Below are 143151 nucleotides of genomic sequence, written 5' to 3' on the forward strand. Positions count from 1 at the left end.
GGCAGAACAGCGTTTGGCACGTCCTGCACAGAAAGCTCAGACCTCCTCCCTCCGGAGACTGAGCCGGGGTGAAGGCAGCCACCCCTCCCCTTCTGCCTGCCATGTGACAGCCCCTTTTGCAATTCAGGAGAAAAACAGAAAGCCTGCTTCTATTAATTTTTATTTTGTCATTAGAAAGGCAGATTGCACTTCTCAGCAGATTGGACAGATCTGATTAAATTCTAAGTGGTTCCTATGCTGATGGCAGTGCTTCAGGTAACTCAGTAGCAAGCCAAAAAAAATACTGCTCTACTGAGAAATACAGGAGGTTTATTTCTCAGTCCCTGTAGCTGCTCTAAGAAGTTTTTTTTTTTTTTAAAACCAACCAACCAACCCAAAGAAACAAAAAACCCCACCCCCTTTTCTGAATCTGAGCATACTGATTTGGAAATGAAGCCATAAACTATGAAGTCCCCCCCATCCCAAAACCTTGGTGTCTGGGACATGGACACAGCATATTGGAAAGAAGGTCACTATGTTTCATGAAATGGGTTTTTCATTAGTCAAAGCTGACAAAAAGCCTCCAACCTGATTCTTATCATTCTCCTGGTGTTTCCAAGGGCATGTAGGGGATCATAAATACAATAAGAGCCTTTAGGAAAGTTTGTAACAAAGGAAGTTTCTAAGCCATGGTTGACCCCCAGAGTTATGAAGAACACTGGTAACTAGATGGAAACCTGATTTTAGGAAGTTAGTTCTCTAATAAGGTCTGCACCAGTAAAAGATGGAAACATAGAATTTCACACAGCAACATTGTTTTCCCTGCAATTGCACTGGGACATACTTAAGCCAGCACATAAATAGCAGGAAGGTGCCACCTGTGGTGATGTGGGTACATCCAGAGCAACCCCACAGCAAGGGCTGCCCCTCTCCCAGTGTACAGCCCAGGTCACTCCACCTGCTGTTTGCAGCTCCTGATGCTGAGCTTGAAGATGGTGAAGCAGTAGCTCAGGTTGCCCAGAGACATTGTGGATGCTCCTCACCTGGAAGTGCTCAAGGCCATGTGGAACAGGGCAACCTGATCTAGGGTGGCATTACTGCCATGGCAGTAGGGTTGGGACCACAGGAACTTAAAGGTCCCTCTTCCCCAAACCATTCCGATTTTTCAGCAGGAACTGGTGTCAGGCACTCAGATCCCACCCCACCTGGCTGGGCTAGGTTAGTGGTGAGCAGCATGGGGAGCAGTCACATCCTGCCCAGGGAGAGAGCCTGGGGTGCTCCTCTGTGCCTGCCTGGACCCAATGCCAGAGCTGTTGGAGCAGCAGCGAGGAGGACAAGCTTGCTCTCTCCTGGCATTGGTCACTGCATGCCTGGAAAGGCCAGCTTTGGATGGTGGGAGTGAACCCAACTCCTCAGCCACAACACCCTCCTGAGCATCTGGTGTAGATGCTCCTAAATGGCAAACACAGGAGAGATGCTTGCCCAAGGCTGCAGTCAGGAAGACTTTGCCCATTCCCTACTGTGGCTTTTCTTGCCCAGTTCTGCTTTTCCTGCCATGGAGAAGAATTGACCTAGGCTTTTCCACTGTCAGCTGTTGCCTGTGGGCTTCCCAGAGAAGTGGTTCTTTTGGGGCAGGAGGTGGCCTAGGACCAAATCTGCAGCCTCCTCTGTGTGGTGATATTGAGATGTTGCTGCAGGATGAGCCCTGCCAGCACCTGCAGCAGAGCTTTTTAGAGAAAATTGCTTTATCTGGCTGGGGTCAGCACTCAGCAGAGACTGAAACAGCCTCTCCAAGAATTTCAGCCCGGTCCAAGACATCTTCAAATCCTGGGGGAGCTGAGCTGGGAGCAGAGTGTCACAAACCGCGGTGCTTCTAAGCAAACACCGGAGCTGGTGCTGAGGCTGTGGTGAAGCTGGTGCTCCCCGACACGTGGATGCCCTCAGTGTGCTGAGCGAGCACGTCGCTGCCGCGTGCGTGGGCAGCTGCCTTCAGCCTGCTGCAAAGTCTGGCTCTCTGCAGTGCAGGAATTGGAGCCAGGTGCAGCAGTGGCCCAGGAAAAAGACATTTTCTTTTTCCTTTTAGGCCCGTAAACTAAACAGAAAATAATTTTGTGCTGCAGATGTTTTTGAGTGCTTCTTTTCTGTAAATATACCTGCATCCAAGATCCAAACTGCAGCTTCTCTGTGCCAAAGGAGTCCACAAACAGCACCTGCTGCCCTTCTGTACCAGGAGTGAATGTCCTAAAATAAACAAGCAAAAAAGAGGGAAAGAGAAAAAGAAAAATTTTGATCAAAAAGAATGCAAGTTGATAAAGTAACAAATCCATTTGCTTATGTAACTTTTACAACCCCTTAGAACTGTGGCCAAAAATTGAGCAATTCCCTTACTTCTCTCTGGTGCCAAGTGACTTTGAATCTGCACTATCTATATTAGCTCATATGAAACCCTTTCACTACTGCTTTGTTGATTTTAAAGCCCAAATATCTTGGTGTTTTAAATTTGAATTGCTGTGGCATTTACTGGTGGAAAACACAGTGAATTACTGTGGCTGGTGGAAAACACAATCCTGCGTGGCTTGCTTTTGTTCTTTATTTTTCTTTATTATGAAATTTTAAGTTTATTTCTTTGCCCAGTCAGTGACACTGGTCACTTTTATTTCAGCTTAAATGTCTATCTTAAAACCTGTAGGAGAGACTACAGCCCGAGTCACTCATCCTCTTGGGTCCTCTGGATGCCACCTGCCTGGTGTCCCTATCCCAGCTGGAGCTGACACGAGTCAAGGCTTTTCTGGTCAGAAGAAACCAGCCTCATGTGGTCAGCATGGATGGATTTGTAATTGTGTGCCCTCCATCCTCAGCACTTCATGGAGATAAAACCTCTGTGAAGGGTGGTGTGGCCACTGCATGCGACAGGCTCCTCTGTCTGCCTTGGGCTCCTCTCTGTGGGGCTGGGCACATCTTGGCAAGGTGTTTGTACCTCCCATGGACACCATGTAGCTACAGAAGAACAGGTGGGGTAGGTGCAAGAGGATATACCAGCACTTCCTTTAAAATGTTGATGCTGCCTCAGGCCTCTTGAGGGTGTTCAGCCATGTGCAATAAATTGCTTTTATATGGCTTTGTGAGCAGTTGTGAATTTAACACTGTTTTCAAGGAGCAAAAAGGGTATCTATAATCACAGTCAAGGAGATGGAATAAAGATTGTTTCAGCAAACATAAAAATATCTGGCCTTTACCTTTTGAATCTTCTTGATAATGTTTGAAATCCAGTTAAACCTCTGCACCCAGGAGAAAACTAGCACAAATAATGTCAGAGAGATTGATACTAATGCTAAGCAAGGGACAGAGCCTCTGGCTCTTCAAACACATTCAGTTACCTTTCCTTCTGTAAAAATAAAAGGAATATTCTAAAAATGTTAGATTAATAGAGGTCAGCTCATCTCCCTATTTGTGATTTGTGATACTCTGCTCCAGGATAATAAATGTAAGTGATGCACCGCTCTTTCTGCCAGATCTCATGGGCCTTCCCACATGAATCGTTGGAAGCAAACTGAACTTCATCTCTAATTGGAATTCAAAAAGGCTGATGGGTAGAAAGCAGTTACTAGGTCAGAAAGAATAAGCTGAGGCCTAGAAAGGCACCTGAATTTAAGTGGAATATCTGTGTCTCCCTGGGTGAAACAAAGTGGATGAGGAGGGGAGGTGCTGCAGAACATTTCTCTTCCAAGCCACGCCCCACAATGGGATAGATGAAGTCAGGTGTCTGGGGTGCTAGCAGGAGACACTCCTGCACAGGTCTCATGCCTCAGATTTACTTCTCTCCAAAACATGGATGGGCCAGGACTGACCCAATATTGCTGGAAGAAAAGACCTTAAGGACCAAAATTCAAGTCCTGGAGAAACCAGAGTATTTCTTGGAGCACTACAAGGTGTATTGAGGTGATTTACAAAGAACCGATGAAGCTTTTCTGTATGGAGATAACTGTTGTGCAAGAATGTGAGTGTTCAACTGGTAAATTAATTTATTTCTGATTTGAAAGACAAAATTTCCCTTACTGAATACAAAATGTGCTGGAATTTGGGCTACTGCTGTCATTGACAGGGGAGGTACAGGAACTCTTTCCTACACCCTGTGGTGAGACTTCCCCAGGACGCTTTGTAGAAGCTAATGAGCCTTTCAGACTAGCAGGCACATCAGGCCATCTCTTCAGCACACTGTGCTTCAGACCATCACATCTCAGCTGACTATTCCTGAGTTGAGCTAGATCTTGGGCTCTACCCCAGTTTTTGTTGAGGGGAGTCCAGTGCTGCCATGATACACCATCAGCAGGGGGAAATGCCACCAAAGCTTTTGGCATGTCAGCCTGTGCCTCTCCCTGTTTTGGGGACAGGCTGTTTGCAGAGCCATGCCCACTCTTTTCCTGCTTGTATTGCTCCAAAGTCAGCTTTCTTCCTAACATGCAGTTTAATGCTCTTACTTTAAATTTGTCCCTCACTCCAATTCCTTCTGATGTTGTTTGGAGCCTCTACTCTTTGCTCTTTTAATATTTGGTCCATGTTGTTTTTTTACTCAGATGAAGTACTGACTTGAGCATTCCCTGAGTCAAACTGTGCTGAGTCTCAGATATATAAGCTTTCTGCCAAAACAATTAGATACTGAACATGGTTCTCAGGCAGTCTAAGGGTGCAGCATCTCCCAGCACAATGACTCCAATGTCCTCAAGCCCGTGCTTGTCTTGTCTATGGGAATTCTTATCTGATTTTTTTTTTTTCTGACACCATTGGCCAACCTTATCCTTGCTCTGTCAGTAAAACATTCCCAGAGAGATGGGCAGAAAACCAGAAAGGTCCCAGCACTGTCCACAGGCATCACTGCTCCTCATCTTGGGTGACTCCTGTCCCCAGTAACTGTGGACATGGCACAGCAGAGGCCCAGGGTGCTCCTGGCACAGAGCAGGGGCCACAATGATCTGGCAAATAAGGTGCAGCTTTTGCTTTGGAGTCACCAGCACCCAGGGGACAGGCTGTGACTGATAAATTCCTGTCACATAGGCTATTAGAGGCCAAGTTTTGGTTGTGCTGCCTGCAGAGCTGCCTGCTGCTGCTGACACCAACAGGCGAGGCATCCCTCTGCTCCCCAGCTGCACGGTCCTCCATGAGTTCATTTTTAAATGGCCTCTTTTAGACCGGATTTTACCTTGCATCTAAAGCTTACCATCTCCTGGGTGGAGCCAAGCTCTGCTGTGTTGGCTTTCCTGCTCCCTGGCAGCACGTGGCACCTGAGGGTACAGGGCTGGGGCTCAGCAGTGGGCGTGCAGCCCTGCTGAGCCATGCCTGTGTTTCCTCTCATACAGCTCAAGGGTTTATGCAAAATGAAACAAGTGTGGCAAAACATCCAGTTACATCCCATCCAGGGTGCCCTGTGTGCCATGGTTCCCAGAAGCACATGCTGACATCAAGACCGGCATTGGCTTCTGGCTCAGTCCTCTCCATTTGCTGTCAGGGTGATGGAGCACGTCTTTAAGGGTTTGCCTGTGCTGTAGAAAATCCCCCCAAACACCACCAGCACATTTACCCTCACTAGATCCTCTCTGCAAGGGCTCTGGGTGCACGTGGTGACATTGAGGTGGTTGATCCCACTTCCACAGCAGGCTGCAGGCACCCTGGGAGAAGAACGCGGTCCTGGTGCTCTATCCAGCCCTGCAGCCACACCAAGTGAGTACCCAGGAGCAGGAAACTTGTTCTTCTCACTAATGTCCTTGGGTGGGCCAGTGCTGAAAGAGCTCAGCACCGAGGGTGCAGAACTTGCATCCCTGCACTGTGCCTGCCTGGAGCTGGGAGGACAAGAGCCAGTTTCCAGGAGCTCCCATGCAGACAGGGCTCAAGCTGCAGGCAGCAGGACCCTTGCCTCCAGGGACCCCAGGCAGGCTGTGCCAAGCACTGCTGGGAGCCAGCAGGATGCCCAGCCCCCAGGGCCACTGTCTGGCCAGTGTTTGCTGACCTATTTACTGCTTCTCCCTCCATGCATGCAGTAATCTTCTGCCATGTCAGGGCTCACTTTTCCTCTTTTCCAGAAGAAGCAAGCACATATAAGTGGCTGAATAGTACTACAGTACAAGCATTGCTCCTGCTCCTTTAGTAGCTGCTCTGAAGAGTAAACAGTGAGTGCTTCCTTCCTCCAGGCTGTTTTGGTGCTTTAATCCAATATGAAGTGTCATTCTCTGTGCACACTTTGCATACCTCTCCTAGATGAAACCCACCATACTACTGTGGAGTCAGCTGCACCACATTTGAAAGGTCGTGCTAACTGGGCTCCCAGTCCAGACGGGATTGCTTGGAGTTTATGTAGGTCAGTCCCTTGGGCTATTTTTAAATATTGGGGTGAGGATTACATTACACTTGTGCACTGCCATCCATAAATCTCTCTGGGTGCAAGCCCGGGATTTCAAGCTTAGTGCCTGGCTCTCCAGGCACACCAAGCAGCCAGGAATGGGTGGGTACCAGGTCAGAGAGGGTGGGATTTTGACACTTTAACCAAGATGATTGAATTTTCCTCTTATCTCTCTGTGGTGACACTCCTGTAAATATCTCTGTCTTCCTCCATGGGTGCTAACTGTGTAATTGTTCACAGAAATGCTGGAATTCTGCTGTGTGCTGTTGTTGTTCTGAGAATTTAGTGAGAATAGAAAGTGCTCAAGACATGGTGTGAGTGGGCCCCAAGTGCTGGAGTTTTGATTTATTCCTCTCTTTTCAATGTCCGGAGCCTTACTGACTTTGCAGTCAGTAATACCTCAAAAAGGCTGCATGACTTTTAGCTGCTACATTCAGCTGTTACTGTCTGCTACAGTGCTGGTTTCAGTTCTTTTCTTCTGCTGCCTGTCTACCAAAAGATGTTCACTAATTTTAATCATTTATCTGCAACATGTCCTTACGCCAAATTTGTTCTCAATTTCACATCTCCTACCCCAGTCATCTCTTCTGCCTCCTGAAGGTTCTGCTCATATTTAAACATTTCTAGCAGGTTACCAGAAGAGAGGGAAAAGCCGAGACACAAAGCAATGGTAGTCACAGCTTAGCATTGCTGTTGCAGCTGGCCTGAGCAGGAGGCAATGGGCTCTGAAGCACCTTGGAGTTGCTCTGATGGACTGTGCTCAGGTTTGAGCATATTCAGTGCACCTTGCATGGCCTCAGACTCTCCTCTTCCCCATCCCTCTTCTGCTCTGCTGGAGGATGGAGCCTTCCCTCCCTGCTGGGCTCTGGAGGAGCCTGTCCCAGCAGAGGAGTGGCTGTCCAGAGCTCTGTGTCCCGCTGGTCCTGTGCCTTGCCTGTGGCTGGTGTCAGCTGCTTGTTCCTGGGCCGACACCAACAAACTCTCCTGCCTTCCCACTGACTTGACTTTTGCTCACATTCTCCTCAAAACTCTTACTGGGCCGTAGCCAGCTGCTCTGGGTGGTGCTCCTGGCTCTGTGCTTGCAGGAGCATGACCCTATGTCCCACAAACACAGGCATGTGGTGGCTGGTGACCCCAGATGACAGCCCTGGGGCAGGGGCCGTGTGCTGTGGCTGTTGTGGGCCCTGCTGGTCTCTGTTGAGACCCCTTCTCACCAGAGACGGGATTTTGTTTTCTCTTTTGACATGTTGTGAAGCGCCACATGCGCTTGTGTGACTGGGGCAGAGCCCTGCAGCTTTCCCTTTTGCAGGTCTTTCTACACACGCATGTGGACACGCAAAAAGCTATGGAAAAAAACCCAAACCAAAAAGAGGAAGATGCATTTTATTTTTCTGACAAGTTAAAATCTGTTCTAGTGAGATGTAGAGACTGATAGTTTTTTGTTTTCAGATTTTTTAATTATAGCATTATTGTCACTTGCAGACCTTTAAAGACTCTGTGTAACACCCCAAGAGAGGGACCAGTGCAAGCAGCCAGAGAGCTGAAAGATCTGCTATTATTTGTAATTAATATTGAAATCGAGAAAGACAATTGCATGGGGATGATTTCACACCACATGGCAGGGCAATTGAAAGGATAATATCCAGGACAATAAACCTTTTCTCACACAGAGCGAGGTTTCAAGAGAAGAAGGAAACCCTCATACGTGTCAAAAGGAAGACCTGACCTACAGCAATTGGAGGGGCACAAATGGGATGGCAGAAGGAACTAGAAGATGGACAGAGATGGAAAACTCATTTTTCATTGCAGAGACCAGAGAAAGGACCTGCAGGGTAAAATAGGAGAAGCAAGGGCCAGTGTCCCATGCTCATGGAGGTGGCAGCTTCATGACAGTCATGCCGAGTTTGCTGGAAGGATCAGCTTACTCCTAACCTAAATTCAGTGCAAGGTTATTAATGAGGTGACAAATGCAGTGTCCAGAATGACAACAAATCTGTGGAGTCTTTGGTACAGAGGCAGAGTCGAAGACATGGGTCCTGCTCTCTCTTCTAAACTCTCAGGGCTTTCTCCAGGGGAGATGATGGAAAACAGGCTTGGAAAGTTTACCCAAGGGACTAAGGTGCCAAACAGCTTAGCAAGGACAATAGTTCAATTTAACTTTAAGCACAAACACAATGGACGGCTGAAGCTTCTCACCTCATGTGGAAGTGCAGTGGAGGGACGCTGCACCAGCCCCACATGGCTGGGGTAGTGCCAAAAGCCTCACCGTGCTGCTGCTCCGAGGACAAGAACACGGGGTGTGAGGAGTGGAGCTGGCCCCTGTGACAGGCTTTTCACTTAGTCCTGGGCAGGAAGAGCCCTGCCAAGCGGGCAGTGCCCACTGGGAGCAGCAGCCCCCTGCCCGAGCAGAGCTGTGCCCTCGGGAGCAGCAGGGCACCAAGGCAGCAGGGGAGAGCAAAGCTGGGATCATTTTGCACCTTCTCATGAGGGCACCGCTCTCCCCAGGTTTTCAACAGCAGGGAGAGAAACAACAGTTCAACACAGCCTAAGGCTGTGCAGAGCACAGCAGAGCATTTCCTGGCTGAAGGAAAACCCCTAGAAATTGATGACCGAGGAGAAGTCTGGATTTAGCATCCTCAGATGACCTCTCGTAACAAATTCCTTGGCTATTTATAAATGCCCCCATAAGACTAGAGTTCAAGAATGCACTAACATTTAGAACTACAGAGCAAATTCACTCTCTCTGATATCTTCCTCATGCTAGGGAATTCAGAGAGTATCTGCTGCATGAGGATGGTCAAAACTGGCCCCAAAAATAATTTGTTGCAACAACATGCTGAAGAATACATGAACCACTGGAAGCCCCTGTTGGGCTGATAGCTGTGGCAGAGACAGGCTGCTGAAGCAAATTAAAGTGGCCTTATCCAGGAGCTGTACTCCATGGGGGAGAACTGCAGCATCAAAGTGTAGTAACCTAATGTGATGGTGGTCTGTCCTGAGAGCTCTTGCACACCCAGGATCACAAAACAGCTCTGTCTCTTGCCCTCCTCTTCACTTGCTATTAGCATAACAGAAAAAAAATACCAGCTCTGGTGTGTGCCAACCTTATTGCTTTGTGACACCACCCTCAGTGTCTTTGCTCTGAATAAAAGAGTTGCACGGTGGTAAATTTTAAAAAATAGTATCTGCCACCTAGTGGTAAATGAATTTGTTTTATGGGAGATGATGTTATGGCTTGCTGGGTTAATCTGTCCTTGAAAACTCTCAGTATTTGTTTATTATAGATTTTGGGATAAGTTCCAGATTGTTAACAGCATGTAAGTATTAACAAAACTAAGTGACTATTTCAGTGATTTGCTTCTATTATGGAAAAGGTCTCAAAGATGCACCTACCAGCCTAGACTGGCAATTCATGGGATGTAATATGAATTCAGAATTTTCCTCAGAAAGTCATATCTGTCAATAAGTGCTCAAGAGTGTAATTTGGTTTTAGGAGCGTAAGGAACCTAATTTAGGAACTGAGTGTGAAGAGCATGTGTTAAAGGATGAGCAATAAGGATAAGAGCAGTCATTGCCAGCCCTGTGATTGCTGTGGAACTTGATATATTTCTGCAAGTCACGGGTAGTGGGGAGGTGTTGAAATATGTTTCCCTTCTGCACGCTCAGACAACTTCTGTAAAAATCATTACAAAGTGCAAAAACCGTATCACAGGGGGGTTTTTGTTTTATTACTCGGTGGGTTGTTTTGTCTTTCCCAGACGATGGTCTTTCCCAGTCCTTCCCCAGTCCCCATCCCTGCTGCCTGCTCTCACAGGAGAATCCCTTGCAGCCTTATGTCTAAACATCCTTGGCCAACACCAGCAAAATCAGACTACCCGTGCATGGGCACCCTTTCAGTATATCAGCAACATCTATAAGAAAGATGGAGAGACACTTTATACCCATGCCTGTAGTGACTGGAGAAGCAGCTTTAAGCTGAAAAAGGTTCAATTTAAATGTGACATAAGGAATATATATATTTTTTTTGATGATGAGGGTGGTGAGACACTGTAACAGGTTTCCCAGAGGCCAGGTTGGATAAGGTTTGAGCAACCTGGTCTTGTGGAAGATGTTCCTGGTTGTGGTAGGGTCATTAGACAACGCAATCTTCAAAAAGTTCCTTAACACCAAAGCTATTCCATGGTTCTATGGTTCTGTATTGACCCAGCTGTACACTAAGCCCATAAAGTTTAACATTTATTAACAGGCATTATTTTAAGTGGTAGCTGGATGTTGAAAACATCCCAGAAGCAGTTAATTTCTTGCACCAAAGTTAAATTACCAAGCTGTTTATAGCCAAGCTAAACTGATCCTCAGCTGATCTGCTTGTAACATGTTTGACTGGAGGAGCTCCCACCCGGAGGACAGGAGCAGGTAATGATGGAGCCAAGGGCCTCTCCCAGCCCTGGTGCTCCCAGACATGGACTCACCCCCCTGTAACCCACCCTCTGCGATTCACCACCTTCATAAGTGTCTTGGTTTGAATAGATAGGTGTCTGTTGAGGAAGGCAGGAGCCTTTTTTGAAATGGAAAAATGTAAACTTCTTCTCTGAATTATTGTAATTTTGAAATTAAGGGGCTTTCAGGCAAAGATATGGGAATAGGAATAATAATTTTTTACTAGGAAAATTAAAATAAAAATGCAGTAGTACAAAAAAAAACCCCAAAGCCACCGACAAAGTCAGAATACAACCAATTCTGACACAGACACTCTGTTGGTCGGGGTGTTGGTAGCAGTTTGATTAAATGGTGGCTGCAGTCCTCCTGGAATGACAGACGTGGTTCTGCTGTAGCAATGTTCTTGTAGAAGGGTATAGATTTTTTTCTGAAGGTCTAGTGGTGGTGTAGATGGGATCGGTTTTTCTTCTGGCAATGCAGTGGAGAAAGGTTGACTATGGTGTTTTTAAGTTTCAGGTTATATCCAGGTAGGAATGCTTGGCTCCTCCCCTGGGTGGAGCATCTCCCAATGGAATGATGTAATTTTATCAGTCATGCAGCGAGACTCAATGGCCCATTAACATGGGATATTCCCCTGGAGGGAGGATGGCTGTGGAAGAGATAAAGAACACTGACACACCTGGTTTTAACAGCTGGTAATAGAGTACATACTTCTGGTTACATCTTGCATTGCAATTTAAGATAGTAAGATGAAAGTAAACTGTGAAAGTGAGGCTGTCTGCTTGCAGGCTGTACATAGAGGCTCGGCTTTGCTTTCTTTAGGCGTGAGTGTTTCCAGGGTAATATTCCCTGCTGCAGCACTGAGTGGATGCTTTTGGCACTGGGGGCCCCTTGGCTGCACTGGGACACATTGACCCAGTTGGTGTGAGGGTCCTTCAGGGGCCAGGGTCCCCATGTGTGACAGCAACCAACTGCATTTCTCAGCCAGGCTAATGGCAGGGACAACACTCCACTCAGGAGTTTCAAGTGTGCATCACACCTGCACAGCATCGGCCCACAGATGCCCACCCTCTCCCCCAGCAGGTTAGGGAACATCAGATTCTGTGCCAGCACAACCTAAAACATTGAGTTCCCTGTTAGGAAAGTCTGCTGCAGGGGACTGCATCACATGAAGAGGTAGCAACCTTCCTCCCTCCAGCCCCAAGGCTCATGAAACCCGAACCAGGTGGTGCTCACTGGGGAGATGCTGGCCCAGGTGGCTGGTAAATGGACCAGGTATGTTCTGTTACACACCTTTCTGCAGTGGGAGGTAATGCTGCTTCCCATAGGAGTGCATACCCAAGTGCTGAGGCCAGGGCAGCAAAGTTAAAATTGCCTTCAAGCAATTATATTGACAATTTTCCCCCTCTCCCAACATGAAAAATATTTTCTTATTATTTTGGAGCCATTGATTGAGCAGGAAATACTGTCATCCCTTCCTCAGCTGGCAAGTGTTCTACCCTAATCCCAACTTTTCTAAGGAAAAGCTCTCTGTCCTTCATCCACAGCTTTTTCCAGCCAGGCAGTCACTGCAAGAACCAAACCAAGGGAAAAGAGCACAGCTTGATTTTTCTGGGAAAAGGTTCCTCCCCTCAAGGTGTTTATCATCAATATTTTCTTCCCAGAAATACCCTAGAGCTCAAATGGAAGAAGCAGGATTGAGAGAAGTGTCCTTACAGAAGTGTGACTCATCATAAGTGGTACCTCTCAGCCTTTAAAATCCATGAGATTGCATGTCCTGAATCCACCACCTCCAGCCCTGCCTTCAGTACCCAGCAAGTGACCACAGTCATGTATGCCCAAAAATATCTTTTGTGTTTTCCTGATGGCACTCCCCTTTTTGCCCGCCTTCAAAATGAAACTCACACAATCTGATCAGAGTGTTGCTTTCTTTTTTGGAAGAGGTAAGAGAGGCTGCTGACACAGTTCTTGGGACACACCTAGATGCAATGGGGAGAAGGGGGTGAAGCAGAGGAGTGATGGTGGCTCCCTGCTGCAGCTCAGCAGTTGCAGAGATAAGGGCAGCACTTGGGTGGTTCCACGATGTTGTTGGACTCCACTGAGTAGGTCACCTCCTTCTCGGACACCCCTGGCGGCAGGCTGAATTCCTTCATGTATTTCTTGTAGCTGCTTATCTTTCCCATGCAGGTGTTGTGCTCCTCCTTGCGCTCCGCTGCCACGGTCACCTTCCCATCTTTCACCACTACAGTGATTTCCTTGGGGTCAAAACCCTTCACATTGATCAAAGACAAACAGTTTTGATTACAGCATGAGTTCAACATCATGCCAAGTCTTCTCGTTCTGGAATTAAAACAAGAGAACAATCTTTACCTTCCCGTATCCCTTTCAATTTATTTCTCAAAAATGGCTATTTTGTTCCCAACCTACTTGTTTCAACCTTTACTCCTGACAGCAGTGTCAGACATCTCTTGATCCTACCCTAAAGGTTGACAGTGTCTGTAGAAAGCAGGCAGCTCTCTCTTACCTGTCCAGTCGTCGCTCCAGATCCTGTCTCGCAGAGAGGGCCCTTCTCGCCGGGCATCTGGGTGGGTGCATGCAGCAGCAAAGGGCACACCTGTGATGGCGAGCTGCGCACAGTCTGTCACGGAGCATCTGCAGGCGCAGGTCCAGCAGGCTCATCTGCTTCTGTATCTGCCTCAGGTTCTGCATGCGGTGTTCCTGGCAGTGCGCTGACATTGTTACGCTGTGAGTGTGTCAGGCTGAGAGTAAACTTGAGTGCCCTGAGAGCTGCATCTGGTGGTGAGTGTGAGGCAGACCTGGCTGCAGCTGCTCTGCAGCTTCCAGCAACCGCTGTGTGACAGCACGGGCCCAGGGCACCGCCGTTCTACCGCCACCATGGCAACGGCGGCCGCGGTCCGGGCACAACGGCAGCGCCCGCTGCAGCTCCCGGCCGCGGGCATGCAGGGCTGCATGGGGCAGGGATGGGCGCACGGTGCCTGGGCAGCAGAGCCATGGCCCGCGGGGAGTGGGACTCGCATGCAGTGAGTCACATAAAACTCAAACACGGTGTTGCTTCAGCGTGGCTGTCCACAACACCCAACGATGATACTGGCCATCAGCTTCCACCCCGCCACCTCTGACAAGAGCTGGAGTCCAAAACATGAAACATTCCCTCAGACTGGCCTGATACACAAAAACTAATCTCAGCATCAGCAGCACCAACACCCTTGTCTCTCAGGCATCTCCCCAGCGGAAGCCAGATGATGTGTTATTTTCCCAGGGTGAAATATGAATTTTGTTTATCAATAAATCAAAAGACCCAACTTATTTTATATTTAATATTTATATAGCTTCATCCATTAAAAAAAAAAATTGCTTTGTGCTTTATTACTCATAAAAGGCATCACTTTTTTGGTCTGAAGGCCAATCTTTTATTTAAAAGCTGAATTCAAAGCTGACAACATGTGAAAGGTCCCTCCTGTGTGGAGCCTGTACACCCCTCTGATGGCACTACTTTGTCTTTAAAACTCGTTTTACGCTCTATTCTCTTCATGAACTCTACATGAGAGCCCTTCAGGAGGTCTCTCTTGTCTGGTGGGTCTGAACCCTTTATTTCCCAGAGGGGATTTTGTTTGTCCAGCCCAATCTGAAAAGATGAGGTCTGGAGCAGATACTCAAACTGAGCATTGAGCTCAATCTTCCTTCTGATACACAAGTAGGGACCGCAGAAGCCACTACAAAGCAAAGATGCTGAACACAAGGGTGTGTATCAAAACAAAACTTCTGCAGGGAAAGCAACAGCTCAAAATAATTTGAAGTTTTAAACCTTCCTGGCACATGAAACTGGGGGGTTGAGGATTTGCCATGTGCCCCACAGGAGAGTGAGGAAGGTCTACAGGCACTGGTGCCATACATTGCTGACTCCTTTGGGATGCATCTTTCTGCTAAGGGATGTGAACTTTTCCCCACAGGCATGCTCATCCAGGGAGATTGTCCCCAGACCAGGAGAGCATCAGCACGGTCTGCAAGCAGGACACCGAGCAGAGGGACCTACAGGCAAAATAACCTTGGAGGACATCACCACATACCTGCTATCCATACGTAGGATAAGCAGGTGTGCGTGGGCATGAATCAACCAAGCAGGTACTTGCCAAGCTCTGCTCTCCTCTGCTGCCCCCTTTCCCACCCATCAGCACAGGCAGATGTGCAGTATCCAGCAGTGCTCTTGGTGCATTGCCATGCCTCGGGAACAGTGTGTGCATAGCCTAGTCTTACTGTGTCCCAAAACCTCCCGGCAAATCCTGCAGTAGGATGAAACACTGTGTCAGCGAGTGCCCACTGTGGAATTAATTAACCCAGGGGTGGTAACACTGGTTTACAGAGATTTCCTGAAACACCCCTGTGTGGAGCTCCTCATCCCCAAGGGCTCTCTCACACCAACCACATACCTGCACTTACATTTGTAATCAGTGTTTAAAAAACAGAAAAGCCTATCTGCAGGCAGGATGTTTTTGTCTGAAAAATGGGCTGTAGTTTTTAAAACAATGGAAATACAGAGCTCTGAAAGTAATTTGTAGCCTTAGTTTTCATTACTGCAGCAGCTAAGCAATGTTGGTAAAGAGCTTTTTTCATGCTTCTATTGCTGTTTTTCGTTACTCCCACACACTTTAAACTTTTGGCCTTCTGCTGCAAATCGCTCACTTTGCACTTAAAAGATGGATGGGTAGCTAGACTAGACAACTCAATAATTACTTTTCATATTATATTTTATGAAATTTCTATAAAGATCTGCTTGGCAATCATCCTCAGTGTGACTTCCTAAGGGCTGAGCAGAAGTGGGCACTTGCTATGGCTGACAAGCGACTCTTTTGATTGTGTGTAGTTGGAAAGAGCTTTGGAAGGTGGTTGCTGCCTCTTTCTACCACTTAGCACTGTTTGCAGATTACAGCACTGAGTATTACAAATTTAATTTCAGCATTCTCAGCCATATGTGATAATTTCCAGTAGTGCCTCCAGAGAGCTCACAGTCTGTGGATGTCATTTTTAGGAAAGGGGCCCTCAAAAGCATTCTGAGAAGAAAGACTGATTTGTCTCTCTTGGGAAATGAGGATGGCTTGCCTGATATCCCTTTCCAGGCTTTCACTCCCTTTGGGTGCTGGCAGTACACACAACCCATGCTCTTAACAGTTCTAAGATCCCACCTCAGGCTAGTACATGAAAGCCAACAAATGTTAACAATAAAAATCCCTGAATTACAGTGATTCCTGAAAATATGCAACTCTGTAATAAAGGGTTGGGCTCCTGACTCATGAGGAGCTATTTGATTTACAGAAACAGCTCACTCCTGAGGCAGGCTGATCTGCCATGTGTTAAACAAGCATTTCTTGATAGGCTGCTTCCCACAGCCAGAGCCGTGTCCACCACTTCCTCCCCAGCTCCCCTGCATCAACATGCTGTCCTGGGCTGGATGAGCCTCAGATGGGAGTGGGATGGATGGCTGAGCCAGGGCATGAGAATCAGGCTGGGAAACGTCACCCACTATGAGTAATGCTGCTGGTGCCTCTGGGATGTATCAGGAAGAGTTTTGTACTGCAGGAAGGTGAGCTGCTCTGTAATTATTTCCTGTGAGCTGCGGGAGAGCTTGCCTGCCCTTCTGGGCATGGATGGGTAATTATGGGCCCACACTGGAGGAATAACCAACCTCATGCATGTGACCTGGACAATGTCACCGCTGTGGAGCTGGTGATTCTCAGGCACAGGAAGTGACACTCAAATTTCTGTGGGTCTGCATGGCTGGCCCCACTTGAAAGGAGCACCAAACACTTCCTAGAAGGTAGATGGATGGATAAGAATTGTTTTGAGTAAAGATCAACTCCACCTTGAAGGTGTGCTGTCATTTCAAGAACCAATTCAGCTCCATTTCTCTAAGGGAAGGAGGGACTTCTGCCAGACAGTGTGTTACTGCAGCTGCTGGTGGGGTAGTTCCAGTAGTGCCTCTGCTAGAGAGAATCTCTTAGTATTTCTCTGTCACTGTAAGTCAGCTAGTGCTGTAAGTGCAACGTGGAGTTGCTGGTGGCATGCTGATATGTGGATGCTGCATGTTACCGCGACATGGAGAATCAGCAGGGTAACACCACTGTGGTATTGTGAGGGCTTCAGCTTAAGCAGGTTCCTACCCAGTGAAGCCAAGGTGAATTTTGACTTCTGCCAAGACCAGGCCTCATGATTGGGGCTGTTAAGGAAATGAGTCCACTAATAAGCCTAACTTGTAAGTGCTGTTTTGAAATTGTCTTGTCAATGGAATAGGAAATCCTCCTATTTCACATCTGCTACAGTCCCAGGGAGTCTGCACAGTCACCTCTGACCTGGCACGAGGAGGAGAACAAAGGAGTCCATGTGCTACAGCACCCATGTGTGATCCAGCCCTTGCCAGTCTCACAGGTTGGCTTGAACCCACTCCCACAGTGACCTGAAACACAACATCTCAACACAGACAAGTCAAACACAGTATAGGTTCTTTGGCTCCTTAAGCATTCTTGGCTGTCAAGGTCTTCCTGATACCCATGAAGTTGAGAAGCTCCTCAAATGTAAAAGCAGAATGGAACAATGGAAACTGGAAGATGTCCTTCATTGCTTACTGCCAGGTGTAACTGTCTCCCCTTGTTCACAGTGCAGAGACAGGGGCCTCTCCACTCAGAGCCCACTGCATTCACAGAGTCCATTGCATTGCCTAGGGAGTCCACAGAGATGCACTTAAAGATACTCCAGATGACCTGAAACTAAAAAAAAGCCCCTAAAAAAATTCCCCCCCCAAAAAACCCCCCAAAGCCCCACCAAATAAAAAACCCCAACCCTAAACCTCCAAAACCCCAAAAATCTAACTCCCAGGGCTGGGTGCACTGCTGTCTCTTTTTGCCCTTTCAAACACAATGCCTGAATTAACCATTTCTTCAAGGTTTCTCTTGGTCTCTTTTGAGCATGAACACATTAAGTTCAGCAAGTACAGATCAATTCAGGATGTGGTTAACAGATTTTCAGACCTATTAGGTTTTAACAGTGTCTGAAGCACTGATTTATAGGTACCAGCCAGAATCTCTTAACTCCCCAATCACCTTTTTAAGTGGGGTATAAGGATATCACTTGAAGCTGAGTCTGGACTAACACTCAGACAGAAATCCAGGTGTTGTTTAACTGAGAGTGCAGTTGCATACAGAGCACTGGAGCCACACACCACACTCAGGTAACCGTGTACTCAAATGGATAATAATGATAATTTTCTCCTCTTCTAATTTCCATATGGAATGGAAGTAATTAGCCATGTAACTGTGCCCCTTTGTGTCCAGCCAAGTATTGCTGAAAGTCTTGGAGCAGACCCAGGGTATCAGGATCCAGCTCAGCCTCCGGCAATTGGAGTAGCATTGACTTCCAATATGAACCTGTGGAATTAACTCCTGGGGATGGTATTTCTGGATTGCCAATACACTGTTTATGTAAATGAGATATCCTTTGATATTCTCTTGGTGTTACCAACAGATCTGACACTCTTTAACCTTGATAGGAAAGAATACTCCTGTTATATCAATAACTGCTTTTTTGTATCTTTCCTCAAGGAATTCCTTCTCCACTTGAAACTCATAATGGAGCAGTTGAATTCCTTCAATTCAAATTTAAATGATTCATCAAATATTTTGCACTGATTCCTCAAGCTTCTGCTCAGACACACTGATGCTTAGTCAACTTTTTTTTAAAATAATTGTCTTTTCCTTGTTTTCCTAGTGCTGTCCTATCATGTCTTCCTATTAGTGTTCCCACATTATCCTGGGCTCTCTCCCAGTCCTGCTCTCCCACTGGCACACAGTGGTGGGGATCTGAGAGGCAGGACCATATTTCTTACATCTATGTGAATAAACACCCTTCTTCCTAACAAGGTCTGGTCTAAACAGGCCAGGTGGAAGAAAAGGAAGGGGGTACCCTTCCCTTTTGCAGCAAACTGGTTAATCAATTCCTGACCTGCCCATGGTATTATTCACTCTAGCTATGCATGTTTGAATGTAATTAAAGCAGTGACAGGTGTTCCCCCAGCATACCTCAGAGCACCATGCTACCCAGCATCATTGCTAAAGATGCTTTGTCCCATGTGTACACAGGATCTTGACCAAAACATCCTGCAGCACAATGCAGTGGAGAGCAAAAGCCCATCAGTGGAATGCCAGTGGTGCTAATTCACATGAGGGCCTGGCCTGGCCAGGCCATCCCTGCCATTGCTCTTGTGCTGGTGGGGCAGTGCAGACCACCTGGGCTTTCAGCAGCTGCTTGCCATCCTGCACGTTTGGAGGGGAGATGCTATGGGAGAGCTCCTCACTGCCTCCATCAAACCTGTCCCTCTTCCCAAAGGTAGTATCTGAAAGCTGCTGCAATGCTTAAAGAGAGCAGCTTGCTGATAAATTGAATTTTTTTTCTCTCTGTCAAGCAAGAGTAATTTCTATGACTCCATACCACCTTTCTATAGCAAAACCAGGAGGATTGCAGCAATTTTCAGGTCTGAAAATAGAGCTGCTCTGAAAATCCCCTTGCTTCAGCTTTTGTTTTCAGCCAACATTAATGTATTCCTACAGTTCCCATTAGTACAAATAGTTCAGCTAACTGAGCTTCCAGAAGAGATGTAAATTGTGGAGTAGCTGAAAATGGTCATTACTTGTGCTTTCCAGTTCTCAGGTGGATGAACAAGACAGGTTGTATTAGCCAGCTGTGGACAACACCCCAGACAACACCTGAGAACAAGTGCCAAGAGCCACTGGTGCCTGTGTAGTTCAGTGTGTAATGTATCTACTGGGTCTTGTTCTTCCTTTGTAGGTATCTAGTCCACCCAAGTGCAAATAAAACAGTATTTGCTACAAAAAAAGTGCATTCTATGTTGTTAGTCAATAGTCTGGTATCTGCTTCTGTCCAGAAGAGTCGTCTACAAATGAAACCCAGTTTTGCTGCAGGAGTAGAAATCATTGTGCTAGTGCAATATGAGAGCTCTCTTTTAACAAGATCTCTCTCCTTTCTTCAACATCCATGTTCTCTTCAACAGAAAACAATTTGCATGTGCCTTTTGTTTTCTCTTCTAAAGGATGAAAGTAAGGCCTACCCACTTGTCAGAGAAGTGTCTAGGTTACTTGAACAGTAAGAGAAGACCTCTACTTTTCCATCAGTGTGCATCACTCTCCCAGAAAAGATGGTATGGGAAATAGGTGCTGCTGCCCTGGAAGGTGACCCTGAGCATCCAATGGGATGTGAATGAGAATTCCTTTTGTGGCAGGTGTGTTGGACATTTTGCAGCATCACTGAGTGCAGGAAGAGAGATCAGCAGAGATCACTGGGCTTCTTGAGATTTATGCAAGAATGGTTAGTGCTCTGTGAGACGTCACATTTTTTTGGGAGAGCTGGTTATTTCACACCTCCTTTCATTCCAAATTTGGAAAATAATAGAAATATCAAAACTAAGCTTATTGAAGTCCTCTGTTTACATCCTGGTGTTTGGATGTTTTATGGGATTCATATAAAACCAAAAAGTATCAAAAGTACTTGATAATGCTGTCAAAGTTTCAGTGAAACCAGTGATTATGTGAAACATTTCCACTCTTGTCTGTTCTGCTAGGAAGATAAAAAAAATTGTCAGTTTTAAGAAGAAATGAGCTACCATCAACATCAGCTGTACACTCCAGGCTACTAGCAGTGTCTTCTTTCAGCAGCCAGGTACCACCACCAGCCTCCTATCATTTCTGCAACAGCTTTTCTCTACACAGATGGAACAAGGCATGGGCTCTTGTGGAGACAAGAAAACCCCAATGTTAATTTTGCCTTCCTTTTCATTCTTCCCTGTTTAAAGGAGGATGGGGAGTTCTTGTTTGCACTGAGGATCTCCTTGGCAAAGTGCAACAACAGCAGTGGCACAGAAGAATGAGCTGTGAGCTTACAGGTCCTCCTACCTAATGCCTCTAAGCATGGTGAAACAGGAGGTGTGCCAGCCTTACTTTCTTCACTAAGTCTATCCTAGGGTCTCAGAGGTTTTATCTACAGTATCCTCAGAGCAGGAGGTAAATAAGGCTGGTGGCTAAAATTGAAGGGCTTCTCTTATCTTGTTTATGCAGTGGTTTAGGGCTGCTCACAGGGATGTGAACATCTACCTGGAAGTACATATTGACGTTCCACTCTACAAGAGATGCTTAACCACTTAAGTATCATGAAATAAGAAGTTCCTCAATTTATTAATTTTTATTTTAGTCTATATTTTATCTCTTTTCAATTGTTGGTTTTCAATCTGGGGAACACCTGGAGATTACCCAAGATTTGCTAAATCAATTTTCAACCTCCGTGAGTAATTATAAAATTGAATAGTTTAAGAATTAAAAATGGAAAAATCCTTTTTTGAGAGGAAAAATGAGTTAGCCTTGGAGCTTGGTGTTCTCTCCCAAGCAACTTGTGAAGTGTCTCTTACAATGTGGGAACAGCAATTTGATTGTATTATAAAACAGACTGGAAAAATGTACAAATCAGACTGACAGGCAGTTCCAGTCAGCAGTGGTTACAAAAACTCCAGTTCACAGCATGAGCCCTCTCTAACCACATCCAGGGGGTTCTATTTTTGAAAGGGATCAAAGATCTGACAAAAACATTCTCACCATCTCCATTTTAGAAGAATTCTGAATCACTCCATATGCCACGGTGTAAAATTTCAATTCTTTCCCTCCTCCTTTGGCAACACTGTTAGAGTGTGAGACAGGGTCAGACAGTAACTACTTGTATGACTGAGGAGTTTAAAGTTAAGCCTGTACTTTGATGAACCATAGCAATCATACCGTATTTCAGCAGCACTGATCTCTGAGATGGCCCAGATGCTTTGCACCTCCCAGGCTCAGGTCTGTGAGAGCTGCTGCTTTGGAAGAGGCAATTACCTGTGCACAAGGATGTTGTAGTGATGAGCAAGGCTTAGGTTTGCTCCAGAATCCTGCCTCTAACAGTCCTGACTGTGCTGGATACTTTGGGGAACACCCTTTCTCATTTCTGGCTGGAGACATGGTACTGCCACAGTATATCCTGATGGGAGGGGTCCAGTAGACACCAGTAGACTGCACAGGGCAGTGCCTACTGGCTTGGTGTTAGTACCTCACCTTTTTCCTTAGTGTCACACCTGCCTTTGGACTTGCCCTTCCTGTTTCTCCTCACTAGTCAGGTGCCCTGCATCTGAGCAAGACCTGCCCAGGTCTGTACCAATCTTAGGCCATGGCTGTAGTGAGCACAGAGACCAAGAGATGCAGTGACACATTGACTTGTGTGGCTGGCGATGATTCATGGGAGGAGCACATCTTTGCTTCAGGGCAACTGTGCCTACCAAAGGAGCAGGATGGACAACTGCAAGGGGTGCCTGCTTCAGTCATCCAGCACCAAGTGGAACCTGCATCTCCCAGCACCCCATCTGGAGCAGTTCTACCTTCAGAGCAGGGAAAGCAGATGGCTCCCCAGCTGCAGCCAGCAGGCACCTTGGGCTTCAGCCTCTTCAAAACTCTTCAGATCTACAGCAAACACATCCTCTCCCCTCTAATTTTTTTTCTGCAGCTGACAAAGGAGAGAGGTGCTGCTAGGACATGGCTATCCCTATCAGCAGCTACCCAGCTGAGTCTGTTGGGCCCTCATTTCTCCTCACATGCCATAAGAAGGTGCAGGGAACTCGCTCAGGTGTGGACATCACTGCTGTAAGAGCATGTGATGTAGGTGCTACTTTCTGAGTCACCAAGTGTGGAATCAGTCTTTGGATGTGACCTTACTCCAGTAACACCACTAGAATTGCTTTCTGTGCATGCACACAATCCTTTCTGAAATGCAGGAAAACCTTCTTTGAACCAAGAAAGCTCCAGATGTAGAGACCTGCCATCTGAAAACTATGATCTCACATAGTTTTTTTCTTGCTCCAGAAACAAAAGGCTCTTCTTTAACAGCTGAGTTTCTGCTTTTCCACACTGTTTTGAGTGCTCCCTCCTACAGCATCTCACAGGGACACCGTTCAAAAGGCTGCTAGACCATCAAGAGCAGAGCTAGTCTAAACCTGTCAGGAATACCCAATGCTGATTCCATATATTAATTATATGCTGTGTAAAGATTTCCTAAGAGGTTTGGTTTTTTTAAGTTAAACTGAAGATCTGGATCTTTTTTATGTGTCAACAGACTAGATAGACCAGAATAGAAAATCCTATAAGAGCCATACTTGATGTATCAGTACTATGTATCAGCATCACATCTTCTCTGGAGTGCCTTCTTTTGGAATGAGCCCTGTTATAAAAGGAATCATTCTTTAAAGGAGCATCCTAAGGTTTAACGCGTATTATTTATTTCTCTTAATTTATTGCTTATCTTTGAAGGAGCAGGAAATCCCCTTGTCTACCTTTTGAGTGCTAATGGCTTGTAGCATGATGGGTCATTTCAGCAGGTGGGCAGGGAGGAGTGCAGAATGAACAATATAACACGGATGGGTGGTGGCAGGCAGGAGTTTGCTGGTGACACACCTTCAGGGGGTTCCCACACAAAGGGAATTTCACAGACTAGAAATTTCACAGCTCTGTTCATTATGCTCACAGCAGTCATTCCTCCACCACTGTACCTCACATCAGCCATTTTTGCAAAATGCTACAAGGAAGTGTGTAGACAAGCAGCCCTTAGCAACCCCTGATAGACATTGCCTGTCTTAATCCCAGTTATGAACTGAGCTGACAGATGACTTAATGATGAAAGAAAAACATGGTCCCTGTTGATTCCTCAATCATTTACCTACCAGTTTCCTCATAGAAATTGACTTAAATGGTTAAACTATGAAGTAGCCATACAAAAGAAGTCAAGTGTTACAAGGATTAAGATACCATCATTAAGATACCATCATAATCACAACTACTCAGTACAAAATTTCGGGTTTTAACATGTGCATGCTGACACCGTGGACCTGCAGATGTAACATTTTTGATTGATGCCTCTCAGCTTTCTTAAGCATCCCCATGCAGAGAACCCACCTGAGGTGGCAGCATGCCTGCAGGAAATCTCTGCTGGCAAAGCCACCCTGCAGGTCAGTGCAAAAGAGAAGAGACTTTGGGGCCATGCCTGCAGAGGGCTAGTCTAGCTTATAGTTTACCTTATTGAAATCTCAGCATTGGCAAGGTTAGAGCTCACAGAAGCAAAGATCTTAGCAAAGAGCCTAATTAAGATGAGAGCAGTCTGGGCAGACCTCGCCTGGACACAGAAGTCAGGGCTTCAGCATTACTGTGGACAAGACCTTAGTGTTGAGTCCTCAGAGATGGTTCTGGGAACAGCTTACAGTCCCCTGAAGCTGCACTGACTAAAAATGACCTGTAAAGAATTTCCTGGTGTTGCATTTATAGAAATCAATGTGTACTACTATTTTACACCCCTGTTTTTAGGAAATGCCCAGGTTGGCAGGTGGTGACAACTCTCGTATAGGTGCCTGGGCTGCAAAACTTTTCCAGAGCACTGTAGAGGTTTCCTAGCAACTTTCTTCCGTGGTCTTTGTACTCAATTTTGTTGTTTGCCATCATAAAACAGTCTTTCTGCCTATTTAAACTAGTTTAGTTCCTTTAAGCTGGCCAGGCATTGGCAGTACAGCAGCAGTGTCTGATTGATATCCTTTTCAGCTTTTTATCCTTATATTCTTTTTCTCCAAAACTAACAAAACCTGAACCAATATAAGTGGGTTTCATGCTTTTTTTTACTAATCAGACCATCAGCCCATTGCTTAAATTGCTAAGCAATAGAAGAACTCCAAATTCAAAATAGAAAATCTAAATTTAAAAACAAATATACACAGCAGCAATGTGTTCTCTGATCTCTGAGTCTCTTACATAGCTTCTCTGGAATATCAAAACCAACAGATGTTGATCATGTGCTTTGGACAACTCTTTCCAAATACGTGAGAGACATCACATTTTTGAGCCAAAAATGCTCTTAAGAACAAGCAAAACCAAAGTAGCTAAACTGAGCTAACCTTTGTGAGCACGCATGTGCATCCAGTTTAAAAACAGTTTGAGGTTTTAAGCCTGTAAATTCACTGATACCATCCAGGTTTGAACATATTGAAGTGTTTATTCAGTATTGTGTACTGGCTGAGACAAGCAGCTTGAAATGACACCTTTTACTAGAAGGAAAGTGATGGAGCAATTTGGTGAGTGGAGAAAACTTTAAAGTGTTTGGATGTAAGAGGGTGCAAGAGAAAATCCCAGATTACCTCTGTGTCCTGGAGCAGCACTGAGACATTGTTTGTTCTTGAAGTAACTCACTACAGAAATACAGATCCTTGGCATTTTCCTTGGAACCTGCACTGCTCTGTGAGCTCTCTCATAGAGAGCCATGAACAACTATGATTGTATGATTTTATTGTATGATTCTATCAACTGGAGTGCAGAAGGAAATGTGGATTCAAGTCCCCCCATATTGCTGCCAGACCCCTTCCTGACCTCAGCAGCATCCATCCCTGCCTGATGCTGAACAAATCCAATATTCACAGGGCTTGGCATCCCACATGGGCATGACTGAGGCACAAACTCAAGCCTTCCAAAACCGCCCTATGTGAACTCTCTGCCTCTTTCCCCAGGCTTGGCTTCCACTATTTTAACCTGTCATCAGGCACCTCCACTAGAGATCAGCTGCACTTACATCCTTGTGCATGTTGGGGATTTGCCTGCTCTTGCCATTTGCCAAACTTTACTGCTATAAAATATTGGATTTCTTGCTCAGCACTAGTGCTTGCACCAATGTGGCTATGTCAGCTGTTGGCATCAGTTGCAGAGATCAGGGCAAACTTCCAGAGCAGATCAGACCTTGGACTTCTATCAAAACCCATCTGTTCCTGACTGAGAGTTATTCCCACCACCTTTTTAGCTGGGTGGGATAATGAGCTATTGAATACACAATTTAGCACAACATGGAGTTCTTTTAATAACTTTCCTCTACAGAAAGCCAAGGCTGCTAGTGTATCTTGCGTATACCAGCCAGGCCAGCAAGCTAGACGACTTACAGCTGACAGTGTCAATTGTTTTCAAAGTGTTACTGCAGTGCTGACATTTGAAAAGCAATTTAGTATTTCTCCCATGGCAGTCACTTCAAATATTCTGTAAATCAACCCGTATGAAACCATGGATGACAGTTACAACACTTGTCTGTTCTGAGATGCCCAGGCTGGATTTGGGTACGGCTTGTGCTGGGCAGGACTGGGAGATGAACTACGCAGCAAACACAGCTGCTTCATCCACCTAAGTCCACTTGGCAATGGGGGTGTGCAGGGGGTGAGCCTCACACCTCAGGTCCTGCCACAGGAGCGTTGTAATTAAAGAGCACAAGGGCTGGAAGGAATTCACGCACAGCTGCTGCAGCAGCGCTCCCTCTGCAGCAAGCTGCAGCACCAAGGGTTAACACTGCTGCCTGCCTCACAAATCTGCATAATGCCTTGCTTTGGCAGCTCATTTGCATAATTTTAAATTACTCTTTTGTCTGGAAAATAAAATCTAAAACACAGGTTCAGATGTAAGTGGTATATACTAATGTTTCATATCGTAAGAAGGCTTGGTTAAGTCTATTTGTCTGAACTTGACAACAGAGGTTGTAAAAATAATTTAACAGAGAGATGTTGTTTCTTTATTGCACAGCCCTGAGTGCCATTTTGACTACCTAAATAAGGTCTAATGTGCTCACCCACCCCTCACAGAGGGGATGAAGCTTGCCTACACACGCTCCGACTCTCCAGCTCTCCAGAGGGCTCTGCAGCTCCAGCCTTTGCCGGGGGTCCAGCCCGCCCCTTTCATTAAACTGCAGAAACAATGCAGCAAGTGAATCCGTCATCAGCGCATCCTTACCGGGGATGGGCTTCCAGGCTGTAGCTGTGTACTCAAGAGGTGTCGACACACGATGAGCTCAGTGTCCCACCTCCCACTGCCAGGAGGGATTCAGCTTAACAGAGGATGGATACCTACATTTCCTCAGATGAATCACACTCCCAGCTCCATTGACTGCCGTAACTAAGACTCTACTGCCTCGTGTGAGAGATTGGACACCTAAATTCAGGTATCTGCCTTCGGGATCTGATTCCCACTTCAAATTCAGCTGACAGCCTGTCAGCTGACAGCCTGTGAGGTGGTCTTTGTGGGAAGAGCCCCATACCTCTCAGCTATTCTCTCCCTCACCCTGGGAGACAGATACAAAGCACAGTGTCTTCTACTCTCAGTGATGTGTTTCAGTGTAGGAGAAGGGGCTATTAGCCTGCAGCAGCACTTCAGTGTGTTTTAAATCATAGCTTATCAGAACAGCAGAATAAATCCCAGGAAATAGAAAGCCAAATGGATAAGTTGCCTGTCATTATGACTGAAGCCTATTTGAACTCCTGCTCTAGTGCCTTACATACTATAAGATTCTCTACATTCCTCAGGCAAAAGCCTGTAACTTGTGCATTAAAAATTAACAGCATTTCTAAATGGGACATCCCAAACCAATGTATTTGTGCTCTTGCCTCTGTAATCCCAAAAGCTAGGTGACAGAAGAAGACATTTCCCAATGGACACCAGCTCTGCCCCAGCAGTGTGCTTAGCAGACATTCTGCCCAGAGGAGCAGCCAAGGGGCTCCCCTGCCAGCTGGAAGGCACGGTGACAGGGAAAACTTCAGGCAAATTTAGCTGGGTCTAGGTAGGTTGTACAAACTGTAAGGGGGAAAAAGGCCAAGTATAAGTACATAATCATGAGTGAACAGATCTGCCAAATGCTAAAAAGTTTCTACCTGGCTTATTTAGTTCAGTTTTTCTTTTGCCCAGTGCTCAGAACCTCTGCTTCAAACTTTGAAGTTTCCTGCAAGTGATAACATACTGACTGCCCTCCTTCAGATTCTAGTGACATTACAGTTTTCATGAAAATGTTTCAAAGATGACTTAGGGCCATATTTCTTCTCCTTTCCCATTTTGCAGTATCTAAACCTTTTGCTTAACACCTTTGTTAAAAAATGGACAAAGTAGATACACAGTATTAAACATTTAAGCCCAAATAATTTAAGTCTCAGTTCAGAGCAAAAGGCAAGTGAAACTACCTGTATGTTCCATTAGTAGCAAGTAATTCTGAACTTGAAAATCTGCCTACAGTTTCATGTCAACTACATGCCTGTCTATAGAAATATGCTCACCAACACAAATGCAGGCATGTGCAACAGTGTTACAATTGCTGCTATTCACAATAAAATGTTCAGCCATCAGTTAACTGTGTCACTTTCCTCTTAACTGCAGTGGAAGAAAAACCTTCCAGAGTATTTATTCATGTTTTTTTCCTCCATTACTTTCAATGAAACTAAATGTTAACTGCCAAAGCAGTTCCCAACACAGTCTTCATGTGCTGCATCTCCTATTGACCACTGTCTCTGTTATGATTTTTTTCCTGCCTTTCAGTACAGAAGCACTATCACCATAAAAATCCTATTTTGGGGGACTCTCAAATGTTAGAGCTGTCTCTCTTCACATGAATTTAACATCTACTTTTTTTTGACATTTAATCACTTCTGTGACTTGTTGCAAGACCCACTGCAACTGTGTTCTCATCTAGGGAACACACTATAGGGACATAGAAGAACAATAAAAAACAACTATCCTGTTCTATGTGAATGCCCTTAGTGATTGAAAGGGGAAAAACAAAGAGGAAAAAAGCTCATGAGATTTTTAGCAGAAGGTGCAATCTTCCCTGGAAGCAAAACCCATCATTTAAAGGGAATGGGCTGTGCCTGACACTTTGCCTGTACCTCCTGACAGGAACCTCCAACTGCTGAAATATGGAAAAGATATTTCAGAAGGGATGGTGGATTTGTAGCCTCTGTATATACTCATTTTGCACATGCCAAATTTCTCCTGAACAGCCACTGTTTATAAACCACTTCTCAAATGACACAGCCTCTGGTTTGCTTAAAGTGCCAGATGTAAATGGAGGCTGCTTTGGAACTATTTCACAAGCAGATCAGTTTTCTCTCTGTGTGCCTGTGCTATTGTTCAAATCAGCAATTTGGGCTCAAAACTCATCTTCCTCTCACCATCTTCTGTTTGACACTGTGGAGAAGCCTGAGAGTACACAACCTGGCCTCCTCTGGGGTAAAACCAAATGGGAAACTCCACTCCCAAAGCACTTTGTTATCTCTGGGAAAGCTGTGGATGTTCAGCCCGTGAGGAACAGCTAGAGCTGACCAACAAAACCACCCTCAAAAGGGAGATGGCTGCGGACTTAGCACCCACTGCTTTGTGCTACAACTTCTCTGGAAATGTTTAAATTTTAATATTTTAATATTTTAAAATATTTTTCTCAAGGGGAATTAAAATCCAATAACTATCTACTATTTCTTCCTATATTATAAATAGCCATCCATGACAAATGGCTATTTAATCACAGAGAAACGACAGCTAAAATGTAGGCTGAAAGTACATATGCTGAAAGGTAAATCCTGGCCCCACTGGAGTCTGTGGAATAATTCACTTGCTTTTGACCTGGAAGGTCTCCACTCCTTTCTCTGCCAGAAACAAATTTACTCTGCAATAATTTCAGAAGGCAGTACATGAATCAAGGCCACACAGAACTGTTGCTGTGAATGCATTTTGCCCACATGTTTTATAATGGTTATTTTTTTTTCAAAACTGCCATTTTTGAAGGTAAATATGATTAAGACAGGATTAGCTAACTCGATCAAATTACATTAATAGGAAAATAAAGAACCCTTTTATCATTCTAAATAATCACCTGGACTCCCTGGACTCCCTGTCAGACAGATAAGGAGAAGAAGAGAATTCCAAAGGGAACCCAGAGAATCCCCTAGGAACGTATGCCCACCTTAAAGTTGCCACAGTTCAAACAAATTCTGTCTTTCCTTACCAGGAACTTAAAGGAAGCTGCTCTGATACAAAAGAACACAGCTCTGTTTTAGCATTGCCTGCACAGGAACACCTGCCCAAGTGACACAAAGTCTCAGAGATACACCCACCATGTGCACTGTGCACGCCAGCTCTGCCCATGCCACCTCAAAGGGACAGTCACACAAGGGGCTGCCCACAGCCCCTCTTCCCTCAGCTCCTGCACAGTGCCCAGGATGCCTGGTGAGCTTCTCTTGTCACACTCAGCTGCATTTGTCAGTGGACAGGTCAGGTCTACAAATAAAAAAGTGATCATGTAAACTTTGTGGTGGGGCTGGACAAGGAGAGATGTCCTAGATGCCCAGTCAGAAGGAACAGATGTTCAGAAGTCTCTCTGTGAGAGCTGGAAGAGAAAGATGCAAGTAAGGGGCTACAACCATGGGAGAAGCAATGTCAAATGAGTGTCAAAATCTCAGTCTACCAGGTACTGGTGGATCTAACAAGCTCCACTGAACACTTGGCAGAGACCTCATTTTGATTCCAGACATGTTCTGCCAACACCTCTAAACAGAGAAAGCAAACCATATTGTGTAGTAAAGAAAGCACTAACAGATCATAGGTTCCTTGAATTATTTGGGTTGGAAGGGACATTAAAGATCACCTAGTTACAAATTCCCTGTCATGGGCAGAGATACCTTCCACTAGACCAGGGTTGCTCAAAGCCCCATCCAACCTGGCCTTGAACACTTCCAGGGATGAGGCATCCATAGTTTCTCTGGGTAGCCTGCTCCAGTGCATCATCACCTTCATACTGAATAATTTCTACCTTATCCCTCATCTAAATCTGCCCTCTTCTAGTGCAAAGCTGTGACTACTGTGCCTTTGTAGAAAGTTCCTCTCCAGTTTTCTTGAAGGCTAAATTTCTTGCATAATCTTAATTTCTATCTCTGGAGTCCTTCACTGCAGAGTTGAAGAGAGGAAATGCAGAGTGGATCAGACAAGGGAGGAGAAGGGAGATCAGGCAGCTCCAGTATTGCCTGATTTTAAACAGATGTATTTCAATCCAGGCTGTGTGCCAAAGTTCACCATATTCACTTCTGAATATCTGATTCTCAGCCAAATTTTGGCACAAATTTCTGGTCTCAGAGGTCTCTACTAGCTTAATTGATCCAAGCATTGGAGAGACAGCAGGAGAACGACCTAGTACTGCAGCTAGGGGAAAGATAAAGATCAAAGCAAAGCTCAACTTTTTTTTTAGTCACTGAAGAATCCCAGGGCAGAGAGAAATGGTGTGTGCACTGTTAGACATTGAAAAAACGACTCTAAGTCCCATGGAAAATGAGTTTTCAGGTGCTCTGAACTTTACTAAGCTACTTTGCTTCAGTCTGTGACACAAGGTGATGGAAACCTGGCCATGTACTTTGCCGCTCATTACAGGAACTTCTTTTTAAGCTTTGGGAATAGTCTAGAAACTGCAGTTTTCTGCACAGCATTCTTGTCTGACATTTCCAGGAATGCTGGCCTCATTTCTTCCAGAGCAGAATACAATCTCATGGTGCCAGCCCAGTGTCATCTCTATTGACATCTGGAGTTAACAGCCTGGGAAGTGTATTCTGGAGCTCTCCTTCACTGCCTGAAGCCTTTACTTCTACTGAGGGCCTCCTCCCTGAATTCAGCATGTCCCATCAGCTGCAGGCAGCGCTGCCTGTGGTACACCTGCTGGCATCTGTTCCCACTGTTTACAGCACAAAGTCTCTTGCAGTCCTTCTACCCCAATCCTCCCATCTTTAGCAGGTCCCCGCCCATCAGAACTAACAGACTTCTGTGTAATCCGCCAGGCCTGCAGCTGACGAGAAACAAGCAGTTGGGAATAAATCTGTCCCAGTGCATATTATTCAGAAGCTTTTTCTGATGTGAAAATTCCTGATCCACTGGAACTGAACGTTTGTGGAGCAGGAGGCTGTATAGGACGACCTCCAGGGATCTGTGCCAAACAATGTGCTTGTACCAGTCTGAAAACTTCAGGAAATGCTGACTCTTGTCAAAACTGAATTTCAGACATGACAGCAGTGATCCCACAGGAGTTATTTTGTATGATATTTCCAAGTTGACAAAACTCTTGCACAGAAAATATACCAGCAAGAAACTTGTTCTGCTGGTTGGGTGCTAGTGTATTTATAGCTGCACCTTCATACAGAAGCTGCTGCTTTACCTGTAGCCCTGAAAATAGCACTATCTACACAAGAAGGAGCTGTGCAATGTGGGCAGTCAAACTTCTTAGGCCAAGACATACAATGTTGTCTTAAAGATATAGTTTGTAAAGAAAAGAAAAAAATCTGGTTTGGTTCTTAAGGGTTTTTTCAGGACTTGGCAAATATGAATTTTTAAATACCATTTCAGTATTGGATGCTCACATCCAACAGACTGGGGCAATCGAGAGAACTTTGGAAAAAAATTCTATTTTGAAGTTCTTAAAAAGAAAGTTCTGCAATCAGAAAGTGGTTCTATTTGAAATCAAATTCAGATAAAGGGCCATCAAGCTGCAACCCCGTAATTCTCTTCCAAGAACACCTGTCCATGGCAGGCATTCAGTGCTTGCCATTTCCTGGTAATGCAAAAGTCAACCAGTAAGATGCAGCCTCACATCCCTGAGCTGGAACTTCCTCCATATTCCAAAGGGGTGTCAGGATAACATTGTCAGTTAAGCACTTGACTTTGTGTCCTCTTGCCTATGCTTAGTTGCCATTTTAGACAGCAGTGTAAACTCTTTGTGTGAACAAGAGCTGACACTTGCACTACCCAAGTTTGTTCTGGCTCTGAATACAAGTTCAAGTGGATCCCATTTTAATTTTTTTTTAAATTTTTGCCCATGCCGAGTGTTTGCATTGGCAAAGCCACGAGCAATGGCTAAAACTGGGGTTTAGACACAGTGTAAATAAAGCTACAGAAAAGGATTGCTTGGAAATGGCCAGCAGAAGACTGCTGAGGCCTAACAGATGTGCACCCCCTTAGGGCTTTCCCAGCTCCTTTCCTGTATCTAGCAGATTTCCATAACTCATTCACTTTTAAAAGCTGTGTGTTAATGGTGGAAGGAAGAGTATAATGGAAATATCTTCCTTATACCCACCCTCTTGGAGAATTCCAATGAACAAGTCATAACATTTGGAAATGTAAATGCTTTGGAGAGCTGCACCTTGAACAGAAAAGCAAACATAAATATCTGGAACTTCCCAAAACCTACCAAAAGTTCTTGACAGCATTCAGAAGGGCTCTGCGGGAATTCACATGACCCATCTTCCTACTGTTCAATGGAAAAGAGGATTGATTGCCAAAGGGAAATATTATCTTTTTTCTTGGTCTGGGAAAAAAAAATCAAATTGAGAAGCAATGTTTTTCAGGTGGTTATCAAAACACACAAGTGATTCTGATAAAATAATATAACTGAGATCAACACAGCTCACAAGACTCTCTCACTGTGATAAACCCCACAATTATTTTCAGGGAAAGCATAAAGACTGGTGTTGGAAAAAAAAGGCAGAAGAAAATGAACAAACTTAGGTAAAATCAAACACAGAATTAAATAATAAATAAACTCTAATAACTCCTCTGTCCTAAGAGGAAAAAAAAAGTGAAAAGGTAAATATGGACCTACTAGTTTTTAAAAGCACAGCTACTGCACTTCTCATTACCAAACAGAATGAAACCTATTCCCTGTCTTGTAAATTTTCAGAAACCTATTAGTATTTTCCTCCCAGGATAAACAAAATTACTGTTTGTGGTCTTGAAGGCATTTGAGTATCACTGCCACTTGAGAACAAAACATTTGGGGAAACTTCATCTGAGAATATGAAATCTGGAATGCATCAATTCAATATTTCTTCTGACATTTCCTCATGTTAATGATAGCTGGGAAAAAAAACCCTTCAAAACTCCCCAAATCTCTGGGCAGCAAGCAGCTGCATTAGCTGATTCTTGGACAAGCTCCTTCAGCTGTATTGGAGAAAGAGCCTAGGAAGAAAGGGGAGTGGAAGATGGGAAGTTAAAAACTTCCTTAAGGTCTGAAAATGGGGGAACACATAGATTTTTAGGGTTTATGATTCTACAGACTCAGAAGTCAATTCTAACTCACTGAACTAGGTTCCAGAGATTTTTTGGTACCACTATCATTTGATTACCATCATTCCTCACATACTAAAAAATTCTGAGTCACTTTTCCAAATTTCTGATTTCCTAAAAACAAGCAAGAGCAGGCTGCAAAAGCAGCAAATTCCAGTTTTAAAAAAAAAATAATAATAAAAAAATCACCACAATCAAAGTTTGGTACAATCCCTGCTAAGGTGTTTAGTTTCTATAGAAACAAATGGCTGTTTAACTGACTTTGCGACTCAACCTTCGGTATATTGTGATGTTAATTTGTTAAAACCCGTTCCATTGGCAAGGTGTAATCTCTTGGAACAGTTCAGTTAAACTCTGTCCAGAGGGAAGGCATGCAAGGCCGGCGGCACCGGGAGCTTCACAGCGTGGTAGCTTTTTATTCCGATACACCACCAATCTAGTGGTTAGTCTAGAGAAGAGAAGACTGAAAAGGCACCGCATCAAGCGATATAAATATCTTAAAGGAATGTGTTAGGAGGATGGTGCCAGACTCCTTTTGCTGGTGCCCAGCGATAGGACGAGAAGGCCATAAGCTGAAATACAAGTTCCACCTCAACGTAAGGTAGAGCTACTTTACGCAGAGTGGCAAAGCACTGAACAGGCTGCCCGGGGATGTCGCTCCCTCTCTGGACACGTTCCAAACGCACCTGGGACACGTTCCTGTGTCACCTGCTCCAGGTGACCCTGCCTTGGCAGAGAGGTTGGACTACATATCTCCAGAGGTCCCTTCTAACCCTAATGATTCTGGGAACCTGCCTGAAAAATGGTGAAAAATCCCGGCTGATGCAGGGAGGACCCACTAGAAATGCAACAACAAACTCAACTGGAAAGGACAGAGCCAGCACCAGCCACGGGGAGATGGTTCCGGCGGGCGCTGGGCTTGAAGCACCCGTGGGCAGCAGGGGAAATCCCTGTTCCCCCCACAGGGCACCCCTGGGGACCCGCACACTGAAGCCTCACACACCCCCCCCCCCCGCTTCCTCTCTGGAGCCGCTCCGGACAAGAGGAAACGACTCCGCTCCCGCCTCCCTCCCGCCCTGCGCCTCAGGGGGAGCCGCTCTGGGGCGGGGGGGGAAGAGAGAGCCAGGGGCAGGCACGTGGTGCTTTACGTCCCTCTCGCGCAATGACGTCATCGCGCCCCGCCGCGAGGGCGACACACCGGGCCAATCGGTGGCACGCTTAGTGGCAGGGGAGGGAGCCGCGCGCGCCAGTCAGCACGAGGCTTGCACGCGCGCCGCCGCGCGCGCCGGTCAAGCCCCGCCCCTTCCCTGTCGCGGCGCACGGAGGGCGGGGGAGGGGGGAGGGAGAAGGGCCCGCTGGAAGCCAAGATGGCGGCGCGTGCGTGAGCGCGGCCCGGGCCCAGCTCCGAGCGGCGCCGTTGCGGCCGTTCCGCCCCGCCCCGCGCCCGCAGCGCCGCGGCCGCCGAGAGCCCGAGACTCCGCCGGGCGGCCCCGAACCACCCCGGGGGAGGGACGGAGGCCGAGAGCCCCCTCCCCCTCCGTCCCCATTGTGTGCCCGGCCCCCGCCCGCCCGTCTCCCGCCGCCGCCGGGGGGACACCGGCGCGGAACATGACCTCGATCCACTTCGTGGTGCACCCGCTGCCGGGCACCGAGGACCAGCTCAACGACCGGTGAGGGGGGGCGGAGGGGAGGGGCCCCCCGGGGGCGAGGGGAGGGGCCCCGGGGCAGCGGGGCCGGCCCGAACCCCCCCGCCGGGCCGCGGTTCCGCCGGGTCTCGGGGCGTCCCGCTCCGAGCGGCCTCTCCCGGCGGCCGCCGCCGCCAACTTCGCCCCGCGGGGGCTGGGGGGCCGCGACCTTCGCCGCGGGACCGGCGGGGGCTCCGGCCGGCCCGGGAAATCCCGGCGTCTGGCCGAGGAAGGGGGTTCCCGGGGATCCCTGGCCGAGGAAGTGGGTTTCCGGGGATCCCTGGCGGAGGAGCGAGAACGTGTCCATATTAATCAGGGATGGAGCGAGGCAGACAATGCGGGTGGGGGATCGCGGTGTGTGAGAGAATGACGGGAGCGGGGATAAAGGCGGCAGCGTTGTCACACGCAGCGCCGGTGTGCGCTGCCTTCCCCTGCTCACGCACCGGGTGTTAGATACAAAAGGAGGCCCGATCTCCAAATCACTGATGGTGTGCGGCTTGGCTGAGATGGGGATGACAGCTGCCAGCCTGGAAACCACGCAGCTAACTTTATGTAGGATTGGGGGAGAGAAATTGCAGGCTGGGGAGAAACTGGAGTGCTTGGAGAGAAAATGAATCCGTGAAACAAATTTTCTTCACTGCTTGACGTGTATTTGACAGCTCTGTGTGGCTTTCAGATATTTCTTCTGTAGCAATTGCTAATGGTATGTGTAATAGCTTGCAGATTTTACTTCTGCTCTTTTATATAGGAATTCTTAAAAAACAGTAATTTCATCTTTAATTTTTCAAAAAATTATGTGTGAATAAATCGTGATCTTTAATCATCACTGGATAGAAACCTTGTGTGTTCTTACACTAAAGATGATTGTTATTTAATGAGTCTAAACAATATTTAAATATTTTTAAGTCTTAAAAGGCATAAGCTCTTGGTTACACTCTCCTGGCTTTTATACGAGCAGTAGGTCAGGGTCCAACTCACTTCAAAGTTGTTTGTAGTTAGGTCACTTTTCCTACACCAGTCTTTGCTGAGATGCCTCTTAAAACAGGTGAACTTTGAGAGTGTACTATGAGGAAAATGAGTAATTTTGAAGACAGAATTTCTGCCTAACTACATAATCTGTATGCTTACACAGGGAAAAGATAAAACAGATCTGGAACCTGACTGATACACTAGTGTGGAGTGTATATTTTTCCCTTAGCCTGATAATACATTTTACAGAATCCTGCTTCCTAGGAGGCCTAGCCATTCCTATGGGATTGATTTTCTTTCTCCATAAGTACTACATTCAAATTTGGCATAGATCATCTTCCTTTAGAGTGACAGAGAGATGATGCTGTACTAGGAGTTCTTTCACTTACTGCTTGCACTGTTTTGGTTTGGAGTAAGATCTAGGGCTTTGAACTTGAAAGGACCCCAGTGGGTTTTCTTTTTTTTCTTTTTATGTTGATAGGCCCTTAGAAAACATTTAGCATGTAATTATCACACTTTGCTCCAAGTAAGAGAGCTCATCTATTTTTTCTTTAATGTTACCTCTTCTGTTGACATATTGATATAAAATATGAGTCCCTTTCAATCTTCATAATGCCTTCTCGTTTTTATTTTTTTTTTCTTCTTACCACAGCAGCAGCTCTTACAACTACTATTTGATACAGGAAGCTTCAAAATGTGTGGTAATTAATATATGGAGAAAGCTGTAGAAGTCCTGTTAAGCAGTGACTATTCTGAAAAATCAAGTGATTCCTTGATCTGAGCTGAAAGTCGGAAATTTTGGCTTCATAAAATGTAATTTTACTGAAAGTGCAGTAGCTGTGTATCAGAACATGAAATGCAGTGAAATCAGAATGATTCATAAATAGGGTTGAGGCACACACATACGTGCTGGAAATGTCAGTTCAATTTTATCAGTAGCATTGCTGCTTATTACTATTCTGTCAATGTAGATCAAGATCTTGATAGCTTAATAAATTCTCATACACATACTCATAGAAGTTAGGATCTTTGAAAGTCTCTTGTCTCTGTGATGTTTCTTTTCTCTCTCACCTTATAGGCTTTTTTGAGTCTGTGCTGCAGACAGTGGTCAGTCAGGGTTCCTTTCTGTCTGTATTCTGAATGATAGTTATTTCTCAAAATCAGGTTTTGGGATCATAATTCTGCATTGTATGCCTTCAGTAACGGGTTTGTGAATCTAAGGAGGAATCATTTAAAACACAAGGCATTTATCAGCACGACCCCTGTGTGTTTAGGATACAGGACACTTGAATTTTTATAATCAAATATTTGATACATTATGCTTAATAATCAGTGTAGATGTGTGAAGGCAGTGAAGTGTTTTTGGAAACCATCCTTCTGAAGTATTGCTCTGCTCTTAAGTACTCGACAAAATGTGCGGAACTAGTTTTTTCCAGCTTGGTTTGGTGCATTTTCTGTCATTCTGTTCTACAGTTCTTACTAGGTTTTCTGTGTAATTTGTTACCACACTTATTCATGCAGCAACTGTGAGAATGATAAAACTCTTCAAAGAAAAGAGGAGAAAGTAACTGTACAACCACAAATAATCACAGAATAATGGGGAATAATCGGAGGATCATCTGCTCATCATCTGAAAATACTTCGTAGTTAGTGTTTTTGAAAATGTAGGTTAGTATTGTATTTTGATGGTGATTATTAGTCCCCTCTCAAATAAGTTGAAACAGTGTTGAGTTCTTCACTCAGATGTCTGAGAGCTGGTGACACTGAAGAGAGTTCACAGAGGACAAGGTCATACTTAATTTTGTAGTTGTATTAGGATTCATCTTTTGAAATGGATACTAGGCTAAACTTTTGTTTAGGATGAACAGAGGTAATTAAAGTTTTTTTCTGGTAAGTTTATTAAGGGAGATAGGTAACTTGGGAATTTTTACCCCAAGCAATTTGTTGTCTGCAAACTGAATACAAGGAGTTTAATGGGAGAAAAATTCAGTATAGCTTGCAGTTTGAGAATTAACTCCATAGAGTATTTGGAATGTAAATAATTAATGGCTTTAATATTTGAAAAAGAGGTGTCCAGCTTCTGTTACAATGGGTATCAGGTATATTTTGTTGATTATCCACCTCTTTCTGGTTGGAGACTTTGTGCTTTGTGAAGGAAGTTTTACACAGATTCATAGATAAGTTAATCCTAGTAAATTCTTGGTATATTTCTTAATTTTGTATTGGGTTAGGAAGTGGGTGTAACCATGACAAATAGCCTTTTCTTGGCTGTTATGAAACCTCACAGGAGCAGTTTAACTTGCTGCTCTGTGGAAGGAGAAGGGGAATCTTTCACCTTACATAAATGGCTTTTTGTACATGAGCTAATCTTCAGGGACAGGATTCATCTCAAAGTTTTGACTTTGTTTTTACCTTGTACTAAGAAAATTCTTGTCAGCTAAACGGTTTATGTTCTAGAGTAAGATGTAATATTTCAAGTGGTCATTGACACAATGTTAATGTGGTCTTTTCTCTCCTCCTGAAGATGAGATGTAATGAATTTGGTTAAATAGAGGGTATTTTGAATATGAGTGTTTAGGATTGTCATGTGGTAAGTTTTCTGGCAGTAACATCTTTGAAACCTGAGAAAAGTTGATTTGAAGCTTCAGTGAGTCTGTATCTAGGGTCAGCTTTGGGGAAAGAAATGATGATCTCGTTCTTTAACATGACTTTGTTTTCCCTTAATAATACATTCAGTGCCTGTCTCTGTTATTTGAATGTTACTTACTTTAGGCCGTGCCTGAACTGAAAATTTAAGTTGTGTACTTTGCAATGCCTGCATTGTTTGCACTCTCTGATAATCAAAAATACCTAGCAAGAACATACCTTTTTAATCTGCACATCAATTTAAGGTACTGTGCAAGTGATCAGTGGATATGTGGCTGCTACTCTGGCAAACGCCACCCCCCCTTGCATTTACTGATGAGCAAATCTGTTAAAAATCTCAAGCAGATGTTGCTGGAAGGAGCTGGCTTAGGGTGTGGTATGGCTGTGCAACTCCACATCCCTGAGCCAGCAGGGATGTGGAGTTGGCGTCTTGGCCCCACACATCCGCAGCAGCCATGCACAGGGAGGGAGAGAGAGCTCCTGATAATGCAGGTGTTAATGTTAAAGTGATAATGCACGACCTGAATCCCCTCTGCTACGTCCACGGGCGTGCTGGGAGAGTACCTGGCCTCTTGTGTGGAGGAAGGCAGCCCAAGCTCGAACTTCTCGTTTCTTACTTATGTGTGTTCTGCATTGCTGCCCCAAGTTGGGGAAGAGAAGGGATGTACTTTTGTGTTCTTAAACAGAGAATCTTCAAGTTTTGTGCAGATAATACAGTACTTCTAGCTTAAATGATTTGTTTTGGTGTGCTTTAAACTCTTCCTAATCTGCTTTAGTAAAAGTGTAGGTAGCCTGCCTCAAACAGTAATAGGTGATTTAATTACTGGGAAGCCATAACTGATATAGTATTTGAATTCCCTGAGTTACAGCTGCTTTAGTAACTTTAAACTTTAGTAACAGGTGAAATGTTGAACTTGGTTTTAGGATTAATTTCTTGAAAGCATAGCTAAATTTAGATTGTCCTCTTTCAGAAGAGAAGGAGGGGATGGTATGACTGTCATGACATTATTATTATTATCATCAGTCTTAGTTGGAAACACTTTTTAAAAAAATAAAATTATTTGGCTGCCTCAAAAGATTTGCAACAACACTATGGTAATATAGACTGTTACAGGATTCATACATGCAGCAGTGCATTAAGATTTGATCTTGCTTAGTATTGTTACTTAAGAACAATAATTTTGGAAGTTAAGCATCAGAATTTTCAGTGTTATTTCATGTCTAGTTGAATGTAGAAGATTACTTTTACATAGGCTGTTATTCTAGGCCTTTTTGGACTTTGTTGTGCCAGGGTCCTCTTCTGATTACAATTGCTTGCTACACCCCAGAATTTCTTTTTAGAGAGGACATATGTAATTGTCTGTGAATGTTCTTGCTGAAACTTTCCTGAGATGTTGTAAGTCAAAGTAATTGCTCTCTTCTGAAGGCGGAGGTTTGTTTTCCCCACTTCTTACGTTGCACTAACTGTAAGTTTTTGATCCCATAAGAAACTGACTTGCTAAAATGATATAAAGATAGCCCTGGTAAAGTGAAGTAAATATAATTTAGTGCATTAGGAAGTTGAACTGGTTTATCTCCTTCTTGAGTGTGCATCAGAATATTTTGAAAAGTGCTGCAGGAGGGAGAGTTGGTAGTGAAGAACGGGTAAGAGGAAGCAGGGTTGAGTTCCTTCCATTTTGAAAGCAGCAAGTTTATTTTGGCTACTGTAATGTGAAACTGTACTGTGAATGTGATCTGGGCTGAGAGTAGTTGTGACCTGTCACAAGGAATTTAGTAAAATAGTAATTGGGGCACGAATGTTGCTTCCTTTTTCCTTCTCAAATCATCTATAAGGTTTGAGCATATTTGTTGGACCAATGATAAAGTAAGACTAATGGACTAAGATATTAGTAGCTGTATTTTAAGGTTGGCACTGCAAGTCACAGCTGTCAGAGAACAACATTTCTAATTCTAAGAGCAGTAAGGTATCAGTCAACAACATTTATGTGCTAAATATTTTTAAAAGTTAGCACACATTTGAGGTAATTTTTGGTATAGTATGTATTTATGAAATATTCTGATTGCCATGTAGGTTGTTTGTCAAATTTGTGAGTCAATCAAAAAACAGATGTGAAGGGTGTGCCACTTTCTTTCTTAAGCTATCTGAAGTAAGATAACTGTTCAGTACACAATTATATTTACCTGAAAAATGACTTGACACTCGAGGAAAAAGAACCAAGGATGTTCCTAAGCTTGGCAAACTGCAGTGTGTTGTAGCTGCCTTTTTACAATTCCGGCACGGTTAATAATTTGTGACTTAAATAGGTGGTATTAGGTATTTGAAACTTTTATGAAGAAGAGAAGGGGGTTCAAGATATTTTATTTTAGTGATTACACTAGCAGCAATCTAATTTGCAGTTAAATTGCAAGATGCTTAGTGTAAAAGCTGTTGTTTTGTCTTTCTCTACATCAACAGCCATTTATGCAGGAAAAAAAATGTTTACAAAAAAAACTACATATGTTTTCCAATTGTACAGACATTTTTTTTGAACCTTGAGTTCACTGACGTCCACTAAGGATTTGGCTCTTAGAAATGCCTCCACATAGGAGACTGCAGTATTTGGCATCTGTATGTGCCCCAGAGGAAGTGTGAAGACAAGGCCTAGTTGTAGTAGTTAGAGGATTTTAAACGGAGAGGAGCAATTTGGAGAAAAAAGATGTTGAAATAAATACATAAATCTAATTTTCACAGTGTGCACATGTATTTTGTCCAAAACTTTAAGCCTGACAGTTTAAGTGAGGATGACACAGCAGTAGTTACTGCACTACAGGAATAATTATCTGGACTTCAGATCTGATTTGCTCTTTCTGGCTTAGAGCTATTTTGACAATAAACTCTGGGCTCTATTTCTAAAAGTCTTTCTGTGCTTAAAAAATTCAGTTCACCAAGACTGCTTTCTTTTCTCTTACACTTCCCCTCTAGGGAAATTAGTATTTTGCTTCAATTTAAATAAGTTTTTTTGTTTTATATGAGAGAGAGCACAAACTCATGGATACAGAGGTATGAAGTGTGACAATTCTAAACAGCTGAAACATACTGTAAACCTGAATAGAAAGTTTTAAGATAAGTTTATATAGAATCGAAAGGTTTAAGATGGGAGCACGGGTCCTCTGCATTTACATAAAACTGCCAGTTTGCTTCCAGGTGAGGAGTGATGTAACCATTAAATTTGCTGTGTTTGCTCACAAGTCTCACTGCTACACCCAGCACTTGTCAGGGGAATTTCTCATACTAAATATGCTTCACCAAGTCTTTCAGCAAATCCTAGCTGCTGCACTTGAAAGTGCAATGTGGTTTAGAGCAGCAATCCGTTTTGGTGCATTGAATATTTAACATCCCAACTTGATTATTTGGTTGCAGTTCTAAAAATGATTTTTAGTGTAGCATTTTACACTTTGTCTTACTGGCTAGTTTTTGTAATCCCAAGCCAGTTGCTGTTGAGATGATTTCTCAAATTGCTTACATTCACAGTGGAGATGAAATGTGTATTTTCTGTAATGCTGTTTTGGACAGCTTTTCGTCATTAAACTGGTTACTGCCTTTTACCAGAAAAGATGCCTGAAGATATTTTGGTCTCATCTTTCTGATTTAGTTTTTATATTTTGGTGTTTTATTAAACAGTGCAGAAAAAAAACTTTGAAAACATTTCCATGATTAATACTATTTTGGACATGAGCTGTGTTGGGATTTCTTGCTATCGTTGTTTTATTGCCAGTCATGAGGTCTGCCAGTTTTAATTTGTTACAGCAGTAGTGTAATGAAGCAGATGAAGGTACCAAGGCTGCTGGAGACTTCAGTGATCTTACAAAATTTGTCTTCAGGAAAAAAAAAAAAATTACAAAAAATAATCCACATTCGAGTGTGTCTTTTGTTTGTCAAATTAATCAGTTCAAAATATCTCTAATAGCTGAGGGTGATTATACCCATGCAGTTGTAGTTTGCCTATTCATTAGAAGAGAGCCCAGAAATAAATGGCTCTGTACTCAGGTCTTGCTGGTGCTACTTTCTGCAGCATGTTTGCCATCATCTCTAGTTAAGATGGATGCTAATTTTGTCTTTTTTTTCCTATGGGCTATAGAAGTAGTAGTTGATTACTTTAATCCAAACCTGTGATAAAAAAGCATTTTAAAAAATTGCTTACTGTCTTTCATTATGCTTAATTCTCTATTATCCGTTATGTTTCCTCAACTTCTCATGTTTTTCACCTCTGGGATGGATTATCTTATGTGTAGGGAGTTCTGATACAGTGAGATGGATCTTGATTGGGATCTCTGGATTCTACTCAAAATTGTGGTTTCACTGTGTAGGTGTCAGTGTGGAGTCTGATACTGATTTAATATAAACAAATGTTCGTGCTACAGCATTTTTCTGAAAACTTAACTGGAGAATAAATATTTGCCAATGGGAATAAAGTTGAATATAGGCCGTACTCCGTTGTTGTTTGAAGCCATTGGGGCCTGTCACTTCCTTCAGTAAGGGTGGTATCGTCTTAATTTCTTGTTAATTTTGCAAAATTAATTTTCTTAAATGTGTCTCTGTATTTATTCTTTCATTTGTGGTATGAAATTTTTACTATTCTCTATCCAGCATGAAAGTGATCAGAGCTGCATTTTTTCCTCTCTCTCACTAGTAAATATCAAGATATGTTTTTCTGAAGAGAATTTATGGCTTTTAATCCATTTAATATTTTGTAGTATAAGTTGCCTGATCTTTAAAGATCTTTCTTAGGTTGTTGGAAGTCTTTTCTTTGGCTTTGACCACAGTATATTATTAACAGTAGTTTTTCTTTTCTCATTTTCCATTTTTTAAAGTTATTGTATGCACAATTCACTGACTTTGACAAAATGTATCTATCTGTCTTTAGAGCAGTAATTTAAAAGTACTTAATTAAACCTTCAAATGATAGAGATCATAACATCTTGGCATTGTGGGGCAGATTGGCTAAGGTGAAAGGTGTGCCCTGCTCCTCATAGGAAGGCTGGGGACTAACAGTCTATTTTGCTGGAATGGCCGAAGTTTGGTTTTTATCTCTTGCGGCGCAGAATCTGTATCTGGCAAGATTGTTACCTGAAATAATAGGGCCTTAGGTAAAATGTGACGCAGGAGGTACTCAGAGTGCTGCTTTGTGAGTTCTTCTAGGGGAACTAAAACATTGGGTATGTTGAGGGAAGCTCCTGGAGTTTCATGTCTGGGGTGCAGGCAAATGGAAAAAAGAACCTTTTTCTTCTTTGCAAAAAAGTATTGGGATAAGCTGTGCACCTCAGAAGCTGGGGTTTCTTTTGAGTTATTTTTCCTGCACTGTGCATTGGAGAAAGTGATTTGGCTGCTTGTTTTCCTGGCGTGGTGCTTGCTTTCTATTTTTTATTCCATGCCTCAGTCCATTCCTGTCTAAATCAAAGATGCAGTGTCTGAGAGAAAGGTTTTGAAGATATGTTTTTAGTGGAAGACAGAGCAGTGTGAGGAGGAGGTCTGGGATTTAAAAGGCAGTTTTTAGCGAGTTTGAAAAAGTGACTTGCAGGTAACACTGTGATGTCAGAGTTTTTGTTGAATACTTCAAGGCTTGGAATTGGAGGTATTGGCAAGTAACAGACTGGACATGCTAAGTGATCTTTCCCTGTTGCTAAAACTAATTCAGAATGAGAATAAGGTTGTTGGACTTCATAGCAAAGCAATTAGAATTCAGTTCTTGTTTGTGCTTTGTTTTTAATAAAATCACTTGCACAAAACATACAGTTGCTTTTTGCTAGTCAAGACACAAAGTATTTAATAATGTGACAGTTCTTACTTTTAAAAATATTTTTATAGTGTTTGAGTGCTCTAATCAAAGGCCGTTTATCCAACTTTGCACAAAGTGATCACAGCTCTCCAAAGGTTAGAGCAAAAGAAAATGGTGAAGGGATGATTCAGGTTCCCGCAGTAGCCTCGGCTGGGACCAGAACCTCTCTCTCCAGGCTTTAAGCTGGTGTGCTGGTAAATTCACAGCCTCCCTGGTGGCTCATAATGAACTCCTGAAGGAGCATTAACAGTTTTATCACAATGGGACACAAAAAGATTCTATGATTTTCAGTGACCGGATTTTTATTTTGATAGCATTTTTTAATGGAATCATTACAGCAATGTTCTGACTGTAAAAATAGGATTTTTTCCTTTCTTTGCCTTAATGGAATCTTTTAATTTTCACTTATTGTAATTAAACAAGTATATAGCTTCCTAGCCGTATTATGATAGCTAGCATTTTTTTGTTGTTCAGTATAGTAACACTGCTCAGTATAGTAGCTGCTATTATCACGTGTATTTTTCATGTATTGTTGAATTTAGAACCATGAGGTTCTAAATTCCCATTATTCGTGTTTTATTATCATAAGAGGATATATTTCCTAAAATGATGGATAGTTAAATAGCTTGCACAGAATGATGATTTGATGCAGAGAACAGATTTCTGTCTGCATTTGCAAACTATACTTTTGGAAATCTGCTGCCATAGAAGGGCCTCAGATTGACTTTTTCTCCTGTAGTGTATTTCTCTTCCTCTGTTCTGTCCCCCCTAGAAATAATACTAGGTGTTTAGGCAACTTGTAGCTGTAGACCTGCTTTGCTACCAAATCCTGTAGATAATATGCTAAATAACATGTAGGCATGCTGTAACTCCTCTGTGGCAGTCCTGTCTGGCTCACACCATTTGTGATTTCTTCCTGTTTGTATTCAGACTGTTAACTACGACTTTTTTTCAGAAGAGGGGCCATGCTTTTTTTTAGCTTATGGGTGTTTGCTTATTTAAAAAGCATGTTTGACTTTGTATTCCTTGTGAACTAGGCTAAGGCCATCCTCTGCACTGTGGTGTGGGGTTATGGTTCTGGGTTGTTTTCTTTTTGTTATTCAGAGGGGGATGTTCTCAGTGTCACTTAAATCTGAAGAAAGGGTGTAAGTAGATTCTGAGCTAGAGGAACCAGTTTCCCAACTTAAGAATTCATTGCTAGTTAGAGGCATTTCACAAATTTTATGGGTGTCTGCACCTGGTCTTGCTGTTCCTGCTAAGGAAACAGAGTACTTCCAGCTGGATATTTAAGTACCCATGAATTTTTTTTTACTGAATGTGTAGCTCTGACACTTTCCTGACTCATTGATGTAACTTTTTTCCTGTGCCACTGACCTTAGAGGGATTCTTTAGAACAAAACTTGAGCTCCTAGCTTTTCAATGGCAAATTCCCTCCTTTTGCTGCTGTGCCTTCAAGTTAGATGTGTGGAGATCACATCCTGAAAGCATTAAGTCCTCAGTATCAACTGCAGAATGGCTGAGATTGGAACGGACCTTAGGATATCATCTACCATTCCCAGGCAGGGCCATCTACAGCTGGTTGCCCAGGACAGTGTTCAGATGACTTTTCAATAACTCAAGGGTTGAGACTTTACAACTTCCCTGAACACCCTGTGTGAGTAACTGGTCGCCCTCACCGCAAAGAAAGTGTTTCCTGATGTTCAGACAGATCCTTCAATGTTTTGGTGTGTGCTGGTGCCTCTGGTCCTGTCACTGGGTTCCACTGGAAAGAGCCTGGCTCTGTCCCCTTTACTACCCTTACTTTAGATGTTCATGTATGTTGATAAGATCCCCCCCAGAGCTTTTTCTTCCTTAGATTGAAGTCCCAACTCTCTCAGCCTTTCCTCTTGTGAGAGATGCTCTAGTCCCTTAATTATTTTTGTGTTCCTTTGCCAGACTGTCCACTGTGCTCATGTCTCTCTTGCAGTGGGGAGCCCAGAACTCCAGATGTGGCCTCATGAGTGCTGAATAAAGAGAAGGGGTGTCTGCCTCAGCATGCTGGCTCTATTGCAGCCAGAATGCTGTTTACCTATTTTGCTGCAAGGCATGTTGGCTCATGTTCAACCTGGTGGCCACCAGGACTTCCAGGTCCCTTTTTTGCCATGCTGTTCTCCAGCTGGAGAGTCTCTGGCTCTTGTGCATGTGGTTGTTCTGCCGAGGTGCAGAGATTTGTACCTTGATTCCCCTTGGTTGTCATGAGGTTGCTGTGCTCTGGATGGCAGCGACATCCAGCATATCCACCAGTCCTTGCAGTTGGGTGTCATCAGCAAACTTGCTGAGGGTACTTGCTGTCCCATCATCTGAATTGTTAATGAGTGTATTGAGCAACGCTGGACCCAGTATTGGCCCATAGGGCACACAGCTTGTCGCTGGCCTCCAGCCAGACCTCACCACAAATCACCACCCTCTGCACCCAGATGTTCAGACAGTTTTTGGTTCACCTCACTGTCTGCTCATCCAGCCTGAATATCAACAGCTTCTGCATGAGGATTTTGTGGAACACAGCACTGTAAGCCTTGCTAGGCAATATACACTGCTCTGCCCTTGTTCTATGTGGTGATGTGAAATCTGCCTTTTTTTCTTAAAACTAGAGCTAAAATACATGTCCTGTTTTTGCTAATTTTTCTTGTCATGCTTCAACCTTCTTGTGGGCTATCTTATACCCAACTTATGTCGTAATATACGCTGGAGTTGTTATATCATTAAATAGGAATGGTCTACTGTTAGAGAATTTTCATTCTGCAATCTCTGTATTACCTGAAGAATTTTCATTGACAGAAAGCTGTTTTCAGGACATTAATTTGTTTGATCTTTGTCAGATTAGCATTCTACTGCAGATTGCAGATTCAACCAAATTGACAATGCCACAAAAGAGGAAATAAAGTTTGGGGGCCAAAGTATCAGCCAAAGGTTCTGTAAAACTGTGTTGGTTGATACCATGAAATACAAAACCAGCTGTTTAAGTCCGACAAGAAGTACGTTTCATTTTCCTCCTGTTTGTGGCAGAGACCAGTGCTAGATTAACAGGAGAACAATGTTAGAATAGGGCAAACATACAGTGATGTTTTTCCACCTTTTAAGAATTTGCAGCTTGGGGATTTCATGAGCAGTAGGTATTGGTTTGGTACATAATAACCAAATAGTCCTAATTTATAATTCTTAAAATGTGGAGAGGACACAGTATAAGCCATAATTCCCCTGATTACTGACTGAGTAAAGCAATGGGTTTCTTTGTCATCTAGTTCATTTCAGTGATCTGTGTATTATAGTCTAAACACATTATCCCACTACCCTGCTGAGCAGTATTGGTTACCTTGGAGCCTGTAATTTTGTACTTGTGCTTGGGATTTCTTTTTATTTCTTCTTCTTATGTACATTGCTTTATTTTCTACAGATAATCTTATTGCTTGCTTTTGTGTGGCACTTTAGCATTTGATTTTATGGATTCTCCCCCTTTTTACCCAAAATGACTTAAAGCATACTCTAAATCTTCATTTATTCCAGTAGGAGAAAGGTGTAGCTGTGGAAGGCTGCCTCCTTGGAAGCTGCTCTCTGATGTTTGAGATGGCAGTCGGGGGCTGGATCCTTCTGTATGCTGTGCTGTGGCATGGAAGATAGCTGGGTGTGGCTTTACATCAACAACAGCATCTAGCATTGAAGTTATCCTGGGATTAGGAAACAAAGATAATGTATTTGCTGAAGCTTTTCATTGGTGTCGATTTTCTGCATTTCTCAGACTGTTACAGTGACACTTGATAGACAGGCACAGGAGCTCATTTCAATGTGATTCAAGACAGGCAGGTGTGAGAGGTCTTTGATCTGGAGGCTGTGCAGCTCTGCTGGGCCAAAGCCTCTAAACTGGCCACATAGGTGCTTCCTTTGGTCTGGCTCGCTGTGCTCAGAGCACTTCAGGATCACAACTGAGGGACAAGGATGAAGGTTGTATTTACCTTTTAAGTGTTGATAGGTATGTAACACTGTTCTTCAGTGCTTAAATGGATTGTGTCATATGGGTGTGTCCCCTTGGGTATCTGCTTTTTATTATTATTAGAATTAGTATTAATCCTTCCTTGGAAAAGCATTGTAGTGGTACTTGTATACTTCTATCTGCTCTGGTGTGGAAGTCTCATGTTTGTTGGCTTACAGACTTTGTTGACATATTAAATTGTCTTAAAGAGACCTGATCACTTAGAAAAATCTACCAGGTCTCAAGTAGCTTTATTTATTATTTCCCTACTTGAAGTTGTTCATAATAACAAGCTAGTTTTGGGGATTTGGGATGTGGGGATTTTTGTTTGGGGTTTTTTGTGTGTGCATGTGTGGTTTGTTTGTTTTTGTTTGGTTTACATTTTGTTTATTTGGGTGCTTTAAGAATTACCTTTCCTTCCTCTGCAACTCTTACCTTCAGTATTTTGAAATGGAGTAACTCTTCTGCATTTTTGAGCCTAACCTGCTTTTAAAAAGCAAGATGTGGTGGAAGGATGGGTCCTGAGATAAATTTGTCTGGAAATAGAAATCTTTTGAGAGGAGTAATGTCTTGTGAGGAATAAAAGTACTATGTGGGAAATCAGAGCTGTGGTAGTTCTGACCTAAAGCCTTTTTGGTTGCTGAGTGTGAGCATAGATCCCTTCTAGTCTGATCGGTTTCTAGAGGCTAGAAATTGGAGCTGCAAAACTTGAAATTAAAGAGATCCCTACTTGGCTTGGACAAACTGACTTCGTTTTCCTCACAACTGTTTTTGGATTAATTTCGGTAGTAATATTTAAAGAATGTGTGTCTTGGTACAGGAGCCATCACTAAACTTTTTTTCTAAAAGTGTTGCCAAGCTAGTGCATTTCTTCAAAAATCTTTGATGAGAGTACTTCTTGTTTCTAACTTCATCCTTTGAAATAGTTTAATTGCCTTTAATGAGAACTTTTCGAAGCATAGTCTGTCAAGACATTTATGTTGGAGATTTCATTTACCACAGAAAGGATTTAGTAAAAATGTAGACCTTAATGTGAGAATCGACTAAATCGTCTCTGCCTGTATCTCTACCTCCAGAGCACCATCACTTGAAATTTTTGCAGTCTTGTTAAAATTAACCTGATCTTAAATAAGCTTTTCCTTTCAGAAGGTCAGTGGTACAATACTCTGCAGCTGTGCAGGTAGAAAGGCTTAGATTGCTGCAGGAAATTATTTCAAGTTTTTATTTGCACAGAGAGATTCTCCATACAGAGTATACAAACATATCTTTCTGCTTTGTTCTTGTTTTCCTGCTGGTTTAGTTTTGTGACTGGTGTTCATGTGAATGCTGGTGCCAGCACAAGAAAGGGGAGGAACAAGGGTGGAACCAGCAACCCAGCAGGGAGCAACTCCAGTGGTGTTCTGCATCAAATTCAAGTCCTCATAGGCTTACAGGAGCATATCAGCAGTACTTGTTAATTTTGCTGTTACAGCAGTTGTATATGATATGGTTGAGGCATGAGATAGTTTTTACTTTTTTTTTTTTTTCTTTCTATAGAGTAGTTCAGTACTTGGAGCATTGTTACTTAAACTTTCTCTGTTCTCTCCTATTAAAGATTGACAAGAGCCTCTTTTCAGCAGTGTTAGATCTCTTGGCCAGTGCTTGTTGCAGATAGACCTGCTCTCTTGAGATTGATGTTACTCGTGGATTCATTGATTATTCAAGTCTTAGCTTTCTGAGCATATTTCTTTCCTATTGCTTCATTTTTTTACATGTACAAAAGGAGTATGATGATTTTTTTCAGATTTAAAGATGTCTATTTCTTTGGTAGTGTCTGGTTTTGTGAGCAAGGCTCAGATAAGGAAGCTTTAAATATTGCTCATAGACTAGTCTAGTAACCATCTCCAATAAAGTGTTACTTTTGTTGCCATCAGCTTTTCTTAAAGGCAGTGCAATGAATTTAAAGATAGGTTTTCCTATTCTGTAATTATTACTCATGCTTGCCAGGAGAAAAATGTTAATGGGAAACTGCTCAGGATTCCTGTGGGAAACTGCTAGGTGATAAACTCAAGACATGGAACTTTAGGGATGTGTAACTTGTCAGATACTATGCAGCAATCCCTGCTTGCTGTATAAAACCATATGATACAGTGTGGAGTGTATGCTGTTTAGCTTGGGGTTCATTCCACAGTCTCCCACAGTAGTTCATTCTTGTGGGGTACCTTTTGCACAGATTGCACGGGATGTTTGTGTTTTCTCTTGCTTTTGTGGGTTGTCTTTACAGAAACCTTATCTGCATATGTACTCTTGGCCTGTGTAAAGTAGTTGTGGCTGGAAATTGGGAGTGTGAAATCGCCTACTTACAAACCAGCAGCTTGGCTTGGATAGCAAAAGGCAATTCTAAACACATTCAATTGCTTCCTGCTGTCTACTTTTCATTTTTCCTTTCTTCTTTGGTTTGGAAGTTACTTCTACCAGTATAAAATACCTTGTTTCTCAAACGGACTTAGAGATATTTTTTCCTTATTTTTTCCCTCAGGACAAATACTTTAGACACTGTTGATAATGTTAAGATTTCACTGTTTGGACCTCTGATCTGTTTTCTTTCTCATGCTCAGGATTTGCAGGTAGCTGAAGTCTGTTGTCCATAGTCTGTGTGTAGAAACTGAAGTGAAGCAAGTAAAAATGAGGGATTTAAAGACATGGATTCCAACAAACAGAGGGGAATAGTGCTGGTGTGCCTTTTTGTTAGGTTTAGAAAGGTGTTGCTGATTTATGCTAGGACAAACATGATACCAGAGCTGAGATTTCTTTTCTTAATTAAGAAGACCTTGCACAATTTTTACAGAATTAGTCTTGGTTTTATGTTTTGATATAATGCAAATACTCCGACTATAACTGGAAGCTCTTTAGGGGCTTTTTCAGGTTGCTTGTCTCCTCTGGGAAGAAAGGAGGCTGGGCTTTAATTGACATGCCTACCTGATAGTACTTCAGTGTCTTTGCTGCCCATAGAGGATCTTTCCTAAGTGGATGAGAAATTACCTTTGAAATTATTACTCAGTTGCTTGCCACTTTTGGACACAGTATCCTGTAAGCAGGAGTGGTGAATTGGTTGGCCCTTTCTTCTGCTCTGATATTTTGAACTTTTGGAAACATTATTTGCCTTTAGTAAAGGTAATGTTTTGCATAATCCTATGAATAGTGATGTTTCTCTGGATTGTTTCTTCTTTTAGTCAGAATTTGGTTTTGTCCATTCTGCTATTGGCTTTTATTCATCTGTTTTCTTGTGTTTTCTGTTTTGGGGAATTTACTGTCATATTTTTGTCTCTCACATGCCACATACTTGGATTTCCTAGAAGACTAATCCTTTCTCCTCTGGGATTCTGTATTCAAGCTTATACAAGGAAAAACAAGTGTATCTATAGTTCATGGTCATTGCTTTATATGTTTATTTTATGCATGAAGTTGTAAGTGGCTGTAACAAGGCAGGAGTAGTGTTTTTTGATAGTGACTTACAAAACACACAGAAATACAAGGAAACATAGGTTCTGTGATAAGGATAAAACTCCAAAGCAAATAAACCTCCAAAACAAAAACCTGATTTGAAGTTGAATGCTGTCCAGTTCTTAAACAGACTCCCAGCACCAAGTAGTATTTATATTAAACTTCAATAAATGTGGTGGTAAGTTGTTCCCATAACATCATAGATATGCTGTGTGAGTGAATGTTGTGGACTGTGGAGTATGTCATCAAATAACAGCTTCATTTCTTTCTGTTTCAGGTTAAGGGAAGTTTCAGAGAAGCTGAACAAATATAATTTAAACAGGTAAGGCATATCACATGCTGCTGTAAATCATTTAGGAAAGTACAATTTCTCAACAGCAATAAGAAGCAGATGATTGTACTGTCGATGATGGAGCCTTAGAAATCGTCAATGCTACTGATACTGAAGTGCAGAAATGCTTCAGATAACACAGTTACCACAGGAGGAAAATGGGAGATTCTCAGTTATGACAGATTATATTATTAAAATCTTCATTATGAAATGACCTCTTAATATGAGGTATAAACCCTGTTGTTTATTTCTGATCAGATTAAGTGAAAACTATCACCTTTTAAGATCTTTTTTCTGCATTTTATGTGCTGTGTGCTTCAATTAATGCACGCTTAGTCATTTTTTAGAGTTTTTTTTGTATTGGTGACTCCCACTGTACATTTTTCCTTCCTTGCACAACTTGATTTTTATTCTTTTTTTCAGACTTCTAAAGTTCTAAAATGCTAGTAAAATTCTCACTTTATTTTCAGCCACCCGCCTTTGAATGTATTGGAACAGGCCACTATTAAACAGTGTGTGGTGGGACCAAATCATGCTGCATTTCTTCTGGAGGTAAGTTGCTGAAATCTTCTCAGATAACAAACTTGAAACCATACAGTTAGAATTAGTTATTCTAACATTAAATTGATTAACACTCTTCAGTAACGGAAGACTTGTGTTTTAATTTTTTTGTGAACTTGACTGACATTTCAGTTTTGAACACTTGCCTTTCTTGCTCTAAATACAGGATGGTAGAGTCTGCAGGATTGGTTTTTCAGTTCAACCAGACAGATTGGAATTGGGTAAACCTGAGAATAGTGATGGGTAAGAAATACTTTTCTTCTAAGATATTTTTTGAACTTGATAAGCAGCTCAGCTGCTTTTCTGGTTTTGATTTTATTTGTTTGTTTTCCAAGTAGATTTTGGAATGGAGACTTTGAGTAGAGACACAATGGTTATGGTGATGCAGCCAAACAGCCTAGATTGACAAACTGGTGTAGGAAGAAATAGTGTATATGATTCTGATATGTGATTCTGAAAGAAGTGAGACAGGCTCTCTTTAACTTCAAGAAACAAACTACTCCAAAAATAATCCTTAAGAAAGAATCTGTGTTAAACTGTTAAGCTTAACGTAGAATCCACTCTGAAAGTGGTCCCATTTGGCAAGGCTCACTTTCTAGGCCTGTGGTCCTCGGTCCAGGTAAGTCCCCTTTCATAGGGCTAATTAACAGTTCACATTTGAATTTAAACCACTTTATATTGATGTAGCATACTCAGGCTGAGGTTTACAGATAGAACACCTGCTGATTACAATTTGTACATATACACTAATGGAAAACTTAGCACAGTGGCTAGCTTCAAAAGCTAATTAGCTTAATATGTATTTGCAACTGTGCTATTATGGATTGCTGATGTACGTAAGGTCTGTTAGGCATGCTTTCCACTTTCTTTTTCCAGTGTACTTATTAATATACAGTTAGATTAGTTTGGAATATTCCCCAAGGGTGTTGCTTAAGCTGGTATGTTACCAGACTAAGTCCCTGAGAATTTCAACCTGGGATTCCAGGTTTTGTTCTTAACCCATTTGGGATTGTTTTGTGACTGATTTACCATCTTTTACTTTCAGTTCAAAGTTGAGCAGTGGCTCAGGGGCAGGAAGGACATCCAGGCCAGGCAGGACTAGTGACTCCCCATGGTTTCTGTCTGGTTCTGAAACTCTGGGCAGACTGGCAGGCAACACCCTTGGGTAAGTTTTGATAGGATTGAGGCTGCAATCTGTTTGTTCCATATTTGAGTATATGTGTATACACATATATAAATTGTATGCAGTATGTCTAAGGGAACGTATAATCACAGCAGTTGTGTAGGTAGGGTATAACAAAAAACCCCTTGATTGACTTGATTAAAATAACAGACATTTAAGTGACCCTTCAGCACACAGCATACAGAGAGTTCTTCATAGATGTGTGAAGAATAACTTAGTTTAGGATGTGTTGTCTTCTTTTTAATGTTTTTTTTAGTTGCTTGATTTTTGAAAAGCAGTCTTTTAGAGGGACACTATCAATTTAAACCATAATAGGCTTGAAGCATAAAGTGAAATGAGTGCATTTATGCAGGAAGAACCTTAATTATGGGCTCCATCGTTTAGTGCTCTCCACTCCCTTGCCTGAAGTCATGGGTGGTGTTTTGATAGCTGGGGTCCTATACATAGTAATAGAAAAGGAACATTTGGAAAAGGTTGTTTCTCAGAACCTTTAAAATTGTATTATATGCAAAATGTACTGTATAGATCCAAATTTCTTGTCATTAGCTTTAAAATTGATGGTGTCCCTTTTTATAGAAAAGCAATTTTCATTCCATAATGACAGTGATCTCTTTGTTACATGTTTTGTAAGGCATGTCTAACTATGCTGCTTCCTAAGGTTACTAGCTGCAGTAGGGAGAACTGTGGTTTCTGTATGTGAATGATTTGTTAAGAGGAAGGGACTACATATTTTCCATGAATTTCTAGAAAATTTGTTGGGTTTTTTTTATTACCAAGTAAACTAAATTCATTTGGCCTTAGTTGCATGAAGAATAACCATCCCCATAACCTTCCCAATTTTTTTTTAAAAATCATTACGCATCTGAACCTAAAAATCCGTGTGTTAAACTTGAAACTAGTATTGTCATGTTTAAGAACTTACTGTGGGACATGCAATGCTTTTCTTTTTTTCCTCATTATTCTTAGCTAAGCATAATGTGTTAAAATTGTTTGAATCTTAAGAGACCAACCCTGAAGTGTTTCTAATGTCTTCTCTTGAATGTCTCGGAACTAGGTACTTGAAAGTCACTGAACTAATAGAATAGCAGTATGCACTATAACTAGTCTGTTAAATGGGGGGAAAAATTACCTTAATGAATTGAATATAAAACCATTCAAACTGTGGAGCCATTAGAGTAGATAACTAGATTTGGAAAATTGCTAGTGTGCTGCTGTGCAGTGGAGAGATGTGGTAAACTAGTGGGTGAACAGAAATGAGATGAAATATTGCCATTCTATGTTAATATTTAACTTGGGTTTAGATGGCTTTAAGAGAAATGGCTGTGTCCTTATTCTCCTTAACAGGACCAGGTTAGGACAGACAGGGAATATATGAGTTATTACACAAACAGAAATGGTTTTAACTGTTAAATACCTAAATGATGCCATTGATAGTTTATAACTTAAAGTAGAAAATGCATCTGTAGTATTAATATCTAGTACAGAATTTTTTCTTTAACCTCACTCCTCCCTGCAGAGGGTTGAATTGAGAATTACTCTGTAGGTAGAATTTGACTTCCCCTCAGCCCTGTTCTTTTCCTCTCAGCCACCTTCTCATGTTTAGAACAGTTTAGGTGGCTCATTTTATTTAAAATGTCACATTCTTTTCTGTTTTCAGTAGTATTTTTTTTTTTTATAATAAAGAATTCTCTTTTTAACTCATGAGACAAGACTTTTCCTGAAGACATAGTTGAACTGTTTTTTGTCTTGTCTTGTCATTGTGTGGTCAGTAGCTAGAATTCTGAAAGATGTGTCTGACAGGGCCTTGTGTTAAGCAGACACTGGAGTTACTCTGGTTGCAGGGTCTTGTCAGGAGGAAAAAAGAAAACCCAGTTGAGAAAGGGTGCTAGTAATCAATTGAAGGTATAAAACACAAGACGAGTATTCTTACTTAATTAGCTTTTGATAGCTACATATGATAGACTTTTAATGTTAATTTATTAGATACTGTTTCAGAGAACATAACTTTCTTTTTTCGTGTCTGATTTTAAATGTTTTTCTTGAAAGGAGTTTGAGACTTTAAGTGGTTGATAGAAGGAAGGTTCTGCTGATACAGATTATTGAGTAGCAGTAATACCATATCCAATATCCATTAAGGTGTATTACAAGATAAGGTTAACGTCAAAGAACAAACTAGAGTCTCTTGTCTTTCATGGCAGTAGATTATGATGTCTTAAATTCAGAGCACATTCAATTGACACAGTTCTGTGGTGATAATTATTAGTGGATAGTTGTAATGATGATGAGGTGTCTGCTTTTACAAATCACTTTTTGTTGCCTTATTTTGATGCTGATTCATAGAAACAAAGAAGCTGTTCAGTCAGTTCTGGCATGTTGTTCAGGTACAATGTGTACACCTGATGTTGATTTCTGCAGTAGGAATTGGTAAAAAGTAGAGTATCTCTTGAGAACTATTGAGGGTCAGAGAACTATCTAGTGTAAGATTTCTTTTGCAGTAGAGAAGATTACTTGGTTTTTCCAATGTAATCTTAACCAATTTCTTAATGAAAATCAAGTATCAGAATCTTCAGAAGATCCAGCTAAGTATAATGATCTTCTGACAGAGTCACTGACAGTGAAGTTGGTGCATGTATGCTTTTATAGCAGGAAATTGACAGATAAATGTTATGTTTCTGCTATTGCTTTTAGAAAATCTGGGAATTGATCCTTCTATGTGTTTATGTATGTATACATCCATGCAGCTATATGAGTAGGAAAGAGTGCAAGTTTCAGTTGGAGTCGTGTTTTTTTAATTTCTTCTGGATATTTCAGAACTTGATCAGTTTCCTGGTGTTCTTGTTCTTTCTAGTTTTGAGAGTTAATTTTATAGTGTTTGTCTGTGAATTCAAGCTTCACTATTTTTCAGAGGCTGTTTATAAGTTACTAATAATAAAACGAGAGACTGTTGAAGTAGTCCCCAAAATATGCTGCTATATTAAAAAAAATAAATAATCTAAATCTTCTAGAAGTCGTTGGAGTTCAGGGGTTGGTGGAAGTGGAGGAGGATCTTCTGGAAGATCATCTGCTGGAGCTCGAGACTCTCGAAGGCAGACCAGAGTTATACGCACAGGACGCGATAGAGGATCTGGATTGCTGGGGAGTCAACCACAGCCAGTGATTCCAGCATCAGTCATTCCAGAGGAACTAATTTCACAGGTATGTGAACTAGTTGCCTAAAACTTGGAGAGCTTCTCAGAGCATGTGTACCAGAATGTGTTGTAGTAGTGCCTATTCTCCAAGGAGTAATGGCATGCAATTAAAGAAATTCACTTTCCTTAGCTGACTTCGTTTTATTCTTAAATATGCAGTGGAAGTCATAGACTTTTGGATTCTAGAATTTTCATTTCCCAAATGTCCCCCAAGACAAGGTATATATTTAATGTAAATGAGGAAGGCCATGTTTGGTTGCACAGGGGAGATTTAGTGAGAAAATCAAATATTTGAGAATAGTATCAAATGTGAAGTTTCTTGAAGGAATGTAATGAAAGAGGGCAGATTGACTCTTTTTTCCATGTTTGATAGAAGGAATGATCCATTTCAGATGTAAATGAAAGACATAAAGTTTATTTATTCTCTTTAAAATACAGATTATTTTTCTTCATGGACATTTCTGCTTAATTTTTTATGTGACTTTTATGAATAAAAGTATAAAGTTGGGTATAAATTGCTCTGCTTTTGTGCTCTAATGCACTAAAATCTGAAGAAGCTGTTAAGTCTGTTAAAACATTTTCCTCCATATTTGAGAAAGAGAATACATTCAAAATATGTGTCTAGTTAATGCACTTTAACTGTTAGCTTAGAAGTAGTTGCTGGTTGACATTTGAAATACAGATGTTAGTTGCTAGGCCGAAGATCTGCTTTACTTCCCCTGCTGTGATATTTTGCCTTCTTTTTTTTTCTTTTATTTTTTAAATAGCCTACTTTGTTTACCTTTGAAACAGAAGGTGTCTAAAACATTTCTGAGTAACATTAAAGCAGAGCAATGGGAAAGATCTTCACAGAGGGTCTGTAGATTCTAGGAGGTCTCAAAAGTCTGCAAACTTCTGGCATAGAATGCTTCGACAAAAAATTTACCTTTGTATGCTGTTAGAATGTGAACAAGGTGCTCTGAGTCCTAGACTTAGTGGAATAAATCAGAGCTTCTCTGTTTTTTTGTAAATTCATTACATCTGGTGTTTGGAAGGTTTTATCTGCATTTGCACTTGTTAATAAAAACTTGAATGTTGCAGAAACTGCTGATAATAAGCCTGTAGAAACATAGTAACAAGAAAGATTGAGTCATTAAGGTGGATTTGTTTGAAGGCGAGTGGAAAGGGAAACCAGTGTAAAATACAAGGATTGAGGTGTAGTTTTGGCACAGCAATTGATTGCAGACTCTGTTGATGGACATACAAAGTTTAAACACTTTTATAGAAGCATACAGAGCACTCTCAAAAACAGATTTTGCTTATTATTTAACTACAGCATTAAACATTACAAGAAGTAGATTCTAAGATTCCATTAGGAAATTTAGTGCCAAAGCTGGAGTTCAGTGGCCTAACTGGAACTGAGGGAAAGCTGGATATCAAGTACAGGATACTGTGCAAAACTGATATGAGCATGTGTCTGTACGTACTGTTACTGACTTTGGATTCTTATTAGACTTCTTTTAGAATTAAGCATTTTCTTATGAATAGTGGTGGGTGAGCTGAGAATGACCAGTAGCCAATTGACTCTACTCTTACAGGCACAAGTTGTTTTACAAGGGAAGTCCAGAAGTATTATTATTCGAGAACTCCAACGAACAAATCTTGATGTAAACCTTGCTGTAAATAATTTGTTGAGTCGTGATGATGAAGATGGAGATGATGGGGATGACACAGCAAGTGAATCATATCTTCCTGGAGGTTTGTATCCTGCAACTTCTGATTAAAAAATGCCAATGTATTCTTATTTTTCTCTATTTAAGTACTGACAGCAAACTCTGTGCTGTGCAAGGTGCACAGTGAAGACGATTCTTGCTTATAGGAGCAAAGTCTAAAGATGTACAAAACAAAAGATGGACTGGGATGTCTTGAGGGATTAGGATAGCCGCTGAAGAATAACTGTTGATACTGCTTGTGGGGGATATGAAAGTTATGTTTTCTTTTAGGATCCCAGGCTTTGTAACACTAGCTTTACTTTCCTCTATTTTGCTGCTCAATGAGATGCTGAGACTGCTGTGTGGCTTGCTCATAAAAGCTAATTCTAAAGCTTTCTAGTGACTTGCATGTTTTTTACTACTAACATATATTCTTAATATTTATACAAGTTTTTAGAACAAAAATTATATGCTTTTTTAAAATCAAAAAGCCTTAATAGAGGGCAAAACAGTTTACTGTGGTTACAGTTAGATTGAGAGTCTATTCTTCATCTCAAGTTCCCCTTATAAATGCTGTTCTTGGCTATAGTGGCAAAATCCTGTAATATAAGCGCAGCTATTTTTGAAATACTGTCTGTCCCATAAAATTACTTTCTATAAAAGACTTGAATCTTCTTTTGCACTGGCTAAATAATTTAGGCAATCTTTTCTTGCTGAGTGAACAAATTTGAAAACATAGCAGCCAAATCCAGTGTTGTGTTAGTTGCACTGCATGAAAAGAGCAAGTCTAAACTCTGACTACGTAGTATCTTTTCTTCCTTGTGTCAAAATGATGTTTTGATATTTTTCTAATAAATGTTTTTTTGTTGTTTTGGTTTTTTTTCTGCTCATCTGGTTCACCAGGAAGGTTCATGGGCTTCGTCCATCTTTATCTTGTCAGTCATGTGATTTGAGAATGGGTTTTTTTAATTTCTGCAACAAAAGCTTTGCATTTCATTTTGCTTCTTCTAGTTTTAGTTGCATCTCTCAAGCATCTTTATTTTGCTGTAGCATCAAGAATCTTTTGGTGAAAGGGGTGAAGAATCTGTAATCTCAGTCTTATTTTGTAATGATCAGCTTAATAGCATTAGGCAATTGCACTGGAGGAAGTAAATTCTTCTACTTTTCCAAGTGTTCAAAGCGCTTCTTAATCTTCAGCATACCCAAATGCATTCCTCCAGAACTGGCCTTCAGAAGATAAATCACAGTTAGGAACTTTTACTGTAAATTACTGCTTTTAACCATACTAACCAACCTTCTACAGCATTAACTGTTTTCTGAGTACCTCTTGTGATCCTATGGATCAATTAATAGGGACTGTCTGAGAACGTGTGACTAGTAGCAGTTTTTTGAAGGTGCCTCCACTGCAGTCTGTGAGTCTCATCAATTTGAGATGGGTTAAAGTAGTATACAGAGTTTCACTGTCCTCACTGGACATCCAGAAAAAAATTTCTCCTTGGCTTAATCTTTAAATTTTCTTCCCTGTTCAGAGTAAATTTTCTTTAAGGGATTGCAGTGTCCTAAAATTGTGTTTTTCCCCTATTTTACCCCACGGAGAAAATTGGACTAATATTTTCCTAGTTTTTATGGGAAAAGATACGGAAATCATGACTGAAATGACACTTGATCTGCCTTAACACCAGTCTTCAGAGATGATTTCTGATTTGTAGAATGTGCATGCCTTCTTTGTCCTATGTTTTATAGGTGAAAATCAGTTTCTTGTACAGAAATGAATTAGTTTGGTATCTGAAACTGATCAGAAGTGTAGCTGAACACTAGGCAGTTCTGTCATGACTCTACTGTTAAAACATTGCATAGTAAAAATTACCAAGTTTGCTTGTGTCACATGACAGTGCAAGCTAGTTTTGAGGAAAACCAAATGGCCAAAGTAAGTTGCCTATAGCTCTTTTTAAAAGTATTTTGCTCTAGAAACTTTGCAGTCTTCTTGCTTTCACTTGTCATCTCACATCTGGATGCCCCTTTGGAACTATAACATCATCAGAGAAAACTGGATAACCAATAAATGCTATATGCATTCAATTGATGGGCTTCTTTATTGTTCTGAAAGATAACGAACCTTTTTTAAAATTATGTCAAATTATGCTTTAAAACTTTTTGATTCTCATTTCGAGCACAAAATAAGCAGACAAGGCAGAATTTGCCTCTGGGCTTTTGAGGCTCTTGCATTTCTATTAAAAGCATATGTTAATTTTGTCTTTCTGCCTTTTGCATGTCTCATGCTTTGTGACCCATAAATTTAGGGGTTACTTCTCTAAGCTTTCCAAGATAGGGAAACTTTTTTTAAAGCACTTTACATATGATTTAAAAAATAATAATTACAGAATCATTAATAAGCTGAAATACTTTCCAAGTACTGTGAAATTAATAAATTCTTGTTTAATGGATCATATTTTCTTAATATATCAGTTGTGATGGTTCCAGTTAGTATTGTAAACGTTACGCGTCTTGACTTTTTTTGAGGTACCAAAAAACATGTTTCAATCCTTTCTGAATTCTTCAAAATGTCTTAAGTGGAGAGCAGAGGATTACTTTTCTGTACAGATTGCTGTCAAGGAGTGTCTCTTAAATATTTATTTTTGGATCCCAGTGTACTTTGGTTTTTGGCTTCTCTAATCCTGTTTCTTTTTTTTTTATGATAGTTAGCAGAGGGGATTGTGGGTTCATTTGTTTCATAACAAATACATAAGGAGAATAATCAAGGTAAACATATATAGAACAAGATCATGTAGCATAGGAAAGACTTGACAGCTTGTGTGAGGCTCATACCAGGTTGTATTAGAGGGTTCATAAGGTCTTTTTGTTCTGTTAATATTCTGAATAGAGATGCTGTAGATGTTAAAATGTTTGGTTGTTTGTGTAGTTCAGAGGAGTGCATATTTGCTCAGTAACTACTGCATGGTACAGTGGGTTCTCGCTAGTGGGACTTGTGAAACGTGGGTTTGACAACATCCAGGCTGCTTTGCAGAGAAGAGAGATGGGTTGGTTTCACAGCAGGACTTACTGTGCTGGCTTCCAGTGAGGGGAGATGGGAACTGCAGCCTGGTGTAGGATCAGCTCAGTGGTTTGCCTTTGGGGAAAACAATTAGATAATGGGGTTGGGGTTTTTTTTGTGGTTTTGTTGTTGTGGTTTGGTTTTCTTTGTTGTTGGGTTGTTTTTTTTTTTTCTCTGTTTTTGTGAACTTCAAGTTGAGTAATATTTTGAATAAATATCTTATCGAGAATGAATTCTGGAGTTCTGTTTTAGTCTAGTTTCCTAGGAGACCAAAATAAATGTTTCTCTCCCTTCACTGTCACAGTTTTGCCAATTTAATCCAAACTTGAAATAGGAGGAGGTACTGAAAAAATTGAATACTTCAATATTTCATAAAAATCTGCAGCTGAAAAGAGGGGAGAGAACTTTTGATTGCCCCCTTAAGAGAAAAGGTTTAAAGTGAGCTCTACTTGAGATCAGAATTGATCTAAGCAACACCTTCAGTTAATAAATCCAGTGATAATGCTATTTGAATTGCTGCTTTAATGAAAACTAGGGGGTTATTGATGATTTTTTTTTTGGTGTGGGTATTTTTTTTTGTTTTGTTTCCTTCCTCTGAACTGGATATCCTTTTCCTTACAATTTTCTGCAGTATTTAGTAGTGAATCATAGATATTTTCTTAAGAAAATAGGTTCATCACAAATATCACACCTAGATGTGAAGGGAGCAGTGTGATTCAGGTCTAACAGCACAAGAGATGAATGATATAATCCCATGGGATTTGTCTAAAGAGCAGGAAAATAAAGACATAGAGAATGGGTTTGTTTTTGTGATTTTTTTTTTTTATTTTTTTTTTTTTTTAAACTCTGGATTCTTAAACTGGATGTAGCCTTGCAGTATCTGTGTTTTCACAGCGCTAAAAAAATTCCAGTGATGTTTGAAGGGGAGTGGATTTGGCTCCTATCCCTACTGGTTTTAGCACCTTTCTTTGCTGATATAGAAAATGGAAGAAGGGGGATCTCTTTCAGAAATACTGGAAGAAAATTAAAATCTGATTTGAAGCTGAAATAAGAGGGTAAGAAAAGGCTTCATTTCGTTACTCATCTTACTGCGTATTTAGACAAAACCCACATAGTTTTGGTTCTTACGTCTGATAGCTTGAATTTTAACTTTTATTTTTTGGAAACGCAGCTAAACTCAAGATGCCTGACCTGGTGGAAGGTGTGTGTGTGTGTGTCACGAGTTAGTGTGTGTTTTCTGTCAAGAGGATTTCTCACATAGCTTACCTTAAAAAAATCTAGTATTGTCTATTTTGAATGAAGGTGGAAAGTTCTTTTCTGTACTGGGCAATTTGGTTCCTAGAAAGAGATCAGAGTTCTTTGCAGTTGTTTTCCTGGACACTGACCAGAAGATACCAGAACTAGTTCCTAGACTACACAGGGGTTAGAGCTTACCTAGATAAAGATGGTTGTGGGAAGAAGGAGGAGAGAGCAGTATGTCAATATTGGGAAATACAACAGAATCTCATCTGTGTTCCCAGCTCTGAAAGTCTGTTACTTAAGAGTTGATACTGAAGGTGAGGTGTACTGCAGCTTTCTTATTGTGAAAAACCAGTAGCAGGCAGGGTAAGGGTACTCTGAGTGATCTGAATTGTTTCAGATAGTGTCTGTTCGCCAAATGTGAATTTTCTAAGATTTCCAAGCAGTCTGTCATGGATGACTTGGTAAAGTGTACTGTCTGAACTATGGAGTCCCAAATGGTGTGCTTATAGAAACACAGCCTACACTTGAGTGGATTACTTAATTAATGCAAAAAGCATTTATGTAGGTCTTGCCTTGAATCCACTGTGCTCACTGGTTTACAGTGCTGTTTTTCTATGGACAGTCAGTGGTATGTGTTACCTTTCCCGTAGATGAGAGTTTAGAAATACAAGGATGAATATTCTCATGTGCAGGGGTGTGAAAGTCTTAAATGAATTAGTACCAGCTCTAAGAGCAGACTTCTGGCTCCTTTTCAGTTTTTGGATACCCTCTACTTTGTGTTCCTCCCTCCATTTCATTCCAGACACTGAGAAAAAGACCCGTAATTATCAGATCCTGCTGTTAAGACTGCTTGTTTTGTAGCTGCTGTTTCGTTTTATGCCTGTGAGATAGAGGCTGAGAACTGGATGTGCAGAAATTCTGTGTGCTCCTTCCAAGTTTCCTGAAGGGAGTCTGTGTATAGCCTCGCATGAGCTTCACGGGTAGTTTAAGCAGATGAGGTTGTCCTGCTGCCAGAAGGCACTATCCTGCCATTCCCTTGCATGGGGATGAGATTTTTGGCTTCTATGGGCTAGTGAAACCTAATCTGGGGAGCCTGATTTTTTAATATTTTTTAAATTTTCTTTTAAGTCAGATTTGCTTGAAAGATTGGGAAGGGCAGAACTATTTCCTTTGGCAGCAAGCAGAAGGTTCTGGTCAGCTTTGCAGCATGTGGTGAAGTTCCACCTTTGGGGCTATGTTACTCCATTAAGTTAGTCTGAAGATCTATTCCCACCTTACTTCTATACCCAGTGAACTTCTGTTTCAAGCCAGGTGAATGCACTAGCAGTAGATTTAGAAATCCCCCCTTGTCCCAAGGAGGTGCCTGCCTCATGGATAAAGGAGGGAAGCAGGACTTCTGTAGCAAGATGATGGTCAGGTTCAGTTGTCCTGACAGTCTATATTGCTGGACTTCAGTAAGTCACATGAATTTCCAGTGGCCTCTCTTGTGTGTAGATAGAAGCTTTAGCTTTGTTAATGGAAGGAGATTGTTTTGTGTTTTAACGATGATCATTACTTCAGGGGAACTCAGGTTTTCTAACTGCAGCTAGGGCAGTCACAGTATTTAATTGAAGTTCAACCCTTTGGTTTGGTTGGGTCTTTTTTTTTTTTAAACTGCATGGTATTAAAACATTGTGCTTTTCCCAGATAACTGTTGTTGTTCATGTAGCTTTTCATTTAAAGCTTTGTATTGAGAGCTGCAAGTTGCTAGCTTGTGAATTAAATGATTATGTCATTCTCTGAAAGGAACATTACATGGAGAAGTGTGCAGTCTTCAGCATCAAAGACATGGCTGTGCAAAGGCTGCCTTTCTCCATCAGCTCTGTCCTCCCTTCATTCTAGGTCATCCTGGGAGTTCTGCATCACGTGCATGAGTGTGTGTGCACATGTGTGTATATGTCTATCTTATTTTAGTGCTTTGTTCTTTTACAAAGTGACAGTCAAAAGTTTGAATTTCTGGGATACAGAACAATATGTTTTGGGGAAGTCTTGTTTGGGAAATGTGGTTAGGTAAGTGACAGAGCAGTTCTTGCAGGGAAGCTGGTTTTGTTCACTAGTTCACTGAGCTTGATTGTAAATGTGGTGGCATAGGAGGCACATGAGTTTGCACTGGTGAATCTGAAGAGCAGAAATTCAATTAATAGATAGGATTTTTTTTGTTTTGATATTTGTTTAGTTGATGGTCTCTCTGGCTGATGTTTTAAGTAGCTGATTATTCACTTAAGACCCTTGTCTCCTCTTATAGAGGATCTTATGTCTCTTCTGGATGCTGACATACATTCTGCTCACCCAAGTGTCATTATTGATGCTGATGCTATGTTTTCAGAAGATATTAGTTACTTTGGTTATCCATCCTTTCGGCGCTCATCACTTTCCAGGCTAGGCTCATCCAGAGGTAATTTTGCACCTTTTTTCTTTGTAATAACTAGTTTGCTGTGGAAAAAGCTAGTGATAGTACACACTGGTGGTTTAGATGCTGATTTAATGTGAAAGTAGACTGTGATGTGTTGTCAAATGTAGAGTAGACAAGTAGACTGCTGTTCATCAAAATTATTAATGAATTCTGACTATTAGCAGGTAAGTTCTGCAAGAACGTTGGTAGTCATATATTTTAAATGTAAGTGTTGATCATTGGTGTTGCAAAGTGTTACAAAATTATTGCATGTTAAGTTTATTTTAAACTGTAGTGTATATACCTACTAATATATAGATTGCATTACAAATATATATTTGGCTCAAAAATCAGTAATAATCAATGACATGCAGCATTCTTAATACTTTCTTTTTTTTTTTTTTTTCTTCTTTCTTTCTTTTGGGTTGCTCTTTGTACACTGTTCTTCACGTTTCCTTAGTTGTTCCATGACAGAAGTTACCTTATGGAATGAGGAACTTTAGATAATAAGGAGGGAGAAGAAATCTAAATTCTACTTTTTTTGAAGCATTTTTATAGTTGGATAAGGAGAACTATTGGCAGGTGATAAAAAAAGCTCCTTGAGCAGTGTTAGGGTATTTTTTTCTTTTAAGCATTATACACTTGCAAGATTTATAACAGACCATGCAGCAATTTCCTATCTTTTTGAGGCTGTTACCACAAATACCTAGAGTATTTCCAAACTGTTAATCCAACCTCTGATGTGATTGTTTATTTAGTACAGTTTTTGTTGCCTTTCATGAACATGCTTAATATATTAATTGCTGAACATATAAGTTCCTGTTACAAAATTGTTAGGGGGCAGTATGATGTTTGCTAGGGATTAAGTACAGTACTTATATGAAATACATCTGTAAGACAGGCTGTTGTGTTTGGCTTATGTAAAAACTTTCCCATTTGTCTAATACAGCAAAAGACCTAAGACTTGGTGTAATCCATTGAACCTATGATGTAATAATGCAGTCATCTCGTATATGTAATTCCATTTGATTTTTGTGAGCATAAGTGAGGTACTTCATAGGTTAAATGCATTTATGTGCATGTGCGAATATTCAGCATCTGACATAACTTCCTTCTAAATTCCTCCTTTTTTTTCCTTTTCTAAGGTTATTCTATATAAGATGTTACCACGAATTTTATAGCCCTTATTTTCCATGCATAGTTGACTCGTGGAAAGTTAGTTTGATTACCTGATCTAAAAAATTTTTCTGCATGAGCGAACTGCAGAGTACTGGCTTTAGACAGTTTATAGGCCAGTTGGAGGGGAAGCATTTTGGTAAGGAACATTTTCCTGTGAGGATCCTTTTAAAAACTTGTCTGACTCTTGAAAAGTTTTCATTTAATCTACTCAAAGAAGATGCACTTTAATTTATTAAATCCAGTCCTATAGAATATTGCTTTAAACGAAAGGGGTTGGATTATCAAACATGTATGAGAGCTTTTTTTAATGCTTGCTTTCTTTAACCTTTTCAAATTACTGTTTTTCTGGGAAAGTTGTTATGAAACTCTCTAATAAAAACTCTTTTTTGGTTTGCATAAAGCTATCTGTCAGACTGTATAGAATTAAGATTCTTTTATTGTTGTAACTACATTGATAAAACTACAAAACTGCGTATTGTACTGGAAAACTTTAAATAGAAATGTTAAATGTATTTGGCCTCTTTATGATGTAAGTGAAATTTCTCTAGAATTTTTTCATAGTGCACAAAACTGTAAGCCTTTATTTCTAGCTTATTTTTATGTTTAGTAATTCTAAAGTACATATTCGTGAAAGAGTTAATATATTGAATGTTGCATGTCAGGACTATAATTTTAATCTCTGTGAGTAGATTAACTGCTGTTAGTTGCATCCTGAAGGGTCTTTACTAGAGAGTGGCTTACTTTTATCCCACTGGTGTGACCCAATTGCATACCAGTTCTCCTTCTTCCCTTAGAGAGAGACTCTGAGCTGTTGCGTGAACGTGAGTCCGTTTTACGTTTGCGTGAACGAAGGTGGCTTGATGGAGCCTCATTTGATAATGAAAGAGGCTCAACAAGTAAGGAAGGGGAACCAAACCTGGACAAGAAGAATACACCTGTTCAAAGTCCTGTTTCTTTAGGAGAAGACTTGCAGTGGTGGCCAGATAAGGTATGGAATTTTTTTTTAGCTATTATTTGCATGCTGTGCAACAGATCTGTTTAATTTTTTTCCTGAATAAATACCGAGAGTTGCCTTTTTGACTATCATGTCTTAGTTTTGTGAGATAATGTATTGAAGCATATTCCTTATTAGGCACTTAGTTAAATTACACGTAATTAATGACATCCTTATAGCTGCACTTCTGTTACTAGTGTTTTAATTTTCTTCTCTGTGTATTTTCAAGATACTGCTGCAGATCATAAGGCTTGGGGTTTTTATTTTTCATTCTTTTTTTTTATTTGGGTGCTTAAAGCATTTAATTGGCAGTAGGAAACTCATGAAACAATCTAAACTATGCTTCATCAAGGAAATGTTTTTTGATAAGAATTATTATTCCTAGAGATACTTTCAGTTTGAGTGGATTGGGCTTTTAAACTACAGGGGTAAAAAATTGCAGTTTATTTTTTTAAAAAATTTATTTGCAGTTGTGTTTTGAGTTGATCACTAACTTGGTTGCTCCTTCAAGATCTTTTGGCTTTGATTAGCTGTTTTTTTTGTAGCCTTAATTCCATTTTCAAGGCAAGAAGTAATTACTGCAGGAGATAAAGTAGTAGAAACACCAGCTATATGTTGGTAATTGAGTATCGGTGGTCACTGTCTTTATGGTTACTTAGATGTTTGGGGAGTTGAGTTTTTGAAAACCTAAATAAAATAAAACCCAAACCAACCAACCAAACCAAAAAGCTTCCTAGGAATGGCAGTGATCATCTATGTTTAGCAGACCAAATTTTATTGACTTGGTCTAGTGTTCCCATTTCTATCTGTCCACGGGATCTGTGAGGTTGCTTTTTTGATCAGTCACACTTTCTGTGTCTCTGTTAATTTCAGACTAAATATAGATAGAAAGCTTGAAAACAGAGGTGAATGTAGGGGTTTATTTCTGCTAGCAGCAGCATGACTTTAGATGCTGTTGTTTTCTTTTAGGCATTCAAACTGAGAAATTAAGAGACCTAAAAAGAATGTTTGCCTAGTAGATGTTCTGTACCAGATCTTTTATGTCTAAAGGGTTTTCCATTCTTTGTTTTGGGTTTGTTGTTGGTTTTGTTTTGTTTTCCTCATCTAGTAATAGTGAACTTCTCTGACACTGAAAGTTGGCAGCTTTTGTTCCCCTAACTTAAAATGAGAAAATCTAGCTTGGGCAGAGACGTTTCAGGAATTCAACATCAAAGAATAAATATAGTTTAGATTTGGAATACTGACTCATCATCTGTGTTTTGGTAATTGTTACTATGGCCATTACTGGTTTTTTGGTTTGTTTTGCTGTGATATCTAATTTTATACCTGTGCAGTTTATATATACTGAACTGCTTCCCACTTACCTGTTTACATGTGCAGTCATATAAACCCCAGCTTCTGGGCTTCCAGTTAAATGAAGGTGTCTTACTGGAAGGCCTTCCATTTTTATTCAAAAGTAATTAAACTTCCCATCATTTCCTTCAGCTGAACATTCATAAGAAATGGTTCTGTGTCTTTCCTTCTATAAATCCAGTATGAATTTTTGTTGGTAGTATTTTCCAGCAGAAATTCTTCAAGGTAAAAATCCTGAGATAGTTTGGCATAGAAGTCAGTTCAGGTGTTTCTTTCAGTTTGGAAAATAGGAAGGAGGTCTTGAAAGGTTAATGGAAAAGACAGTAATCTAGGGGACAATTTAAAGCACACAAGAAACCACTACAAAAGAGCCAGTCATGTTTGCAAATATTTTTCCTTCACTTTTCATTATTTTGACCTTTAGCATTTGGGACAGAACTCTGTAGGAGACTGTGATGAGGGTGGTTAACTTTTGTTTGTGGGAGGTGAGGTACCAACCTGAGAGGCATGGCTGAAACTTTTGGAAATCTGATAGTGCTCCCAGGTGCATCAGTTTCACCAACAATCTGAGATGACAGTGTATAGACATGTTGCTCAGGTATTTTCTCCACCAAATAAATCTCATCAGTTGCTCAGGAATCCAAATCAATGAGTACACTCTTCTGATATTTCAGATATTGTTACACTGTAGTACTATTAGTCTACACTTGCACTGTATCAACCTTGTGCCATGTGTATCAGAGCCAAGTGTATCTGTAGTGCAGTAATGGCAAATACACTGGTTTTTCCCTGCTTGACTGTAGTTTAGGTACAAACCAAGCCTTTCGTTTTTTCAAGTATATTCTACTTAGCTATTGAGACACTAAGATTTTTTCAGTAGTCTGCATCATCTTCTGGTGTTAATTTCTCTGGTCTGAAATCAGAATTTGTAGTTGAACAGGAGTCTCTGGTTTACAGAAACTTTGGGTAGTTGGTTGAATGGCCCTCTGGAGGTGAATGCAGCATTGATCCTGAAGCACTTAGGTCACAACTGCTAATATTTTGATGGAAGAGAGAGAAAAAAATGTGATTGGCAGGTTTCTCTAATATTCAGCTTCTGGTACAAAGCTGTTTGTTTTTAAAAGATATGTTAGCAAGATGAAAACTCAAAATGAGTGTCTTGGAGCAAAAATGAATTGCCTTCCATACTTAACTCTGAGGCATCAGGCCTGCTTACTTCTGAAGATGCATCTCATTAGACTACAGTAGGTTCTGATAACAGTTCTTTCTTAGAATGTGCAGTGTTTATGCCATGGCATGTATTAATAATCATGACATGGATTAGTATTTCTGTTACTTCTGTGCTGTGTTGGTAGATGCCCTCCAGAACAAAATAGTTCTCTAATGATTTAACTAATTCTAGAGACTCTTATCAGGGTATAAAAGAGAATTGCTTGTGATTGCTTCTGTCCTTTCCTCCTGCTGCTTTTCTTTTTCCCAAAATACTGGAGAGCATTTGGTAAGAGCTGTACTGAATGAATCCTATGTCACTCAAGGTCACACACATACCTTTTGGAATGCACACTTCTAGGCATGAAAACAGTAAAAAAAATATGTAAATCCAGACTTATGAAACTAAAAATGTTTCCACTTTTAAACTTCTGTGGTGAAAAGTCTTCTAATTCAGAGGACAGATAAATGTACTGGATAGTGGCACTTTTTTAATGGCTGTGTTCAGTTTCCCCTCAGACGGCTGAAGTAATTAAACGTGGTGTATTGTAATCTGAGAGTCAGTCAAAGGTACTGATCTGGGAGATAACCACTGCAGAGACTAGATATCATGAACCTCTCTTTCAGATCTGTAGCTGTAGAAGACAGCATTTGATTTTATACTAGTTTAAGTTGAGGGATTTTTTTAAATTTTTTGTGAAGCTGGAAGTAGAAGAAAAATTTGAGTTATTAGTAGTAAGGAACTTCAGAAAGAACATGTTTGTCCTATAGCTGCACTTGCTGAGGAGCTATGAAACATTAGGAATGTTTCTCAATGAACAGAATTCAATGTTCTGTGGAATCACTCAAATTCTCTGTAGTTTGTGAGCCATTTCAATGCAAGGAGGAACAGGAATTTGCAAAAGTGAGGTTGTAACATTGTGTAGTTACAACAACATGGATACAAAACCCACTTTAGGAGGGAGGAGATCAGACCTGTGAGGTCCACACAGGTATAGTATGAAGCAAATGAACAAAGTGATGCAGTGGAAAGAAACCAGATGAGTTTTGATAAAATGTTAAAAAGGAGAAAAAGGCAAGAGGAATAAGCAATAATTAGAAATTTTTCCAGCATGTCAGGTTATAATGATGCATTATTGAGACATAGCATCCTGATTTTTTTAAAACTTGATGCTGTTTGCAGTTACTTACTTTGAGAAGTGAAAGATAAGAATTGTTTAACTGATGAAACAGTGAATTCGTTAGTTGATTTCTTGGGTAGCTTGGAAGATACCTTCCTGACTAAACTTAGCAATGGAATAGTGGAATTATGTAGCTTTTTAGTTAATTTCAAACAGCCAGAATTTCAAGCAGAAACTTTTTTTTTCAATGTCACAGGTCAAGAAATCTTTTAATCTCTAGTTTTATGGGCAGTGTTGTGTTCTTAAAGCACCGTGTAAACTCTTAATAAACTGTCTAAATTAATTGTCATATATATGCTATTGCTAAAGTTAAGGGAAATAATAAAATAGTATCTTTCCTTCTTTCTTTACTTCATCAGAAACAGTGATGTTTTGGGGGTGGGGGGGGCATGCTGATCTTGAGACAATATGGATATCTTTTCAGGTTTATAATCTTTATTTTCAGGTTCAACATTCATGGGTACCTTGGAAAAAACAAAACAATTCCAAGTTCATTTTTTTTTGCATTTATATGTTTTTATAGATGCATTTATAATATAATTTTCTTAGACTTTGTATTTCTGTCTTTGTAGGATGGAACAAAGTTTATTTCTATCGGAGCTCTATATTCTGAGCTCGTGGCTGTCAGTAGTAAAGGAGAACTCTATCAGTGGAAGTGGAGTGAATCAGAGCCTTACAGAAATGCACAGGTACTGTATAGCTTTAAATATTCCCCTTCAGAATTATTTATATGCTTTGAATATCTAAAATACTTTTTTGTTTCTAAAGAATCCTTCGCTGCATCATCCACGAGCCATGTTCTTGGGCTTAACCAATGAAAAGATTGTGCTCCTTTCTGCAAATAGTATTAGAGCAACTGTTGCCACAGAAAATAACAAGGTATGAAATGTTCGCTGGTTGCTGAATTTGACAAAGCTGTGTTTTTTCAATTGTTTGCACTATATTATAGAGAAGTTGTTACTTCAGCTTCATCTGCTCTAGAAAGTATTTAATTCATGTACTCATTCCTCTCTTTTCCTTCCCATCTGATGTTTTGTAGAAATACAGAAAATTTTAAAAAATTATATCTATCAGATTTAGAGCTGAAACAGTGAAAAAATACCTGGTTTATCTGATTATCTGAAACACTCAACTTTTTGCTGTTACAGTAGAAACTGACTCTGGTTTGAGAACAGAGAAGCTTGTTAATGTTCTGTAAAGATTTAGTAGAAAAACTAAGGACATTGAAGCTTTTAGTGATGTAAAGTAAATTAGTTAAGTATGCTTTTTAGCCTAGTTAGAGTGAACTTGAAAATGATTTGGTAAAGACACCAACACATCCATATACTTTATGACAGGTTTCTCCTTTTGTTTTTGTCCAACTTTTTTTGTTAAGGTTGAGGACTGGAAATAGAAGGGAAAACAATTCTGAAAAGCTCTCTTTTGGGGAAAGAAAAGATGGTAGGGGATAAATTTCCAAAGGGTATAATTGTTTCTTTGTTTCCCCCCTTTCAAAACCAGTAAATATTTTTCTTTTTCCTTTTTTTTCCCCCTCTACCTTCTTTGTTCCTTTCTTTCCTTCTCCCTTAGGTTGCTACATGGGTAGATGAAACTTTAAGTTCCGTAGCCTCTAAATTAGAACACACTGCACAGACATACTCAGAGCTTCAGGGAGAACGGATTGTTTCTTTACATTGTTGTGCTCTTTACACGTGTGCTCAACTAGAGAACAACTTGTATTGGTGGTAAGTATTGGGTTTGTGTACAGCAGTGTGGATGCTCTGGATGTCTTCATGTCTCTAGCTCTAAGAAGCGTTGCAAAGCTACTGAATCACCATTGTTCTCACTTTGGTAAATCTGCACTTGATCTTAGGTTCCCTTTATAAAATATATTTATTCTGTTTTTTAATGCCTAAAGCTTTTGGATCCAATTGCAACATCTTTAACAGAATAAGGTCATTCTTTTAGGAAATGTGTGTAAATGCTTTAGCATTCAGATGTATCAGTACTACACAGGATCAGAGAATAACCTTCTCTATGCCTTTTGGGTCTTTTTCAGATTATAAATATGGAACAAACATATGAGGTCAATGTCCCTCTCTCTGGCTCTGTTAGAAGATTTGGTCTGTTAGTTTGTGTTCTAAATCGTAAAGAAGGGGGAAAATAACATCAAATGCTCCCTCTGGAGTTTGTTGTTAAAATACAACACTTTCAAACATTAAGTATGAAATATTAGTTAAAATATTTCAACTAACAACTTCATGATTAAGATGCCTACACCGAAAAACTCAAACAAACCAAAGCAGAAAACAAGCCCTCAAAAAGAATACTTCCTAAAGGGCTCTGAAATTAGTTTGTAATTTAAATGAATTCATCGAGTAATACTAATGCATTGTTAACATGCATTATTTTTCAGTGTGTCAGGAGCCATTGCATTATGTATCATGCCTGAAGTTCAAGTGGCTTTGAGGCATGGATGAGTTAAATACTTGATGATGAGCTGGAAATGAGAGCATTGAAAATTAATTGTATGAAACAGCTTTCTCATTAAATTCTTTTAACTCTGGAAAATATTTAAGTAGCCAGACTTGTAAACTTCTGGTCCTTGGTTTTTTCATTATGCCATGGCTGACATGGCACACTTTAATTACTCTTTGTATAGAAAGTGCTAAGCCATAGCATTGGACATACTTGGCTATTAGATCTTCCATATTTAGTGGAATAATCGGTGCAAGATATAAAATTATTTATTAGCATTTACATGTAGTCTTTGGAATCAATTTATGTTATATCATGTCTTTTTCTGGTTAAATGTCAGCCGTGGTGATTTTATGTTACCAGATTGATGCAGAAGCTTCTGTTACTATTGATACCCTTAGTTACAGTGATGTGTAGTACATGAGACAGGATTTCAATTTCCAGTGTTTCACCGGACTGATGCTTTTTATGTTTTACTTAACATGATGGAGCTTCTTGAATCAAAGCTTCTAACTGTATAAGCCACTCACTAAAACATAAAGTATCAAAATAATAAGCATGCTTAACTGTATATGCAGGATGATTTTTAACTAAACCGGGTGGATCCCATTAAAAAAGAAGTGGGTTTTCCCCCCACTTGCAGTCTTAAAGTCTGTCGTAAGAGCCCCAGACTCCTTCAGCCATGTACTCAGAGAGAAAGTGAAGGTTTTAGAATTTAGAAATAAAAATCATGTTCCCAGAGATTGCAAATTCTGGAAATTGTCACTAGTCAAGGGAAAGATACCTTCAAGTTCAGAGAGGCAGGCTGCATCTTGAAAACTGTGACTGGAGTATACTACTTATAACAGAGGTTTTGCAGTGCTTCAGACTGGAAGGAAAGCCATTTGGCAGTGAAATAAATAGTGTGCGCTGCCTCTTCCTCCTCCTCCATATAAATTGGGGTAGTTCAGCTGAATTTGGAAAGTGGGGATACATATGGAAAAAAATGACATTTCTGCAGTGCTTTGAGATTTTGGAAGAAGGTGTCACACACACTTTGATGTTTGCTCATGATTACATTAAGCAGAAGGAATAAACTCTTCAAAGTTCTGAACAAAGCTTTTCTTTCACAGCCTTTTTAAAATAACATGCGTTTTTCCACAGGGGTGTAGTTCCTTTCAGCCAAAGGAAGAAAATGCTAGAAAAGGCCAGAGCAAAAAATAAAAAGCCGAAGTCTAGTGCTGGTATCTCCTCTATGCCAAACATAACTGTTGGAACCCAGGCAAGTACATCTGTCACCAGTGGCACTTCTACCATGCTATATGATGAGCTTACAACATGCTCTTAAAATAAGACAATAAAATTATTTGACACAAAAAGTTATGCACTAAAGTGATAGCAATAATGTGAAATTAAAATAGTATATTTGAATTATATGGCTGTAAATGGCTGTCTTGTTAGTACTGTTACTGTTTTATGACTCCTGCTGCACAGAAGAACAAGCTGTACTCATGCAAAGTACTTCTATTTTATTTTACATACTGATTCTGTATTTTGAGAGAAAAAAGTATAGAAATACAGTTCCCAGTAGAACAAATAGCTTTGCACATGATTAGGCATTTAAATGCCTGCAGTATTAGTGTCTGGGTTTGATTTATTTATGCAGTGTGATAGACCAAAATTTGAAGCCTTTACCAAAAAGGCTAATAACTGGTACAGAGGATTTTTTTTTAAATAGTACTAGAACTAATATGAGACATAGCAGCTCTTTCCCAGGGAACACATTTCTTTTGATTCCAAAACCATTTTAATTGACACTGTGATGAGTCTCTGTTATTGGATTAATTGTTCCTTTTGTAGTTGAGCATCTAAATATTATACACTAAAGTTTCACTGTGAAAGCTGTTGCACAACAGCTTCTTTTTTGTACATAATGCTGACTTTCCTCTTCACCTTAAATTTCTATTCCTTAAGTTTTCTATTTTGACTACTACATATGCCACCAAGAAAACAATGTACATATGATTTCCCTCAGTAGAATTAATTATTCTCATAGAAATAATTATTTCTATCTTTAGGTGTGTTTAAGAAATAACCCCCTCTATCATGCTGGAGCAGTTGCTTTTTCAATCAGTGCTGGAATTCCTAAAGTTGGTGTGCTAATGGAATCTGTTTGGAACATGAATGACAGCTGTCGATTTCAGCTTCGGTCCCCTGAGAGCTTGAAAAACATGGAGAAAGCCAGCAAAACTACTGAGGCAAAGTAAGTGTGGAGAACACGTGTGCATACACACAGATTGTTGATTTGATACTCTCTTGAACTGCGGAGTAATAATGGAAAAGGAAGGTCAGATTTTTATCATTTTGAAAATTTTGCCGTCTTTATAAGGTAGTAGGTTTCTTGTAGGCTTGGCTAGATGTGCAGAAATGCTCACTGCAGGAAGGGTGTCTCAGTTGTGTGAAAGCACTGTGTACATGTGAAATGCAGGAGGAGTATTAAATGAAGACTTGCCTACAGTGTTTGGTAAAGTTTCCCAGATTGTATATTTCAGTAGCTGAAAATGGAAGCAGTCGTTTCCTGGCTCTTCATGAGATTAAACAGATCTGTTTCAGCCCCTCCATAGTAATAAAAACATTATTTTGGGGGTTGACAGTTGCCATTTAAATGTTTCTTATAGCAGATTTAAACAATTTCAAGTTAAGCTTGAAAATGTTTAGCAGTTCTGTAGTTTCAGGTAATTGTATAAAGCTAATAATTCTTTCCTCAGATGATCATCATGTTTATTTTCTGTAACAGTGTATCACTGCTCGGTTAAAGTTAAGCTAATCCCTGATTAAGCAGCATTGCACCATCCCCAACCTCAAGATTTACAGCCTTGTTGGTTAGGATGGTCATTTACAAGTGAGGAGTTACTTCTTTGAGGTATTATTAGAGGAGCAATGCTGGGATACATTGGTGCTTTTGTCTATTGTCACAGAAAACATTTCACTTTTTTCTTTCTTCATTCTGAGTATTAACTTTTATTCTAGGCCTGAAAGCAAACAGGAACCAGTGAAAACTGAGATGGGTCCTCCACCATCCCCAGCTTCCACTTGTAGTGATGCATCCTCAATAGCAAGCAGTGCATCAATGCCATATAGTAAGTAATGTGTAGCTCAGAGTAAACATAAATAATTGTGTAGCTAAGAGGTTTCCATAAAAGGCAGTTCTACAGTGATTCTGTACTAATTTCAGAATTCTTTGGTCTTTCAGTCTGTGCTGCAGTATAGATAAAGGATTTTGTAATAGACTTTGAATAATCTGTGAATTGTCAGTGTTAAATAAATGTATAAGCAGTGAGTCCTCAATGTAAGGTGTGTCTGCATAAGCATAACAGTTCTCACAATCAAAGATATCTGTCAGGAGGTGATCAAGAGGAAATTCTGAAGATTTATTAATTTTTAATTGCACTGTGGTAATGAGTTTCTTTGCAGCCCAGAAATTGAACTTGTTTTGGAAAACTTCTTTAAAGATTAAGCTGCTGTTGAACAGCTTGCCTTGTAGTTGAAAGTCAATGCAGAAAGCAGTAGTTTCTATCGGTTACAAAATAGGTATCTAAAGCAAGACATTCTTTATTAACATACAAAAACAGTCAGGGACGTTGTGCTTAAAAACCTGAAAGACTACATACAAATTTGTGTATTATTACTCCTTAAGCATTTTTTTCCTCTCAATTTAAACACATTAGTTTATAAAATGTAATTACATTGCTCTTATTTGAAGAAACCTTCTCTCTGTGGCTTTTCCTTCTGATTGTTCACAAACTTCGGTTTTATGAAGTATTGACCTAATGACTCAAATGGCCTTGTGCAGTGACTGAGAATCTCATCTGCCCAGATCTACAGTGCTCACTAATTTTACTAAGGTCTTTTACTATTGATTTCTTTTGCAGTTCATTCAGCTGTAATTTTCCATTGGATACAACTTCACTTGGGTTTTTGAATTAGTGTTTGACGTTAATTGTACAATTAGCTTAGAAGTTCTCTTCTTCTTACTTTAAATATGTTGCTAGTATTAATTACACTGTATACTCAACTTGGAAGATTAAAGGTTCTTGTCGCTGTTAATTTAGCCATGTTATATGCTGATATTTGATTCTGAGTATACTACAGTTGCTGTTCAGATAAAGTCTGCAGCAGATCTAACTGTATTGCAATTGCCATTAGCCCATACAACTATTCTCATTTGCTCTTCTAAAAGTTTGCCAACTAATCCATATGTGTTAGGCAAGCAGACTTTTTGTAAGGTTGATATAAAGCACTCTATCAGGGGTGACTGAATGGTCTCACAGTGTCAGCCATTTTACAGCACGAGTATGCGAGCCCTCCCAAAACAGGGCTTGTTCCTTGTATTTTAATTTTTTGTATTCTAGTTACTGTAGTGTTTAAAATTTTAAAAAAATATTGTATTCTAATTACTTTTCTTAAATATCTTTAAAAATTGCTTTGCTTATCATATAGGCTTCATTAGTCCCAAATCCACAGAAAAACATGAAAGTGATGTGATATACTTGTTAGGTAGCTCTGACTAACCTCTTATTAATTTCAACATTTGACTGCTGATAATCTCTTGGGGGAAAAGGTTTGGTGTTTACTGAGCATTGCATTTTGATGCTTTGATTAAGTATGTCAAGTCTTTCTTTTTGGTAATAACTTCTTTGTCTCAGAGCGACGACGATCTACTCCTGCCCCGAAAGAGGAGGAGAAAGTGAATGAGGAACAGTGGTCTCTGAGGGAAGTTGTGTTTGTGGAAGATGTTAAGAATGTTCCTGTTGGCAAGGTTTGTCTAAAATCTATAATACACTGTCCCACTGTTTTTGGGGAGGGGGAAAAAAAAGTTTTTTCTTTTAGATAAGCTGTTTAAAAAAAAAATCATACTTTTGGGGGATGCTTGAGAATGTTTCTGATGACTATTTTAGCTGTGTTTATATTTTTCCATAACAGAATGGTAATAATAGAGCAGGTGTGTTGTGAGTAAAATGTGATAAATCTCAAAAATTTTAAGTTAATCCCCAATATTAAGAAAAACAGATGTTGTTTCATCCAAAATATTATTTTGTTGTGTTGAGCAATAACGTACACATGTCCAATGACATTGTGAAGGGTTCCACCAATTTTGCCTGACTTTTACATACACATAGGTAGAATATTTGGGTGAATCTCATGGTCTGTGAACCAAAGAACAGAAATATTTTGGTTAGAAATTACACACTTCATTAATATGATTATAAAGTTATTTGATTTATTACTCCAGAAAGTACCTTTGCTTAATCCTTGTAATGTTTTCATTTTGTCTCTAATAAATCTTTGCTCTGACTCAAGAGCCACTTAGAGGAAAATAGTCCTTTTTCCCCTTGGCACTGTTGTGTGATGTTAGGAGCGATTCGGTCCTCTAGACAGTTCTCTGGTATGCTTTTCAAAAATAAAAGCAGGGAGAAAACCAATAAGGTTTTCCTCAAAAGGAAAAGATTGGGTTGCTTTCTACTTGATTAATAGAAGGTTTAAAAAAATGTGATTGATAACTTTCCAACAGAAGGCAGCTGAAGTTAATAAGCGTTATTTTAGTTTCATCCCTAATGGTTTTACTTGTGTGGCAGCGTAAGATTTGCCTTGAGTAGTATCTTTGGAAAGAGCAGGCTCACAATGAATTTTCATTGTCAAGTTTAGGTCATTTCTGCAAAAGGGAATATGGAGCAACTTAGTACACTGTAACACTTCAATTTCTATAAATAAGATTTTGAGATCTAGCTGAAGTTGCTGAAAGCATTGTTTTCCTCTTATACCATCTTTGGGAAAGTCCCTCTTGTCCTTATCTGTCCTTCTTGTTTTAGATCCTAAGATTTTCAGTACAGAGAGTTCTACTATTTCTGTATGCACTTGCAAAGGTGTCTTTGTATTGCATCAAGATCTACTATAATCAGTATAAAAGAGCTTGAATTTTTATATTTTCACTGGAATGCTAAAATCAGTAAGTGGCATGTCTTCAGAATACAGTTTCTGGTGCTGATTCTATTCTAGATTAGTTGTTTATGGCAAAAATGCTTGTTTTCTTTCATAAAGCATGCTGTCCTTTTCCAGTGATATATACTGCCATTCATGTTTTTCCTTTTACAGTTTTGTAATACTTGATCTTCAGGGCTTGCTAGAGTGGAATCCAGCAGACAAAATAATAACTACTTTTTGCCTGGTGGTGTCCAGGTTAAAGTCAGAAATGCAGTTTATTGACTGCATTTTAAAAAGTTTAAGCCTTGTTATATGTTCTGTTGTAATTTGGATCAGTTGTGTGATTGCATGAGGAAAAACCAGAGGCACCTTAGTGTGCAGAAGAGTTACCCTTGGCAGTTTTCTCCAATAGACTCCAGAGCAACATTGTTCATTCTGGAACAGTAATGTTTGTAATTGAGCTTGTTGTGAGCTGAATTAAGCACAAAGAGGATTTTAATTCTGAATAGTATGACTATTGTATCCATAAGTAATTTTTGAATGTGTGTGTACAGAGGTTCAGACTGCAAAAACAAGATTAGATGAGTTTGGGCTCTTAGGACTAACTGAGTTAAGAAGTTCTACCCCTCTTATAGTCCACCCAGATATACATTAATCTGGTATTCCATGTCTTCTGTTTACCTGTGGACAGTCTGAAAAGTCACATCTTTGATGTATTGTTACGGGTGGCTTCAGTGGCATGAGCATCTTGCATGAGAACATATTATTATTATCCGTAATTTGGTGGATATTTTTTGAGCACAATATGAAGTCAATTGCACTAAACTAACTGATTTCTGAGGCAAAAAATCTTGCTTTATTTAGTAATTCAGATTTGAAGGAGTAAGAAGAATAAAGCAATTATTTTGTACCTGTACATTTTTTTTATTTTTTATTTTTTACCTGTAAGAGCATCTGAAAGTTTGAACTTTTATATTCTTTAAAATAAAATTAATTAGGTAGCCATGAGCTTCTGTCAAAATGTTTGCCACCTGTTAAAATTATTTATATAATTCTTTGTTTTACAGAAAAAGAAAAATTTTCACTTAGTCTTTGGGAGGTAGAATTTAGAGATAGAAAAGGAAGGGGTTCAGATTTACTGATGTGCAGCCTGTGTTCCTGAAATAGTTTTGTTTCTAGAAATCTTAATGTCCTCGTGGTTTTGGATATATGCAGCAGGTTCATGATGTCTCTAAAACTGTTTGTTTAAACATCTTTCCATGACCCCTGCTGTGTTCTGTGGGATGGTTGGCAGGTAGAAGGTGTTGACTCCTAAAGTGCACGTGTCTCTCTGGGCATTTTGTTGATAATGTAACAGCTCTCCCCTGAGTGCTAAAGGTCGCAAGATGAGTGTTTGTGATCATTCTGATACCAGTAGATTGTGCAGCCTGCATTTTGCACACTGCTTTGTAAGTGTGGATTTCATATGATGCCAAAGCAGTGAATGACCAGAGAGTGTGATGAGAGTGCTAAGTTCTTACACTGGGGTGGTCTTGAAAGAGATTAAGAATGCATGTCTGCTAGATACACTCTTGTAGTTAGTCATCTCCTTGCTCCTTGGAATTTATTATCTTCCAATCTCATTTCAATTTAAATCCTTCATGACTTGGAGTAAAATTAAGCCTTTTTTCCTCCAAGTCTGTCACTAGATGGAAGAGGTAATCATTCCAGGATTATCAACCTCTAATGGAAGACTGATGGAATGAAATAGCCTGGCACTTGTCCCATCTCTTGTCTGTGTTGGTGAGAAGTCTGATGGAGTGTTCTTTTAGTGTTGTTGAGAAAAGATACAGGCTGAAATAAGCCTTTGTTACTGCTCACTGGTATCAGAGGGATAAAAGCTTTCTTCTGTTGATCCCATGCTCTTTGGGATATTTTACTTAACCACATTAGCTTCTGGATCACTTCTTCTGAAATGGCTTAAATGGTGTTTGAAACCACTGCTAGAACAGAGGGATGGGGAACCTGGGTTGGAGCTGCTTTTTTCTTCTTTGGCAGCTGCGGTTCGTTTTGGTCTGAGGCTTTCCATTGGCAGTGTCCAAGGCCTCCCCAAACACCTTCTGGTCATCAAAGTTATCCTCAACCAGGTGAGAATCCTGTGTATTACCAGTTCTGCAGTTCCTACATTCAGAAAACCTATCAGCTCCTAGGAATTTTGTAAAACATAAATTTGCATTGAGTAGTTTGTTCTTACTTTGTTTTGCGTTATTTCAGTCAGTCACTTGAACTTGCTGTTTTTTTGGTTGTTTTTTTTTTTCTTTTATTCCTGTCTGAGATTGAAGCCTTCCAATGAGAAGGATAAATTGAAAAAGCTCAGACTGGATTTTGTCCTAGAAGAGTTGTTCACTCCCTATTAGGATTCTGTAATCTTTCAAAGTTGAGTATTTTTTAAAATTGTGCCAGTATTTCTTTGAAGGTGTTCATTCTACCTGTGGGATAGAGATGAAGCCTTTTCTGTGATGTTAAAATTTCTTCCATTTCAAAAAGAAAATTGGATAGGAACTAAAAAAAAATTATTTTCCCTAGTCTTCTGCTGCTGTGTTTTGAGGAGGAATGTAGTGATTCTGGAAAGATTCAATGATTGCCAGTGGCATTCTGCTGTTAGGGACTGTGGAAGTGGGTTGATAGTTAGGATAAAGAAGTTAACAACTGTGTTCATATTTTAGTTTCTCAAATATTTTTTTTAAATTCTATTTAAAAGACCAGGTGTCATTATCTTGTAGTTGAAAAGGCACTAAAAAGGCACTCTGCTTTTCAGAAAAAATTACTTAATTTTCTGGTTTTTGTTGCTTGCTTTTTTCATTCAATTCATTCTCTTATTAAGACCTAGTAAGGCACATATTGTATACGTAGTTATGTAAAATGCTTGTTTCTAATTGGTGAAACTTCTGCAGTTAGCAGTTTCAGCAGTACATTTGTTCTGTAAGCTAAAGCATCTTAATCCTTTAAGTTTTTGCATTTTATTTTTGTAATGAGTTTTTCAGTTATCTCAGACTTACATAAATTCAGTTAAAGAGAAATGTTTATGTTGCATATTTATCTTGTTTGGTGCTGGTTCACTGTGCCAGATCTTGTTTTGGAGTTTTCTGTGTGTACAGTTGTTATCAAATGCTTCTCTCAAGCTTGTTATTTACTACATCAGAGATAGTTTTATTTTCTTTCTGTATACTGACAGCTGTAGTATTAACTTTAACTAAATAACTGATTTTAGTTTGAAGGGGTTGTTATCTTCTTAGCAAAATCTTAATAAGCATATTTTTTTTTAGTTTTTAAAAATACATGATCTTCCTCGAGAATGGGAAGAAATATTTGTCATGTGGATGCCGTAAGAATTCCAGCAAAAACTGTCATTTCTCGGAATACATCAAAAGTGATATAAGTGAGAAATGATGTAGTTGATAAAAAAAACAGAAAGCATGCAGTAAAAACCTTTTAATTTTGGAGATAGGATATGTTAAAAATTGGGGAATTGTACCTTTTCTTAAGGTGTGCTTCCATCAGAAGGCAGCCCAAGTTTATAAAGTTCATGTAACAACATTTAGTCATTTAAAAAAAAAAAAAGAAAGAGACTCTGCATGGTGGACTAGAAGCTCTGATTGAACCAATGGTGTGTGATTACAGGCTTATAAGTTAGTCTGATTATCTTAGAAACATCTAAATGTACATGGAAAAACTTTTTTTACTAAACCACAGTTTTTGTCTAGAGAGTTGTTTTGCCAATCTCAATACAAATCTGTCTTTGTATAGTCCAGAAGATGGCTAATGTTTGTGAATCTTGACTCAGTCTGAATTTCAAAATTTTTGGGTAGTATTCTTACAGCTGTCAGTGATGCTCTACTACTAGAACTTGTAATTCTGCTTCTAGAGTGAAGGTTCAGCATGTAGGGAGAAACTGCTGTAACTCTATCCACAGTAATCTTTGTTACAGAAAAAATCAGCTAATGCTTTAAGGTTTGTCAATATATCATTTTCTCTAGTGCACTTGATAGGCTGCACTTACCTAGAGAAATTGGGAGAAAACATGGAAGTGCCTGGATTTTTCTTACATCCAGTATCTTGAAAATTTGAGATACATTTTTTTATGGTTGGAGACTTTAAAAAAGGTTTAACAAAGGTTACTTTGCTAAGCACTTTCTGCGTAGATACTATGGAGAAATTAGGGCTTATTAAAGACTGATGGTTGCTTATATCTAGTTTTGATCAAGACTGAGAGCACACAGACTTCTTATTTCTGCTCATAATTCAATATTGTCTGTTCTGTCCCCATCCCCTTTTGCCTTAGTTTTGTTTTCATTTTGAGAAAACTATGGTCTCATCTGGAAATTCAAAGGGCTTTGGTGTTTGGTGATAGCACAGGTTCCTGTATCAAGGAAGCCTGTTTTGACAGTTCTGATTAGATATGCATGGCAGCAACTCTTCAGAGAGCCTTACAGTCTTTAGAGATGCCTGTGTCAGTGTGGGGTTGAAAAGCTTCTGTTTCCTTGGGGGGCCAGAGAAGGACAGACACACACACTTGAGGAACATGTGGACACACTTGTCTGTATCCTTCAGTCCTAAGGGACTGGGTGGAGAACTTGATCACTGGGTGTACAGAGCAAGTACTAGACCCATAAACCAACAGGTCTTTTTTCCACGGTGTAGTCTTGTTGAGGAAAGAACACTAAAAATTTTCAGGTGGGGCCAAAAAAAGTTTTTTCCTTTATCTTGTAGTGTAAGAGCTAGAGGGCACTTGAGGAAGGAGCAGTGTAGACTTTGTTGTTGTTGAATTGTTGGCTAATGTATAGAATTCAGTGCCACAAGAATAGTGTTTATTTCCAAACGTGATTGCACAAATTAATAAGAGAAGGTCTGTCCAGGATATTAAACATGAAATTGTCCTGCTGTTTCCAGGAGGTGGAAGTTGGAAAGAGACCAGGGGAGTACTAGTAGGAGCTTCTCTAGTCAACTGATATTGGCTCCTGATGGATGTAGGATGTTGAAATGGAGGGACCTTTGATATGATTAAGGATGCTTATGAGGTCATTAGGAAATCCAAGTTTTTCAAATTACAGTAATTTTGGCAAAATGACAAGGCTAATGACCAAGAGCTATACAATTTTATCACTGGACATTGTAAAATTTTTCCTCTCTCTGAAAAAGGTGTGGTTTATATTGAAGCAAATCAGATTCTGTTCAGCCTTTTGGTAATACTCTAATGTGTTCTGCCTGTAGGTGCTAAAAGTGGATGGTGCATATGTTGCTGTGAAATTTCCAGGCACCTCCAATAATGCAAACTGTCAGAGCAGTTCTAATTCCGATCCTGATCCTTCTTCTCTCCTTCAAGACTGTAGGCTGCTCAGAATAGATGAACTGCAGGTATGTGTTTGTGAAACATGGAGGAAAAGAATCAGTATTTTGAAGTGTCAGCACTACGTATGCTTAATTGCAGCTAAAAATTTTACATTTGTTTTCAGGTTGTGAAAACTGGCGGAACTCCGAAAGTTCCTGACTGTTTTCAAAGAACACCCAAAAAGTTGTGTATTCCTGAAAAAACAGAGATCCTAGCAGTAAATGTCGATTCAAAAGGTAAGTAGGACTTACCCTGTGAGTCCAAATCTGTTGGTTTCTTTATTACCTGTCTGTCATCCAAGTGAAAAACACCTGCTTTCAAAATGACATAAACAGGTGCTTCCATTGATAAGACTAATTCCTTGAAAGTGCTTTAGTTAGCAGTTCTTTTACTGGATGCCATCCATAAAATGCATTAACTTTTTTCTTCATGTGTCTTTGAAGGAGTGCATGCTGTTCTGAAAACTGGAAACTGGGTTCGATACTGCATATTTGATCTTGCCACAGGAAAGGCTGAACAGGAAAATAATTTCCCTACTAGTAGCATTGCATTCCTGGGTCAGAATGAGAGAAGTGTTGCTATTTTTACAGCTGGACAGGTTTGTGGTTTTGTGTCTCAATCATTTAACCTCACTGCACTTCACTTCTGTCAACTTAGAATGAGATTGTACAACCTTCTGTAAGACTTCCAAAATCTTGCAAAGAAATAGTTTTTCAAACAGGTTATGGAAAACTTGCTGCTGCCTTCAATATTTTGATGGCAGGAGGGGAATAGCAATGAACTTACCTAAACACATCTTACTTAAACTATACCTGGAATGTAAAAAAAAAGGGAAAAAAAGGTGACAGAATGGTTCTTGCATTAGTATCAACTTCTTATCTAGCTGCATTTTGGAATGTGATCTAGCTATAATTTGAAACTGGGTCAGATATAAATCCACTCTTGAGAATGAATGGAAATATTAACAAAAAATTAATCTGTAATTGACTAAAAGTACAGATTCACTAAAAGTGATAGAGGTTTTGTGCAGCTCTTCCACAAACATGGTATACTTTGGGAGAATTGAAGGGAACATTTGTTGCAAAATAATTGAATTTCAGTGTTTCATTTCAATATATTCAACTTTACTTGGAGCATTTAAGTAAGCTAAAAGTATAGGTATTATTTGTTTCATTGGTAATGTTAATTAATGAATGTATATCACAAGGAAGATACTTTTAGTAATATTTATTATGTTAAGCACATTTCAGGCATTTGCAAAAGGGAATTTCCTATCTTATATTGCACCACTTGTATTGATAGGAGTCAATGACATAAATGAGAATCTTGGGTAAACTGTTGTAATTGTTGGCAGTCAAGAACTGCACCTTTTGGGAAGGATAGTATTTATAAATTGAGGAGACTTAATAATGAAACTTTTTTTCCCCAAATGTAGGAATCACCTATTATTCTTAGAGATGGAAATGGCACAATCTATCCAATGGCAAAAGATTGTATGGGTGGGATACGAGACCCTGACTGGCTTGATCTTCCACCTATTAGTAGTCTTGGAATGGGTGTTCATTCCTTAACAAATCTTCCTGCTAACTCGACCATCAAAAAGAAAGCTGCTATTATCATTATGGCTGTTGAGGTAAAATATTTTCTTTGCTGCCAAATTATGTGCTTTTTTTTTCCTCTTGCTTTTATAAAGTTATGCTTAAAGCAGCCTCATGTTTAGATACTGATTTATATTTTCACTATTTGAAAGAAGCTAATTTCAACTGAAGATTCTCTTAGAAACATGAAAACATCAACATTGCCAAGTAAAGTGAAAGACCTTTTTTGGGTGGTGCATGACTTCTGTATCAGGCTTTTAATTAGTAAGGTGTTTTTGGGCATTGATCTTGAAATAGTTACATTTTTATATCTGCTGTCACCGTGCAGTTTCATTTTTCTCATGGGTGCACAATTTTTCTCAGGGATCCAGCAGCTTGTTTTGGTTAAATGATCCCTGAGAATGCAATATATTTTTTTTTTTTTAATTATCTATTTGGAGCATGCACTAGGAAACCAGGAGAGGAAAGTGAAGGTTTTTTCACTTCAGTCACCTGTAGAGTTCTGTCCTCATCAGTAATGTTGTATGAGGAGTTGTGCTGTGAATTTATATGTCATACTTGTAAAATCTTGTCAGTAATTTGTTAGTTCTGCTGCTACCCGGAGGTACTGTGTACCTGTTAGGCTGAGATTGATTTCACAGTGAAGGAATACTCCATCATTATGGAAAAACTGGTTATATATGGAGTGAACCTCTCAGACTTTCAACAGCTTCTGTTCATTCACTTCTCACCACATAAATCACTTGTTTAAAAAGAACTAGATTGGAACTCGGTCGTGTAGATCCTTGGGCTTTTTCAGTTGTATCACTTTTCCCATGTTACATGGAACTATGAAATGGAAGTAATCTATCTTAAGAATCCGACTGTGAAGCCAAAGGAATGCTTTTGTAAGCCTAATGGCTTCTGCTGCTCCGTTCCTTTTGCTTGTCTGTGCCTGAGTGCACACAACTGTTTTTAACAGTGCTATAATTAAGATGATGCATATTCTGAGCAGCTCCTGCACTAACTTCCAGCCAGTGTTGGGGATGAAGACCTTCCTATTAATTTCAAAATTAGAAGTATTTATGGAGCTTACATTTTTAATTTTTAAAAATTTAAATTTAAATTTACATTTTACATTTTTAAAAAGCTTACAAGCTTTTGTGCTTTACATTTCTAAAATATTTTATTCTTTTGAGTACAGAAACAAACATTGATGCAGCACATTCTTCGATGTGACTATGAGGCTTGCAGACAATACCTGATGAATCTTGAACAAGCAGTTGTCTTGGATCAGAATCCACAGATGTTGCAGACGTTCCTTGGCCATAGATGTGATGGAAACCGTAATATTCTGCATGCCTGTGTGTCTGTATGCTTTCCAACGAGCAACAAGGAAACGAAAGAGGAAGAGGGTGAGCTCAACAATATAATGAGAATAGTTTGAAAATAATCTTTTCATGAATTTTCAAGAAAATATGAAACAAAGGCTTCATTCTTCATATATGGGTATATTAAAATTTAGCACCTAAAATGTGCCCCGGCCTTTCAAGGACAACATTTTTATTACTGTCAAAAGGTTTCATGAGCATTTTATAAGAATTCAATAGTTAAGAGCACTAAGCTGTTTTTATTGATTGTAAAATCTTTTGACATTTACATGTTAGTTTTAGATAAAGAGTATTTTTCTATCTTTGTATCCCTACTATCCCCTTTATATCACTAGTAAAATTTATGAAAAATGGTATTTAAAATTGTGAAGTGTTCTAGTATATGTTAAGACCTTTAATTAGAAATGCTACTTGTCATTGATATGTATTAAGAAATGTGGAAGAGCGACCTATTAATGGCAGTTACTGACACCATTTTTAAATGTCTGTTAAATACTCTTATGTAAAAAGCATGTTAACAGAACAAGGTTGCTAAGTCAAGCACTCAAAAATTAGGCAGTGGCAGAATTAAGTTCACCCACGTGCTGTACACGGGTATGCATTGTGAAATGGTCTTTAATTACACCGTCATACTATTTTTTCCACAGGACTACCTCATTCAGTGCACAAGATGGACGGTGCTCACCGAATGGGTAGCTATTCAATATTTCTTTTTATCCTCATCATTCAGTGTGTAGCCCCATTCCTTACTCTTGCACACCATACAAACCCTGCACTGAATAACGAATGAACTTCCTTGTGGGATTTTTGTATGGTGCTGTCATTGAATTTTAGTCATTTATAGACCTTAAATGTTCCTCATATCCCTATTTATAAAACGAGGGTAATGTGCAGCTTTCTCATCTCTTGCTCGGAGTTTTATTATAGCTTGAAGTTTTCCTGTATTCAAAGCTATTAACTAATTTTGAGTGTTCTGTTTGAGAAGCTTAGGGCCTGATTTTGAGTAGGTGTTACTTCAAAACACTGAATTCTAGACATGGATTAATCGGAGTTTTAGTTATGCTGTGAATGTTAATTATATCTGTGAGCCAGGCACCTTTTAGGTGTCCAGAAATGAGTACAATGTATCACAATAACTTGTAAAAATTTGTTTCACAAAGTTCTGTGTACTGATAGATGTGGCAGAAATAGGTTCCAGTTTTCCAAAGTGATGTTCGGGGCATTAAGCACAACACAGTGTTCCCCCTCTCCTTCCCAAGCTGTTGGTGCCTTAAACCCCTCCCTAATGTTGCAGCAAACAAGGCATAAGCAGCCTGCTGTCTGTAGAACCCTTCATCTTTAGTGTGTCGTCCATCCTGTGCACTGATTGAGGCAGGGGTCTTGTTGCTGGGCACAGGGCAGGTGGGGTGACAAAACAATCCAAAACAGAAAACCCAAACCAAAATAAACAACACCTAACTGTGTAACTGAAGATTGCATTACTATAAGCATGCACGAAAGTTGAAATAAGGATGCATAGGCAAATTTATTTTCTGACTTTTCCTAATTTGAGTGCTTGTCTTTGCAACCTTGACATTTTTTTCAGTAACTTCATTTGGGTGTAATTTAACTTTGTGAAAAACGAAAAACATGAACCTGATAGACTTGTAACACTCCTCTGCCTCTCTCTTTTTCCCTCATAAAACTTGTCCTTGAAGGAGATTCATATCTTTAGATTCAGGTCACATTTAGCTTCCACTGTAACTGTTAGTGATGGATATTAGGACAAGCTTATTTTCAGTTTATCATCTGGAGGACAGTGGTGACATACATTACATGTTCATCTCTTAAACTGTAAAAGAAGTTTGATTTAGAAGTAAAGGCTTCAATTCCAGACATCCAGATATGATGCTTCTTTACAATTTCAGAATGTAGTACCACTTCCCAGCTAGTTCTTGCTTGAGATTCTTCGCTCTTGTTCGTATAGATTTCTTAAGTGTCAGAAAGGAAATACTGATGGCAGGGATAAGCGTGGGTTTTTTGTTTGGTTGTTTTTGGTGGGGTTTTTTAGTTTTGTGTTTTGTTTTGTTTTGTTTTGTTTTTCTTTCTCACATCTTGTGCCTAGTTTTGCTATAGCTCCTGCAGTGTTAGATAAATGATAAATGAATTGCAGGAAAAGTGGCCCCAGACCTGCAAAGCTGGGGGAAAGCTGCTCTGTTTCTGTGAATTGGCATCTCCTCAGTCTTGCCAGTAGAAGGGATCTTGGGAAAAGCATGTCTAAAAAAACGGTCCAAAGCGTATCAAAACATTAAAAAGTTGTGATACTAAGTTTCAGCTAAGATCACTGAGCACATCAAAACTGGGAGTTTTTGCCTGGAGAGCTGGGGCAGATTTCATTAGACAGTAGAACAGAAATCACCCATTAGAGCCAAAGCATTTACAACTGATGGTTCTCCAAAAACAAATGCTAGCTTTCTAAGTGGAGCAGTGAAAATTCAGTTACAGATTACTTTGTCCAGAACAGGTGAAACCTCTGCTGCAGAGAGTGGTTGTATTGCTTGAGGGATCACTCTCAACAGCTGTGAGTCCTTGTGTAAGGGGTCCAGAAGTGATGGGTCATGAGTTATGAGAACTAGAGAAAGGAGTACAGCACAAATACAATGGAAATTAATTTACAGCTACGAATCAACTTGTAGCTAGGGACAGAAGAGTAGTATTCTCTCACTGCTAACTGTTGAATAGCTGTCTGCTTTGGGTAGTTGGTGAACTTTGCCTAAGAAACCTGCACATGCTTGTGAACAAGCAAAACCTAGGATCTCTTTTACTTAGGGTAGTGATGAGTAGAAATAGTTAAAGAATAAACTTACCATAACAGCAGACACACAGTCAGATTACCTTATTCTTTCATTCTTTGAATGAAAGGTATTAATAGTGCTTTTGTATTAAAAAAAAAAAGAGGGGATAAAAAAAGGCTGTCCAGGCCTTAATAGTGTCACTGGTGAAAATAAGTGTGCAGAGAATGGTAACTCTCAGTTTGAAAAGCTTTTGAATGAAAAGTGAGCAGTGGCCCTCGCAACTTTGAGACATGCCCTGAAAAGAATGATGAGAGCCACTTCAAGGAATTACTTTTCTTTATACAGAAATACACCTTTTCCATCTAGTCTGTACCAAAACCTGTTTTTTTTTTAAAAATTGTTCTGTATCTCGCTTTAATATTCTATATCTGACTCGACAAAATTCAGTCCTCATTATGAGTAGAACCTGTAAGTGTTATGGTGCTTAGGGTTGTAGATGTTAGAAGAAGTGCTAGTTTTTTGTGGTGTAAACTGATTGTACTGCCTTCTTATACTCCAAGCACAGTTCTCCTAAGCATGTTCATACCTAGAGTGTGTATATAAGAATTGCATACATTTGCATTATTCATGGATGCTCATTGTGAAGTGTGGGTTTTTTTCTTGTTCTCCTGGTCTTGTGTTTTGGCAGTTTTATTTGTTTGTTTTTGTGTGGTTTTTTTCTCCTTCATTGTTGTTGTTTGTGTTTAATTTGTTTTGTTTTGTTTGTTTTTATCAGTGTTTTTGAAGTCTTGACTCAGCAAGCGTCTAGAATTGGCTACATGATAGGACCTTGTCTGTTGATGATGCTGAAAGCTTAATTAGAATCATTGTTAAGCTCATCTGAAATAAAAATTTGTATATGAACCTAGTCTGTCTCTCTAAATGTTAAAAAAATTAGTGACATATTTTATACTCCTTTCTTATAATTTTCCCAAGTAAAATTTTAGCACTGACGCTTTTCTTAATTTTTCAGAAGCAGAGCGCTCTGAAAGGAACACATTTGCTGAAAGGCTCTCAGCTGTGGAAGCTATTGCAAATGCAATCTCTGTTGTGTCAAGTAATGGTCCAGGAAATAGGGCAGGATCATCAAGCAGCAGGAGGTAAACTGAGTAATGCTTTCTTCTTGTTTTCTGTCTGCTAATTTCTGTATTAACTACCAGTGTGTTATTAATTCTTTCGTTTCGTGTAGTTTAGGAGTGGGCCTCAGTTGCTAGCTTAAAATTGGATTTCAATTCTATAAGCACCAAACTAGAGCTCTAGTGGCTTTTTGAACCTTTTTTTGTGTGTGAACTAATGGTGGGATATTTTAAACTAATCTTGTTTTCCGGGGTTGATGCTTTGTCTGTCAGTTGTGAAGTGGAGAAGTTCCTCCTTGTGGAGAAATAGAATTTGAAGATAAGCTCTAGTGTTCTTTACCAGGAGGTATTAAGTATCACAGAACTGTGATAGTGACCAGGCTTGTTTTCAGAGAATTCCTGAGGGGGATGGTCACTTAAGCAGAGGAATAATACTGAGAACAACATAACACCACTGGGGGAGAATTTTAAGTTGATTCATTTTATTCTAAGCAGTCATTAAAAAGAACTTCTGTCAAGACTCATTTTTTATCCTTCCACTAACCTCTTCTTGTAGTTAGATTTTAAAAAGCAGTAGCAACAAGAGCAAATCCTTGCAAAAGCTTAACACTCCTGGTAATGAGCTTGGGTTAAAAGGAATGTCAGATAGCAGTAAGAATGCCCATCTAGCTGCTGCCTGCAAGGGGCAGTGCTGTGGTGCCTAGGGATGTGTTCTGGCCTCAGATCTGATTTGAAGCATTGCTGAGTGACTCCTCTTCCAAGGCTAAAACATTCTGGTACAACAAAATGTAAAGAAAAATACCTGGTCTCATTCTTGTTTATGCTGAAATTAAATGGTAATAGTTTGGTTTTCTTTTTCAGTGTGAATTTTTTTCTTAAATACGTTCTAATTATAAATGAAAATGAGAGCCTTTCTGGCTTGGTTTTGTATTTAGTTTGAGATTAAGGGAAATGATGAGAAGATCTTTGAGAGCTGCTGGATTGGGCAGACATGAAGCTGGTGCTTCTTCAAGTGATCACCAGGACCCAGTTTCTCCACCAATAGCTCCTCCCAGCTGGGTTCCAGATCCTCCTGCAATGGATCCAGGTAAGTCTGCTCATCTATCACATTAGACTGTAGGAGAGATTTGATAAAGAACCAATGGCTTTTAAGGTGAATAATAACTTAATTTAGTCTCACACTGAAATCTGTCTAATGCCATTGATGTGTAGCAGGTGTTCATTGAGATAACTTTAAGAGTTTACTGAAGACTTAACAGCTGTTTTTAAATCCAGTATGTGCCTTTTCATGCTGGTGGCAAACTGCTGGGAAGTCTGCTTTGTAATGCTGAGTTACATCACAGACCTAGGAATGTGGCCGTTTGTGGGAAAAATTACCAGATAAATACAGAAAACCTGCAGTGTGTTAGACATTGCAGCAAGAGCATGTTGTTAGGGATGTTTTTATGTATTGATATACATCCTGCTGTTCTGTTTACTGAAAGATGGTGACATTGATTTTATCCTGGCCCCCGCTGTGGGATCTCTTACCACAGCAGCGACTGGCACCGGCCAAGGACCCAGCACCTCCACAATACCAGGTGAGGACATCCTGCTTATATGATTATGCTTTAGAACGAAACTTATCTCAAAAGCTGTCTTTGCTTGCACAGACTTTCTGCATATGAAAATGCCTCTTATCAGATGAAGATTGGATTGAAGCAGAATTTCTCGAGTGTGCAGAAAGTAAATGAAGCACCATACTATGTTTTATGTAAATACATGGAGAGTGACAAATACATAGAACTATGGTAATCAGCATGAAATTTGGATTAGTCTGTATTTCAAATATAATTTGGAACTGAAATTTACAGTACTTCAGTGAAGTATTGCTGAAACCACTGAGTAGTCAAGTTACCAGCTACTCACCCCAGTGAATTACTTGCTTTTAGTAGGTAGTCATTTTTTGAGGAAAAACTGTTTCTCTGCAATTTTTTTTTCCTTACTACAGGTCCTTCTACAGAACCCTCTGTAGTAGAATCGAAGGATCGGAAGGCAAATGCTCATTTCATACTGAAATTGCTGTGTGATAGTGTTGTTCTACAGCCTTATCTTCGAGAATTGCTGTCAGCTAAGTAAGGATTTTCATATGAGTTCTCACAATCCTTAGAAATATTACCGTAATCAATTACATAGAAGAAGCCTTTTTAAAAAGGTTACAAAAAAGGTCTGTTAATTAAAATTGAGAATGTTAGACTGCAGCTGTATTGTGTCTTGCCATCCTTTAAAAGGATGTCTGTTTCAGAGAATAAAATAAACATGAGTGCTTATTCACGCTGTGGTTTTTCTGTTTGCACAGGATCAGCAGTGCTAAGTTTTCATATATTTGCATCCTACATCTCCTGTTGAGATGTAAATGAAAAAATTCAATGTTTTAACTTGTCTGTTGGGTTTTTTTTGCCTAGGGATGCGAGAGGCATGACACCATTTATGTCAGCTGTCAGTGGCCGGGCATATCCTGCTGCAATTACAATTCTTGAAACTGCACAGAAAATTGCTAAAGGTACAACAGTTTTAGTAATTGTTAGTGTGTGGTTTCCTTCTAAACTTTGGCATGTGTGCAGAGTCATTACTAACGCTGTAGATTGCTGCATGTTTTGGAAATTTTGCTGTTATGGAGTATCTTTCTCTTTTGCCGTTCGTATATTGCCATAGATTTCTATGAATGTTATTATGTTCTTTTTAGTCTTTTTGGCATTAAGGTGGATTAAGTGGATTAAGGTGCTATTTTTTGGTAGAGCAAAGGTATCACATGGAACTTCTTTCTTGAAATTGAAAAAAACCTGATATGATACAGTGATATGCTAAGCTAGATCCTGTTCCTTGAAAGACTTATACAAACAAATATTTTGTGACTCTCCTTTAATGTTGGTATTTATTTTTTTAGGAGAAGTATGTGAAATTGAATTTGAGGAAAAACTCAAGCACATTAGACCTTGTCACACCACAGTTCTGTAGGACTGTGTGTGTGACAAGAGTACTCCTTTTAAGAATATGTTCCATAATCCTTCAAAATGGTGATTCATTGAACTGATTAAAATACTAGTGAATTTAAAACTGGGGAAGAGATAATGGTTGTGTTTTTCAGTCAGGAATTTACAGTGGCTTCTATAAGAAATAATATGACATGCAGAAAGTTTTCTTAAAAAGCTGTAGCAGGTTTTATACAAACTTCTAATGCCGTATGAGATTTTGTAATGGGAAGCATCTACCAAGAATGGATTCTTTTGGTGGGTTTTTTTGAGGTTTTTTCTGGGGAGATTGTTTTTAACACTTTCATTCTATTATTTTAGCTGAAGCAACTTCCAGTGAAAAAGAAGATGATGTGTTTATGGGAATGGTTTGTCCTTCCGGTACAAATCCAGATGACTCTCCTTTGTATGTTTTGTGTTGTAATGATACATGCAGTTTTACCTGGACTGGTGCAGAACATATTAATCAAGTAAGCTTTTTTTAAAAAAGCAAATAGAAATGTGTTTCAGCCATGTATTGTGTTACATAGGGTCTACTAATCTGATTTTTAAATTATTAATTTCATTGTTTAAATTTCTGTAATTTTTAAGTCAGGTGTAGTTATTGCCTCCCCAAACTGATACATAGCCTCAAAGCTACTGTGTTCCTCACAGGATGGTTATTACTGGGTGTGGCTTTTCTCCTCTGGCTAACTTTGGCAAGAATTTTGATAGACATGGCTCTTTGAAAACACTGCCTATTCTAGTTTAACAACAAAGTTTCACTTTCTAGAATTGACCTAAGTTTAGGCATCAGTTTAAACAAGTGCAGTTTTATTGTTACCTGAAATACTGTGAGATTGCAAGCACTGTGAGGAAAAGCTATACAATATATATTTTTTCTTTTCTTTTCTTTTAGGATATATTTGAATGCCGAACCTGTGGCCTGTTGGAATCACTTTGTTGTTGTACAGAATGTGCAAGGGTCTGTCACAAAGGACATGACTGCAAGTAAGTATTGTGTTCCATTTCTTATAATTAAATCATATTTTATGGTTTCTTTTGTTTACTAATACTTAATAAATATTTTCTTTGTTTGAAGTGTTCCAAACTTAGAGAATAGAAGATTAATGAAATAGTTTTTCATCTACTCTGTAAGGTTTATTTAATAGGTTAGAATTGAAAGAGTAACCTGAAGTGGTTTTGTACTTTCCACTTGGTAGTATTTAGAATAAATGAATAATTCTCATAGTGTGTAATGTTGTGAGAACATTATATCTAAATAATACTGTGTTTTTTTCATTTTGGGTGCCCCTCAGAGTTTTATGAATCCAAATGACAGATCATTCTTGTGAATTTTTGGAAAGAAATGTAGGATATTAATATTTTAAAAATCAGCTGTAACAAATTAAAAAGTCAACAACAACTAAGAAATCTCAGATCAACCTGGCCTAAAGCTTTGAAGCTGCATGTTTTCTGTGCTGTTGTTACAGGGTGTAAAAGTTAATATTCTAGCTGTAATAAACTAATAAATACAATTATAAAGATATTCTCAGCACTGTAATAGCTACTGAGATTTTACTGCATATCATGAGTATTTTCAGCTTAACTTTCTTGGATCAGTCTGGTTTAGGGAAGAATAAATGATCTTCAATGAGTTTTACTAAGTATGAAAAGCTCTGTAGCAAAACATCCCTCTTAAGATGAGTGTAGGAAACATGGATGACAGGCATCAAGTGCTACCACATATAAAATCTGTATTTCTCTTTTTTAAGCTAGGTTTTGGCATTTTGCTACTATCAGAAACAAAAAACTCCAGGAGGAGTCTAAGAGTGTATACTAACAACCTCAGCTTGTGTAGAAAAGATTTGGTATGTTACTGAACAGTGCTGCAGTTCACCTTTTCTGTTTCTTGTAGGCTCAAACGAACATCACCAACAGCCTACTGTGATTGCTGGGAAAAGTGCAAGTGTAAAACACTAATTGCTGGACAAAAGTCTGCTCGCCTTGATCTCCTTTACCGCCTGCTCACCACCACAAATCTTGTTACCATGCCAAATAGCAGGCAAGTTCATATTAGCATTGACTAGGGCAGATTTTTAAAATTATTTTGTAAATATATGTGGTATATCCTATGTCCACTAACAATTTTTTCATTACAGGGGAGAACATCTGCTGTTGTTTTTAGTACAGACAGTTGCCAGGCAAACTGTAGAACACTGCCAGTACAGACCACCTAGAATCAGGGAAGATCGTAATCGTAAAACTGCAAATCCTGAAGGTATGAGCTATTTCAGTGAAATAAATGGCAAATTTTGTATTTTGGTACCTCTGCATTACACTTTTCTGTTTCTTTTATTTTGTTTTGTCTTTCTAGATTCTGATATGCCTGATCATGATTTAGAACCTCCTCGTTTTGCCCAGCTAGCTCTGGAACGTGTTTTACAAGACTGGAATGCGCTGAAATCCATGATCATGTTTGGCTCCCAGGAAAATAAAGACCCGTGTGTATCAACACATAGTTGTTGATGTAAAGTTTGATCTGGTATTTGGCACCTGCTGGCTTATATAAATTTATTTCCTTTCTTTTTGTTTTTTCCAAGTCTTAGTGCAAGCAGTAGGATAGGTCATCTTCTGCCTGAAGAGCAAGTTTACCTTAATCAGCAAAGTGGAACTATTCGCTTGGACTGTTTTACACACTGCCTTATTGTCAAATGTACAGCAGACATTTTGGTAAGGACCCTTAGCCATGTTTTACATAGGTTTTTTGAATAATACCATATTATGAAGTATCTCAGGTCATGTACTTGGAACCTAATTTGGAAATAACTTCAAGTTAATATTGGTTTTATAAATTTATACTGTTACAACTGTGATCTCCCTTTGAGTCTTAGTCTCTCTTGTTTCATGCTTCAAAATTGCACGCAATGAATGAGTTGCAATCTCTTTCTTCAGCTGTTAGATACTTTGCTGGGTACTCTGGTAAAGGAATTGCAAAACAAGTATACGCCAGGACGCAGAGAAGAAGCTATTGCTGTTACAATGAGATTCCTGCGGTCTGTGGCAAGAGTGTTTGTCATTCTTAGTGTGGAGATGGCTTCCTCCAAAAAGAAAAAGTAAGTGATGAAGATGTGTGTTGATTGTGGTGGTTTTTTCCTTTCTTTACATTTCTTTTTTCTTATAAAATGAGTTGATAAAAATCAACAATAGGGCGAAACATCTGAATTATTTTGTGTTGTTTAGACAGATTTGGAAAGATGCACAATAGCTGCTGGTATGTCATGTAACTTCTTAATGCAGTGCTTGTTAAACTTACATGTTCATACCAAACCTTTTGTTTACAGTGTTAGGGTTTTTGGAAATAGGTTTTTTAAGCATATTAAAATTACAGTGTATGGTTGTTTGTCAGTAGTAGCTTTAGATATCCAGCTTTAATCTTGAATTATTGAATTATATGTTTTTCACTGACTTGAATAGGTGCATATTGTTTCTATAAACATGTATCTCTTAGAGATGATTTTTTGAGAAAAAAAAAATTAGGACAATTAACATTGCCATAAAGTTTTTTGGGAAAAAAAGATGCATTTGACATTTATCTTTCTGTATTTTTCCACCAGCAATTTTATTCCACAGCCAATTGGAAAATGTAAACGTGTATTCCAGGCATTATTGCCCTATGCTGTTGAAGAGTTGTGCAATGTAGCAGAATCTCTAATTATTCCAGTCAGGATGGGAATTGCACGTCCTACAGCACCCTTTACCCTTGCTAGCACTAGTATAGATGCCATGCAGGGAAGTGAAGAACTGTTTTCTGTGGAGCCTCTGCCACCCAGACCATCATCTGACCAGTCTAGCAGGTAAAACTTGTTAAAGCTTACTATCTGTTCTTTTCAAACACTTCTTAAAGGTGGTTTTCTTTAGGAGTTTTTGTTAGTTTTTCATTAAGTGATATCCAGAGGTCCAAATCTACTTTTTTTGAGGATTTATTTTTATATATTTTTCTTTTAAGTTCTAGTCAATCTCAGTCATCCTACATAATAAGGAATCCTCAGCAAAGACGAATCAGCCAGTCACAACCAGTTCGTGGCAGGGATGAAGAACAAGATGATATCGTTTCAGCTGATGTAGAAGAGGTCAGTTTTCTTTTTTGTACTTTGTTTTTTCTTCTCAATACGGCACACCGAATGCATTAGTCAATGCTTTAACATCTGAAGCTGAAATCCTTGCATCTGATTTGAAAAAGATGTTAACTAGTACTTGATGAAATCTTACAGTGCTGTAAGCATTTTTAATAGAACTCTTAGTAATTGTTGTTTTCTATTTTCTCCTAGTTAAAAAAGATAGTCTTTCAGTGCATGGCAGCTGTTATGTAGATTTGGTTAGAGAGCTAGAGGGTTTTTTTAGGCAGATGATACCTCTTCAGTATTTAGAAGCTGATTATCAGTTTTGTAGTCAGTTTTATCTTTGCAGCATTAAGATCTAACGTCCAAGGCTGTTTTAATTGTGTATGTGATTTTTTTCCCCCCCACAACACTATAAACTGTATAGCCATGTACAGCTACTGTGGCTGTAAGTTCATTTTTTGTTCACATCAGTTCAATTTTGAGGTAATCTTTCTAAGATGCGTTTTTTTTAAATCAGACTTTGCACTCTGTTTTGGAAAACACATAGATGCTCTGATATTAAAGATAGTCTGGCATAACATAACTATCTCTTTCCAGGTTGAGGTGGTTGAGGGGGTGGCTGGTGAAGAAGACCATCATGATGAACAGGAAGAACATGGTGAAGAAAATGCTGAAGCAGAAGGACAGCATGATGAGCATGATGAGGATGGTATGTATAATGTACATCCTGCACATTTACTGCTTGAGTGAGAAAACTATGCATGAAGAAGAAAAGGATCTTTGGGGTCACCAGTGATAATGATTTGGGAGAATTGCATGAGTAGAGAAAATCCAAGGGTTCCAGACTGCTCATATTATGGAGATGTGTAAACTTAGAGATATCATGTAGTAGACAAGTACATGAACTTTTTTTGGTTGAGAAGAAAATAGTACATTCCCAAAGGTATCAGATGTTATTATGTTCTTGGTTAACAATGTATTTTATCTTTTGTATTTGCTACTGTAAAACATTGTTGACAATTGGGCCAGTGTCAAACCATGACAATGGCAGGTGTGTTCTCAAAAGCAGTTTGAATCCTGGCAAGGTAGTTCTCAAACTAATCACAAAGTACTAAATTATGGTTCAATATTTTCTAGACATAATTAATCCTATATGAAAATGTTTGAAATTAATATGACTTGTCTTGTATTACTTAGTTTGGGATTAGATGACCCAAAGCTATGATTTTACAAAAAGTTACCTTCTTCACTTCCTGACTGTGTTTTGTGTTTCCAGTCAATCCATTTACAGTACAGTAAATCTGTTTACTGATTTGCTGAATATTCAAACATTTCATTCTTAAAGCTTAACACTGGAATAGAACCTGTATATTTAATAGGTTTTTTTAAGTTTTCAAGTATTTCTTAAATACTAGTTGAAACAGCATATAGTAAATTGTCTTAATACATGTGTATGAAGAGTTGTGGAGTCTTTTGGCTGGAGTGACTTATTTTGAATCCTAAAAGCCTTTATTTTCACTGTGTGTTGAATGTACATGTACAGTGCAGAGTGAGAGTGGGTGACTAATTGCTGGAAAATAAGAAAATGTGCTCCAGGTATTGTTGAGTGTCTGCACTGCTTTTATGACCCCCCTGCATATCCATTAACTTATTTTATAGTTAAGAGTGTCTGGGGTTTGTTTCTGTCTTACATGAGTCACTACTGTGTTTACAATTTTGTCTTCTGAACATGTTTTGTCCTATTGTTTTATAGGCAGTGATATGGAGTTGGATTTGCTAGCTGCTGCTGAAACAGAAAGTGACAGTGAGAGTAACCACAGTAACCAGGACAATGCCAGTGGGCGCAGAAGTGTTGTCACTGCAGCTACTGCTGGGTCAGAAGCAGGTAAACCTTTGGGTCTAATCTAGCTGGTTAAATTTAGATACTAGGAGTAAATACACTCCTCCTTCCCCAGATTTCCCGTTTTCCCTTTGCTGTAATAGTAAGGTACTGTGCAGACTTTTTGGAAAAGGAAATGCATTGAGATGTGACCTACATTTTTTGCTCTTGCAGAGCATCTGCATGTGTTAGAAATTACCTTGTGCTCTTGTGTAGTGAAATGAAATGTTCTCACTTATTTTTAAGTGTAGAAGTTTAAAACAATGGTTTATGGTTTAAATCAATACACAAAATATGGGCACTCATTGTACAGGTTTTTGAGAGCAACTGCCTTACTGTCCAATTTAGAAACATAATTTTTAGAATTTTTTTCCTAGGGGTAGATTCAATAAAGAATTTTTAAATCAAATTACTTCTTAATTTATATTTTGAAGTGTAAGTAGTCATACTGCTTTTTCATCCCACCTGTGGAGAATTGGCAGTATGTTATAAGGATAATTTATTGAATATTTTCAGTAATGATACTTGAACCTTTTTAGGATAGTGTAGTTTCTCATGGAAGAAGTCTGCTATGCTGGCACGATACATGTATACATGCACAGGTGTGGAGCTGTCAGTTATTGCTTTTTGTTCTCAACAGGAGCTAGCAGCGTTCCAGCATTTTTTTCTGAAGATGACTCTCAGTCAAATGATTCCAGTGACTCAGATAGCAGCAGCAGTCAGAGTGATGACATAGAGCAGGAGACCTTCATGCTTGATGAGCCTCTGGAGCGAACCACAAATAGCTCCCATGCCAACGGAGCTGCACAGGCTCCCCGTTCCATGCAATGGGCTGTACGGAATACCCAAAACCAGAGGACCACCAGCACAGCTCCCTCTAGTACATCAACCCCAGCAGGCAAGTCTGAGTGAATTGCATGCATGAATGCCAGCTAGCTCTGGCTTTGTTCCTTTCTCTGCTTTTTTTTATTCTCTTAAGGATGAAATCTTATCTCTTTGTTCTACTGCTGGCCTACCTTGACTGTTCCAGTTCTAGTTTTGAATTTAAAAAAAGGAAAAGATCTGTTACACTTAAGATCTGAGTATGCTTACTGTAGTTAGTAATTATTTGCTAGTTACAGTTGTGATGTCAGTAATATTTACCAGTTTATTTCTGTAAACCTTAATGAAATCAATTACACAAATGACATAACAAAGATTAAACGAGTTCATTAATGTCATCTTTTTTTTTTTTTATGTCTAGCAAGTTCAGCAGGCTTGATTTATATTGATCCCTCAAACCTACGTCGGAGTGGTACCATCAGTACCAGTGCTGCAGCAGCTGCTGCAGCGCTTGAAGCCAGCAATGCAAGCAGCTATTTAACATCTGCAAGCAGCTTAGCAAGAGCATACAGTATTGTGATACGGCAGATATCTGATCTGATGGGTCTGATCCCCAAATACAATCACTTAGTATATTCCCAGATTCCAGCTGCAGTGAAGCTGACTTATCAAGATGCAGTCAACTTGCAGGTAAGAACATGGAAATTTTTGTAGAAAAAACATGATTTTGATACAGCTGAGGTTTTTTAGGTAAAATTATAGAATTACTGAGATTTAAAGTGACCTCTGCATATTGACTAGACTAAATTTGAGGATCAACAGGCACAGGCTGCTCAGGACTGTCTGGTTAGGTTTTGAATATCTCCAAGCGTGGAGATTCCGTAGCTGTTCTGAGCAACCTGATAAACGTTTGACAGCTCTCACAGTGAAAGAGGATTTTTCTTGAGTTTAAAGGGACTTACCAAATATTTCAGTTTGTACCTGTTGCCACTTGTTCATTCAATGAGTATCACTAAGAATCTGGCTTTTTGTACTTCATACCTTTTAATCAGGTATTTTTACACACTGGTAAGATCCTCCTGAGTTTGTTTTGTCAGTGCAAAGTGTCCTAGCATTCTCAGCCTCTTCTTATGTTACGAGAGAGTGTGGGTTAAAGTAACTGTGGTTACTTATTTCATTAAATTGGTAGTATTTCACATACATATATTCTTTCAAAAAAAGAAACTTAAGTTGATTATGTTTAAGCAATGTCTGACTGGTATTTAATTAATAGTTAAGTCAGAATTGACTAGGGATTTCTGCTAGGCATCTCTTGCCATATTCTGTTTGACATGGAGTGTTGAGTCTCTATAAGAAGAAAGTTACAAAGGGCCAAATAATTAAATGAGATAAAATATTTGTATAGGTAAATGTACTGTTCACTGTCCCTTCCTTCAGAGACATGATCATCTTTTCCATGTTACACACATATTTTTTATATAATGCCCTTGATTGTCTGTTTTTGAAAGTCTATGTAAAAAGCATCTATAGAGAAAATACATGTCAGACAGCAGTCTTCCACTTTGTGTATAGACATTAGTTTCAAACACTGACAAGGCAGGAGGGACTCCAGAGTGTTCATACAGTATGTATCAACTTGTACTTGGGCATAGTGTATAGGGTAAAATTATGTACTGAATTTACTACAGGAGACAGCTGTCAGAATAACATAGCTGTGTGGGGACAGGAAATCAAGGAATGCTATTTTCTGTTAGTAGTGCTGTGCAGGGATGTGGAAACCTTCTGACAATATATTTACTTGTAATAGAGCCACATGGTATTTGTATGACTCTGTTTTCACAGTGTGATGGAAAGAAAAAAACTTCGGATTAGGGAGAGAAAGGTTAGAAAGATATTCTGGGATCAAACACTAGGATAAACAAACAGGGAAGGAAATGAGTGTAGTTTTCTTATGGAGGAAGCTAAAACAATTTTCTGTTCAGAAGATTCTTAATGGGAAAAGTGAACAGGAGATCTGTCCAGCTGAGGCAGCAAGAGGTTTCTATTAGCACAGGAGAGCTGAATAGTGGAGGTTTCTTTGGACACAGAAAGGGGGTTGAGACAGAATTTTGTTAGTTTAGTGGATTAGAAGTATGAGGGATATTTTTGAAGACCAGAATGCAGAGGAATGAAGAGAGCAGACTGATGTTAGATCAAAAAAATCCAACAAGGTCAGTGGAATTAGCAGATGGCAAGAAGAGCATGCTGCAGAGCCAGTAGTGGGAACAGGTGAAACAAAGAGGAGACCAGGAAGTGAGTCTTGTATGCAGACATAGTTCTCTGTGCAGGCCTTAACTTTGTCTTCACTGAGTAGTTTGCAAGGGGTGAAGAATGGTGAAAGATTTGGCTGATGAATTTCACAGTGGGATGAAGGCTGTTAAAGCTGATAGAAAGTCAGCAGCTAAGCTGAAATTGCCAAGTTGTGAGTACCTGGGAGATGCTGAGTGATCATAAGGGGAGGAGTAGAAGAGAGGCCCAAAAGAGAGAGATGGTAAGAATGCTTTATAGATAGCAAAGTGTTAAGTGATGAGAGCTGCATACCACCACAATAAATTAGCGGTCTCATCAGAGCACTCAGAAACCTATCATCGGTAATTCTTGAGCATGGTTTTACAGCCTCCTTGTAGGGAATCAGGAAGACTTCATTCTTGTAATCTAGTTCTATTGTTTGCAAAACCAATTAAATCTCATTTTCTATAGAATTATGTGGAAGAAAAGCTTATTCCTACTTGGAATTGGATGGTCAGTATCATGGACTCCACTGAAGCTCAGCTGCGTTATGGTTCGGCATTATCATCTGCTGGTGATCCTGGGCACCCAAATCATCCTCTCCATGCTTCTCAGAACTCAGCTAGAAGGGAAAGGATGACAGCCCGTGAGGAAGCCAGCTTGAGAACACTTGAGGGAAGAAGGTATGAAAATAGTTTGATTACTGCATGCAATATGAATTATCAGTTTTATAGTCAAATGTTATTCACAGACATCTTAGGAATCTACTTTTGCAGCACTGGAATGTAGATACTGTTTTGATTTAAGTTGGCTTCCTGTGTTGTTGCTACTATTTGGTTTATTTTGACATACTAGGTTCATCTTGAGCATTAACTGTTTACAATGTACTGCATCTGAACTGCTTGTTCTATGCTTGTAGCTTGTTACCACTATTTTCATATGGAGGTCATTGAGATATAAATGTTCAAATACAAGGCTTATAAATAAAGTATGTGTTCACCTTTGATGCCTGATGTCTCTGTATTCAATCCTTTTCCCTCACTAGACGTGCTACTTTACTCAGTGCCCGTCAGGGAATGATGTCAGCACGTGGTGATTTCCTGAACTACGCACTGTCCTTGATGCGTTCCCACAACGATGAGCACTCAGATGTTCTTCCTGTTCTAGATGTCTGCTCACTAAAGCATGTAGCATATGTTTTTCAAGCCCTTATTTATTGGATTAAAGCAATGAATCAACAGACAACATTGGATACTCCTCAGCTGGAAAGGAAAAGGTATTGAGGTTGACTCCTAGAAACAAAACTTAAATAAAACTGGCGTAAGCCCTTTTGTTTCAGTCATTGGCATTGTCCCTCAGCAACTTATATAAATATGTGCATTAATCTGTATGTCTGTGTGTGGATGTAGTAACATACTAGAAAAAGAATTTCTATAATGGTATATAATGTAAGTGTGTTTGATAAACCTGTTGCAGTACTCTCTTTGCTTCTTTTTATGCAGTAAAATGCTTTCTTACTGTTGAAACATGAGTTGGATTTTTAACTCCAGTTTAAAAGACTAGGCAGTAGCAGTGCCTCTAGAAGCACTCAGGACAGTTTCTCAGTTAATGATGTGAGACATGCATTTGGCATGATAACAACTTACTTAGATAGTTGTCAAACATGTTAGAGATGACACTGGAGAAAATATCATTGTCCGATATAATGGGCTTTGAGGTTTTGTTTCCATTTGGTCGTGTGCATTTTGAGACTCACCTGATATTTAACACACAGTAGGGAAATCAATAGCTGAAAATATCCTTGAGTTGAAAAACTGCTATTTCAACTATGGCATTTTACAAGATGCATTTATTATTTTTTAAAAATGTTTTAAGATTTCTTTTTATATTTTTTTTTCACTTAAATGCCAGTTAATACCAATAGAAATGTTCACATGTTGGCAGTCTACAACATTTTTTCTCATTTCTTACTAGGTTTTTAGGTAATGTACTTAGCAGTCCTAGTCAGCAGTTAAATGCAGATCTTTGCCCCTTTCTGCTCCTGATTTTCAATACTGCAGGTCAAACTTACCTTTCCATTTTCTCTACAAATTTAGTAACTGTAAAATATGAGATATTGATATCTTAGATATATTTTGGACTGCTACTTCAGTTGCAATACTATGTTCTATTTATCTTAGTAACCTAAGGTTTGTTATGACCTCAAAGGTGTACCAGAGGGGGCTGTTACCAACAGTAGTGTCCTCAAAAGTAAGAATGATACAGGACAGTAATCAACTTCTTGTGCTTTCTGACTTGAGTAGTTACAGCCACAGCTTTAACCCTTTTCCAGGCAATAACATACTTCCAGAAGCTGCTTTTCCCAAAAAAAAATTTCACATACTGAAAACTGTCAAATAGGTGTTCATTAAAGAATTGTGAAATTTGCATGAAACACTTTTTAAACTATGAAGCCTAAACCTTTTCAATTAAAATTGAGTGGTTCAAACCACAGTTGCTTGTGTTAGGTGACGTATTAGCAGTCTGAGTGAAATGAACTTCTGTCAGTCTTCATCTAGTTTCAGAACACATTTCACATTGCATAAACTGCCAGAAATGAATACTAATCAAAGTTCTTGACAGAACAGCAGTATAATACATTGAAATCACATTTTTTCATTTGCAGCTTGCAGACTTACATTCGGAAATTACATCAGTGAGATTATTTTAAAATTTTGGAATAGTATTGACTTGCATATTTCTTCCACTAATGCAGAGTTCCTAGCATTTAATATTGATATAATGTTTAAAACCAGCATCACTGCCCAAAGCTGTAACTTTTAAGGTCAAAATTGGTAGGTGTCCAAATGGCTCTAAGCGTAACTGTGTGAGTGATGGAGTGAGCATGTAATGAGAAGATCTCTGTGGTGCTTCAGTCTTAGTTTTGTTTTTGTTTTGTATAACTCTTAAGTACACTTCCTGATTATGCTACAGATATACATGTTTTGCCTAATAATTTCTTCAAGATGATTGACTCTTTTTTCTTTTGTTTTATTGTTGTTGTTTTGGGTGTTTTTTATTAAGAACTCGGGAGCTTTTGGAACTGGGTCTTGACAATGAAGATTCAGAACATGAAAATGATGATGACACCAATCAAAGTTAGTATACAAAAATTGATATAGCATACAGAAATGGCAGGCTTTCTTTGTGCTTTTTCCCCTTAGCTAGCTGAGACTTTGAATAAGTTTTGGTGCTTGTATATGTAAAGTTGAGTTTTAGTAAGATTTTCTTTGCATTGTTACTTTACCGGGTTTATTCTGCTGTTGCCTATTTCATTGCCTCTCATTTCAGGGCTGTCTTTTCATCTCCTTTCTCACTAAACTGTAGCATTTCTGCCCTTATCTACCATTCTAAATTAAACTTTGAATCACAGTTTAACTGATTTTTTTGATCTGATGAAACTATGCTGAAAATGGTAGAACGTATATTCCTACATACAGTGTAGGAGTGCCTGTTCAGTAAAGCTAGGTATAGGAAAAAGAACAAAAATGATAACTAAGCAAATTAATAAAGATAACAGCATTTGCAGAAGCATGCTGTAGAAGTATCAAACTTGCAGAGATTCTTCTCTAGTCAGGTAGCTAAAAAGGAAGAATATTAATTTTTGGCATTTTATACCCTTTGTTTTTATAACTGTGAAAACCAATTTGAAATCTCTGATGTTTAGGTGCTACACTCAATGACAAAGATGATGATACCCTCCCAGCAGAGACTGGCCAAAACCATCCATTTTTCAGACGGTCAGACTCTATGACGTTCCTCGGCTGCATTCCACCCAATCCTTTCGAGGTTCCTCTGGCAGAGGCCATCCCCTTGGCAGACCAGCCACATCTATTACAGGTGACATCAGAGATGGTGTTTTGGAAGAAAACTGCAGTTTGCTTTTTCATTCCTCACCGAAGTATATTATTGACCCAGAACACTTTTGTTGCTTTTCAGCCAAATGCTCGCAAAGAAGATCTGTTTGGCCGGCCCAGTCAGGGTCTGTATTCATCCTCGGCCAACAGTGGCAAGTGCTTAATGGAAGTTACTGTGGATAGAAACTGCCTTGAGGTAAATAAAGCTTTATTGTTTTAAACAATATAGTAATTTAAACTTGAACCTTCATTCCTTAAAAAGACACTTTAATGTTTCAGAGAGAATTTTATGTAGCTTTTAGAATGGTAATTTAAAAACCTAATGCCTGTGAAAACTTGAAATCTTTATGAAAAGTATTCTTAATGTAGAACCTTGGTGATTATTGATTTATAGCAGCTTTCAGGTAATATTTTTAAATGCAGCTGTACAATTCTGAGTTTAGTTTGGAGTGCTAATTGTATAATTATTTTTTATAAATGTATTTAAATCTTCTTATAGTCTAGTTGATTTGACTTGCCTTCTGGCAGAATGTTAATTGGCAAGCATATGAAATGCAAACATACAGTGGGGAAAATATTTTCTGTATTTATTGAAATTATTAAGGTCACTGTGTTTTAACAGGTCAATTACTGTGTTCACTCCTGTGTGATTTAAAATACACATCTATGAATATATGTGCTGAAAAAGCCTTCTAGGCTGCATTGAAAGTGCAAGTAAATTTTACTTCTCCTTTAGGTTCTTCCAACTAAAATGTCTTATGCAGCCAACTTAAAAAATGTTATGAGCATGCAGAATCGGCAAAAGAAGGAAGGGGAAGAACAAAATGTGCCTACAGAAGAATCTGAGAGTTCAAAACCAGGGCCTTCAGCTCATGATCTTGCGGCACAACTGAAAAGCAGCTTGTTGGCAGAGATAGGATTGACAGAAAGTGAAGGGCCACCCCTCACGTCTTTCAGGTAGCTGAGTTAAAAATTACTCTTTGACATATTACTGCTCTGATAAATGTCTGTTTGGGACTCTGGGAAGTTTTTTTGTTTGCATTTGTAGTTTGCTATTCAAGTATTATTATTACTATTACTATTATTACTATTATTATTATTACGATATATTACTATTCAAGTGAATAGTTGAACAGTCTTCAAAGAGGTGCAAACTGTAGACAAATTTCTTTACTCCCTGGCTTCCTGCTGCATACCTACTGTGATGTCCTGGGTAGCCAAGCTGAGCAGTTGGAATTGACAGCTTGCCATCTGTGTCTGGTGGTGCTGCCCACACTTAATGCAGTTAGGGATTCAACTGCCCTCACTTCAAATTATGGCTGTTGTAAAGGAAGTAAAGGTCTTGGTTGATAGGAGACCAGTAACAGTGAATTCCACATAGCAGCAAAAGTTACAGGCTTTTGTAGTAATTACCCTTTGGAAGCAAGACCTGTGTTTCTGCTGAAACTAAACAGCTTCATGTGCTTTTGTCCACAGACTTAGCGTACTGTTGTTGCTTAGCAGGAGTAAAAAACTTAATTGAAGGTAGAGAGTAAGAAAAAGCTGAAGTGCACAAAATATGTCTGAAATTTAACTTGATTCCATGTATCTGTCTTTTTTTCTTCTTTCTGTCAGGCCGCAATGTAGCTTCATGGGCATGGTTATTTCTCATGACATGTTGCTGGGACGTTGGCGCCTTTCTTTGGAGTTGTTCGGTAGAGTATTCATGGAAGATGTTGGAGCAGAGCCTGGATCGGTATGTATTGCTCAGTGTAAGGACAATTCCTCTTACAACTAAATTGTGACTCTCCCTGATTATTCTGATTTTTGGGGTTTTTTTTTAATTGCTTTTAGATCTTGACTGAATTAGGTGGCTTTGAAGTAAAGGAATCGAAATTCCGCAGGGAGATGGAAAAACTCAGAAACCAGCAATCAAGGGATTTAACATTGGAGGTAAAAAATGTTAGTTTATCTTTGAATAAACTTTCATTAAAAGTTGAATTATTACAGTAACTTGATAGGAGAAGTTGTATTTCAGAGTTTGTAAGCAGGTGTCTTAAATCATACTTTCTGAGTTATGTTGCAATTAGTCTGTAGTTTTTCCCAGTCTGATTGGTATTTTTTGAATGTGTGCAACAGTGTCCAGAAATCTGTTGTGAAGCTGAAAGTTTCTCAATATGATAATTGGCAAAGAAAGAATTTTTTTTGTATTTTTTTACTAGGTTGATCGAGACAGAGATCTTCTAATTCAGCAGACCATGAGGCAGCTCAACAATCATTTTGGTCGCAGGTGTGCTACCACTCCGATGGCTGTGCACAGAGTGAAAGTTACTTTTAAGGATGAGCCCGGAGAAGGCAGCGGTGTAGCACGAAGCTTTTACACTGCTATTGCACAGGCTTTTCTGTCAAATGAGAAACTGCCAAATCTAGATTGCATTCAGAATGCCAACAAGGGTACCCATACAAGTAAGTGACGCACAGCAATTAATTTACAGAAAATATGCTTTACAACCTTGGGTGCTTTTTTAATGTAGAAATATGTGGCCTTGTGCCAGAGACATCTCTTGCCAGCTCAGCCCAGAATCCATAAAAATTGTGTTAGTTCTCTGGAGCAAGGAAATGGCTTGATCCCACCATGCTTTCAGAAACAGGAATCTCTTGTTTTTGTCACCACAAGAGTCTGCGTTAGACATACTCAGATTTTTTGACTGTCCTTCTCTCCAGCAGAATTGTCAAGATTTTAGCTATTAAGAGCTTATACATTTTAATATGGCTGCTCCATCTGACTTTTCACAAACACATTTTAATGTTTTTGAAAGTATATATAAACTCTTAAAGTATTTTGTCATTTTTAAGTTGGTACAAACACTTCAGGTCCTTCCTTAAGTTTGGCTGAACCCAATTACTGCTTCAAGTGAAGTAGTTCTGTCTCATTGATGTCTTTCAAGCTCTTCTAAAACTTTGTCTTCCTTACACTGAAACATGGAGAGAGAAAGGAGAGAGAAATATAAAGACATTTATGAAGTTTTTTGCCCTTCAGGTCTGATGCAGAGATTGCGAAATAGGGGAGAGAGAGATCGGGAAAGGGAGCGAGAGAGAGAAATGCGGAGAAGTAGTGGCTTGCGAACTGGTTCTCGGAGAGATAGGGATAGGTAAGTGACAAATCTTTAGCTTGATGAAGATATTTTGTCAAACACAGTAATTGCCTTGGTTATGATCAGGAAAGATACTTTTACTTTCTCCAGTTAAAGGAGGCTTTTTCAGGAGCAATTTGCAGGGTAATTTCTTGAAATTCAGTCTCTAGTTTTAATTCTTCAAAGAATTATTGTACTTTCTTTAGCATTAATAGGTTATGTCTCCACCACAGGCCATCAGTCTCTTGTGCTAAAACAATAACAAAAACTTGTGTACTAGATAAAATTGTGAGGTGGTTTAGAAACAACAATGCCAATGGTAGCATGTCTGACTGCTGTATCCAAAACATGAGTAATACTAAAATCTCTGGTTCATTTTAATTCTCTCTTTCTGATTCATTCTCTCCAAGCAGCTATGAGCAACACTACTATTCCAGCAGTAAAGCTAATGCTAATATGAATCTGTGTGCAAATAATACTGTTCCAGAGGATTTTTACATTTTTCCTCTGAAATGAGTACAAACTGCTCTGATTATCTTAAGGGACTTCAGAAGACAACTGTCCATTGACACACGGCCTTTTAGACCAGCATCAGAAGGAAATCCTAGCGATGACCCTGACCCTCTCCCAGCACACAGACAAGCCCTTGGAGAACGGCTCTACCCTCGTGTGCAAGCAATGCAACCAGTAAGACTTTCCTAATACACTTAATCATTGCTTTTGTCATCTTGTAATGTAAAAATTTATTTCCTTTTCCATGATTGAAATAATTGAAACATAATTTAAAGTATTTGAACATGTAAGACTGATTTTATTTTCTTCCTCATTTTAAGATTTTGTTTCTCTAATTCATTGTTTAGCTTAGGAGGTATCTTGTAATGCATTCTCTATTTAAAATACTAAAACTTTCATAAAATCGTATTTGAAAATGTGAGAATAGTAAGACCTATCACTTCTTTATTCCCAGGCATTTGCAAGTAAAATCACAGGAATGCTGTTGGAATTATCTCCTGCTCAGCTGCTTCTGTTACTAGCTAGTGAAGATTCCCTTAGAGCAAGAGTTGATGAAGCAATGGAACTCATTATTGCACATGGCAGGTAAAGTATCAAAAGTGAGAACTGATTTTGTGGCCAAAGCACTTGTGCTGTTCTACATCTAACTCCAATACATGCAGCTTACTCCTTAATAGTCTAGATATTTTTCTTTGGACAAGTGACTTTTTGGCTTTGGTTTAATCTGTTATGACTGGTTTCAGAATATGACAGTTCCTTATTGAGAGCAGCCCTGCTGAGAAGGACTGGTGGATGAGAAACTGGACATGAGCTGGCAATGTGCCAGATGTGTTCTGGGCTGCATCAAAAACAGTGTGGCCAGCAGGTTGAGGAAGAGGATTCTGCCCCTCTGTTGAGATCTCACCTGTAGTGCTGCATCCAGCTCTGGGGTCCCCAGCAGAGGAAGGACGTGGACCCGTTGGAGCAAGTCCAGAGGAGGTCACCAAGATGATCAGAGGAATGGAGTACCTGTCTTATGAAAAAGGGCTGAGAGAGCTGGGGTTGTTCAGCATGGAAAAGAGAAGGCTTATGGGTGACCTAATTGTGCATTCCAGTCCCTAAAGGGAACCAACAAAAAGATGGAGGGGGACTTCATACATGAGCATGTAGTGACAATTCAAGGGGGAATGGCTTCAGACTGAAAGAGAGTAGGTTTGGATTAGATAACAAGAAGAAACCGTTTATTGTGAGGATAGTGAAGCACTGGAACAAGTTACCCAGAGAAGCAGTAGATCCCTGGAGGTGTTCAAGGCCAGGTTAGATGGGGCTCTGAGCAACTTAGTCTGGAGAAAACTGTCCCTGTCCACAGCAAGAGAGTTGGAAGTAGATCTTCAAGGTCCCTTTCTAACCCAAACCATTCTATCACTCTGTGGGTCTGTGATAGTGAAGTTAAATCTGTATTTTTATTCCCTTTTCAAGGGAGAATGGTGCTGACAGTATATTGGATCTTGGATTGCTAGACTCTTCAGATAAAGTGCAGGTAATGACCTGTTGTACAAAATTTATGTAAGATTCCGTTTTATTAGTTAATTTTAAAACGAAGCAATTGGAAGCCTTCTTTATCACATAAGACAAAGTACTGTTTAATCATTTTCTTTTGAAAGGATTAACAGTAGGTAGTTAAAAGTATAAAATGTCATCATTAGGAAATATCACAGGAATTCTTAACTGATTCAGATTCATCGGGTCTAGTAGCAAATAGCTTGATGTGTGTCAGTAAGTGGAATTAAGTGTGTTAATTGCTATTTTGACTTTCAAAACAGGAAAATAGAAAGCGACATGGATCCAGCCGCAGTGTAGTAGATATGGAATTAGATGATACAGATGATGGGGATGATAATGCACCACTTTTCTACCAACCTGGAAAGAGAGGTTTTTATACACCAAGACCTGGTAAAAACACAGAAGCAAGGCTGAATTGTTTCCGAAACATTGGCAGGTATGCTACCATTAACTTTTTAGTCTGAAAAAATGTGAGACAGTCATGCACAGCACCAGAGAGAATACCAATGGTTCAAGCTGGAAAAAATATCATTTTTTTTAATGGTCTCTATTCCTCACATTGAGGCTAAATAGTGGGGAATTTGTATATGTCAGCTTGAGGTTTCTTATCCTGTTGAATTTTCATTTTTTATCTTTGTTTTCTAAAATTATATATGTCCATGATTTTCATTTGTTACCGATAAATTTGGAAAGCAAGCTCCAGCTTAAATCTTACAATATTTGAACTCTTAAATGTGAATTTGCTGAAAGATCTCTAGTGTAATTTCTGCTGTACCAAAACAAACTCCAAACATTTTTTTCAGAATCCTAGGATTGTGCTTGTTGCAGAATGAACTATGTCCCATCACGTTAAATAGACACGTAATCAAAGTTCTACTTGGCAGAAAGGTAAGTTGAGCATAAAAATTTTAATTTCCTGTAATTACTTAAAACCTCATCTATAAAACTGGTTTTTTCCCTCTAACCACATATGCATTAACTAGTTGAGTTGATACTGGAACTGTATGGAATTCTTTCATTTGAGGACTGTTAATTTTTTCATTTCCTAGGTTTTTAACAGAGTAGATGTACTAGAAGTCAGGTATTTGACTAAGATGTAATGATTTCTAATAGGTTAGCATTCAACTCTCTTCAGAAACTACATACTGTCTCTGCTTTTTTTCTTCCTGAAACTCATAAATGATAATGATAGACAATGCTAGACAATAGCTTAAAGAAAAACTTATATAAGTTATATTTATAACTTATAACTTTATAAATATAGCTTATTTTTCTGGATATTTGTGAGAGCTCATGGAATTAATTTGAAAATAAAATTTTGTCTCAGGTGTATGTATAATTTAATTCAGAGCAATAATTACATAAACTTTTGACCAAAACTGCTACCCCAGGCCTGTAAAAACTAGTAATGTACAGCACTTTTGATGCATTAATACAAACTTAAACCAAGTTTAAGTTTGTTACTGCTGGTCTTTCCTTAACTCCAGTTTTGATCACATAATCAGTTATCCAACATAGTATAATATTTAATGAAAAAGAGTTAATGGCAGAAATGACCTTTAAATACCCCCAGTGTCTTCCAAGAGTGATTGCCTTCTAATTCTTCTCTCTTGAGGTTTTTCTTGTTTAATTTGTATTCCTTCCAGTATTCTAATGTACCTTCTAAAGCAGACTGAAAGTAGGAGTTTATCTGCATTTATTTCTATGTGTTTGTATCCTTTGTTGCTAGTGCATAGATCTGGTACAGATCACATAATTTTGAATACATCCTTATACACTTCGTTTTGTTTCAAACTTCCTTTTTTTATAGGTGAATTGGCACGACTTCGCTTTTTTTGATCCAGTTATGTATGAAAGCCTTCGGCAACTTATCCTCGCTTCCCAGAGTACAGATGCTGATGCAGTGTTTGCAGCAATGGATTTAGCCTTTGCAATAGACCTGTGTAAAGAGGAGGGCGGAGGGCAGGTAAGAACAGCTAAATCTGTGGCTCTGTAGTTTCAGTTAGAGACCTGATGCAGGTTGTAGTGTGCACATAATCCATGCTCTTCTCAGGTGGCAGATAAAACATTTTACTCTTCCTGGATTCAGTGCAGTGTTCTTAGACATTGAAGCCTGGATTTTTTTTTCTTTGAAGATGATATATAGCCTAACATAGACCCTGACAGCTGTAGTCAATCCTAGGGAATCTTTAACCTATAGTAATAAATTTTGCTTCGCTTTGGAGGTATATTAAGCAATAAATCACTCTGCAGCATATTGTGGTGGTTGTAATAATCTCATTTCCTTTATATCTCTTTTCTTCTTCCCCTTTTTAAATGTTCTTATTTCTTTGCCGTAGGTTGAACTTATTTCCAACGGTGTAAATATACCAGTCACTCCTCAGAATGTATATGAGTATGTCCGGAAATATGCAGAACACCGAATGCTGGTAGTAGCAGAGCAGCCTCTACATGTAAGTCTTTAGTGGAGTATTTTTAAAAAGAAGAAAAAAAAATCAGTAATATTTCAGTCAGTTAATGATCCTCCTCACTGTGGTGTTGCTAATCAGGTTTCTTTAGTCTTGACAGCTTGATTAAAAGTATTTAATTGTTTTTTTGTAATTGTATAGCTGTTTATGCAGTACTGTGAAGATTGAGTACTTTGAGTAATTTATTTTATAGAATGAAAGATAATGTCTTTTATAGTGGGTCTCATTGGTTAAATATATATGTTCATTCCTTGAGCTCAGATGGCACAAATCCATTTGGAACTTTGGCTTTGTATTTGGCAGCCAATTTGTTCTAATAATTTATTACCTTTGATTTGTTTGCATCCTTGTTCTAAGGAAAAATCATTTATAAAATCATTTCTACTAGCCTGGCAAGAAACATAAAAATTGACAAGAAAACCATATTAATGATTATTTGCTTTTTTTTAAGCCCTTGTCAAATAGCACTTACGGAATAATATATTTTTGTAGACAGTTAATGAAGGCCGGTCTGTCATATTTTGCTACATCTAAATTTTGTTGCTTGTGCTCATTGTGGTTTCCTGCTGCACAACTGAGATAGGGGAGCAGGCTGCCAGATAGCCTCTCTGCAGCTGAGGTCCAAATTCTGACATGAAAGAACATGCTCCTGAAATTAAGATACTTGATCTCTGTGTCTGCATATATGAATAGTTTGACTCTTGCTTATTTTAGAAGCTGAAAACCCTTACACTTGTATTCATTTTGGAATTTTCTAAAGCAAATCTATTCATAGTATTCCATTTTGAATATGGAATTTCTATCTTTTCAGGATATTACTTACTTATATAGAACATATGTGTGTGTGCATGTATGTGTCTGTGTGTGTGTGTAACGCTTTTGAAGCAGAGTTGATGTGTCTGAGGAAGCAAAGTAAAAGTAACATGGAAGATTATTTTTTTTTTTTTTTAATTCTTAGCAGATTGATTCAGCACAGCTTAGCAAAATACCTGAACATTCTAGCATTAAGAGTGCATGTGCTTCTGCTCCTGCTGAAATACTAGCTCATAGCATTACTGCTTTCTTTTGCTCTAGTAGGTATGGTTTAAAAGTTGGTGCAGTTCTTTGTTGCAGAAGATTTGTATCTCAGATAATAAAGCTTTAAAAGAACAGCTTAGAGAATAGTGAATCTCGAGTTAAAGGGGATTTCACATGAAACTTTTCAGTAATGCATTTAAAGTCAGTCTTAAAAGTTACAGAGTTACAATGTGCATTTTTTGGTTTTCACTTAAGGCAATGAGGAAGGGGCTCCTGGATGTACTTCCAAAGAATTCATTAGAAGATTTGACAGCAGAAGATTTCAGACTTCTGGTAAATGGCTGTGGTGAAGTGAATGTGCAAATGCTAATCAGCTTTACTTCTTTCAATGATGAATCAGGTATGAAATAACTTCATCATAAACAGAGTTGTAGGTATAACTTAACACTGATTTTCTGTGTGTAGTAGTTACCAGCATTAAACTTGAACTATCTCTTCAAGTCTGATATTAGTTAGTAAGCCAGTGAAAACTGTAATAAAGTTATTACTAGGGATACTTTTTGACATTTCTTAGAAAATATTTACCTTCAGTTAAGGGAGGGTGGAGAAAACAAGTTTTCCCACTTTGCTGTCACTAGATGTTAAATACATGGATTGCATTACTGGTAGCATATCTTTCTTGTGAAAATTCTTTAGAACTGTATGACAGATACAAGTCTACTATTTCTTACATAATTTTTAAATTGCATTTAGTTGCAGTTGGGCTTTTTGATAAAGGAGGGAGGAGTGGGAGAGGTACTGAGTTATGTCAGTGTTGGCCTTACATTCAAAGCTATTAGTTTTGAAATTACTAGTCTCCAATATCAGGACTTTATGAGCGCGATTGTAGCTGACATCCAACTTGCAACACACATAAAACAGGTCTCTTAATGTTACTGTCTGGTGTAGAAGCTGAATTGTATACCTTTTTATTTCACACAGGAGAAAATGCTGAGAAGCTTTTGCAATTCAAACGTTGGTTTTGGTCCATAGTTGAGAAGATGAGTATGACAGAAAGACAAGATCTGGTAAGTTGTCCATTCCCATTGGAAACATGCAGAGGAATTGGCATAACTGTTCTTAATGGTTTCTACCTGCAGAGACTTCGTGAAGAGTTAAGGTAGCAGAGGAGGGTAGTAGGCTTGGGTAAGACTGTCAGTTCTGGAAACAACAGGTGTGAATCCTAGACATTCTTGTAGCTCAAAGTAAGCGTGGTGTGTCCTCCCCCTGTTCAATAGATCTCTTCCAGATGTGCAGCTCCACTCTGCACAGCTGCTCTTAAGATGACTAATTGTGGCTACTCAACTGTGTTGTGGGCTGTTAGGGTTTTGAGGTTGAGTTCTCTTCATGGATCATCTACTCACCTGACTTCTGTGTATCCTGAGGCCAATATGTGTGTCCTCTCTGTAAGATGTCAGTAATACACCATGTCGTTCTTAAAGCCCTTTAGGAGTAACTAATGAAAGCATGAACGAATAAGATACTGTTCAGGGGATCTTATTTTTAAAAATTTTCCTGCAAATTGTATTTGTTGTACACTTCCTAAGACTGTTTTTAACTTCCTACTCTTTGAGTACTCTCTCTCCCTTACAGCCTACTAAAAGGAAACAAAGAGTACTCTGAAAAGTGGAAACCCCAGAGCACATTTTTCAAGGAGTGTCTGTGGTTACACCTTGGTGGTGTCTCAGTATTTCACACTTGAGATAATAAAGCAAATACTCTCTGTTGCTTCCTTCTGTCTGTACCAGTACTACATTCTGTAGTCTCTAAATGGTTTGTGAGAGATTCCTGACTCAATTTGTATTGTTGGCAATCACCACCTTCCCAGATGGATTTGGAAACATGTAATTTACTGAGGATTTGTTGATACAGGAAAATTTTGAGTACTGCTTTTACCAGTTTTATGAATGAGCAGTTGAGGAAGGGAAGGAAGCTACTACAGAAACAAGTAGCATGATTGTGGAGTTTAGTTTGGCATATTGAAGAGAACATAGTATGATCAAACTTGCTGTGGCTGTGCAGTTATTTTTTAACCTATCGCTACACAATTTGTACACCCCTACAGTTTGTAAGCAGTATGAATCTCAGCCTAGTAAACCATAATTTTAAATGCTGTCTTCTTTTTTCAGGTTTACTTTTGGACCTCAAGTCCATCATTGCCTGCCAGTGAGGAGGGATTCCAGCCTATGCCATCCATCACAATAAGGCCACCAGATGACCAACATCTTCCAACAGCAAACACTTGCATTTCTCGCCTTTATGTCCCACTCTATTCCTCTAAGCAGATTTTGAAACAAAAATTGTTACTCGCCATTAAGACCAAGAATTTTGGTTTTGTGTAGAGTATAAAAAGTGTGTATTGCTGTGTAATATTACTAGCTAAGTTTTGTAGATTTTTCCATTTGTCTATAAAAGTTTATGAAAGTTAATGCTGTCATACCCCTGGTGGTACTTCAAAGATTTAAATGCAAACATTCCTGTACTAAATTTGTAATATAAAGGCCTAAGGAGCACTAGCAATATGTGATTGCAGCAGTTTGCTAGTCAATGACTCCTTTGCCTAACCCCAGCCAAAGATGACAGCAGAACAATATAATTTACACTGTGATTTATCTTTTTGCTGAGGGAAAATATGTAAAATGTTCTGAAAATTCACTGCTGCCTTTGTGGAAAGTGTTTCAGCAAAGGTTCTTGTATAGAGGGAGTAGGGAATTTCGAAATAAAAAATTAAGTATGTTCTGTGTTTTTAACTTTTTTTTTAATGGTGTTTAATTTGTGGTTGGCTGCAGTTGTGTATCATGTATATTGAACTTGTAAAAAGTTCCTGACAGCTCAGATCCCGGAGTAGGGATTGTTCACTTATGAAACCACTTCCATTGCAATTTTTGTTCTATTGCATTGAACTCTGGCACATCAGATACCATCACTAATATTTTGCATGTAATCTGTACCTTTAGTGGGTTTTTTTCCCTGTACATATTTGATGAGGCCAATGCACAGTATTTCATAGTTCACAATCAACATTTTTGTATCCTTGTTACAGTGAACAGACAGTCAGGAGATTGTTCCACTACCAGTTCTAACCCAACACTTGTACTACATTATCTAACTATGTAAACTCAGCCTGGGCACTTTCTGGTAACTGTAAAATGTTTATAAGATCATGATTATTGAAGATACATTTTTTGGAAAACTTTAATGTTCGTGAGCTGCTTAACTTCTTTTGTATCTAGCCTTTTTTTAAGTATCTTGTTACAGTTTTTTAATAAAGAAATTACAGACAAAATACCAAGTCATACTGAAGAAACAATAGTTTTTATTTATTAAGCCATTTATACTTTAGCTAACAGCATACACTAAACATAGTTGTTTATTAAAAATCTGAATTTTGTACCTGAAAAATTGATACACAGAAGACATTTAGCCCACATTTTACAGTTAGCAGAGAATCCTGAAAGAAATGGGCCAGGCAACCCCTCCTTTTAACAGAATTGGTTTGAAGGAAAAGTGGCGTGTTCTGAAAAATCTCAAGGCAATTAGGTTAGAATAAAATTCTCAAACTTCATTGTAGTGAGTTCTACTGTATGTTCACTTTTGGAGTGGTTGGTTGCATTTGGGGAGGGCAGTCTTTGACTGTAATCCAGGACTTCTTTTCCCTAAGGCTTGAGAGATTTTTGAGAGTTAGAAATTGGTTAATGAAGAAAGGAGCTACTTTTTCTGTGTCAAATTTATGAAAGCTTAGCAGACTGAAGAATTGAGGGATAAGAGCTTTTGTGGTGGTGATGTTCTTTCTTGCTTCTCCAAGCCTATTAGTCCATGTTAGTGATTTTTTTCCCCTCCCTTTTGTTGGGAAGAGGTGAAGAGATATTACATCCAAATCCCAGTGGAACTCACCTTTGCCAGAGCTCATTTGGGTTTTCCTTTCTGCCAGCTAGTTTTAGGATGACCAAAAGTTACCTACATCTGATTTTCCAAAAAGCCTGTTTTCATCATTTATTTAGTTGCTAAAGGTATGGAGTATAGTTGATACCACAAATTCTGATCACCAGTTGCCAAATTGATGCTGAAAAACCTGTTTTCTAAATAAGTCAGACTGTTTCAGGCTTGTATAGTTAAACTGCAGATAGATGTAGAATTATTTCTGCAGGTACTAATACTTCCTCTAAGTTGATCATCCTAGAAAAGGATAGTTTCAACATATGAGGATTGGAGTCTGTTCTAGATTTCCTGTTGTGACCTCCAGCGTATCTTAAGTTAAAAACTGTATTAGATTTTACTATGCTTAAAGAGAAAAAGCAGTACAGCCTCACAAATCTAGGTAGAGGCATTTTAGTGTAGAGAAAATTCATGCTGGTATGGCTGTTCTCTTATACTAAGGGGAGGATAACTTACAAAGGTACAAAGCAATATCTAATTTATACCTGGCTATCAAACTGCTGTGATTATTTCTACTACCAAAACTGCCTCAACTGTGTCAAGTTAGTAGGAAGCAACAAAAGAAATTGTTTAGAATAGGCATCAAAACTCCAGTCTGTACAATAAAGCTCCCTCCCTCACAAAGCTTTGTGAGGTTTGATGTACTAAGAATTATCCAAGGCCCTTGGATGAAAGGCCATATATACATGTAAAGTACTGTATATATATATATGTATTGTGTGTATATGTATATAAGTGTATGTGTATGTATAACATATAAATATATGTTATATGTATATATATTTCTGTATATAGCTTAAACATTTTTTAAGTCCTGTAATGTATAGCTAGACAAAAGTTATGCAGATAGCACAGTAGCTCACCATATATACACACACAAGGCATTCTGATAAGCAGAGAGGGAATTTAGAATGATATATGCTGTCGTCATTGACTTGAAATATGTATGTAGCTTTATAAATAGCTTTTTTTCCTCTGTATGGTATATTTAAACTATATCGAGATTTTAATAAGAAAAATGTTTATTAAAATCATACACCTCCTCTCCCTTTGACTTAAGCCCTTCTGTTAGTTCACTTAAAATGTGGTAGAGAAGAAACTAGTTAAATTCTGTAATTTTTATACTTTCTTAATAGTCTAAATCCTTAGCTGTTCACCATTGCTGAAAGAGGAGATAAAGGTAGCTACTAATAAAATGTTATGACGAACTACTAGAGTAGGTCCTAATCTGAATCTAGGGAAAACTGATACTTTAGTGCTAATTTCTATGACTAATTCTTGGCTTTCTTTTGCTTAGCTAGCTGATCCAACACAAGGTAAATCACTCACTCTGGTTTTGATAATTTTCCAGGAATGAAAAATGGCCAAGTGGTCTTTCCCACTTGTGTGGTTTGAAAGTGATTTTTCTTTCCTGCAAGTTAGTCATTTGGTCACTGGATAACAAGCAGTGATAAAAGTATAAACTGTCAAACTTTTCTGACAAATACCCTTGCACAGCAGCATTCGGAAAGGCAGAGAAAATGAAATTTTCCTCAACTCTTAAACAGTGTTTATCTTTGTATGCAATTGTGCACATCATACAGACCTGCTGTTTTTCGAAGTTTGCTTCCATGCATCTGAAGAGAAGTGTGTTGTGAGCAGGGCTGCACCGCTCCATGGGAGTTGGTGTGCAGGTGGGATAAGTTCCCAGCCACCACCAACCACCTCCTGTGTGGTTGCTTCTCAGGAGGAGCTGGAACTGAGCACAGCTCCTGGTCACCCACAATACCATGTGAAAGATTGTTCACTAAGTTTGTATCAACCTCCTCCTTTCTTATACTTACTGCTGTACCCTAACTCCCTCTATAGGATCCCATAGCCTGTGGATCATGTATCTGTTTGCATCTGTAAAAGCCATTCTGAGCTGCTTCTGTGTCCGTGCTCTTTGCTTCAGACCTTTGGATTTTTCTGGCTTCCTCTCTGTAAGGCAAACTGTGGATACCTCGCTCAGTAGCTCTGATTCCCTTCCTCTTTTCAAGCTTTGTAGAATTTGACCTTTTTTCTGAACCTTCAGTTTGCCTATTTACTCACTGGTCTGCTAAAATCAAATAGAAAATTCTGCATGTCCAGATTAACTGTATTTCAGCATGTATACCATTAGCTTATTCTAAGGTAGAATGTATGCCTACACATTAAAATGTGTAGGTGAATGGGTCATGTGAAAGCTTCAGTGGCTACCTGGAACTCACAGTGCTGGAAGTTTCCACATGAGCTCTGTGGGGAGGGCATGAACAGGCTTCACAACTGAAATGTGGCCTCCATCACAGTACAGTCATTGCCCATCAGGACTTCTGGTATCTTCTGGAGCTCTGATGGATCCTTTTCTAGTTGGAAATTACTTTTGTGGCTTTCATTTGCAGCTATTTGAGATGTGCTGAATTGAGAGGCATGGAAGGCTTTTAATTTTTTTTATATTTTTAATGGATTTTTTGTGGAGTTGTGTAAGAGGATACCTTTATGTCTTGCTTGAAACACTATCCTGTGAGAGACTATTTTCCCCCTTTGTCAATGGCTTAATATAAACATATTTTTTTGTCTGTTATCACCACAAACTACTATTATAGTAATAGACTATTTGGTATAACAAGAGGCAGTTGGTTGTTCCAGGCATTTCAGGGCTTTTCCATAATGGTGAAACACATCAGTATCCCTTTGCCCAGTGGCAATGGCAGCTAACCAAATGAGTATGCTTGAATACTGTAGTCATGGAAACCTACTGGAAAAGAGATTGTTGCCACAACCTATGGTAAGGTTTCACTGAAATGAGACTGCAAGGAGACTTAAGGAAATTTTAAGCTTTAGACTATTGAAATTATTCACAAATTGATTTTATGAGAGTGAACAGTGCTAAGCTAAAAATCAGATTTCTTTAATAACTTTAATTTATAAATGAATATTTGTCAATTTATCTGAAATGTCATTTTCATATACAAAATTAAACTTATAACCCATTTTAAAAGGCAGCTGAGTAGTCCCCCAAAAAGTAATACCTTTTGAGGGACGGTAGAAAGAGTTATTATGGTCAAAGCAGTGATGACTACATTTGCCAGGCAGGACAGCTGCCACAGCAGTGAGAAACTGAGGGATGAATACAGCTTCACCTGTCAGGAAGCTTGTTCTAAGTAGGATATTGTAGGTACAGCAGAGTAATCTGAAATCTTGCAATATTGTGCATAATGCTGTATTTCATTTGTATGTGCTGTATTTCAGTGTTGCATACACAATTTAATTTTTATAAAACAAAGCTAACAAGTTGGTAGATTTTTGTGGAGGTGCGAGAACAACCACATGCTGTTTGGTTAATCCTTTCCTTTCCAGTATTCTTTTTTTGTGCATCTTTAGGCACCATTGAAGTAGGTATTTGCTGTGCATAATAAGTGCAGGTGTTTAAGAAGTTATCTCCAACTTCTTGAACAGTTTTCTATTGCTCATTATCTTAATTTATGGTAGATCTTAATCCGTGTCAGGACAGGGCATTTCCTTATTTAGGGAATTCTGAAACAGTAGCCAGGACAAACAGATTTGGGGGCTAAGACAACTGGTAGGCAAGTCAATGCCATTTAATACGAATAGTCTGCTGTTTGTTGGTTTTGGTCCAGAAACTCATGCATCTCCTCCTTAAACCACCAGCAAACTCTGTATTGCACACACCAATAGAATTTGTCTGTAAATAGGTCAATTTGCTTTGCTCTGTATCAGTCAGTGATCCTCTAATTGCTCTGGACAAAAAGCTGGAATCCCTGGTAGTCCGTATGCTTGGTATGAGTGAAGCTGTTGTTGGACGTAAAGATTAAGCAGCTTGTATAGGTATCTCTGGGAAATAAAACTTAAAGGATGTCTCAGAAGTAACAGTACTCAGGTAACAGCAGATATTGTTGATGTGAATCCACCTTTTCTCATTTAGTGTTTGTGTGTTCCTGCTGTGCTTTTCAGTCACTTACTGCTCAGGTACGTGTTTCTGCTCCTCAGAAAACTCCATGAAAGAAAACCAGAGCTGTTCTTATGCTTAGTCACAGATCTCCCCACGGAACTTTTCTTATCCCTTGCCCTGGTGAGGCTTGAGCGTCTCTCACAAGGCATAAAAAAGCCGCAGGAAACAGATGCAGTTCAGAGGAGCCCAGCTGCCCTGACTCCCCCTTCGCATGCTTGGGGATGGAGACAGGGGAGGTCTCAGTCACTGTGGCAGCCAGGTGCCTTTAAAAGAAAATACCCAAAATTCTTAAGGGCATACACTTAAAGCAGCACCGAAAGGTACCGTTTTGGAAGGCAACACCGGAATCTTTTGAAGCTCTCTCTGTTTGCAAGAAGGGAGAGAAACAAGTATCAATGGTACATTCCCCGCCGGGCCCTCAGCGAGCGCCTCCAAGCGCCGCAGCTCTGTGTTTGTTATGCAATTAGTGAGGCCTCCCCGGGGGAGGAGCGGCCTTGGCCATGGCCGTTCCCCCTTCCTCCTCCGCCGCCCCTCGCCCTGCGGTCCCGCCGGCCATGGGCGAGCGCTGGGGGCCGGCGGCGCTGCAGGAGGCGGCGGGCCCGGAGCGGGTAAGGCCGGGCGGGGCGCGGAGCGGGGCCGGGCCGGCCGGGGGCTCCGGAGGCGGCGCGGCGGCGGCGGCAGCGCAGCCCTGCTCGGCCGGGCCCCGCGGCCTCTCTGCCGGGCCGGACTCCTGCTGCTTCGGACAGCCCTGGAAAGGGAACGGGCCCGTCCCCCCGCGCCCTTGTCTCGCCCGGGCTCGGCAGGGCCGGACCGCTCGGGCACCGCGGCCCCGGGGAGCGCCGGCAGCACCTGCGGGGGATGCGGGCCTCCCTCCGACCGGAGGCCGCGGGCTGCTCGGTTCGGGGTCTGGGCAGCGCCGCCCCCACCGCCCCGGGCGTTCTGCACCTGCCGGGCCGGGAGGTAGAGTTCGTCCGGAGGCAGGTGTGGGTGTTGGTGATGTTGCTGGCTTGCCAGGCCCTGTGCACCAGGACAGTCTGCCCCTGGGAGGCGTCTGAGCTACGTTCTGGAGTCCCCCCGGTACAACCGTGATAAGCCAAGCTGAGGTGTTCGAGGAGAAAGGATCATTATGGCAGGGAAACCCACGTGGTGTTCTGAGGCCTTGTGGCTTGATACTCAAGTATCCAAAAACAGGTGTGCCATGTTAAATACAAGTGTAAGAAGCCCTTTACCGTTTCCCCCTCAACAGTGAAGTGCTGTACCCATAGTGAAGAGCGTGGTAGTCCTGTGATCCCCCAAGCATGTGGGACCAGCAGGTATTGTGCTCCTCAGACACTGCAATGCAAGCCATCTCTTTCAGGAATGGTGATGGTCTTTCCATCTCACTGCTGGCACGGCCTGTGCTGCCCAGGGCTGGCCTGAATGCTCTGGGAGCTCGTGGGGTACACGTGCAGCCTCTTACTGTGTGTGTGAGGGTTCATGGGCATATACCATTGAGTGTATGTTCCACATCACAGTGGGATTTAGCTTTTCCCTGGCTACAGCTGATGTAGGGCATGTAACTGTGATACTTGTACATGCAGGCCAGCATCTGTAGCTGTGGGGTGATGCTTGTATGTGCAAGCATGTGCAATATGTTAATTATTTCCTAATTTTCTGAATTTGGAATGAATGGAAGGCATTTCAGTACCCCTAAGCAGTCTTTGTTGTCCATTTGGTTTATTGTCATCAGCAGAAGAGCTTGTCTCTTGCAGTTGCAGAATAACTGGGATGTGATGTACTGGAGTGTGTCCAGCCAAGGGCTAATGATTAAGAGACTGCAGCATCTGTCATACAAAGAGAGACTGTGAGTGCTGGGACTGTGCAGCCTGGAGAAGACTCCAGGGGATTTTTGTGAGCGTGTGAAAATAACTAGTGGAGGGAATAAAGGAGACAGAGCCAGGCTCTTCTCTGTGGTGACTCATGGTGGGACTAGGGGCGTTGGTCACACATTGGAGTACAAGAAGTTGCAACTGCAGGTAAGAAAACACTTGTTTTCTTCTGAAAGTGGTCAGATGCTGGAACAGGTTGCTCACAGAGGTTGTGTAGTCTCCATCATTTAAGATACTGAAGCCTCATCTGGATGGGGCCCTGGGCAGTCGGCTCTGGTTGACCCTGCCGGAGCAAGGGTTGGCCTGTGCCCACCAGCTTCAGCTCTTTTATGCATTTGGATCATGTTGTCTGAACAGAACGAAGCATGTACATGTTATAAACTGGGCACCCTTTGTCATTATGGTGAGTGTTGACTGTTTTATGCACCATCATAACATTAAGAAAAAGATCTGGCGTGCAGATTGAAGGTAGTGTTGGCATAGTGACTTCTACCTTTTCCTGCCCCTCACACTCCTGCCAGTGCCCCTGGATCCAGGAAGGCAGGGTGGGGAATGCTTTGTACTCCTTCAGCACAAGGTGGTGAAGCTTCAGCAGTGATCAGCAGAATGTGCCACGCTCTTGAAACTGAGTTGGAGAAGATAGGATTGTCTTGTAGCCACTAGCTGCTTGTCTGCCTGTAAAACTTCCCTGCACCCTGAAGGTGATAAGGGAGGTGAGATACAGGTGGAGCGGGAGGTTCTGTGACTGACCTTTCCTGTTTTAAAATTAAAAAAACTCCAAACAACCAAAACCATCTATTTAACAAAATACTGGTACATTTTTTAAAACCACAGGCTAGTTAGCCTCACCTGAGTCCCTGGAAAGATGATGGGACAGCTCATCATCCTGCATTCCATCTCTAAGTGCATGGAAGACAAGACAGTCATCAGGAGTTAGTCATCATGGATTCACCAAAGCAGACTCGTGCTTAACCAATCTGATTACCTTCTGTGGTGGAACAATTGGCTGAATAGACAAAGGAGAGCAGTGGATTTTGTCTGCATAGGCTTTAGCCAGGCTTTTTCCAATATCTCCCGTGGTACCCTCATAGACAAGCTCAGGAAGTGTGAGCTGGATGAGTAGATGGTGAGGTGGAGTGAGCACTGGTTAAATGGCAGAGCTTGAAGGATTGTGGCCAGCATCACAAGGTCTAGTTTCATGCCTTTCACTGGTTGTGTCCCCCAGGATTCAATTCTGGGCCCAGTATTGTTTAACTTACCCGTCACTGACTTGGATGAAGGGGCAGAGGCCTCCTCAGCAAGTTCACTGATGGCACAAAGCTGAAAGGAGCAGCTGATACACGAGAGGGCTCTGCAGCCCTTCAGAAGGACCTCAGCAGGCTGGAAAGATGGGGAGAGAAATTGTCTGAAATTCAGCAAAGACAAATGCAGCTCCTGTGCCTGAGGAGGAATAATCCTGGGGACCACTACAGGGTGGGGGTGACCTGCTGGAAAGCAGCTCTGCAGAGAAGGTTCTGGGGGTCCTGGAGGACAACAAGCTGTCCATGAGCCAGCAGTGGCTGGGCTAATAGGGAAGACTTGCAGTGTTTCCATTTTCAAGGATGTCTCTTGGTGCAGAAGAAGACAGAATTATTGGCTGGATGCCAGGCCCTGAGAAGGTGTGTGCTAAGACAAGATGCCAAACCTGCCAACCCCAAATTCTCTCCATTCCAGAGAATTATTGTAACCATCTCTATGCCCTGGGAAGTAAAAAACGTCTTTCATGGCCTTCGGCAGAGACTCTGCAAGATGATGGTGGGAAATCTGTCTCATGTAATTGAGTAATATTTAAAAATAGAATAAAGTGGTAGAATTGTAAGCCAGATTGTGCTTCAGCGGTGTATTCACTGGGCATCTGGGGTATCTATGCCATCTATGCAATGTGCATGTATGTTTGGTGCTCGTTTGTTTTTTAAAATGTGAATGGCATTATTTGTTTGAGATTATTTTCCAAATTGAAGTAAAGGAATGGTTTTTATTATGTGAGTAGTTACAAGCAGGCTGGATAGGGAAAGGACTGTGGTACCTCCCGGAAGGTAAAAATAATGGTGTTCACTCCTCTTCTCTGCTGTATTATATGTAACACCTTGTAAACTGCCTCTTGTTAGTTTTCCTCTAAAGCAGTGTCAGTGGGATCTTGGAACCAGCCCAGAAAGGCATCCTGCTGGCTGAGTGTCTGATCACTGTGAGTCACCAGCCCTTCTGCAGAGCTTGCAGTGTGCTATCCTGACAGCTCTTCACAGCAGTTGTTTCTAGTAGGGGCCTGGTGACATGTCTGCAGGGATTGATCCTGGGAACAGATGTCTCCAGCCAGAGGTGAGGTGAAAGCCCTGCTCACAGTGCCCTCTCTGCTACTTTTCACTGGCCTGTTTCCTAAATATCAGCTGTCCCCACCTCCCCAGCTCAGCTGGGCTAGAACTCTCTGAGGAAGAGCTGTGCACAGATATCCTGTGGGACTCCATACAGAAGGATCAGAGTGGAAATGGGTGATTCCAGGCAGAGGTTTTTCTGCTGCCAGCTGTGGGGAAGAGGCACGTTAGCTTCATATCGGCGCTCGAGGGAGAGCCTCCAGACCCGCTGTGTTGTGTGGGCTGCCCTCACAGATTGTGTACACAAACCTCCGTGCTGAGACTTGCTGTGGCACAGGGCTGTCCTCTGTCAGTTGGGATTAGTTGCTGTGATCTTTTGGTTTTCTTAAAGCAGACCATCCAGGTCCTAAAGGCTGAATGTAAAACAAATGACTGTAGGCACCTGGGCAGTGAGCCTGTGGAGCTGTGCTGGTTGAAGGCTGCAGCACCATGCCTAGATGTCACACGTGTCTCCCCGTGTGTGGTACCACAGTGGCTGATGTCTCCCAGAGCAGATTTCCCCCCGTGCTGCAGAAGGCTTTATCTGTGGCACACAGGTGTGGGGCACTTCCCGGCGCCAGCACAGCTGGGAGGGGGTGGTTGGTGTGAGCCGTGCTGGGTAGAGCCGGGCAGACAGGCAGTGCTGCGGGGAGCACGGATGGAGGGCGAGGGTACACGTACCCCAGGGGGCCAGGTGAGTGTCTGTGTGACATGGGTGAGCTTCAAACTGCACCTTTGGGATAGTGTGAGGAGGAAGAATAAATAGTAGTAACTTTAACCAGAACTGTGCTTTATTTTCAGAGCTCTTCGAGTGCTGCTGAGAATGGCTCTGACCTTGATGAAGAGCCTCTACTCAGAAAAAATCACCGCCGGTTTGTCATCTTCCCCATCCAGTACCCAGACATATGGAAGATGTATAAGCAAGCTCAGGCCTCCTTCTGGACAGCAGAAGAGGTGAGCCCTGGGCCAGTGGGCTGGCAAAAGGCAGTGAGACCACCAGAGTCCTGGTCCATCTTTCCTAGCTCTGCTGCTGGCTCCTGTGTTGCAAAAGTTGGAGTTAATTGCATCAAACATCGGGTGCCAGCACCAAAGCAGAACTCCCTTCACAAACAGTGGAAAGCAAGCTGCTTCCACAGGGTGATTCAGCAGAACTGTGTTAGGTGCTTAGTTTAGGATGAGGTGTGACCTGAGGTGCGACCTGAGGTGCTTCTCTAGTTATAGAGAAATCCTAAGATTGCTCTGATTCGTGGTCAGATAGCTCCTACCATGCTGTGGTCTCTGAACCTGCAACTAACTCCTTGCCCATGTAAGATCTCTGGGAAATTTCACGCTGTTCCTTAATATTAGATACCTAAATTTCCAGACAGACAGTGTTAACCAGAGACACTTGCTAAAAATGCGTTTAGCTGACCCCCGATTGCCCTGGTGAGGTGCTTTCCCCATGTTGTAGTGCAAGCTCTAAGTTCTTCCCCAAGATTGCTGGTTAGCTAGACCTGAGCAGTACTTGCTATGCTTACAGCAGTGCTGACCTCTGAACACTGCTCTGCTTTGGAGGGATCACCTGCCAGAGGAGCTGGTTGTTCCAACTCAAAGCTTATGCACCCTTTGCTCATTTGTAGGCAGTGGTCTGCAACTGCAGAGGAGTGAGGTGAAAGCACTGGCAGGCTCTAAATAGACCAGAAAGCATCATGGGATGGTGAGGAGCAGCTGTTTGTGGAGGTGGTGTTTCATTACCTGCCTGGGCAGCTTGCTGCCCTGTTGCAGCAGATCTTCATTTAAACCATTAAAGAAAAAGTATTTGAACTCCTGCCTTACCAGCATTTCCTTTTTACTATGTTACTGGTTCCTTCTTATACTGTCCTACCATCTGTGGGTCTTCTGTATTTTTCACAACTGGCTCTACTTTAGTGCTGTTTTGGTTCAGAAATCCTACAAACAAAAAAGACCCATGTGAAAAAAGCTGTGGTTTTCACTCATGGCTGGGGTTTGGTCTGATAGACAGGAACAGTTGCTCAGCATTTGCTCCATATCATTCTTTGACAACATGGAGGCTGAATACCTGCCAAAGGCAGAAGTCCCCTCAGTCCATCTTTTGACACGCTTGGGTATAGCTTTCTTGGGGTATCAACATTTATTTAAAGTAAAGTTTAAGTGTCTCAGAATGAGCTCTGGTTACTGGTACATGTTCATACTTGTGACAAAAAGATACTAAGGCTTTTCAAAATCTTGTTTATTTATTCAGTAGACACCAATTTTTATTCCAAATTACAAAGTGTAAACTGTGAAACAAGTACATGATGTTACTGTTGCAGAGAGAGACAACAGTACTGCTGTGTCTCTGTTGTCTTTTACAGTCACAAGTATTTAAATTCCCTACATGTAAAGATTTGAAAGCAAATGCCAAAACTCTGGCTCAGTCACTTGACTGTTTTTACAGAATGACAAATCCAGAAGGACAATAATGTTTTCCTTTTTTCTTTCCATTAGGTTGATTTGTCAAAGGACCTTCCTCACTGGAACAAGCTGAAAGCAGATGAAAAATACTTTATCTCTCACGTTCTGGCATTTTTTGCAGCCAGTGATGGAATTGTAAATGAAAACCTGGTGAGAAAGACTTACAGAGGGCTTGAATAGTCATGTTTTTGTCTTAGTAACTTTTCAACTTAATAATTTTCCGTTTTGACTTTTTTATATTAATTCATAGGTTTATTAAAGGTGTATTTTTTTTCTTACCATCTTACCTTTGTCAAGTGGAACAAGCAGCTTGTTCATTTGGGAACAGTGTTTAAGTTGGATTATCTGTGGTCATCAGGGCTCCCAATCACATCACTCTAGGACACAGCTTTTAAGTTCAGCCCCTGCTTGGCTGTGGGATGTGCATTTCTGAATGAATTTAATATGACCCCATATTTTTCCTGTACTCAAGTTAATTGAAAAATAGGGAATACAGACCATGGCTGTGCCATGTATTCCTAAGGTAAAATTTTTTTGTTCTCAATGAGTGGCATCCTAGAATCTTTTAGAGTTGCAGGTGAGTGCTGCTAAAAAGGTGGGGAATTCTTCCTGTTGATATCTATTCTGGGCTGGAGAATATCTCATCACAGGTTAATAGTGGTGTTTGTCTGCAGATGCCCAGTTTAAATCTCAAATGTTTGAATGTTTCTAACATGTAGCATATATGTGCATGTATTGCATGAACATGCCTTATGTCATTCTGTTTATATTTTTAATGCTGAACAAAAAGTCTGAGGCTTTGTTCAGTACTAAGTGATTAGGATTGCATTATTTTGCTGTTCTGTGTACGTAAGCCCTCATGCTTCAGCTCTTAGATGTATTTACTTCTGGCTAGCTTGCTTTATTTTCCTCTGCACCACAGCAATCCTATTGACATGTCTGTGAACAAAGTAGGATCAAACTGCTCCCATCCTGTTTCTGTAGCAGAGATCAGCTGTCTCTCCTGTTGAGCTCAGAGTAGTGTCATGCAGGACTGTTTTATTGTACTCATTGCCATGCTTTCTGGTTTTGGTAGGTGGCACGTTTTAGTCAGGAGGTGCAGATCCCAGAAGCTCGTTGTTTCTATGGCTTTCAAATTCTCATTGAGAATGTTCACTCAGAGATGTACAGCTTGCTCATAGACACCTACATCAAAGATCCCAAGAAAAGGTAAACCTCTGCTTGTGTTACAAAGCTGTGGGAAATCTGTCGCTGAAGCCAGTGCCACTGTTGTAGGACAGCATGGCAGCTGTCTCCTGTTTCATACTGACTTTCTGGGGGAGTTGGATAGGACAGAAAAGGAAAATAAGAATAATGATGATAATAATAATAGTACAAAACAAGTGGTGCATAATGCAGTTGCTCAGTGCCTGCTGACTGATACCCAGCCAGTTCCCAAGAGGCTAGCCAGCTTTCCCCTAGTTTATACTCTGAGCATGACATCGTATGGAGTATCCCTTTGGCCACTTGGTGTCTGCTGTCCTGGCTGTGTCCCCTCCCAGCTTCCTGTTCCCCCCAGCCTGCTCACAGGTGGGGCAGGGTTAGAAGCTGAAGAGTCCTGGACTTTGTGTAAACAGTGCTTAGCAGCAACTAAAACATCAATATGTTATCAATATAATTCTCATTCTAAATATAAAACACAGCACTGTAGAAGCAACTGGGAAGAAAATTAACTCTATCCCAGACAAAAGCCGGACAGATCATCACCTCTTTGGGGTGGGAATGGTCTCTTACTTGGGTTAGTTCAGAGCCTTGCATAATGGGATCCTGGAGCTGGAAGGGACAACCAGGGCAGATTTACATAAATCACTATTTTGATGTTTTGTCTCTGTTTTCTTCTATAGGGATTTCTTATTTAATGCTATTGAAACAATGCCTTGTGTTAAGAAGAAAGCAGACTGGGCTCTGAAGTGGATTGAAGACCGAGAATCCACTTTTGGTGTGTAGCTTTTTCTACTTGTTTCTTGTTTCTACTGTGTATCACAACCTGACCTTCTGTGAGTAAGCTGCATCCCTGGAACATTAAATTAAATTCTCAAGAGATGTAGTGACTTCTGGGTCTCTGGTTTAACTAAAGAACTAGAAGTAAGTTCTGGTGAGCTTCTATGTTTTTATCTTCAGCTAGAGAAATAAAATAATGGCAGTGCCCCCTGAAATCATGTTATGAAAAGTGCTCTTTTTTGTCTTTATACTGAATGACACATACTGAATGATGTGGCTTCACTAAACAGTCAGATGGTCTTGTAGTTTGAAGAAATACATTCATGAAGAGAACAGGGAGAACTGGCACCAATAATGCCTTGCTTTCCCCAGATTAAAGGTGGGATAACATGAATAGTTATTTGTGTCTTATGTTCTGTAGTCTTTCACTCTTGTAAGAATATGGTTTTATGTAGATTCCCAACAAGAAAAAATTGTGGTATAGGGTTTTTTGTTTAATTTATGAGAGACTGGCCTTTTTCTCAGTTTTGGCTGTCAGTTACACAGCTGCTTTCCTGCCTTCCAGGAGACAGAGATAATGGAGTACTAACGTCTTAGACACTTTGGACAATTAAATTCTTTTGCTTCTGACTTGTGATGATTTCAGTGGGTGCCCTGGTTCTTCAGTTCTGCTGGGGCTCCCTGGTTCTTCAGTTCTGCTGGGGTTCCCTATGGCTGAGTGCTGTGGGGTGTGTAGACCCTGTATGTGTCAGGATCTGCTGAGGGATGTGGTCAAAGACAGCATCTGGTGCTGCAGAGGGGATTGCTACTCTCCAGCACCACCCTGTCTGATGCAAATGGTTCATCTTGCTGATGAGAAATACTGCAATTTGTATCTAACAAAAATATGTTATGTTGAACAGGTGAGAGAGTGGTTGCCTTTGCTGCAGTGGAAGGCATCTTCTTTTCGGGTTCCTTTGCTGCTATATTTTGGTTGAAGAAGAGAGGCTTGATGCCTGGATTGACCTTCTCCAATGAACTTATTAGCAGAGATGAGGTAATGTGGCATGTCCTGCACACTGTTTGGGAAGGAAAGTGAGTTTCCCGGGGAAGGGTAGAATTATATTCATGAAGAACCCATAGTCTTGACAGAGGAAAGGGAAAGAAGCAGACTTTTACCAATAATTATAGAATCATAGAATTGTTTAGATTGGTAAAGACCTTTAAGATCACTGAATGAAACTGTTAACCTGCCACTGCCAAGTCCACCCCTAAACCAAGTCCCTATGTGCCACGTTACCATGTCTTTTAAATACCTTCAGTCATGGTGACTCAACTACTTCCCTGGACAGACTATTCTAATGCTTAACAGCAATTTCCATGTAGTTTTTTGTGATATCCAATGTAATCCCCTGTTTGATGCAACTTTAGGCTATTTCCTCTTGTCCTGTTGCTTGGGAGAAGAGACTGACCCACACCTGACCACAACTTTCTCTCAGGTAGTTGTAGAGAGCTCAGGTCTCCCCTGAGCCTCCTTTTCTTCAGCCTAAATACTCCCACCTCCCTCAGTAAATCCTCATAAGACTGGTGCTCCATACCCTTCACTAGCTTTGTTGCTCTTCCCTGGACATGCTAGAGCACCTCAAAAAGATGGATTTTTTAGATTGAAGGGGATGTTTGTTTTCCTGTCCTGTGAAGGGAGGGAAAGGCCCAGCTGCTCAAGAAGTGAAGTGGGGTGGAATTGCATGGTCCCCAGCTGCAGGGGGGCCTGTCTGTAGCAAGAATGTGGATAATGTGTGACTCTTGAAAGTTACTGTGCCTCAGCTTTTCCAGGCAGGTTCAGGTGGGCTCCAAATAGCACTCCCCACCTACTCCTGGTTGTGGGTCACAGAGCTTGCAGACAGCCAGCCGCCTCCATCCATCACTGAGGCAGCTGTGGCAGGTTGCTGCAGAAGCATGAGATACCAGTCCTCTCCATGATCTTGTGTTGCTGCACAGCAATAGCATCTCCTGGGAGGGGGCAATTACAGATCTGCCTTTGAGGGGAGTGCTTCTTAACTTGTGTCTGAGGGGCTGCATGTCATCACACCAAATATGACAGACCATGTGCTTACAAGTGCCCCTTTTCACTGCTTCCTTCCTTTCTTTCTTCTTCCTTTCCTTGCTCCCTGCAAGTTGACAGCTGTTGTTTGTGGCTGGGGACTGTGCACTGCACTACTTAGGTCGCTGTCAGCACTGAAAAAGTAGAAAGACCAGTTTTGTATGCAGTATAAACATGCTAGTGGTTGTAATTTAGTAGAGTTGGTCTTAATGTATAAAGAGCTTTTTTATAATGGAAGTAATTTTCATGGGTTAGATAAATTGCTTTGAAATGAGATATCTTAAAATATGTCTTTAAAAGACATTTTTGAAGAAAGTGATATGATGAGTAAGGAAAAACAAATAGTTCTTCAGCCTTTACCTTCCTTGTGTCTTCTGTGAGTCATCATGAACTGATCCATTTGAGCCAGGCAGGATTTGTTTGTTACAAGGATTACTTACAGCTGAGTGTAACTACTCTGCAGAATTGAGCACCAACAGATGAAAATTTTGTTGAGCTCTGCTGGCATAATTCCAACTGCAGTGCTGTTATGAAGGTTAAAGCTTGGTGCACAGAGCACCTGCATTGAAACCCAGTGGCAGTAAAAAGAATCCACAATGGAAAACTACAAACTGTTTTTTGGTGCACCTGGACAGATAACTGATTAACACTCAGTGTGTTTTTTGAGCTGCTGGCTCTGTTCCCAGGCTCTTCTTGAGCTGGTGCATCTCTGATACTTAAAGGTGCAAAGCTGGTGGGATCACCAGTCAGCAGAGCACACCAGTTCATGGGAGAAGCCAGGCATGTCCTGCATCCTGCTGGTGGTGTTGCCCTGGATAAGACCATGGGAAGCCTTGCAGCAGGAGCTAATGCAGTTGGTCACTAGAGGGGGGGATATTTCACAAATTGTTATTTCAGGGCTGTTTCATGACCTTAATCACAAGGATTTTGTAGCCTCCCCAGAATGGTTTTCACAGAATCACTGAATTGTAAGGGTTGGAAGGGTTCTCTGGAAATCATCTAGTCCAACTGCCCTGCCAAGCAGGGTCACCTGAAGCAGGTGACACAGGAACGTGTCCAGGTGCATTTGGAATGTGTCCAGAGAGGGTGACTCCGCAATCACCCTGGGCAGCCTGTTCCAGTGCTCTGTCACACTCGACAAAGTTCTTCCTCATGTTGATGTTGAGGTGAAACTTCCTGTGTTTTAGTTTGCAGCCATTGCTCCTCATCTTGTCGCTGGGCACCACTGAAAAGAGTCTGGAACCATCCTCTTGGCACCTGCTTGTCCTGGCTTCAGCCAAAGAGAGTTAGTTCTTTGTAGTTGCTGTGAGGGTGTGGAGCCTGGAGCTGTGTGGGCATGCTAAGACCATAAGATGTTGTTGACCATCTCAGGTCATTGACAGGGGTGGGGAAAAGGGACTCTCTCCTCCTTTTGAGAAGAAGGTTGTTCCTTCCAGTGGGAAAAAATGTATTAGGGAAGAGCAGGTGGGTATTTGTCATGGGGTTTCCATATAAATAACTTCTTTGTCTTATACATTTTGTTGTTCATATTGCTGTTACTGTTCCTTTTGTTATCTCATTGTTGTTTCCAGTCCCATGCTTTTCACCTTTTGTGCCTCCATCTGCAAAGCAGGAAAGGGCAAGGGGAAGCTGGGGGTGTCTTGGTGGGGGCAGGGAGCAAACAAGTGGCATCTGGTTTGGGATAGTCTTGGTAGGGGCACTGAACTGGGGAGTGCCACTCCTAAACCACAATACCACATTTGAGATAATTATATGCATTAATGAGATCCCCTCTCAGTGTTCTCTTCTCCAGACTAAAAAGGCCCAGCTCCTGCAGTCTCTCCTCATAAAAAAGACACTCCAGACCTCTCATCATTTTTATAACCACTGCTGGACCCTCTCCAGCAGCTCCTTGTCTCTTTCGTATTGGGGACCCAGAACTTGACACAGCAGATGGGATGTTACCAGGGATGGGCAGAGGGAGAGGATCACTTCCCTTGACCTGCTGGCCACACTCTTCCTAATGTACCCCAAGATACCCCTGGCCCTTCTGGTCACAAGGGCACTGCTGGCTCAGTCAACTTGTTACCCACTGAGACTCCCAGGTCTTTTGCAGCAGAACAGCTCTCCAGTAGGTCAGCCCCCAGGTTTTGTTTTGACACTTGCTAATGATAATTTTGCATAGTCTGGTAGCCCATAGTCTGCCAAATTCTTTCTGATTCATTTTCACTCTGGGTGTGCCCTCTTGGTGTTTATTGGCTGTAACCACCACCTTGCAGTTGAGGGATGGTAGCACAGTGCTCCTTCAGTCTGGCAGTAGTGGGTATGGCTGAAGCAAGACCATCAAGCTGTACCCAGGCAAGTCAAAGAGAAGCTGAGGTGCCTCTTGGAGCAGCTGTCTGGGGCTGCTTGTCTCCTGATGTTTTCTTACCTTGGGAAACTTTTCTGGAAATCCTGGAAAGGAGCACAGTTTACTAGGCTCTGTGTAGGATAGCTGGGTGAAGTGAGAAAGAGAGTTTAGCTGGGGCAGAGATGATTTGTTAATCTTGGGTTTGGTGACTTTAATCTGAATCTGCCTTTCTGAAAATGCTGTTGGGAGAAGCAAGGGAAGAAATGCTACTGAAGGAATTTAAATCAAGTATCTCAAAGAGCAGGTAAACAGCCTGTTTTGACTCACAAGTAGTTTTGCAGGTCTTGATGTAGAAGTCTTTCAGCAAAATCTTCCCTGACAGGAGGCAGAGACCAGCAAGGCTCTGTGTAGGATCACTAACAGTAGAGAGGAGTCCTCAGAAAAATTTTTCCTGAGAAATGTGTATGCTGAACATTATTTTGGGATAGTGGCATGTGTTAGATTTGAGATGTTACTGGTTTGTAAACTACAAGTCCACACTACATGTGATAACATTAAGACTTTCATAAAAGCAGGAGGCTGGGAAACTTCAATCCAAATGAGACTACCTGAAAATAAGAGTGAACTATGTGGAAGATGGGAAAACTGACTGTTTTTTTCATTGTTCTCTGATTTCAGGGTCTACACTGTGATTTTGCTTGTCTAATGTTCCATTATTTAGTGAACAGACCGTCAGAAGAGCGAGTCTGTGAGATCATCGTTAATGCTGTAGAAATTGAGCAGGTAATCCTGGCTGTGACCACACTGTGGGCAGCACGGGCCCAGTCTGAGGTGTGAAAATAAACAAATTAACTTCTAACTTTCAGGATTGATACTTGGCTCAGGGTTGATCCCTGATGCATTATACCATTCTTTCCCTCTTCCTTAATGGTGACAATAAGAGTCAGAGACTTTCTGTTTCAGTTGTCAAGCAACAGGGGGGAGGTAAAGCTGGCAGCAGGTTTTCTCCTTAATGACAGAAAGGAAGAAAAGCTGTCTTAGTTGATATTGAATAGAATAATTTCACTTGGAAGGGACCTACAATAATCATCTAGTCCAATTGCAGCTGTCTCTCAGAGAGGAGTTCGTTTACATCTGTCCTTTCAGGATCTTTGTCTCTCCCTATTGTATTCACATCTCTGCTTGTCCTCAGGAGAAGGCAGGGTCTGTTCTGGCCACGAGTATCATGTCTTCTGGCTTTTCCTGAGGTTGATGCCAGGTTCTTTCACATGAAGTGTCACCCTTCTGCAGACAAAAATTTCTGCATGGCTGAGTGTTTGGCAGGATTTTAGTTTAGTTTTCTTTCCTGTTGTTATCTTAACTACTGTGATGATAACAAGTGCTCACAACACTGACAGGTAAGCAGTGGTGCCTAAACATACACATGACTGGGTTCAGCACTCATATATTTCATTGCCCTCTGATCTGTCATTCTATATTGGCTGGAAGCCAGGAAAACCAGTGATTTATTGATCTATTCCTGCTCCCACTAGTATGGTCTGTAGGTTTATTGAAGTTGGAGCTTAAACTTACACTGAAGCTTACACTGGGGCATTGAAGAAAGGCAGTTTAGAGGGGCAGTGATAAAATCTTGTGCCTTTTCCGGAATAACAGGCTAAAAATAAAGGAGGTTACTGAAAACAGAAGATATTTGTTGAAATTAGTGATGCAAGTTATTTATTCAGACAGTTTCCTGGGGAGCCTGGAATATCACAAAGTATGTTACGGTGAAACACAGGTGTCTTCTCTCCTTTTTCTTCTTAAATTTCATTTCTCTAAAGGTCATCTGTATTTTAACTTCTAGGAGTTTCTAACTGAGGCGTTACCTGTGGGTCTGATTGGAATGAATTGCACCTTGATGAAACAATACATTGAATTTGTTGCAGACAGGTTACTAATGGAGCTTGGGTTCTCAAAGGTAAGAGATGCAATTGCCCCAAATGCTGGCCTGCCAGTGCAGCCCAGAACTGCCAGCACAAAGCACTCCCTTGTCATGCTGGGGAGCAGATCATATTTAGCACAAGGACTTCCTCTGAGTGACAGCTGAAACCACAGCATTCATACCTATGCTTCACTGTAAAAGAGCAAGAACAATTTAGGCCTTTGTTTCCCTTCAGCTGCTCAGCTCAGTTTGTAATGGGAAGCGTAAGCTGTGCTCAGATGCTGCAGTGTTGAAGAATAACAAGCACCTTGCAAAAGTGAACTTCACCACAGACCAAACTCCTGGGAGTGGCAGTATTGAATTTACTTCGATAGATGTCCGTAGATCCATAGGGACCATAGATGTCCATAGGGTGCTGCAGCCAGAAGTGGTCTAGTTTGAAAACATTTGACAGTTTTGTTTGTTATGGGGTTTTTAAAGCATTATTTCCCTGTCACAGCCACCAGTGTGTTTTCCTTCCCCAGGTCTTTCATGCAGAAAATCCTTTTGATTTCATGGAGAATATTTCTCTGGAAGGAAAAACAAATTTCTTTGAGAAGCGGGTTTCGGAATATCAACGTTTTGCTGTCATGGCAGAAACAATGGACAATGTCTTCACTCTGGATGCAGATTTTTGACAAATTGGCAAATGAATGGTGACTGTTTCCCTCTCCTTATCTCCCTTTATGCTGTGAAATTAATTAATTTCTTCTAATTTCTTCTTGTGGAAATCAGAGTCTACTGGGATATTTTTCCTGGGTTTTCATGTTGTTTGTCAGAGGAGTAAATATATTTCTCTCTGTGTCATTTGAAAAAAAAAAGGGGAATCATCTGTAAAAAATGTATATGGCTTTGTAGAATGATGACCTTTTTAAGATTCCCTTGACTCATCTGCTGTCAATGCTGTCTTTAAAGATGACATGGATAGTGTCACATGTCACAAACGTGGATGTTTGTTTAAGAAGCAAACTGCATATTTACCTCATGTTATGGTATTTTAATATGAAAACCAGATGAGGTATCAATCCACGTAAAAACATCACTATAAATTATTTTCCTGTTTTCTGTTTTCATGTTTGTAGGTTTGGTCTGTTTGGTAGTTTTGGAGTAAAAGCTTTTCTGTTTCATCCTGTTGCAGATACAGTAATAGTTGAATGTGAGAAGACCTTAATGAGGTCTGACCTATAGAATATTATTAAACCCAGGAGTTAAGTGTAATCTCCCCATTAACCTAGGTTCTGTCTGAAACAATTTTTATTCTGGTTGGAAAAGTGATGGGTCCTGGTAGGCATGTAATTCAAATACATGTAATTCTTGTCTTACAGCTGTTACTGAACAGGTCAGTGGCCTTTGAACAATTCTTGAAAAGGCACACCTGTTAACAGTGGAGAAAAAATCTACTACACATCCTGTAGTTCTTTGGCTTCTGCTGCCTGTTTTTCCTTGCTTCACTGATCAAGTGCCTTATTAAGTAATTCTGTTTGTAATCACTTGACACTGAAACAGCCAGCTCTGGGTGTTGTCCATCTCCCCCTGTTGTGCTGGGTGGTTTGATATTCTCCCCTTCTTGGTTGTACTTGTGCATTGAAGGGGTGAGAAGACATGTCATTCCAAGGGATTATTCCTTGAGGTGCTACAAACAGACTACTTGGGATGTAAGGAAGCACCCAATAACATATGAAGGTACATCAGGTTATGTGTTTGATGTGAACCATTGGAACCATTGTCACAGAACAGCTTCTGAAAGAAGGTATTAAACATTTCAAAAACAGGCCCAGAGGTAGTATGGAGTAGCAGCATCTTACAAAGAACTGTTGTTTGGTTTTTGATTGTGTGCCTGAAAACTGTTTCTAATTTTTTGATATCATGTGTAGAGAATGGAGGGATTGAGGAGTGGCTGACATGCTGCACTGGTACTTGGGGTAGAAGACATGCTATTTAGCTGTACCTGGTTTATCTGCAAATAGATGGGCTCTTTTTTTTTTTCCAAGATGAAGTGAGTGTACAAGAGCTAGACAAAGGGTTCCACTTTATTAAACCCAAGCATTTTTCATAATTTACAGCATTTTGTGAAAGTGCTTTTGTAAGTCTTACCATTGCAAACATTTTGTGCTGCTTCTGATACATCTGGCATGAGCCAAACTGACAGCCCAGGGTTATCAGTGATGGGGTGGTGTAAGAGTTATTTCCCTGCCAGCCCAGATCAGCCATCATCCTGGGTACCCAAGTTCCATGAAACAGGTCCACTGCCTTAGCACTTAATTCCTAGTGGACAACTCCCTGCTGTAAAAATAAACAGCAAAATTGACTTAGATTTTTTTTAGTCTCTTTAAAAGATCAGGAGTATGTACTGAGCATGGAAATGGAACAGCTTATTTTTTCCTGGAGAAGAGCCTGCATCATTTGTATGAGTTACTTGGAAGAGGGCACAGACAAAAGCTGGAACTGCAGGAGAACTGTGGACTCAGAGGGAAAACCCAACACCTTTTGGAAACATTGAGCTGATAGGGTAGGAAGTGAAAATACTGTAAATCGATCTGCTGTTGGAGTAATGGAACCTATTATGTCACTGAAAGTACTAAAAAGCATTTATTTTGAGTCATGAATGATAATGAGAATATAGAGAGTATTCTAATATGAAACTGCAATGTGCTCAGGTTCTGTAAATGTATATGAGATACCAAAGTCTGGTACATCGGCTCCCACTCAATTTGTGTGTAAAATATGTGTGTAGTTTCAATAAAATTTGAGTGTGGGGAAGCCCATGCCTTGATTTACAAGTTACATGCTTCCTTGTGAAATCTAAAGTGATAAAATTGGGATGTGGCAGAGTAAATCAGTATTCACA

General features: G+C 40.1%; 3 protein-coding genes and 1 long non-coding RNA gene across 43 annotated transcripts; 3 read left to right on the plus strand and 1 right to left on the minus strand.

Moving 5' to 3' along the window:
* Positions 1-12721: 12721 nt before the first annotated feature.
* On the minus strand, positions 12722-14784 carry ODF1 (outer dense fiber of sperm tails 1). Its single transcript, XM_023920677.2, has 2 exons — positions 13332-14784; positions 12722-13147 (listed from the first exon to the last, which is right to left on the minus strand). The coding sequence occupies exons 1-2, from the start codon at positions 13541-13543 to the stop codon at positions 12847-12849; spliced, it is 513 nt and encodes a 170-aa protein (XP_023776445.1). The 5' UTR covers positions 13544-14784; the 3' UTR covers positions 12722-12846.
* A 5181-nt stretch (positions 14785-19965) lies between these two features.
* Positions 19966-20284, plus strand: LOC147655360 (uncharacterized). Its single transcript, XR_015286833.1, has 2 exons — positions 19966-20030; positions 20112-20284. It is a non-coding gene; the product is annotated as an uncharacterized LOC147655360 (long non-coding RNA).
* A 9163-nt stretch (positions 20285-29447) lies between these two features.
* Positions 29448-120625, plus strand: UBR5 (ubiquitin protein ligase E3 component n-recognin 5). 37 transcript variants are annotated; one of them, XM_086886187.1, is made up of 60 exons: positions 29448-35495; positions 52708-52752; positions 53232-53313; positions 53489-53565; positions 54368-54487; positions 57511-57700; positions 59271-59430; positions 65963-66112; positions 68065-68276; positions 72598-72714; positions 72794-72904; positions 73595-73749; positions 75626-75743; positions 76540-76724; positions 77492-77601; positions 79168-79280; positions 85694-85837; positions 85936-86047; positions 86255-86409; positions 87247-87444; positions 88593-88803; positions 89427-89471; positions 92566-92692; positions 93604-93755; positions 94153-94248; positions 94659-94782; positions 95113-95210; positions 96001-96149; positions 96578-96669; positions 97577-97723; positions 97821-97939; positions 98036-98162; positions 98262-98391; positions 98614-98774; positions 99276-99515; positions 99668-99791; positions 100380-100491; positions 101536-101667; positions 102302-102559; positions 102905-103173; positions 105223-105434; positions 105797-106027; positions 107815-107888; positions 108458-108630; positions 108730-108843; positions 109384-109604; positions 110262-110382; positions 110481-110579; positions 110849-111092; positions 111667-111778; positions 112303-112447; positions 112728-112858; positions 113732-113792; positions 114076-114251; positions 114619-114703; positions 115626-115781; positions 116155-116268; positions 117556-117700; positions 118282-118367; positions 119469-120625. In XM_086886187.1, the coding sequence occupies exons 1-60, from the start codon at positions 34477-34479 to the stop codon at positions 119679-119681; spliced, it is 9399 nt and encodes a 3132-aa protein (XP_086742313.1). In that variant the 5' UTR covers positions 29448-34476; the 3' UTR covers positions 119682-120625. The 37 variants fall into 37 exon arrangements, with proteins under 37 accessions (XP_086742313.1, XP_086742374.1, XP_086742640.1 ...); XM_086886248.1 differs by having other exon boundaries at positions 98268-98391; XM_086886514.1 differs by having other exon boundaries at positions 94204-94248.
* Positions 120626-125418: 4793 nt separating this feature from the next.
* Positions 125419-143087, plus strand: RRM2B (ribonucleotide reductase regulatory TP53 inducible subunit M2B). 4 transcript variants are annotated; one of them, XM_023920692.2, is made up of 9 exons: positions 125419-125643; positions 130302-130454; positions 131988-132104; positions 133030-133163; positions 133838-133932; positions 134837-134970; positions 139022-139126; positions 140187-140300; positions 140789-143087. In XM_023920692.2, exons 1-9 carry the CDS (start codon positions 125641-125643, stop codon positions 140939-140941), a joined length of 1008 nt encoding a protein of 335 aa, XP_023776460.1. In that variant the 5' UTR covers positions 125419-125640; the 3' UTR covers positions 140942-143087. The 4 variants fall into 4 exon arrangements, with proteins under 4 accessions (XP_023776460.1, XP_023776457.1, XP_023776461.1 ...); XM_023920689.2 differs by lacking the exon at positions 125419-125643 and adding an exon at positions 125660-125853; XM_023920693.2 differs by lacking the exon at positions 125419-125643 and adding an exon at positions 125902-126436.
* The last annotated feature ends 64 nt before the right edge of the window (positions 143088-143151 follow it).

This window comes from Cyanistes caeruleus, chromosome 1 (genome assembly GCF_971803275.1).
Source record: "Cyanistes caeruleus chromosome 1, bCyaCae1.hap1.1, whole genome shotgun sequence".
Lineage (NCBI taxonomy): Eukaryota > Metazoa > Chordata > Aves > Passeriformes > Paridae > Cyanistes > Cyanistes caeruleus.

What these genes read in the sequence shown, in the direction of transcription:
- ODF1 (XM_023920677.2), bottom strand. Translation starts at nt 13,543, where the DNA reads ATGTCAGCGCACTGCCAGGAACACCGCATGCAGAACCTGAGGCAGATA. An exon ending in CTGGAGCGACGACTGGACAG is followed by an intron (nt 13,148 to 13,331) that starts GTAAGAGAGAGC and finishes TTTTAATTCCAG; the next exon opens with AACGAGAAGACTTGGCATGA.
- UBR5 (XM_086886187.1), top strand. Translation starts at nt 34,477, where the DNA reads ATGTCGCTCCCTCTCTGGACACGTTCCAAACGCACCTGGGACACGTTC. An exon ending in AGTAAATGTCGATTCAAAAG is followed by an intron (nt 86,048 to 86,254) that starts GTAAGTAGGACT and finishes GTGTCTTTGAAG; the next exon opens with GAGTGCATGCTGTTCTGAAA. An exon ending in CACAAAGGACATGACTGCAA is followed by an intron (nt 96,670 to 97,576) that starts GTAAGTATTGTG and finishes TGTTTCTTGTAG; the next exon opens with GCTCAAACGAACATCACCAA.
- RRM2B (XM_023920689.2), top strand. Translation starts at nt 125,746, where the DNA reads ATGGCCGTTCCCCCTTCCTCCTCCGCCGCCCCTCGCCCTGCGGTCCCG. An exon ending in AGGCGGCGGGCCCGGAGCGG is followed by an intron (nt 125,854 to 130,301) that starts GTAAGGCCGGGC and finishes CTTTATTTTCAG; the next exon opens with AGCTCTTCGAGTGCTGCTGA. An exon ending in AGACCGAGAATCCACTTTTG is followed by an intron (nt 133,933 to 134,836) that starts GTGTGTAGCTTT and finishes TATGTTGAACAG; the next exon opens with GTGAGAGAGTGGTTGCCTTT.